Source organism: Phalacrocorax aristotelis, chromosome 20, assembly GCF_949628215.1.
Source record: "Phalacrocorax aristotelis chromosome 20, bGulAri2.1, whole genome shotgun sequence".
Lineage (NCBI taxonomy): Eukaryota > Metazoa > Chordata > Aves > Suliformes > Phalacrocoracidae > Phalacrocorax > Phalacrocorax aristotelis.
This window is the reverse complement of record NC_134295.1, coordinates 2,566,542-2,709,829: the sequence shown is the minus strand read 5'-3', so window position 1 is coordinate 2,709,829 and position 143,288 is coordinate 2,566,542. Positions and strand designations below refer to the sequence as shown.

The window sequence follows — 143,288 nt, the reverse complement described above, 5'->3', positions numbered from 1 at the left end:
GGGTGACAGTAGCATGCAGCACTCATAATTTGCAAGGCAAGGAGGGGAAAAACAGCCTAAGTATAGGAAAGATCAGGTGGGAAGGATTCCGTGTGTTTGAACAGCAACGCGGTGCCTGTCCCATCCTCCAGCATGTGCTTTCCTGTACCAGGTTGTTTGTCTAGCCATAAAGTTAGTATTTCGGGACTTAGCACACAGCGTTGTGCCCTGGCTGCTAGATGCTGATGCTAATTCAGAGCAGCACTCGGCGTGCTTGGAGCACCTTTCATCCCCGGGCATCTGACAGTACTTCACCAGCTACCTCCGCTTGCGTGAATCGCCTTGTCAATCACTGCTACGCTAGTAACGGCACCCAGCACTTCCAGCATGCTGCCGTCCTCCCATCCCACTACAATTCACTCACTGGCGGGTTGTTCAAATGTCATGCAGTAAAGAATGGGCACGGAGGGAAAAGTTGCAGATGAATAAGCCAGGGGGAAATATTTCCATCAACACGGTCATCTTACTAAGAAAATAGGTGTCAAATATTTCTTCCTTGTTTCAATTTAAAAAAAAAAAAAAAGTTTTACTGTAAAACTTGGAGAGCAGTGTTTGAATTAAAAAGGCAACAGTCGGTCTTGAAAATGCTTTTGCCATGTCCAGAAGAGCTGCACTTCATGCCCCTTCCAACCTGTTTCTCTTCCATGGCCCCGAGGCCCCACCTCAACGTGTCCCACAAAGCACCCTAGTTAGCAATGGGTATGCACGCCTTGCCTGCTTGTTTTCAAAGTGGGGTGATGTGCGTGAGAGGAACGGCGGCCAGAGCCAGCAGCAGGGCTTCTGCAGGGCACGTGCAGCTCTGAGGGCATAATGCACCCAAAAAGCCAAACTGTTTGCCCCTAGTTTTCGGGGGGCAAACTGGTGTATCCTAACACTTCTCATGCTCATCAGCAGCAGTGGGTGGAGCGTTTCCAAAGAGCTACAAGGGTGAGCTGTCCCTGTGTTGATGATGTTGATGATGTCTGAGGCAAACTGGTAGTTCTGCTATAGAAAGGATTTGGGGTCCCAGGGAGGGTTGGGCTGGAAAGCTTCCAGGAAGGAGGACACCATCCTGCTGAGCAGAGGTCCCAGGGCCGAGCAGAGGTCCCAGGCAAGCAAGCAAATATTTCCATAAAGGTCCCACAAAGCTTTTAGACTCCCCCAGCCTCCAGCGCCTTTGGCTGCCACAGCACATTTTCCTATGAGATGAATTAAAAACTTCATGTCCCAGAACACGAGCATCATACCAAAGCAAAGAGGCTTGCTTGCCCAAAGGAGAGATGGAAAGCGTAACTGATATTTTGCCTCTTTGGGAACTTTCGTAAGTGGTTTTTTGGCTGGGTTTCATAAGCACTTTTTTATCCAGGGCTACAAGTTACAAGTAGCTGATGTGTTTGTGGCCATTCAGGCTGAAGGCTGCACCTCTGATGTTAATTGAATCCTGTGATCCCTAGCATGCCCTTGCAACACCAATAACAGAAACATCTGGCAGAGCCAGCAGAAGTGCATCAGAGCCCTGGTTCCAACAGCAATTAAAAAAGGGGGGGGAAAAGAGGGAAAAAGCCAATTACATGTAATTGGATTCAGTAAACTGAATTATCTCATTATTAAAGTGGTGCTTGTTTTTTAGATAGTGGGACATTCAAACTATCAGAAGCATTAATTGATTCATCCCTTTTTTCAAGTGCTTTCTCAACAGTGCCTCTATTCGAGAGCTGCAACCTTTTGTTCGCATTGGGAATCGGAATTATACAGACCGTGTTTATATCTTGGTAGCTCTATTCATTCTGACTTTTTTGTCATGTTGGTGTTTTAACTCAAGAATGAGCTGAGACTCCTGCAAAACATAATGGAAGGTTTATTTCTTCTTTTGTGATGCCTTCACTGTTGCTGGAGGTGTAATTTAACAAGCAAGAAAGGGAGAGGAATGTTTTGAGTCTGATTCTTAGTCATTCAGGTCTCAGACGTGGGAGCTAGGTGGATGGGCAGGAAGCCAGAAGGAGCCAGAAGCCTCCTCTGTGTTGCTGTGCAGCGTGGCACGTGCATGTTCTCTACATCTCCAGGGCTGCACTGGAGCAAACTTATTTTCCTATGCCCTCTACAGCCACCTTTTAGTAAAGGACGTTCGATGCTCACAGACATCCGAAAGGATTTCTGGGCCACTGCTGACTCCAACGGCTCGCAGCAGCGCCGTAAGGAGGCCCTTATGCCCGTTGTGAGCTGCTAAAAGAGGGTCTTTCCATAGCCAAGGATGTCAAGGAATCGTTCTATGTAAAAGTGGTGCGTTTGTCACTTTGCAAGACTGAGGATGAGGCCCCCGGCATCCTTCCTTCTGCCCACCTAAGTGGATGCTGAATGCTGGAAAAGCCAGCCATGAGAGTAAGTCAGATCCAATGAGTTATTTAGGCAAATTGAAAGCATTATGTCAATTTGATGGGCAGCGTTTCAGGCCAGAATGGTACTATTGGCATTTTCTTCCTTCTGAATCAATAACTCCTAAAGGATTACAATTTAATTTTTAAAGGGTAATTCAATCAAGAATTTGAAAACAGAGGGCATTCTTAAAATTAAACTTTAATCAGATTTTTTTTAAAATTGTACTTGCAGAAAAAGAAGAGCAATTTCCAAACTATTCTTCACCTTGGACTTTGAAGGGGCAATTATTTCTTATATCCCTGGTAGGAATCTGTCCCTTTGCTTGCCTCGAGTTGCTCTTGCCTATGCCAGTTCTGTTCAGACATGTTTCTGTTAATGCCCTAGAGAGACGTCTTGCAAAAAACCCTAAAGGCTTGGCTGAGTTTTTCATTGATGACTGCCACCAGCATCAACTGATCTCTCTGCATCTGAGAGTCTCCCCACAGGAGCGGGGCTGGCTGACAGAGAAAAGCCCATTTGTTACGTGACAGTATTCCTCCTCTTTTCTATCTTCTGTTGCCTCTTGGTCTCAAAGTTAAGAGCCAATGCTCCAAATAAATGCAATTTTAGGAGAGACCTGGGGTGGAGGATTAACAGTGCCTTTTGTTCACTGAGTTTTGTCAAATGAGATGATTTGGATTTTTGGATAGAGCTGCTGATCGGAGGCCACTGAGCACTGCACTGTTCTAGTCCTATGGAAGTCCTAGACCTTATCGCTTCAGCCCAGTCTTCAACAAAATTAGGCTTCTTCTGGACAATGCCATAGTTAGGAAGCCCCATAAGCAGTTCAGCATTAGGCAAACACCTGCTTAGAGTGTTCAAAGTCGTAAGCCGGTCTAAATATCTGTTTTAATTCCTCTCTCACAGCTATGCTGGGTACCTCAGTCCAAAGTTTAGAATCTCAAAATCATTGCTCTGCAGATGCCTAAGCCGTGAAGCACACGAAGCTTTCAGGCAGCAAAGTGCTGGTGTGTGCCGTGCAGCACAGCGCAGTGCAGAAGCCGCGACCTCTCGGGTCCCTCCTGGCACAGAGCAGCACCGTTTGGATATAGCAGCACAAGCCCAGAGGACACCAACCTTCAAGCCCTGCTTCGCCCACTTTAGTACTGAACGTGAGTGCCCAGCTTTTAGGTGCAAGCTGGCTCGTGGGGAGTTGTCTTGGATCTCAGCATGTTTGCTACTGGCACTACACTTCAGCTGGTAAAATCCTCATCGTTCCTAAGTATGGGCTGCAGGGCTTCTGTAGCATCACAGCTGCGAAGCAGGGAGACTCACACAGACTCCCCCAGGGGCTCGGGAAAGCTGTTCTTCTCCTGTGTATCTCTCCTGTGGGCCTGTGCTGGTCACAGGCAGTTTCAGGCAGCTCTGAAACAGATGAAGACAACGCATTACATGCCAGAACCTCAGCCAGGCACAGAAGCACATGGTGCTTCTGCAAAAATATTTAGGAAAGAGTGGTGAGAGAGAGACACAAAAGGAGGTAGGTGAGGGGGCGAGAGGACACACACGACGAGACAGGTTAGAGAAAAAGAGACACATTAAGAGATGTGAGAGGAGAAAATGGAGAAATGGAGGGGACCTGTGCAAGAGACATTGCTGGACATCCAGCTGGAGATGCCAGTTCAGAAGGAGGTACTCTGTGTAAGAAGAGGTACCCCTAAGGGGACTGCAGCTGGTGGAGGACCCCTGTCAGAGCAGGTACCCCTCCAAAGACACCCCTGCTGAGCCTCACCCGACTGACAGAGGAAAGTGGATTAGGCAGCATCTGAAAGGGGGTTTTAAGCACTTTACTGGCCCTCAATTGTGGGATTTAGGTCCTGAAAGTAGCAGAGAGCTTTTACAGAGTGTTTAATCTGCATCTGTAGGCATCTAACTATGAGTCAAGTGCCAAGACTCTGAAGACATCTTATCTTATCGGTGAGCTCTTGACTTCAGCAGAACTAAGTGTGTGTTAAAGCACTCATTAGCAATCGAGTAGGAACTGTTGTCTTGACAGATGATGCACTCGGGACTCAGGGGATGCTGATCTCATAGGAATGCATGACATAGAAATGGCAAAGAGCACTCCTGTTCTGGGAAGTGAAACTTCCCAGATGAACCTGATCGGTTCTTCTCCAGGTCTTTCACTTCTATGACATTTTCATTAAGTGTTTTTTCTAATATTTTTCATAACTTGCTTCTCAGGCCCTAATCCTGCTGCCCTTTGAAATCAAGAACCTCTGTCCATCACAACAGCTTTCCATTTTGCAAAAGTCATAGTGACACTGCAGAAGCAACGGGTGATAAAATGCTGCTGTAGTACGCCCTCATCTCAGTACAACAAGATGTATTGTTTCAAAAACAATGATTCTTTCAGATTTCATTATAAACCCCCATTAAGCAAACCCTCCACTAAATAATGTGTACCTGACGCTTTTTGTCATGCAGCCACACAGCGATCAAGGACACTTGAGGTGGAGTAGTGCAGTAGGGTGACACACAGCACGAAGAAACAATAGCGAAGATAATTACGAGGATAAGGTCTCTTTGGGAGACCATTGTACTAAATGCCTCAGAAAATCTGAACGACCAAGAGGTTTTCCCAGAAGCACTCTTTTCATGGAGAAGTACTCACACACCCCAGAACATCAAGGTTAAAAATGATTCCTGCTTCATTATTGTAAGACAATGGTTTTATTTTGAACTATTGTTTATGTGCCAGATGGGCCATTGATGCTTTGCTTGAAATAGAGGGAATTGTGTGATTATAAAATGCAATAAAAACCTCAAACACCTCTCTGACTGAAATGTGATCAGCAATAGTTTTGCTTAAGGTGACATCTAAAGCCTGAAAATCTTGCTGTAATTAACCATAGAGGAAATAAAACACAATGACACTGCATATATTTTTTCAGGATTTGATGCTCCTGCAATCTGAATTGAAACTGTAGAATAAGAACCAGATGGAGCAGAGTTCTTCGGCTGAACTAAGGAAAGAGAGTGGTCAAGCCCTCGAGAGGATTTTGCTAGCATGAAAAAAGGCTAAGGAAAATTTCGTCATACCCATCGGGGTCAATAAGTGCCTTGGAGAAAAATCCAAGAAGGGAGGTACATGCTGAGGTGGAACACAGTCGGGGTCAGTGATCCAGAAGATGTTTGCCCCAGCAGCTGCAAAACCCTGCATGCAGCAAAACGATACTCGTCCCCATACGTAGTTCCTGAATAGTTTCTTGTTTCTCCACTGGGCTGAACACTCTTCAACAGGAGTGTCTTGGTTTTCTGCACCTCCTCATGGAAATACATAGAGAATGACTGTTCCCTACATCTAAAGAATATATATATACACACACACACACACATACATATATATATATAAATGGATGAGAGAAGGGGTGGAGAGAAGTGGGTTTCTGTTTTTTGCAATCATCAAGAAATGAAAATTTCCATTATATTTCTCGTTTTATGCACCTGGCATTTATTATCTGCTAAAAAAAAAATCATGTCTTTTTTGTACATTCCTGTTTCTTTCTGATTATCAGAGTGTGTTGTCAATTCCTTGCTGCAGGCACTGTTTTGTCATAATCCTTTCAGAATAAGAAAACTAAAATTATGCCAAGAATAACACAAAATGAATTCCAATGATCTCTCCTTTTCAATTAATGGCTCAAATAAGCATTTGATTTACATTCATAGAGACACTTGCTGCAGGCTAATTAAAAATAACGTATTGTTGGCGGATCATTTATTGAGGGAAAACAAATTGACAAAAGATAAATTAAGTTGCTACATAATTAACTAAATAAAAAAATCCCACAGCTGAAATAGTAAATTAATACATACATTTATCAATATCTCAGCCAGGAGTGAATAACGAAGATTACATTTCCCTGTAAGAAATAGTTAACAAGAAGATGTGACTGAAATAATATTTTAAGTATTCTGTGACTCAAATTTGCATGCACGCCGGTGCGGGTAAGCCACGGCACTGCAAGATTTCATGTGCTGAGACCTTGAACTTGTCACTCCAAGGTCTTCTCTCCTGGCCAGTACCAGAAGTTTCAGGAAGGATAGAAGAAGCAGTGCAGCATGTAGACAGTGAGCACCCTTCCTCCAAGAAATTTACCTCCGGAATCCTAATAGCTTGATGCTGTATTCCTGAGACACGAGAGCCTAGAGCCATTCCACAAGTTCTTTTTAAAGTGTTTGAAGTCCAATCAGTGTCACTTCTTAGTAGGTTCATTACATGGATAAATGCCCAGTCGTTTTGCTTCACATGCATTTTCATGCTGTTCTCATCATTCTAATATCTGTGGATAACACTGGTTTGTATTAAGCCGTGTGATTAAAAATTGCCAAAAGTTTTCTTTATCTGTTTGATGGCGATTCATTAAAATTATCAGAGATTTGCCCAGGAAATCTGTCCAAGGGAAGTCTCAGTGCTCTACATGACAATGAATTTGGCGTAAGAGACACTGGGTGGAACAATTCAACTATATTAATGCAAAAATAGCTAATACAAGATTGCTTAGGCCTGGGGGAGGAGGAGCTGCTGTGCGGTGTGTCTGCGGTGCTTGAGACACATGGGGCTAGACTTAACTGAAAGTTCTGTGTAATGACAAGAGTGACATCAACCCCAGGAGACCGTTAGGGAGGATTAGTAAAATACAGCCAGACACAAGCTGTCCAGCATCTTTTTACAGTGTGTTGGTAATCATGGGGTCTTTAAGTATGAGTTATGCAGGTGGCTTTCCCAGCTCTGACTCTAACCAAGAGGGAGGAATTGGTTGAGAATAGGAAGGGGAAAGGCAATTTGAGTGAGAGCATCCAAGGACTGTGAAAGTTCATGACTCTTTGGCAGGATAACAGAGTATTCACACGGTGGACTTCAAGATGACAGACAAAAATACACCCTGATAACTGACGGGTAGGAGCTCATAAGACACAAGTCTAAAGGGAAAAAAATAATCCTGTCAGTTCTTTAAAGGCATTATATTACAGGTACAAGTGGAAATTATTCCTAAATGAAAGAAGGATGTCAAAGACATCAGCCTGGCTAAATGAGAAACATTTCAGTGTCCTCAAAGAGGAAGGTGAAGACTACAACAGATGGATAAGGTTGGATCTAGAACAACAGACAGCACAACCCATAGGTACAAAAGACCAGATCTCTGTGGTATACAGCCACCAAGGGACAGAAAAGGTTACCAAAAGTAGCCTGCAGTTACATGCCTAAAAAGAGGACGAGCAGAGAAAGAGTCTGCCTTTCAGAAGGAGGAAAAACCCTATTGATGGATGTTGGCAGAAGACAAGTTTCTGATGTGTTTGTTCTTGCATTTCCCCTGCAAGCTTTCAGTGAAAAGGTGAAATACAAGCCTATATCTACAGTCAGCGGGGAGCGACATGGTCCCTTCTACAGGCTAAGCCCGATCCGGAACTTCATTTTGATTGTTCTAAATCCCTTTAAGAAATCTCTCCTTCCTTTGGCCCTCAGCAGAAGTTCAGATGTGACTCTCTGGGTTAATCTTCATCTGTGGGAGCTCCCACCTCAGTGTCCTGTGACGACCCTGAGTGTGATATAGCAGAGTCAGGGCCTGTGAGTCCCAGCATCCGTTTCCCCTCTCTTCCTCAAACGTGTGTAGTCCTTGTGGCTAATATCTGATGAAAGAAGCCATTGGTGCTTAACGCACAATCTGGGTTTTCATGGCTCAGAAAGAAGAAAATAATATTTAGGAGCTGGATTTCCAGATCGGCATAAGGAGGGTATATTAGCATTGATATTTGGATAGGATAGTCTCCCACCTTGTCCGCTGAACAGAACATGAGCTTTGAATATCATATCAAACCTTTTCTGCTTCATTGAGCTTCTCTTTTATGCTCTGTTGCTTTCCTTTGGCTTTTCAAGGTATGACCATTACTGAAACAGAATAATAACTAGTACCAAGGATCCCACTTCAATTGCACATTCACACAAAAGCCATTGCTTAGCTTTCGGCAATTGTGTATAATTTGGAAAAAAGAAAGAGGAAGAGAAAAATAATTTGTTATACTTCAGCAAGCAAATGAGAGGATCCAAATGAGAGCGGCTTCATAACAGCATGACAGCTAACTTGGTAACGGCTCACGAAGCCGATTGGGAATGGACTTTCTCAGCAAGGTAGTGTTGTATGCTGACCTCAGTTATTCAGATGGGAGAGTTTTACCGCTGAACTCAGTGGGAATATAAATGATGTTCGATGAAAATACTGCCAGCAGAGCTGCTCTGGGTTAGGAGATCAGCTCTAGAATAATTTGGGTGGGAATTTGAAGAGTTCCATGAGAGTACAAAACTGATTTCTGCTTTCAACTGCAAATGAAAAGAAAATACACTGAGTTAGTAAAAATGTTGCATACACGAGTGCAAGGAGGGAGGGTGTGAAAGAAGATAGAGTTCTCTGATATTCCATCTAGCATTAAAAAATCATGCTGGTAGGTAACTTGTCAGCAAAGCATGGCTCTGTGTTGAGCCTCCCACAGCATCGAGATTGCAAAAAGCAGGTTTGATGATTTTTTTGTCCCACCTAGGCAGAATGCCCCTAAAGCCTGCCAGCCCCATCACTGTCACCAGATGTGATCTGCACCAGGAGAACATGGGATTTTCTCTATCTTAGTTTCTGAGTTTTCTCATGCATTTTTTCTGAAGATGAAATTATTTTTTTGTTGAAGTTTCCTTCTGCTTTTTATCTTTCGAGGTCTTAGTTCAGATTCTGCTGTTTATCCAAGCTGTAAGGGCTCACCAGAGTCTGAGTTACTGTAAGGATCTGGAGCAAGAAAAGTGGTTGAATTTTACAAAAAAACACTCTACATTTAACTGATTTGTTTAAACTAAAAAAGACCTCATTCTACTACAGTCTTACATAATTTTCTCATCAGAGCAACACCACCGTCTTCTGCAGAATTATCGCTGATTTACATCTGCACGTGAGAGGAAAATTAAGCCCTTGTGTGTCTGGGAGGCAGAAGCTAGGGCTTGTAGATGTGGTGTTACCAAAGTGGGTTTTTTTCTCTGTTAGTTCCTTCATCCCAAGCCCTGTCTCTATTTTCAGAAACTGGAAGCAGTATGTTTGTGGCAGAAAGGTTTTGGTTTGTTGGAGGGGGAAAATGGATTTTACTGTTTCAAACCAGTTTTTCTACTAAAAATGAAAAATAAGTTTGGAGGAGTGAAAAAAAGTATTTTTTTTTCAGGACTAAAAATGTTTCAGAAGAACGTCTGTTTTACTTGAAAATGCAATTCTTATCAAAATAGATTCAATAGATAATTAAAACTAGAGATTCAGCTGAGTCCATTTGCCTCTGATCCTAGCTGTGAAATGTTGACAGGCTGTGGCTACGCTACCGGTTTGATTCCATCTGTTACCACATTTTTCAACCCCTGTGCCTGGTATTTCCTACTGGCTGCACCAGTCTGAAGGTTTAGAAACACCAAAAATCAGGAGGCCCAAACTAGGTCTGGACATTGCAGCTTTAGTCTAAATCTAATGGTGCCATATGTCACTGGGAATTGATATAATCTTGATTCCCTTTCTATGACATTCATTGGACTGACTCATTCTCCTAGTTAGGCTTTTTTCCCCTATGGAAAACACAGCTTGTTTTGATCCAGAGCCCTGCCTTCCATTTTATTTAGGGTCAATCTTAGCCTCTTTTTATACCAGACCAAGAACACAGAGCATCTGTTTTTGCAGCTGTCTTTATCCTAACACAGCCGTGCAGTGCCCTCCCTTGGGTACTGTTACAGCCATAAGCAAATGTCACTTATCCCCACTGCTGTTGTCTTCAGGTCCTTTCCATTTGCTTGGTGTTTTGTCTCCTAGCCCTGCCGATATTCAGTCCAGCCTATGTCACTCAAAGCCTATATCTGTCATCCAGAGGGACCCATTTCTGAGGCGGGGAAGAATGAATCCAGCCATAGCTTCATGAGATGATGTCCCCAGAACAGCAGAGCACTGAGCTCTTCTGCCCACACTGGTAGGAGGTGACTAGCAGGTTGCCCAAGGCAAAGCAGTCTTGAAGAGAACAATATTGTTGTGTTGGGATCAAGACTTGGATGTTAATCAGAGGGGCCGTTCCAGGGCCCAGGTGGACTTTGGGGATATCAGAAAAAGGAAGGGATCAGCTACTGCTCTGTCTATTAAATAGGGGACTGAATCTCAGGAATACTGTGCTCTCTGCCTGGGCAACCGGACAACTTCATTCTGGACAATTTTGTGATAAAGGGGTGACTCCAACCCTAGTATGGGTTGCAGAGCTGCATGGTCAGAACACCAGCACAGAATGTATGCGTGGTGCTAGTGGCAAGCTGCAGCCCTTATAGATCCACCAAAAAAGTACACAATTATAGTATAACAAAGCAGAGACTGTTCATGTCTCTTACAGCAGAGAATAGGAGGCTTGAGTGCAATAAATAGAAAGAGGAGACGTTGTTAAGGTGGCTAAACATATGTAGATACTCCATAGCTTATTTAGGTCCTATTCTAGTGCCAACTACTGCCACTGGGAATATATCTATAGGTATACAGAATCACAGACTCACAGAATCCCAGAGTGGTGGGGGCTGGCAGGGCCCTCTGGAGCTCACCCCGTCCCACCCCTGCTCGAGCAGGCACCCCCAGAGCAGGGGGCACAGGGCCGCGTCCAGGCGGGGTGTGAATGTCTCCAGGGAAGGGACCCCACAGCCTCTCTGGGCAGCCTGTGCTCCTGCTCTGGCACCTGCACAGGGAAGGGGTTTGTCCTCATGTTCAGGTGGAACTTCCCGTGTTCCAGCTTGTGCCCGTGGCCCCTTGGCCTGGCGTTGGGCACCACTGAAAAGAGCCCGGCCCCATCCTCCTGACACCCGCCCTTCAGATATTGATAAGCATCGATGAGATCCCCCCTCAGGCTTCTCTTCTCCAGGCTGAACAAGCCCAGGTCTCTCAGCCTTTCCTCACAAGGGAGATGCTCCAGCCCCTGATCACCTCCGTAGCTCTCCGCTGGACTCTCTCCAGCAGTTCCCGGCCCTTCTTGAACTGGGGGGCCCAGGACTGGACGCAGCCCCCCAGATGTGGCCTCACTGGGGCAGAGCAGAGGGGGAGGAGAACCTCCCTCGCCCTGCTACACAATCTATATAATTGTATGCAATCTATACACTCATTATATGTAATGAAGGAAGAACAGAAATGAACACATTGAGCCCTACCATTTGCCTGTTTCTGTTGCTCGTAGCTTGAGTGTGGCGTGACTAACTCACACAGGTGGGCAAGGTCAGAGCCACACTCAGGTATCAAACTGGCAGGGCCCCTCCCTCAGTGGTTTCTTAGCATGGACTTCAGAGAATACAGTGTGACTGACAGCGTACCAGTGAGCAGAGAAACACTTACAGTGACCCAACACTGATGGAAAGATCTACTGGCCCTGGTAATGGTGATATTTCTTCCCTGCATCTGGAAGACTGTTCTTAAGGACTATTTTGAGGGGAAAATAAGTAGTGGCTGTGAGCAAAGCATACGGTGTACAGTCAAGATAGCATTTCATTAGCATGATGATTAGATTTGGTCTGAAATCCTGATGAAAGCAGATCTTGATAACAACTAGAAATGAAATCCCTGAAGCAGTTTTGTAATGCAAGTATTTGAGGAGACCAAGTGGCTCCAGGCAGCAAAGGCATGGCTATGATAAATTTAATAAGCAGTAGGAACTTTGTTTATATCAGATATAGAAGGAACAGCCCAAAGACAGGTTGCTATAGCATATTGTGGTAGTACATATTTTATTTATTATTGAGTACTATATCAGAAAGAATTTTCTTCAGATCCTCCCTTTGCTCCTCATTTTTAGTTTTTCTCTCATCTCTTCCATTCTCCTTGAAGTTTGATACATTTTTTATCCCGTCTTCACTGGACTTCACCTTTCTACCTCCTTTCGAAAAATTTCCTATGTAGGCATGGTCTCAAGAACTTCAGGTTCTCACTGAGGCTTTGATACATGGGTGGTTTAATGTCTTACTCAGCCTCTGTGAAATCCATCCCACAGCAAACCTTTAGGTTCAGCGGGACTCTCATAGTCCATGTGCCTTGAATCAAAGTTTTGTGAGAGACTAAGTTCATCCACGCTGAAGCCCCATGGAGGTTTCAGAGATTGGTTACATGAGTAAGGAGAAGAAGATAAGAGTGAAGAAGACACGTGGTGTTGGAGTGTTCAGATCAGTTTCAGATGAACTCAATGAAGGTTCAGCCATTTCTCCTCAAAATTCTCATGGAGGAAGGTAAAAGATTTTGGCTTTTAGGATTGATGTATTTATTAGTGTCAGTTACAAAAGTCACTGACCTTAGATGTGGCTCTGTTAGGAAGCTCACAGAAATTATGACTATTTCTCTTAGTTTCAGGCACTTCATTTAGAGAGCATAAGCAGCCTAATAAGCGCATTCCCCAAGCACAGTGCTTTCAGCCCTGCCTGCTGGTCTGAGCATATTTTATCCTGAGACTATGGAGGCCTTTTGAACCTTGGATTTGAAAAAGACATCTCAAACTAGTGGTCAGTCTGGTCAGTATGCGGCAAGAAGTCATTGAGAACTGAGCACTCCGCAGAGCTTTATTTTACATCTGCCATGGCCAAAGACTTTGAGCTGTGACAAATATCTCTGCAATTAATCACAAAAAAAAAAAAAGCCTTCATGATGAAGCAACAAAAAGCTATGTCCAAATCACCCAAGAATCTGTGAGAAACTCTCTATAAAGTCTTTGCATCCTGGTAAATTTTTCTCTGGACGGAAATCTGCAGTAAGGGTTAATTCTAGGATTATTCCCTCTGCTTATATAGCAAAGAGCTACTCTTCCTAGGAACTAGTGTTCATGTCAAGAAATCACTTCTCTAAATTGCAACTTGAAGTGACATTTGGCCCATTAATATGTAGGGAGTTAAAGCTGACTATGATCATTCTTTTATTACATTCTCTGCCCTCAAATATCTTTTAGTACTTTCAGTACTCTGACTATAAGTGTTTTGTTCCAGGGGCCAGCAATATAACCCTGCTATTACATCTTGGCATCAACAAGAAAGGGGCAGAAGACAACAGCTGCATGAAAATGTGCTTTCGGCAATATAGAAGGAAAGCTGGCATGACAGGAGTCTTCTACAAGATTAAGAGTGGGCTTGAATCCAGGTTTAATTTTGCCTAGCTACATGAGCATTACGCTTTATGTCCCTGTTGCTAGCAGCTAGTATGACTGTATCTTGGACTGAAATAATTCACATGGAGGTTTGGAAGAGTCAAAGTTGGAGCATCTGTTGATAGACTGTGCTACTGCACTACTTGTGCCAAGTCCTGTACAAGCTGCCTAAACAAACAAGACCTTTGGCTTGCCCTGCACTGACCTTGCCCAAGCCCTTTCCCTGCAGATTTTTCCAAAACTCAGGCTGAGAAAACCTCTCAAAGCAGGCGTGTGGACTTGTAACATGAGCAATGGGTGAATGAATTTGGTTTTGAGTGGGTTGGACTTATGCTCAAATAACATTGTTAATGAGTCTGATCATCTGAAGACCTTCATCCAGCCCCAGTGCGTTTTCTCTGTAGAAGAGCCACATGGCTGCAAGAGCAGGCACCCTGCATGATACATGACTCTGGTTTCCATGCAAGGGCACCATGGAGCCACGGGGGCAGGAGGGGCACGGGGCCTGATGGCCTTTGGTACTCCGTCAGCATGACCACTGCAGCTGGGTGGGGAGAAGGAAGAGAGGTTTGGCGCTGAGCTGCAGCAATAGGGGTCAGATCATTGCTGTAGGTGCTTCCTCTGGGATTAATTTAGATAGGTGTAACAAGGCCAGCTCCAAAACTCAAAGCACCCAGGACTCGTGACCTGAAACTTTCCCCACAGGGCAGGTACCCCTGCCGTTGCCTAAAGAGAAGAAAGAAAAAGCCTGAGATTTATTCTTCTTTTGAAAGAGATTATTTGAAATCCACCTCCAACGCACAGAGCCTTTTAGACTAAAGGCTATAAATAGCAATAATAGCCCAAAGATGTAGGAGACTCGGGTCTTACTCTCTCTGCTTCCTGGAAAGAGTAAAACTCACTGTTTCTTGCTCTTAAGAAAACAGCCTGGCTGCCATAGAGATGTGGTGAATATGGAGGGGCTCTGTCTCTTTTTAATTCTCCATTTAGGCATTGACAATTCACCTACCTGGGTCCTACTTTAGTTGCTTAAGTCTTATTTTTGATATGGTACTTCTCCTGCATCCTTTTTGCTTGAAGAGCTACCATGGTCCATTAAAGAGTCCTTCTGTTCGCATCTTTTCAGCCAAGGCCTTACTCCAGCCTGAGTTTACATCTCATTTCCTGCTTCGACATGTCAACACAACCATTAGGAAATGAAGGTCATTTCTGTAGCACAGCCGTGTTTGCACCAGCGGTTGGGTGTAATTGCAAAGCGTCTGGGAGAGTGTGGGAGAAATGGCTGCGGTAGAAAATGAGCTTCAAGAGCTCTGAGCAGTTTATGTGAGAAAGCCTTGTTTCCATTAGTAAAATACAGATTTGTTATGACATTGTAAGTCTTAGCTGTGATATGCGCAATATTTCCTTGGAATATCTGGCAGCTGTATCACTGTTTAATATATCTATTAAATACTACATCTAGATGTAAAAGCAACCAATAAAACTTGTTTATTTACCTCTGAAACCTTTGACAGAGTAAAGCATATCACTCTCTAGATATATTTCCCCATTCAAAACTACTAGATATTTGAAATGGCAGCAATAAAAGAAAAAACTATAGATTTTCTTTCCAGGTCTGCATTTACTGTGGACAAAACAAAGACTGTCAAAATACATTTATTTATTTATCTATTGCTGCTATCTTTTGAATGCACCAAAAGTAAAAATCAGTGTTGCCCTGATGTGCTTGTACGATTGCATAAAATATCCAAGAGGGACCAGTAATCACTATCTTCACAGAAGTCTTCTCTGTAATCAATCATCAGAAAAAACTCAGCATTTTGTTTTTATTGGCATTTATGGTCATATTTACTGTCCCTCTGCTGGGACAACTAAGGGTTTCTTGGCTGGCGCATGCATGCACACACACATACCTTCCAGCGGCTCTCAGCTATCAATTCACAAAAATTGCTTTCAATTCTGAAACTATAACATTTCAAACAAGAGTGGGTGAAATAAAAAAGAACATTAAAACAGCCTTGTGGGTTCAGACAAGTGCACAGCAACCAGGAAAGCCAAGAATAAGAATCTTTTTGCTTTCCCACTTGATGAAGGTTACAGTCTCCTGGTGGCTTGTTTTCTTAACTTTAATATCTTTTGATATTTTTCCAGTCCTGTTATAGCCAGAGCTTTAGACACATGAAATAGCTTGTGTATCGGGAGGAGCAAAGGGCAGCTCGACCTTGTCTCTTGTCACTTTTCCGTTTGCTCAGCGGGAGACAACACACTGTGTTAAATCGCTAAAGTTTATAACAAGATGAATCAAGGTGGAGGCTGGGAAAAGGGAGAGAGATAAAAAGCAAGCATGTACTTTTTCTGATTCCCTTGAATCTCTCCAAATAACTGAAGAAATGCACGAACAAGGGAATATTTTGTCAATTTTTTCCACGGCAAATGTAAAAGAGATTGTGATCTTCCCCAGGTAAAGCTGTTAATACAGTGACTAGATGAACTAGGCTTACTTCTGATCTGCAGCACTGAAGAAGCAGATTATATTAAGACCTGAAATTGTTTCTTATTTATTTTCCCTCCTTCTGTTGTTTGTTTGTGTAATTTTACAAGGTGACTGCTGAAACAAAGTTCACAGGGCAGGCGCAAGCAGAGCCGAAGAAGGAGAGAGACAAGGCAACAGGAGGGGAAGGTGCTCCACGTGCAGACCTGGTATAAGTTATAACCTCCCCAGTTTGTCGCTCCAAGTACTCAGACAGGCATTAATTACCAGTTCAGGGTTTGTATATGCTAAATATGTACTTGTGCTCGTGTGAATGAGCACGTGATAAACCAAAACTACCATGTGTATGGTAATTCTGTAAAAGGGGAACGAGAGGGCATTTAAATGCCATTCATGAGAGAAGAACATTGTTTCCATATTTTTTGCTGTGATGATCAGTATATAGTTCACAGTATATCCGTCTGAGTGTATATACATTATATATCCTTACAGATCGTATCATTGCATAATCCATACCTGGGAATCATTTAGCAAAGCGTTCTGATAGTTTCCAGTTTGGAAGTCAATTCTATAATGAGAATGATGATGAAGGTGAAGTTAGTTTTATAGTAAGACTGAATGGAGACCAAGATAAACATGCTAAATTTATGTTACAAAGACTTAGAGATAGTAAGTCCAGAACAGCCACAATGATAAGCCTATCCAACCTTCTGGGCAAGGTAATCAGAGAAATTCCCTGGATGAACATTCACTGATCATCTAAAAATTTCCAATGATGGAGAATTGCCTGTCAACCTGTGGAAGTTGTTCCAGTGGTTAATTAGTATCACTGCTGAAATGGTCCAGACTATTTCTAAGGTCACTGGATCTCTCATAGCTCCATCTGCTAGACTGAAAGCCCCAGGACCAGAAGACTGACTTTTTTGTGACTGGCCAGCCTAGGGGCTCCCCGTGCTGAGCTAACGCCTGCGCCACTTTGTCCTGGCTTCTGTATCATGAGCAGTTCACATGTGACTGCTTAGGAACTCTTGCACTAAGGACCTCCTCCAAACAAAAGGCCCAGCCTTTGTGACCATGAAACCTCTTCAGTGGACAAGTTGTATGACTTTGGAATGGGCTCAAAATTAGGCCTGTGCTTGGGAAATGGTGTCCAGCTTTCTTCTGGGCCACTTCACTGTCTAGGGCTTGAAGGTCTTCTGTGTTTTGGAGGACTTAAAATCCACAACCAAATTCTGTTTGATTTTAATATACTTTCTAACCAGAAAGGGTAAGGGAACTTTAAAAAGTCTGTTTACTCAAAGAAATATGGGATTTGGTTGTAAAAAGCTACAAAACACTTGCAGTTTATTTAATTTTTCATGGGTATTGTATTTCAGATACTTCTTTCATATTTGCTCTCTGTGAAGCAAACCGACAGACAAAACAGCAGTCAGGACTGGAACAGGACTGAACATGCTTCAGGTGCAACTCAGCCAGGCACGCTCAGCTATATGGATTTAATTATGTCTAATGCTTTGCATGCTGGGAGAATAAAAGCCTTGTGCAGACAGTATTTTTTTTTGCGTCAGCTTTGCAAATGGTGAATCAAATTGACAAGTTCAACAAGTCGCTTCCCTCTTTGTTATTCATACATTGATACTCCTTTCAATAGGAATTTTCTGAAGAGGCTGCAATTCTACCATTTGCAGGAAAAATATCTTATATACTCCAGGGATGGCTATAACTCGGGACAGGATGCTAATTCCCTCCCTTCCCAAACAAAGGTATTTTGTTTCTCATGGAGAGCCTCATCTGAGGCTTCTGCCATGGGCTGACCTTCAGCAGACATGGATGAGCTTAAGCAATAGCTCATGTCTAAGTCACCCAAGCCCCTGTTGGGATGCCAGTCTGCTTGTTGGCATGGCAAATGTCACCACAAGGCAGTGAGGCCTATTGGAGGGTTCCATCACTGAGCTCTGATCTTTCCATACCTCCAGCAGTCTGGATTTGGATTGGGAAATGGGGGCAAATGCTGGGGAGAGAAGATCCAAGTTTTCATGCCCATTTTCAGCTCCTCAGGGAAGAGTTGCTGAAATACAGAGGGCTTTGCTCAAATGTCCGTGGGTGAATATGGAAAGCGCTGCTGGAAAACATCTGCCAGCACAGACCTGGACATGTCAAAGCATGATGGGAAGGAGCCCTACGCTGCCTTCATGCTCTTCATTAAATTGCCTTTTCTTTCCTGAGTGTCCCTCATGCAAATATCTTCCCAAAGGGGTAGAGAGGGGGAGAGCTAGAAACGGTCACTATAAAACCAGATGTTTAAGTTACCGTCCTCGTGGACTTTGCTCCGTTTACAAGCAGGTGAGATATTTCAGAAAGTCATTCAGAGCTTCAAACAGTGTCTGTTGTTCTCCAGTGATGGACTGTATGGGGACTCTGCGTCCAGGTCTGGGCCCCCCAGTTCAAGAAGGGCCGGGAACTGCTGGAGAGAGTCCAGCGGAGAGCTACGGAGGTGATCAGGGGCTGGAGCATCTCCCTTGTGAGGAAAGGCTGAGAGACCTGGGCTTGTTCAGCCTGGAGAAGAGAAGCCTGAGGGGGGATCTCATCGATGCTTATCAATATCTGAAGGCCGGGTGTCAGGAGGATGGGGCCGGGCTCTTTTCAGTGGTGCCCAACGCCAGGCCAAGGGGCCACGGGCACAAGCTGGAACACGGGAAGCTCCACCTGAACATGAGGACAAACCCCTTCCCTGTGCGGGTGCCAGAGCAGGGGCACAGGCTGCCCAGAGAGGCTGTGGGGTCCCTTCCCTGGAGACATTCACCCCCCGCCTGGACGCGGCCCTGTGCCCCCTGCTCTGGGGGTGCCTGCTCGAGCAGGGGTGGGACGGGGTGAGCTCCAGAGGGCCCTTCCAGCTCCCACCACTCTGGGATTCTGTGAATGACAACCACTGAGCTCCTGATTCCATGGATGCTCGTTAGGTGATGTGGATTCCCCACCACCACAGACGCCACATTGGTGCTTCTGTCTTGCAATCTGTTAAAACCGAGGACAGTATTATGACAGGGCTTGCTCTCAGGAGTGTTGTTAGAGAACAGTCATTAGTGTCTGCAAATCGCTCTGAGAGGAGCCATTAGAAAACTGTAAAGTGCTATTACTAAATACCCACTTACATTTTAAAAGAGGAAAACCAGATGCACTTGCAATCTAAAACTGCATATATTTTAGACAAAAGTATAAATAATGAAAGGAGAGTGTCCAAGACAGCGCACCATACTGGCCGGTCCTTTGTAAAAAGTTGCAGAACAGTGGGAATGAGCTGGTTGCTAAATGCCTGGAAACATGAAGGTTGAGTACATGGATGACAAAAGTCATCACAGTTTCATGTTCTGCATCTCTAAATTATGTGGTGTTTCAGGGCTAGTAAGCACCTTTTCAAAAAGTAGGAAGCTATTCTTGACAGTAATTTGCTTTAGCAGCTTTCCTGGAATCTCATGAATTTGTAGAGCACAAAACAGGAAAAAAAAAAGCTCTAAAATAGATTTTTTTCATTGCAGAATGAAAAAAAATGAGGCTACAAAAGTGTATCTATCTCTCTTTTTTCCCACATGAGGCCCCTGATTTAATTAGTCAAGTCACCAGAGACTTTGAAAGAAGCTTTCTTCAAAACTCTTTTCCAGACTCTCAGGGATGGGAGTAAAAATAGATTTTAAATTGGTCTTGGGGAACTGCTGTTTACTTTAGAGGTAGATTAAAAAAAATATATTCTACTAATGAACACTAACGATGGCCTTGTTCCAAGTCTTTGTCAACTCAGTTCCAATTACTCCACTTCCAGTGTGGCAGCAGAGGGCAGCGCAATCCTAGGGCCATTCCGCACCGCTCAGGAGGGACCCCAGATTCACACTGCCGCAGTCAGCACAGTGTGGCCCACTGCTGCGGCATCATCAAAAGTCCCGTCCTGCGCCCGGCAGCAGTAGCAGAAAAGGAGATCACAGCGTTTTCTCTGGATGTCTGCAGAGGACGAGGGCCAGGCTCGCCTACAGGTGCTGGGCACTGCTTCTTTGGGGAAGTAAAGCAACTTTTTCTATTGGTGACAGCTCTGTTACAATCATAGAGTGGTTTGGGTTGGAAGAGACCCTTAAAGGTCATCTCCTCCAACCCCCCTGTGATGAGCCGGGGCAGTGGGGGCTATGCTCTTCTAGATGACTCTGGGCATGTTGCTTTCTGTAGCCTATTCCGTGGCATGCTATGCCTTGCATGGTGTACAGGTCAACGTAGAACCAGAGAAAATACAAATGAGATATTTGATTTCTTCTCATCTATTCTCAGCGTGGCCCAATATTGCTGGCTGCATGGGTAAATCTGCTTTAGGGACCATCTGCTCCTGAATCCGGTGGTGGTTGCGTCTGATGACACACAAAAAGTTTGCGTGAGCACGTTTCCTTATGCAAGCCTGCTGTGTTGGAAAGGCACACATGCTCGGCAGGCTGGAGGGGTGGCCGCAGAGAAGAGGAGAAGCAAAGCAGTCAAGCTTATGGCTGCTCCTGTGCTCCCCTGCCTTGCAGAGCAGCACCGGCATAGCCTCTAGGATCAAACTCCCTGGGACACTGCCTTTGCTGCACAGCCATCCCTGATCACAAGCTGGGCCTCAGTAGCACTTCTGAGTCACAAATAAGGAACTGCTGCCTCCCCTTGCAACTTTTCTGTAGTCTTGTAAGGAAAATCTTACCAGCTGGTCAAGAGGGGATTGCTGCGCTGTATTCAGCGTTGTTGCAGCCTCAGCTTGAGCACTGTGTGCAGTTCAGGGCCCCACCATTTAAAAAGGATGTGAAGGTGCTTGAATGCATCCAGAGGACGGCAACATTGCTGGTGGGAGGGCTGGAAGGCACAACCTCTGAGGAGCAGCTCAGGACCCTGGTTTGTCTAGTTTAGAGAAAAGGAAGCTGAGCGGCAACCTCTTGCTCTCTGCAGCATCAGGGGAGGTTCCGACTGGCCTTTAGGAAGCATTTCTTTACCAAGAGGGTGGTCAAACCCTGGAAGAGGCTTCCCAGAGGGGTGGTCGATGCCCCAAGTCTGGTAGTGTTGAAGAGGCATTTGGACCATGCCCTCAACAGGATGCTTTAACTCTTGGTCAGCCCTGAAATGTTCAAGCAGTTGGACCCGATGACCATTGTAGGTCCTTTCCAATGGAGCTATTCTGTTCTGCTGTTTTCAACGAGAGCCGCTCTGCAGGACAGTGTAACTGAAGAGGTGAGAAGGGGGTTCTGGTGATGGCTGTTGCCTCTCTGGGCCTCTGTGAATCCAGAGGGGAGGGTGTTGGTGCAGAGCCAGCACCCAAGGCTGGCTCTGGGCTGGGCGGGCAGGCTCTCCGGTCCCGGTGCAAGGATGGGGCTGGGCATGCTGCTGCATCGAGCCCTGGCTGGCAGCAGCGGTGCCGTGAGCCCTGTGGGCTTTGCTCCCCACGGGACGGCCCTGCCTGGCTTCCCTCTGTGTGCAGAGGGGTGTTGAAGCTGGGAGGGTGAACAGATGACATAATTACTCATGAGCACTGTAATATTTTTGCATAAATGGCAGTGAAGTGCGGAGCATCCTCCACAGCAGGAGTTACAGGTGTGCTGTCACTAAAAACCAAATTTCCCAGTTCTGTGGAAAGAAAGGGGATCATGATGTAGCATCTTGTTTAAACACTTCAGTGAATGCCTCTTGTCTAAATGAAGCCTTAGTAAATGCTAGTCATGGACCTGTGGGAGTGGGTCCAGAGAAGGGCCACAAAAATGACTGGAGGGCTGGAACACCTCTCATATGAGGAAAGCCTATTGTTTAGCCTGGAGCACAGAAGGCTCTAGGGGGACCTTATTGCTGCCTTTCAGTACTTCAAGGGTCTTATAAAAAAGATGGGGACAGACTTTAAGAGGACCTGTAGTGGTAGGACAAGGGGTAATGGTTTTAAAGCAAAAGAGGTAGATTCAGACTAGATAGAAGAAAGAGATTTTTTTTTTTTATGTTGAGGGTGGTGAGACATGGGAAGAGGTTGCCCAGAGAGGCTGTAGATGCCTCATCCCTGGAGAAATTCAAGGTCAGGTTGGACAAGGCTCTGAGCAACCTGATCTGGTTGAAGATGTCCCTGCTCACTGCAGGGGGAGTGGATTAAATGGCCTTCCAACCCCAAATATTTTATGGTTCTATGATTCTATGCCAATGGGAATCAGCATAGAATCATAAGCCCACTGTGTGCAGGGCATCAGGTCGTTGTCTCCTCGGGTGCTCTTCCCTCGCCCTGGGGCCCCGCGGGGATGCAGCTGGGGCTCTCTCTCTTTCCGCAGCACTTTGCGTGCACAACCTGAGGAGGTTGGGGTAATCCCTCCTGACAAAGGGGCTGTAGTAGAAGAGCAGCTACAAAATGCAAAGGAGGGGAGTTAGTTGCCATCGTTGCAAGGAGGAGGAGGGCAGAGATGCGAGAACTAAGCATCTGCATCAGAAGAGACAGACATGGGCATTAAAAAGGGCTCTCTGGGGCATTTTGAACCTCAAGTTTCAGCTGAAAAAAATGTTGGGTTTTGCATTTAGTTAAGTACTAACCACCCTTGTGTTTTCAGCAACTGGGAGCAGAGGAGTGTAGGGTTTTAAAAAGCCTAAAAATGGATGGAGAAACCCAAATACCACTAGTTTTCAGGCACCTCAGCGTGGACACGTTGGCAATAGTGCTGATGCTGACATGTGTCTTTCTGGCGTTCAGCAGGTGCCACAAGAAGATTTACAGTTTAGACGCAGCCAGATACAGAGCAAGCACAAGAAAAGCGTGATACGATGGGACGGTCTTTCCGTTTCACAGATTCAGAGTAAGCAGAACATAAGATCCATGCAGGATTTCAACATAATTGATAAAAATACTTGTGGGTAAGGAGAAAATGTGTCAGTTATTTTAAAAGAGACAGTACTTTGGCTAGACATGCAGGTCCACCCTAGGCTATATCGTCACGTAATGACGTCACCTCATCCTGCTGCTCCTCAGCACAGAGAAAATGCCTTGCTTATGAGTAGGCATTCTAGCGTCCAGAAAAGTTTAGGGAGTATTTTTCTCTTCTGCTCCTAGTGAGAAAATACTTATTCATCTGTTGCAAAAATGTTCCCATAAAGGAGCAGGAGAACTGAAAAGTTCTTAATAAAACCATTACCTGTATGCTATAGACTGCAGTTACTCTTTGGGGGCCAGATACAGATCTCAATTATAAGCTGGAATAATTTCCTGGCACTCAGAGGGCTTACACTGGCATACAACTAATACAAGCCAGAACTTCATCATAAAGTATCATGGCCACATTAACTTTCACAATTTACGCCAGTCAAGGGGTCGACTCTCAGCATTTAAGGGTTTGGCCAAGAGAGAAAGAAATGCAATTGAGTGGGGGCTCTGTTTTTGAAACCAATTTCTAACTAATAGAATTTTTCCCTTCGTTTTAAAACATGGTCCTCTCTTGTGCCTTATCTGATTGAATGAAATATTACTGTGCTGTGCAATATCATTGCCTAGCCCCCTGGGTCATGTAGAATGCGTATTACTGCATTTACCACAATATGGGTACAACCTACCTCACTGCACAGCCCGGAGAGTGAATCCAGAGGGGGTGCTGATGACTGGGAGAGGACTACTCTTTAAAGCTCATCTTTTAATGAGACATGGAAATTTTGAATTCAGCCCTGGGAAAGCAATAAGTCAAGTGAGATTCACGGTGTTGCAGCTCTTTGGCTCTGTGAAGGAGAGCACTGGGGGTGCCTGCCCCGATGCTAGAAAGGGGAGACAGGTGCCTGCGGTAAATCTGATTCCCCTGCGGCTGATAGAGGTGCAGCGACAGCAGATTCAGGGAGATTCAGCGACGTTTGCACGGGTGGTTTCTAATCCACCCCCCAAGCAGATGCAAAGCGGAGTGTTTGGGGACACCCTGCCTGCACAGCGCCCCGGGCTGGCTTGCAGCTGGGAATGGAGCGGGGACTGGGGTGGGTGGACGGTACCTGTGTGGGGTGGGTGGAAGCAACAGGTGCAATATTCCGTGGGCAGCAGGGTGATAAAAAGCTGAGTTCTAGGAAAGATCTGAAGGTTACTTTTCAAGCCATGAAAGCCTCTAATTATGGAAACCACTAACAATTTGCTTTCCAAAACTGTCTCAAAGCCTAATTCTGTATTTATGATGCCAAATCTAAGTTAAAACTTATTCCCAGCCTGAATGAAACCACTTGTTTCCTGGTGAAGTTCAATCTGAGTCAGGACTTTTGATCTTGAAAACAAAGATTAGTGAGTAAATATACTTAATTTTAAGGTCAGTTTTGCGATTAAAAATATAACTACAAAGTGAAAAGTAATTTCAAACTGCAGAATGAAAATATTCTACTAAAATAAAAGCAGCCTTGAAAGGGATATGTCAATATTTTCAGGATTTTCTTCTAAGATAAAATACTGATGATATCAATACAGTTCTGCATAATCTTATGTCCTGATGGGACTGCGTATCTGGACAGAGTTTGCCTGCGTGAAGTGTTGTCAGCTGTCTCTGCATAGCAGCCATCATATCTTCACTGAGCCCCTTGAAAATCCAGCCATTCATTTTGATGCAGAAATGACAACTGTGCTGTTTGAAATGCTGATGCTTAAAGGAGAAGGATGTTCCTGGTGCCTGGGCCTGACAGATGTATTTATCACGTCTTCATGGGCTCCTTTGGGTTTGTTCAGGGGCAATAACGTCAGAAAACCCTATACAGGAAAGAATTCTTTGTATGCGATGCCCCACTCTAACTGTGCTCTCTTCTACCTTGTTTCCAGTGCATCTGGGTTTTGTGGATCTTTTTAATGTGAAACACCTTTAATGCATTAAACAGTGTTGACATGCGAGTCTTGTCACTTTATGAGGTGGAAAACAGTCACTGTCACCAACAAGTGAATAATACTAGAGATGAAAAATTAGCCATGAAGAGCAGGGCCAATACATTACTGTGCTAATTATAAACATTGGCACGTTCATACATCAGAATTAATTTCTAATAGAAAATGGGCGATGCTCTGTTGCAGTTATCGCTGTGGTGAGGGATGTGCAAGTGGGGAAATCACCTTTTTTTAAACAGGTGAGTAAATAAATAGGTAAGTAGGAATCCTCTGCCATGATCCGGTCATCATCTTTTACTTCAGGCTGTGTCTGGAGCTAGAAACCCTTGCAGAGGGGAAACTGGGCAAAAAACCCATTTTAAGTGATCCTTTATCTGTACTGCTCTTGTTTCAAAGCACAGAAGTCCATACTCTGGGCAGGTTGGCAGGCTGTAGATGGGGAAATGACTGTGAGTTTCAGCTCTGCCCTTTCCATTTTCTGGCCAGGTTAAAAATCATTATTTGTGAATCTGAACCACCTTTGACAAATGTTTGCAATCAAAAGGCAGAGAGAGAGAGAGAGGGAAAAAGGGAAAATAATACATCAGAATTTTAAAAGTCTGTTTCTACACTGGCAAAATGAATACTTTGCCTTGGCATGCTGAAATGATGTTTTACTTTGATAGTGACCTAAATTTAACTTTTCAAAAGGTTTAAAGGGATACGGAAACCTCCAACCTGAACCCTTTCACTTTAGTTTAAACCCAAGGTACTCTCTGATCTACCAGATCATTCTTGATGCTTTTCTCATTCCATCTAGAAGGTAAGCAAAACTGAATTTTTTCGATCTGCTTAAGATGAGTGGGGGCTTCCGCAGGGCTGATCAGAGAACCAAACCCTCGCTTATTCTCACCATTCTGCTAGGGGAGGCTGGGTTTCATTGCACCTAACTGTAGCCTTTTAAAAGTCAGGCACTTCGTTTGAATTGCTTAAGCTATGCCAATAGTGGATAGAAAGAAGGCGGCATTTTCAGAGAGCACCTGGTCCGTGTTCAGACCGAGTGGAAGGAAGAATGGCCTGTGGAAGTGCTTGTTTCTCTCCATGGAGCACCAGGAGGGTTGCGATGGCCGGCTGAGCACCGACTGCCAGCTCTTACCTGGCCGTGCCACGGAGGGAACAACTCACAGGTTTTGCCTCTCTTCCTGGCTGATGCCTTAAGTAGAAATTGAATCATTAATTTCTTTCAGAGGTTTTGTCTTAGGACAGGAGCAGGAGATGGCTAAAGGCTGGGATTTGTCTTCCACAGGAATATTGTGCCTACGTGGAATTATCAGGCTTATGCCTGCTAAGGGCTGAAGGGCTGGGTGCAGGTCCCAGTTATCTCAGCTCAATCTCCTGGATCAGAAGAATGCTACAATAAGAAAAATCATAAAAATCCTCTTAACCCTGAGTTTGACATCATTAGTGATTTTCTAGTGAGTGATGAAAGCGAAACAAAAGAAGCGAGAGAAAGGGCATTAATGTGAACTGGTGCAGGTTTCCCTTTAGCTACAGGTAATCAAACAGACAACTTCCTTGAAGGTAATTACTGGAGCCAGCTGGAAATGTTTACTTGAAAAAGCATTCTGACTAAAACTCAAGGCTCTTACTCTATTTTTTGTTCGGAAAAAAAAAAAAAAAGCCTTAGTTTTTATCAGACGTTGCCAGCATCGGCGCAACTGCAGATCTGCGGGGCAGACCAAAAAGTGAAAAAAAGAGGTTTCATTTAGACCAACAGTGGTATCTGACTAACAGTTTTGGAAAACCTGCCTGATTCCCAGCATAGACAAGGTTGAAGTGGCGCAGATATGCTCAGAGGGGAGAGAGAACTGGCTGCAGTGGGGGACCCTGAGGAGCCCCAAATGAAAGCAGTTCCTTGGCCGAGTGTGGCAAAGATTCATGCCTCAGCCCCAGCAGAAAGGTACCCCACCAAAGAACGATGATACATTTGCTGTCAGACAAGTGTTCTTTCATCACTGCATGTGATTTAAATTAATCACTTTCTCACATATCCTGAGGCAAATCTGTTCCCAACATAGGAATGGAGTCTTAAATCAGGGACTACCTGCAACAACAGGCACCCTTCACTCACACAGGGATTCAGGACATACAGACAAGCAGTGGAGGAAAAAAAGAGGGAATTACAGGTGAGAAATGCTGGTAGAGGTCACCAGGCTATATTAACCACTTCTGTCTGACAGTAAAAGTCATGGTATCATCCTGATTTTCAGAGGCACCACAGAGCCTGGCGTGAGGGGGTTTCCACCTCTTTTGGTGTTAATGAAAACAAGTCCATTGCACACAGCTGCTAATTAATATCTGGAGGTGTATCTTTTATAGTAACTGGAAAAATATGACAGCTTGGATTCAGAAGGGGAAACATCTAATTGTCACCTGATGTAATTCTTTCATTTCCCAAACTTGCCCCCATCGTGTAGACACTATGGGAAGACTGGTTGAAAACAGCTGCATTTTCCTTGTTCCTGGAAGGACAAACATGACGGCAGACATCAAGGGAGATTCATTAAAACCATAAAGTTGCATCTAACCTTGCAGTTTGGCCTACTCAGAGCCAGAGGTTGGACCAGACACCTCCAGTGGTTCCTTTCAACCTAAAAAATTCAATGATTCCAAACAAAAATGTGCTGCAGTATATGACTTAAATGCAGCTGGAACCAAATTGAGTCCATCCATGGAGCCAGGGCCTTCATCACTAAAGCAGCTGATCACCTCAGCAGCCTTCCTCTTTTATCCTGCATTTTTTTAATTCTACTTTGGTGCTGATGCTTAAGTGAGATCGAAGGAGAGTGGGGAGCACCCAGCTTCTCAGAGATGCAGTATTTCCATTGCTTGCAGGCCCAGGCTGGCCTGTGGGTAGAGCATGGACTGCAGAAGTATTTTATCAGGAAGCTGTTGAGATGTAAAACTGTGGTTTGACGCCTGCCTGAGCCTGAGACAAGCTAGAACCTCTTTCGGCAGCTCTTAGATTTAATATTCTTTAGAATTGCACAGAGAAAGGTTATATGTCTTTGTGGGGAACTTTTGGTATTTCAAAAAACCTAATGTTTAAGGATTAAACAAATGAGGGTTTGATGTTCCTTCTGTGAGGAAAAGCAGCCCTGACTCTGGGCAACCCCCGAGCTAAAGCACCTCAGCCAGGAGGCCCAGGCATGACTGAAATCAGCAGATGGACGGCTCACAGGCGGTGAGGTCCAAGCAATGAGAAGGTCCAAGCAATGAGAAGGTCCAAGCAGGCCGTTGCTGGGAGCTGTGAGATGGTTGTGGAAGGCACTGGACTGGCTGACTAGCACTTTTCTATTGCAACAAACAATTGCAGACATTTACCAAGGTGTTACTTTGGACTAGGTCCAGTACCAAAGCCCAGACTCAGTTTTAATCATGTGGCATCAGTAAGAAAGCTATTATTCAGCGCTTCGTCCAAATCTCTTCCTGGATCAAACTTTGTGGGGAAGGTGAGGAGGAGTTTGGTCCTCTACACGTGGCAGTAATTGTGGCATATTGACGCGGCTGACCACGCTGCAGCAAGCGAATCTGAAAAAACTCCCTTTGTACTGATCTTCCAGCAAGGCCCTTGATATTGTAAATATCTAGGTGAGAGCTATCTCATCAATTTGATACACTGCATGTCTGATCCGTTTGCTCTATACAAAGTCTCTGATCCTTGACCCTGATTTCCTTTCATCACTGCCTGCGCGTACAAGATAGCAGCTATCTCTTTTCAACATTGGTCTGTTACACTCCCCATAAAAGCTTTGCTTGCTAACATCTTCAGATGCTGAAAGGAGACCGGGAGAAACACCGACAACTTGCAAATGCTCTCTGTATTCTGCAAGAGCAAGACAGTCCTTTTCTTTCTGCAGGCTGCAGGAGTGCAGTGCTGGAAACATCATGTCAGAACAGGAGGCTTTTGTGGTATGAGAAGTCTGAACTTCCACAAAAAAAGCTCTCGTCATTACACGCTTGAGCAAATCTGGGAAAAAGAAAAAACTCTGCATGAATATTCTGGCAAGTACCAGAAGGACAAGATTGATGCTGCCTTCACCCTCCCTGGCTTCTCATCACCCATGTAATTAACACTCACCACCCCATGATAGATGGGAAATTCAGTGCAAATTTTGAATACTAAACAGGCAGGGTGGGTGAGTGCCCCCTCCTCCCCCAGACTGACCTACTTAAAGGTATTCTCTGATGACCTGGGTAAACAGGAGCTTCTTGTGTCAGAGACAGGATAACGAGGTACGTATCAACAAGCTTTATCGATCCTTACTGCCTGGGTAACCACAAAGCCCTGGTAAAATCTTCAAATCCCCTCTCCCAGCGTGCAGTGGAATCAAGATAAAACTCAAAAGGGATTGTCTGCAGACAGCATCTTCTTTGTTTATTAAAGCTCTGATCAGGAATCTGCAAGAGTATTTCAAATGAAAGGGAACAGAGATGTTCAAACCCTCCCATGAGCTGCGCATTAGGAGTGCAGTAAGAGGTGCGGGACAGGCTGTCAACTTATGAACAAAGTCCTTGTCTTTAGTGCAGGAGGGGAAATTTCAGGAAGAAGAAGGTTTGCCAGGTGGAACCGGCTCAGCAAGCGTGCAGCGGCCCAGATGGCAGCACAGAGCTTCTGTGCAGGTCTTGGATCCAAGCCATGAAACACAGGGCTTCGGGGTGGCAGCGCTGACAGACAGCTTTGGCCAGCTTTCCCTTTCTGTGTTTTTCCAGCTGTTTATTTTTCTGCAAACATTTCAGACCAATGCTAAGTTCTTAACATAGCTTAAAGTTGGAAACCTAAAGGTGAGTTGGTCTTCGGCTCTTTTGAAGCGGACTGTAGGAAAGAACAACAAAAACCAGTATTTGGAAACTACAGCAAGAGAGATGAGAAAGAATCCATAACACATCAGCAGTGCAAATGATCAGCCACTAAAACAAACAGTGGAAGATTCTCCATCTTTGGCAGTTTCAAATGAAAATGTGGCAATTATCTGGGAGATGCTAGCCAAGCATCTGTCAGGTGTCCAACGTTCGGCCCAAAATAGAGCTATCCAAGAGATCAGATTTCTTTCAAAGCCTATGTTACCATCACTACTTGGTTTCAGTCTGTCTGGGAACTTACAAGGTCTGCAAGCAAGAATTTCTGAGCAATTTTGAAGACACAAGAACACATGAATAGGGAATCGACTCACAGTTCTCCAGGCCCAGTTCCTCCATATGGGTTGTTCATGTGGGGCCCAGACCTTTTCTACAGGCTGCGTCCTAGTGCCATCACAACTGAAAATGACAAAGCGTCAAGACTAAATCAAGCTGTTATTGCTCCTCCAAGACATATTTTTACCCTTGGAGTTGAATTTTTGTGTAGCTGCAGCAAACCATATGAAACGTCTAACAGATGTGAACTTATCAGGGTTCCAGCATCCTTCCTGGAATATGTCCCTTTGTACAAATTACAAAATGCTCCATCTGTGCTAACTGGATTGAAATGTCAGCCCCACGGTTGGGGTAAGTGTTGCAGAATTTCTGTTTAACAATTTTGCAAGTATATTAGATTAGCAATTATCCTGTTCGGGTTTTAAATTCTAATTTCACCTTTTTTCTTACTGCTGCAGGATGCAATATTCATGTACTGTTAAATCAAATACTCCATTAACAGCACCAGAGATAAATATTGAATTAATGGAATAATGCAGGTTAATAGTAGATTCATAGGATAACGCTGGAGAATACTGTGTATGAATTATGCCAGCAGCTGAATCACTGACCCTTGCTGTGCTCTGACTGCAGGTGCAATAAAAATAGCCAAAAATGCTAAGCTATCTGAGATTTAAATATTTACTGGGAGTAGGTGATAGGTCATGGATGTGGACAGATGCTTAGAGGAAGCTAGGACAAGCCATAAGCACTGAATTTTTCAGGCTCTCCCTTCCTGCTGAGAAGTAACAGAATCCACTGCTGGCTGCTGCTGAATAGATGCTCATTTTCTACCCCAGAATCCTCCGTTTCCTTCAGCCCTGCCCGGGCCGGGGCACTTGGTTCGTATTTCCTCACAAAGGCATCTCATTAAGGCTGCGTAAACTTCTGCAGAGCAGCGGCCAATCAACCAAACCATCTTTTTAGCCAAAAAAATAACAACCCACAAACCCCCTTCGGAAATGGCCTGAGGCAGAGACCCGCCGCAGCCCGGCACAGCCCTGCGGTCGCTGCCTGCAGCGGGGCTCTCGGCGGGTCCCGACCCGCGCTAACGGGGGCCGGGGAGGGCTGCTCCGCGGGCCCTGAGCGTGACTGACGTGCCAGACTGATTTAATGTCCTGCTCCGACCGGCCAGCCCTCCCCAGCCCATCCATGATCTGGGGCTGAGCGGCTGGACGGACACAGCCCACCTCTGATGTGCTGCCTTACTGACCGGGCAGCACCAGAAGCGGTGCAAGGGACTGTCCCCTCCTGCCCGTGATGAAGCCTGAGCAGGCAGAATCCACCACCGAATGAGTGGGAAGGGCAAACAGCCGACCAAGATGTGCTTTTAAACTGTCCCCATGGCTCTGTCCTTAATTTTCCTTTTTGACAAGTCTGTCTAGTGAGTTGCTATATTTTTATGCTTGGATTCATGAATATTTCAAGTAGGAAACTCATCCTGAATTTGTTTCTTTTTTGTCTTTTCTTCCAGGAAATGTATGTGTGCAAACTCCCCCTAATTTATGTAAATACGGAGGCGGAAGAGTTTCACTTCATTGTTACAAATTAAAAGTTCCCTGACATTTCCAATTAGCTGGAGAGAAAAGCAACACAACTATAAATATATCACAAAGCCAGCAAGTCTGCTCTGGCATAAACAGCACGCTCCCATCGCGACACCGAACGGCGAGGCTCCGAGGTGTGCTTGTTGGAGCGGAGATTAATGGCCTGGTGGCCCGTTGCCCTGGGAAAGTATTAAAGAATTTGTGGTGGTGGGTGGCTGAAAATTTGGGCGCAAGGGCAAAGAAACTGCAATTAAGGCTAAACCAAACGCAGTGTTGCCCTTCCCGGCTGAGCCGAGGGTTAAGCTGGGGAGGGGAGTATGTGGTGCGTCGGCATGGTGATGTTCCACAGGGTCCTGGCTTCTGCAAGACAAAGTTGATGAAACGCACTTGCCCGTGACCTGCAAAGCTGCTGCTGTCAGGATCACGCTCACTGTAAACATCTCTGCCCAAAACACACGAGCGAGATGGGCAACTGCACTGAAGCGAAGGAATGGAGGCCAGTGGGTTGCGCCGTGAAACGAGGGCAGGAAGAGGACCACTGCCTTCCCACAGGAGCCCCCCGCCCCTGATTTATCCCTTCCTTGAAATCCCATCTGGGCTGGACAAGGGGGGCCCCAGAAAAGGGTAGAAAGGTGGAAAAGTTTCCTTTGCCCTATGGTCTCTCCATAGAGGTCTCCATAGAGGAGAGGCACTACGTGTGGAGGTGAGCCCAAAGGGTCGGGTAGTCGGTGCTAAGCAAGTTCTGCAGAAATTTATGACACCCTCTCCTCCCCAGGATAAAAAGGGTGCAGGAGCCATATAGGCACTGTGGGGCGGTGCACGCTGCAGTTCTACCTCTGCCCTCTTGCCTGGGTGTCTTCTACATGGGCTCTACCCGTGTTGTCTGACTGTGAGCGGCACGGCTATGGCGGGGGGGTCGGAGAAACGTGAGGCAACGAGCACAGGCCTTCAGGGGAGTGCCATAAATCTAATCCTGTATGATGGTTTTGATTGTATTTAAGACTTTTTGAGGTGGTAATATGAAATATCTCATGCCTGGTTGCTCGGCTTGGAGGTCTCTTGGCTTCCCCAGGGCATTAGGATGCCTGGGAATGGGCACTGCAATGCTTGGCATCCCCCACCAACGCTCCTTCAAATGCAATACCGCCATGCTAATGTTCAGTTAATGTTCAGAGTTAACGTTCATGCTGCCGCCCCGGTCATTTCCCAGTGAAGGGCACCCTGGCTTTTGGTGGTGGATGTCTAAAATTCCGGCGACATCATTTCCCATTTTACAAATCCATCAGGCTGCAGACACAGTCGGGTACAATGTGTTCAGACATCCAGTGCAAGGAAAACTAATAATAATACTGATGCTTTTTATTGGCTTCACACACCATAGCTTGTACTTCTCCCTGGGGCCAGATAAAAGTTTTGTGTTGTTTAAGAAAAAGCCCATTTTGGCACCGTGGCTGGCAGAAATACTGAGAGCTTCATTTCTTCCCCTTCCCCCTCTCTTCCTCCTCTTGTAATCTTTGATAAAGAAAAAAGTGTTCTCCAAAAAAAGGTATGCTAATTAACAATTAATTCTTTTATCTTATAGTGCCAAGACTGTAAGACCTGTAGAAGATGTAGAATAAAATTAGTGGTAATTAGCTTTTTAGAGCATTAAATAAAGTGACATGAACGATGGAGAATTAATGTTATGCATTTATTTTTAACAATATTTATACAGGCAGTTTTTGAACAAGGCCCTGTGGCATTAGCTTTTACTAATACAGGGAAAACAACAATGAGAAATAATTACATTTAGTCTGCATTAAGACAGCACTATGCAAATCAAAGGAATAATGAAGAGAAGCCTGTTAACAGGGTTTTTGAAGGCTCTGTACTTGAATATAATATTTGGGCTTTGTATTCCTCTGAAGAATTCAGAAATTACCACCCTCCATCATTTCAAGCCACAGGCATGTGGCTCTGGATAAACACCACCGGCATGAATCAGAGCCGCCAGCCGGGTGAAGGTTTCCACAGCGGGGGTTTGGGCTGTGCCCTTTGCTTCAGCGGGGACCCCCTTGCAGGCACCAGTGAGCAGAGAAGTATGCACGGCTGCATCTCCCACTGCTCCCCCACGACCCAGCCGCAGCCGTGCAAAGTGGGGCATAACTCAGCGTTTCTCCCTCCAGTGCCTGTTGAAAGACCTCAGTGAGGTGCTGTGGTTTCCAGAAGGGTTAATGCTGTCCCCTGTAACCGAAGCGTGCAGAAAGGCTCGAGATCATGTATTTCAGCACCAACAAAGCCATTTTTATGGCTCAATATACTTATTCTTTGCTATTGCTGTTTTGGTCTTCTGGGGCACCTCTGGGAGCTGGTCTTCGCCATGTTAACATGCTCGGCGTGTGCCTACTGCCATCCAAACCTCTTCATTAGTGAGCCCTCTGCGTGCACAAGCTTCCCTTCCCTGGGCCGCTCACACGGAGGAAATCTCCCGCAGCTGGATGTTCGTAACGCTGGGGCAGAAAGGGACAGAGAAAACAAAAATTTGGCTCCTAATCAGCTGAAACACCCCCAGATCATCCATCTTCCATTATCGCTCCAGCAAATGTAAGAGAAGAAAATGGGAAGATATGTGAAACCTTGTTTGTGTTACACAGTTTTACTGCTAATAGGGTGTGCTAATTAAGAAAGGAGCCTCAGCAGATGAATCCTTGAAACAGTTTTTAATTAACACTCTCTCCAAAGTCAGAATCCGAGGCCAGCGCGGGGAGCAGGGGAAGGGTCCTCCTGGTGCTCCCCCAGCTCAGCACCCGTAGCAGGAGCCCGGAGCCGTGCCTGCCGCCCCGTCCCGCACCCGGGCTTCCAGCCGGCCTTCAGAAGTGCCTGTCTTAATTAAAAGAGAAAAGGCATCGGTGACAGTCTTCAATCAGGCGTTTAATGAATAGCTGACAGGGCACTTAATGCAATCAATCCATTGTCGTTTCAATGAAATGACAGCAGGATGTATATTAATGTCCTAACCTCTGTTTCAGAGATCTGCCGGGGGACGCTGAAACCTCCTGTCAAGGTTCTGCAGGGCTCGATCATCACTGTCTCAGGCATAAATCGCAGGGTTTGAGTCGTGCCAGGTACGTGGCCACGGGTGACCCACACTGGGAGAGAAGCACACCCGAGGGACTACGGACGTGGGTGACCAACGCTTGAGTGGAGGAAAACCAGTAACAAGCAAAGGGCAGCATCAGCCCTTACTGGGTACAGGCTTAGATGGGGTGGGGGGGAGAGAGAAAGTGTTTGGCTTCAGCTGAGCCCCAGGGAATAGGACGTAATGTGTTTTCTTAAGTGTTTTTTAATAGTCTCCTCTTTTTTCTTTTTCCCCTCAATACCCAAATCAGACACCAGAAGTTGGTGTTAATTGGCAAGAAATTAAATTAAGCAAAAATTCCCCAAGTTGAGACTGTTTTGCCTGCAGCAGGCTGCTACAGAGCCTGTGCTGGGCTGTTGCTCTGCCCTCCACCCCACACAGCCCTTAGCCTTGCCTGGGCTGTCACTTCATGTACACAGGGTGGGAGCTGGTTGTTATCACCCTGTTACCCTGTTTGCTCCTTTGGTTCACCTATTGGGGACATTCTTGGGCTCCGGGGTTTCCCCTTGTAGATCGGATTAGAAGGTAACGATTAAGGTTGCGATGTCTGACACTAGGTTCTGTACATAATGACACCTTCTAAAGCTGATCACTCCAGTTTGCTTTTAACTCTTTGGTGTAACCACCGGTCTGTGTGCTGTTGGTAGCGAAAAGGGCTGGGTCCAACTACCAACATCGCCCCACCCCACCTCCTTCAGTAACCCCGTCCAAAGACCAGAGCGGGAACCAAGTCTGCGTTATTCCTTCTTGCAAACAGGGAAGCCAAGAGTTTAGAATAAGCAGAACTTTCTTGGGATGGGAAAACAGCAAAATAAGAACTCAGGGTGACGGCATTTATGTGTTAACAATCCTCATCGAGACATTTCTCCATTCTCCTCTTCTTGGAGAGGAAATTTTATTCCCTGATGGACAGCCTGGAAGATGATGATACTCCCCTTGCAGAATGATTGCAAGGTAGACAATGACAGTTCAAACCCTTGCCTTGCTCTGCCAGTCTCTTGACAACACTAATGGGACTGCCAAGAGGGCATGAGAGTGTTATTTTCTCTCCACAGTCCATTCAGAGCCAGCCTTCCCACAGAGACAGCCCCAGAGTCCTAGTTAGGCTTTAGTGGTTGTGATGACTATGGTGTGGCTGCTTGTCCTTTATCTTCAGACCCACCTGTCTCACTCCCGTCGGGATCATTCGGTGGTAATTACAGTCCTGTGACCTGGTAGGCTCTTGGGAGATAAAAAGACCCATTCCTTCCAACAAGATAGAGGTCACAAAACACTCAAATTGTGTTCATTTATGGGATCATTCAGGGAAACAGAGCTGTAGGTGAGGCTCAGAGATATCGGAAATAGAAATCAGACAGCAAAAACAGGCAGGCAGAGAAGCCTTTGCCATGCCCTCTTCTTGGAAGAACCGCTGAGCGATGCACTGGGTGCCACTTAGGCCCTTGAACTGAAACAACTGTATTTTTTTAACAGCCTCCTGAGGAGGAGAAATTAAAATGGTGCGTCCAGTCCTGATGTTGAAGAGCCGCGTTCAGCAGTATTGGGTACAAGTTGCTGTAGAGAGGGGACCAAAACCACTGTGCTCCCACCTGCAGGTGAGTCAGACCGAAATGTTGATCCAGGGAGGAAAATGTTTCCTGAGCCCACCTTCCCTGATCCCTTTCTGCAATTTTTAAAAATTTCTCTTACTGCATTTTTCTGATAAACTCTTTCTTTCTTCCTGCATATTTAAGTTTATTTCCTATCTCCCACCTGCAGCTGAACGGCTGCACTTCTGCCAAGATCACACATAAAATAAAATTAGGAAAGGAGAGATCAGCTAATAAGCAGTTGCTATTCATTATGGGAAATTACAGCTTTCATGTCTTCATAGACTAAACGCCTGTCAGCTCCAAACCAGGGACCTGTTGCATCTAAATACCTTGCTTAAGTGGGTGGATAGGCTTAAAACCACTCCACATCATCCTTCTTTTTAGCAGAAATTGCTGCTGCTGTCCTCGGTGTCTGGGAAGAGGCACAAGTGGTACGTGGAAGGTGGACAGGGCATTTGCTTCCCCTGTGGCCCCCAGTGCCTGGTCATTGAACCTCATATGGCAGCACCAAGAAGTGACTGTCTCCAAAATGCCACAGCAGCTTCGCCAGTGAAGAGCGAACACCCTGAGCTCCGTCCTCATCCGGGTGAGCAAAATTTTCATTGCAGAGGTGGAAGATGGCCACTGAATTAAAGATGGTGGGCAGCTGCTGGAAGATGCACTGCCTTTCTAGGCTGAATGTGCATGCTGCTAGTAATAGCTCTGGCAGCCGCTGTCCTGCCACTGGGCTTTGGTTTGTGTTACAAAGGAAGTCTCTTTTTACAGGCATGGGAAATGAAGGCAAGAGGCACAAGAAGCAACCTGAGAACAGTAGATCGGGGCAAAACGAGTGATGTGAATCCCAGGCCCCCGAGTCCCACTCTGTGTCTCAAAGGGCTTTGCCATCTCTGCCTCTTTCATTTATTACCAGCACATTGTGCTTCTGCAAGAGCATCCTATTTCAGAAGAATCACCCCTCTGAAGACCTCTTTTTTGGGACCTCCCAGGCCCACTATCCATCCTAATTCAGAAGTTATACTCTGGCAGGCCATGCTTTCCATGGGCTGGTTCAAAGCAAAGAAAGCAGGAGCGCTGGCACGGTTGTATGCCCAGGAGAACGCGAGGTCTAAGGTTTATTTAGGACACCTGTGCCTTGTGTCCTGTGCCACTGCACCTGAGAGGTGGGCAATGCCCAATTTATATGGTCAAACTTACCTTACTTGCAATATTCCACTCTCCATCGCAGTTTACATGGAGCCGCTCTGTAAGAGGGATGGAAACTCACCTTGTCAGGACATTTTTTTCTGCCCTCTTGTAACAAAAGAGCTTTTGAATGTCAGAGCTTTTGAATGTCTTTGTAAGAATTTCGTAAGCAGAGCAGTGTTGGCCCATTTACAACGAGGAGGGCACCTGTGGCGAGCCGGGGAATATCACTCTTTCGGGTGTTTGGATGTCACAACTAGCACAAAGCCTCGCTGCTTTTCCACGCCTGCTCGGGGATTTTTGCCAAACAGCATTTTTGGGCTTCTCAGAGCTCCTGTTTTATACAGGGACAAGAGGGGCCCACTGGGGAGGAGCGGGTACCAGTGCTGCAGATACTCACCAGGGAACAATAGGACATAGAATACAAATGAAATAACTCCGAAGGCCATATAACCTAGATCAGCAATGGCGCAAAATCCCGAGAGCTCCAAAGCACACAGCTCAAATCTGGGGAGGGCTGAACACTGAGGCCACGAACTTGCTCCAGCTATAGAGCATCACCCCCACTGCAGCGATGGCTGCAGGACATGGATCCAAGCACAGCATGGACAGACACACGGCATGCCTGGCTTCCTACATAAGGCAGGGACACATGATTACAGCTTTTGGCCAGTGTCTTCTGTTCACACACTGAAGCAGAAATAAACAGAACATTGCCAAAAACAAAGCCCCAAGTGATGTTGGGAAACATCAATTGCCTCTTACATAATGTAAACCAGTCTGGCATCCCCAGGATGCTTGCCTGTATGTTTTGGAGCTTGCACAGTATTTGAGAGAGAGCAGACAGTATGCTAGGAGGTGTAGCTGTTGCTATGGCTCCCTAATTACCTTCTGCGAGGTTACCATAGAGAAAAGCCCAGAGCTGTCTTTAGAAGAAATAGCACTTCAACTTTGTTTACATGGACTTTTCAGTTTTTAAATAAAACTTTACATGAGCCAGATATTGAGCCTTGAGCCCACTGCAGAGCAGGGAGGATTTTATCACTGCAGAAACTAAACAAATATTTCAACATTTGTTTCCCTATTTCATGTTGCACTGAAACAAAAATATTTGGGGAGGTGGGGCGAGTTGCTTGGTTGGCTAGATAGTGAGTTATTTGTTTTATGGGCTTTACTTTTCCCCCTTGAGAGACCAGAAAAGTTGAGAATTGTGTCTGGGAAGAGACAGTAAGAGTTTGGGTGTTCAGCAGGGACAGTCTCTGCTGCAAGGCTCAGTTATAGCAATGGAGAAGCTCCGACAGAAATGCAGCAGCAAGGTCACTCATCCAGAGTAGGTGACGGGCTGGCAGCAAGGGCATTTGCCTGGACCACAGAAGCCAGAGGTTCCAGTGCAGACACTGAAGAGGCCCTAGGGAGCCTTTAGCCTTTTGACCTCAGTCATAGCCAAAAAGAAAGCAGCCTTGTCCTTGATTATGGGGCAGTCAGGCCCCATTTACTGTTTCTGGCCAAAACAAAAGAGGTGTTGTAGGTCAAATAAATGTTTGCTTACAGAAAAGATATATTCCCTCAAATAGGTTAGGTTTGAACAAACCCAAATCTCCAAACAAGGACCTGCTTGGCAGAGCCATGGCTTTGTCCAACACTATCCACTGCTTTAGAGCTTCCTACGAGGGCAGGGGAGGTATGGATCTGAGGCAATATAAAAGCTGTTCATCGTCATGACACTGCAGAGTGGCTTTTTTTGTGGGAATAACTTACATTTACTGCACTAAAAATCCTTTTGTATTGCACAAGCAGCATAAACGATTGTAGCACTTAGAAGAGAGCCAGCTCCCATCAGCAGTCTCTTGGTAATGGGTGGGTTCATTGTGCAGGTCATTAGGTAGGAAGGGAATTGAAGATGCCACCTGGGACCAGATGGCTGCGGTATTTTACAAAAGGCATCTCAGGATCACTAAGCACCTCATCACCATAGTCACAGGCTGCCTCCCCACATCACCGAGGTCCTGAGGCTCACCTGCCCAAACCCTGGCTGTCTAAATGGTTGGCACCAGGATAAGCTAGTCATGCAGTCCCCTTTTCACTTCCACACCTCACCCACCTCAGGAGAAGGTGGCATGGGTGACCTTCTGAAAGTACCGGGATTGCACAGCAAGGGGCTTTCTCCCATTCCGTGCGGGTGCTGGCAGCCCAGGCCTCTCGCATGCGGTTCCAGCTGGTAGAGTCAGGGCTGCCTGGGGTGCGTTTCATCTCTTCTTGAAATAGGTGTCTACACTGGTTAGAAGAATTGCTCCTCATGGTGCCTTTCTCTCTTCACTGACTTTGAAAGGAGTCTGCAGGGTCTATTTGAGCCGTAGCAGCACACTTCACTGACTTCTAGCTAAGTGAGATGAATCCTATCCTGAACTTAATTGCTACCTTTAATTATTTTTAATATCTAAAGTGGCTGTGCATCTTAGTGATGAGGCAAACATGGAAAATCCACCATTTGACCTTGTGAATTGGCCTCAGCAATACCATTGGCCCTGGAAACTTTGAGGGACGTGGATAGGTTTCAGCATTTTGAGCAAAGCCAGGTGAGGGTGGCCACAGCGTTAGTAGTGGGCTGAGAACTGAGACGTGATTCCCACAGGGCATCGCCTCCCACAGCTTCGCTCAAAAGGAAGTGTGGAAAACTCTCCTTGCTCTTGCAATCATGCACATAACTTTTCACAACACTGTCAGAAAGACAGAGAATGCCATGCCCACTTTTTGGCATCAATAATATAATAGTTTATTAATTCTGCATCAGCAGGAGTTAATTGGCTGGGGATAAATTATGAACGTAGCAGGAGCAGGGGAGGTCTGTATTCCTCTCGCTCACAATAAATGAAATTGAGTATTATTAATACATAGCAAGATTAAAGCAATTTCCCTCTGATTCATGGCTCCTGCTTTCTCTAAAGACAAGTGAGGTGGACAGAATTGTCTGCTTCTGCTTTCAAGTCTCAAGTATTTCCATCGTATTTGCGCTTGCTTTCTGTCCTAATGAAGAGAGGACAGTTTCTGCTGGCACCTAAACCCAGTGGTCAGAAAAGAAGGAAATCCACTCTGCAGTTGTGGCATTGTTTTGTGAAAAATTCCGGTAACGTTTTATCTTACTTTATTCATCTTTATCAAAGGATAAATAATAAGTTAAAATTTCTCGTGTTAGCTTTTAATATAATCTAAATTAAAAAAAAACCAAACCCTCGAAACAAATCAAGCTGACTTAAGGACTGCTAGTGAATAAAAGAGTACTGGTGCTGCTTTACACTGTGTGCTGGCATTGAAATGCTAAATAACCTGCAGACAAGCGACACTTCCAAGATGCTCTACTAAGAGAGGTCATCAGCCCTTTTCAGAAATAAAAGGAGCAATTCAGTGTGCAAACAGGCTGGTGAGTTGGAAAGCAGAAGACCCTGGAGATCACAGGGGAAGCCAACAAACAACCGCAGAGTCCCCTCTGCTGAAGGAATGCATCATATGGGGAGGGACCTTCCTTAAACAGGGGCAAAAATGACAGCAGAAGAGAAAGGTTGGGTTTTTAACATTGGAAAAATGACAAGCTATTCAGGCTCTCCAGAACAATCCGTGGCTTCTAGAGCAGTGGAGGTAGTGGGGGACCACCTGCGGGTGGAAGCAGATGTGACGATACCAGGGACTGCTGGTGATTCAGTTGGGTCAATGGTCCTCTTCAGTTAGGTTTGATACTAATGCATTCATTTTGCTCATTATTTGAGCGATATTACGGGCATGTTTCCACGAATTAGGCAGCCCCGGCTTAGCGAGTGTGGCAATGTCTCCCTCTAGTAGCTGCCCCTGGCAATGAAAATTGCCTCTAACCTGCTGTTTTCGAATAAGTGAATTTTCTGTTTCCCCATAAATAGAGAACACTGGCTCTCACCCTGAGGATATTTGGTTTGATTCCTACTGTCTATACATCTCCTGTACGGCTCACTGCACCAATGTATCTCTGACTGCAGTACATAACAACGCATAGCAGTAGTCCTGGCTACTGAGGGAAAAATGTACATTGTGTGAGAGCAAGGAGGATCCAGCTCCATCTGTCCTGAGCTTACTGTTATCATTTACATAAGTAAACATGAGAACAAGGGAAATGTGAGTCATTCCACTCTGATTCAGAAACATTTTACACCCTGCCAGCATGAATGGAAATGCCCCAAAAGAGCATCAGACAACAGATCTACCACCCAGCCCATCAGCTATACAAATGCGTATGTCAGGTTCTCTCTCCATGTATTTTTTGTAATACTTCACCCCAATTTCCTTTTCCTAGCTCTGCAATGACCAGGTGCTCAAAAGCTAGTCATTTTTTCCCCTCAATGATACCAATTGTTCTAATAGAAGCTATTACCTCTCCCTGCACACCATGTCTCCATGGAATCCTTAGACCATCATGGTCAAAGCACCACTACCATTTTCCTCTCTTGCACATCTGTCTCATTAACACTCTTCCATCATTCGGGTGCCTCACCACATTGTCCTCCAGGAGACTTCCAGCAGCCCTACCTGCAGAGCTCTGCCCCCGCTTTCTGCAGGCTCATACCGCCGATCATTCACTGTCGCATTTCTCTCCTCAGCAGCCCATGAAAAGAGTCAGAGGCATGACCTTTTTTACATTACTGCGCACAAGAGTCCGCCTCCGTACCGGCACTCTCTGACTTTCCCCCTGTGCCCTCCCTGTCTTCCCCCCTGGATTTCACAAGGCCCCTTGGTGGCCTGCCACATGCCCAGAGGTGAGCGAGCAGGCTGACGGCTCTACACCAAGGAGACCCAAAGGCGGCGACGTTTCTTTGGTTTTGCACTTTTCTTTAATCTCATACCAGCAAAGAACGTGCTTTTAGACAGAAGATCAAAGGTCCAACTACTGCAAAGGAGTTGCTGCAATCAAATTCAAAGACTTCTGCCCATGCTCCCCACGCGTTTGTTTTATTTTCTCCTGAAACCAGGAATCAGCACTCTGTTTCTCTGCAGAACTGTAAATTGAAACTAAAGGGTAGATTGAAAAGGAGCCGCTTGTACCATATAACCGGTGACCTTTGTGAAGAACTTTAATGCCTGAAACATCCTAAAATTTGTTTGGAATCGGTTCAATATCACCTCAGCACAAGGCAATCTTTATATCTGAAAAAGGCTTCAAGGAGGAACAAGCTCGTCTAAGCCAGACTGGCAGTGTTGCAGGTAGGATTTTGATTGCAGGAGTGCAGATACCACTTCTCCTTAATGGGACTGATGAAAAGCTTCAAATGTATTATGCTTTACATGGTGTCACTTTTATTTTGGGGTGTGCGTTTCCTTTTTTTCCCCCTCACAGGTGCAGGTTCATCACTTCTGCTGATGCTAATGGAAATCACACGTTCTTGCTGGTAAACAGGGCCACAGAAAGTTACACAAATCCTTTTATCTTCAAGTCAAGTTGGAAATGGCTTTGTCTAGAATAATAGAGTGCATGTATCAGAAAGCGCCCCAGTCTGAAGAGGGTCTTGCAGTACGTTGGAGAGAATGCTCTGCTGAAGAGGCGTGTGGTGATGTAGGGTGAGTCATTTACCCTTTGCATTGAAGGTTTTTTACCTGTAAAAGCAGGACTAACCCCCTTTTCCTGACCCGATTTTCCTCATACTTTTCACAAGAGTCAGCTCTTGCAAGTGATTTGAATCATATCTAATGCAGATCTGGGTCTTTCCAGCATCTCCACCCTCCAAGAACAAGCAGGACCTGAGCTCTTTGGAGTTTTGCAGCATGGACTAGTGCTCAGGTACAATTTCTCAGGTCTGATACCACCATGGCACAGTGCCCTGAATGGAAGCTCTGTCAGTCAGGCTGATGCTCAGATCAGCCTTCCAGCGTACCTGGCCAGCACCAGGGGTTTCCACAGGCCTGTACCAGTGGCTGCAAGATGCCATGATGTACATGAACCCTAAACTCAGTTCCCAGGAGCTGTTGGACCCCGAAAGAGGTGCACTGGGGAGAGAGCAAAAAGCTGCAGCAGCCGGGCAGTGCTCTCTTGCTGGTTCTCCCATCCCTGGACCGTGGGTGTTCCTGGTGTCAGCCACGGGTATTCTGCTCCTGCTGCCACTCTACAGTGGAGATATCCCCATTCTGATACGTGGATCATCTCACAGCTGCTTCACTTCTGAGGGTGTAAATTATATCCCTGGTAGGCCAGGGAGAAGCTGATGCTTTGCAGCTGAGCTCAGTGGCTTGTCAAAGATATCTCAAAAAAAAAAAAAAGAAGGAAAGAATAAAAAGGGTTGGAATCACGAGGCCTGTCAGTCCAGGAGCGAGCAGCAGCTGGTGCTGGCCAGCACTGACACGGTGAAATGAGCTGACGGGCTCGGGTCACCAGGGGTGTTGCAGGTGGACGCTGCCCCATGTCCCACATGTCACTTATCCCGGTCACTGGGGAGACAGCACCGTCTGCAGACGCAGGCGGTTACTGTAAGAGCAGCCCATGGCAGCAAAACAGCTGTGCTGAGAGCTTGAGCTGCAGTCTGGAGGAAACACCTCCACTTCGGTGCTGACATGATTTTGGTTAGTGCTTGTCAGCAGAGGCATCGTGCTAGAACAGCCTGGACCCCCGCTCCTGCCCTTGCCTTGTGCTCAGGGCTCAGTGGGCCAGCAGTGCACGGAGGCCTGGGCCAGAGGTGCTGACGCTGGACTCCCAGCCCCATGCCTTCTCAGTGACACTGGCTATGACAAGAATTTGAAAATTCGAAACTGGTTCTTACTGGTCCCAGCTGGGCAGCTGTACCCCGTGTGGAATTAATGGCTGTATTGCTTGTCTGAGCTCCCGGGAATGACCGATCCCTGGTCAGCCGCCCGTCGCAAGAGAAGCACCACTGGAGACCTGGCTGAGACCCAGCTCCTATGATTTTCCCCTGCAAAGACATCCTCATTTTATCCATTTCCCTTGCAATAAATTGAAGCTGGGTTTCCTCCTCTGCCAGGAAGCATTAGGAGATCTTTGATTTCTGACCTTGCCTCTGCCTTGACGATTTGCTCTTCCCTTGTATTTCCTGACAGCTTCCTCTTTTCGAGTCTGCTTCTGCCCTAGGCTGCGTTCTCCCCTCAGGCATCGCAGCGCTTTGGTGCTGAGGAGTGATGGGTTAGGAATCGCTGATGATTAAACGGATGAGTATGAATGCTTCTCTTTCCTTGTCCTTACCCTCGGTACCCTGATTGCTATCACTCTCGTGAGCCAGGCGTCCTCCATCTGCAGTCAGGCCTGAACTCTGTGTGATGGATCACCCCTCCAGGCAGCTAAACAAAGTCCTCCATTAGCTGCCAGAGCCCTGGCAGTGGTAGCACTGTCAAATTGAGTACCTGGTACCTGAGGCTACTCTACCAATAGACTTCACAAGCAGCGAGGCAGGCATGCCTTCGTGCTTAGATGATGCTCTCCAGAATGGATGATGGCAGGCAGTGCAGATGGGAGGGGGGAATTTGATTAATAAAAGAAGCAATTCTTACTCCCCCGCTCTCCTCTCATTACTGGCATTTGAAAGCCAGGATTCACATTTCTTCTAAGCTCTGGTGTTGTGTACAGATGTGAAGCTGTGTCTCTCGGGAGTGCTTCCACCAGCAGAATTCAGATGGGAGGAAATGGGCCGGCGACACCCAGCAGACAATAATCTATTGGAAAGTATCCTCTGCAGATGTGCTTCCTCTTCATCAGCACTTGTTATTATCAATAGGATTCCTTCCCTTCTGCCCCACGCTAAAAAGGGACTGATGTTTTATCTTGGGTTTTTTTTTTTTTTTTTTTCCTGAAGGATGAAACAAATGAGTGAAAGAAAAGAAAGAAAAAGTATCCGTTCTGGGTGGGACCGACTCCCATGCAGAGGCGATGAATGAGCCTTCTGGGTCACACCAGTTCCTCTGAAGCCTAGACACTAGCTTTGCTAGGCAACATCTGTAGACTTTAGGTTTTAACCGTGACGTGCCCTGTGCTGACTTTCACCCTCTGAACGTTCACCCACAGAACATTTTTTTCCTTCAGAAGCTTCTCCTGGGGAGGCTTCGGTGCTGCCCTGAGGGGTAAAGTAGCTTTGTGGACCATTCCTTCTTAGCAAGGCAAGTCTGCGGCAGGTCTGTCGTCCTTCTGCCCCGTGGCCCTTTCACCACACAAGTGTCTTTTATCAGTCAGGCTGCGAGTTCTTCAGACACGGCACCTCTCTGCCTGTCAGAGGGCAGCACCCAGTTCATCAGCACCCGAACTCTGTTGGGTCTGGGGGGGCTGATGCACCAGTGTAGGCGCTCAGCCTGCTCCAGATGAGCTCACGCTCACAGCTGGGACCTGGGCTTTTACTGTCAGCTCTACCCGTAAGTGATGCTGTCGAGCCTTGTGCCTGCTTGTGCCTCTCGGCCTTCCAGATGTGAGAACGGGGGTGCCGCGGTGGGCGAGATCTCTCGGGGTCAGCTGCAGAGCAGCGCAAAAGCGGAGGTGGCGCTGCCTGAAGCTGCAATGCGATGAACCGAAACGATGAAGGAATGTGGAGAGTTGAAGATAACCAGCATTTCAGAGGTCCTGCAGCATTTAGTAATTTAATTTAGTAGAAATTCATGGTGCTGGTCTTTGTAAAGAGCTGTCCGCTAGGCTCTGTGAGAAACCTTGACCCCAGCTGAGCTGGGAGCAGGCTGATTGCCCGGAGGGGTAGAAGGCTGAGGTCTGCTCACCGCTGAGAACCTTGGGCCATCGCAGAGCTCCTCAGGAAACCAACACCTTCCCTGCAGAAAATGAGGTAGGAAAACCTGTTGTTAGAAGTGGTTTAAGTGAGGGACATTATTTTGGTATACTGCATTTATTTTTTTTTAAGTGGAGGAACATGAAACTGGGGGGGGGACCCAACCCCAAAACAACCTCCCAAAAAATGACAGTTGGCTGTCTTTCAACACACTGAAATGATACTGTTTCTTTCTAACTTAATCTGTGAATCTTGATATTATTTTTTAAGCAAAAAACATTTTTTGCTTAAATGTTTTGGTGTGTGGCCCTCCTCCCCACTGCCTTGCAGCTACTGTATTTTTGTCTGCAAAAAAGTCTGTTTTTCCAGTTCTAAAATCCCAAACCAAACATAATGTTACATTAACTTGAATCCAGAGATATTTTCTGATGGCTCTTTTTGGAAAGTTGTTTCTTTTTTAGTAGAGTTCAAATATTTTCAGGGAAAAACAATGGCAAAAATTCATTTTTAATAGGAAGGTCTCTTATCTAAATACTTCATTGAAGAAATGGTTCCAGCGTGGTTTTATATCACTACATCTAATTTAATGTATTAATCCTTCTGAGCACTGGCTTTCATTTAAATGACCCTTTTTCTTTATTTGATTCGGGGGGGTTAGTGGAAAAAATCAGATTCTTTTTTAGAGGGAACAACTGCAGGAAAAGGTTTTTTTCTTGAGCAGAATGAAAATGAGAATTTAAATGCTTTCTTCCACCCTGGGAGTTCTGGAGAAGCTTTTAAAAAAAACAACCAAACCAAAACAAGAGCTAACCTCAAACAGTTGTTTCTGTTTCAAGTAGTTTGTTCTGGTTTGTTTCTGCCCCCGAAACAACACCTGTCCCCTGGCTGCTGGGGCAGCCCTCGCGTTTACAAAAGAGCAGGACCCCCTCTGACTTCTGGGAGCTCCAGGGATCCGGGAAGACCATGAGGATGCCCCATGAAGCTGAAGCCGTCCAAGAGGTCCTGGAGGGGAGTGAAGGGACGCTCTTGCTGCAGCCCAGAGAGGCTGGAAACCCTGGGGGTGGTGGCTCCATTGCATCGCCTTGGGTACCGCATTCCCTGCTGGGGAGAGGTTGGGCTTTAAACAGGACCCCGCAGGCTCTGGGTCCAGCCTTTTGCCGGGGTTTGTGCCTCTGGTGCTGGCAGCTGAGAACTGCTCCCCGCTTGAGCTCTGGGCGTTACTTGTGTCGCACAGGCCACCAGACGTGAACCGTGCACACCTGGGACCCTGCTTCAGGCGGCGAGAGTATGCGGGGCAGGAAAGCTGGATTTTCTTTTCCAGTCTGTCTTTGTCCTTCTCTAAATCGCTTCGCTCCTCTCCTCATCCACCCCAGCCTAAGGCAGGTATTTCTACCCAAGACCAAGCAGATGATCCCTGTCAAGCTGAGCTCGAGCCTCACCACCGTGTAATCCCTGTATCTGAGCCAGACACAGCTGGGTGACCTGGAGGTGAATGAGTCTGCATCCATCCCACGGTGCCAAGGAGCTCTCTCCTTAGTATTGATATTTTCCTACTTCTCATGCTGCTCTGGACAAAACAAATCAACAACAAAAAAATGAGCCAAGCCGCTTGATTTTGCAATCTCCATAGATGTTGGAGGCAGAGACGGCCACAGAATAAAGATATCCTGTTCAGAGGAAATAAATAAGATGTTGATTGGCAAGCTAAATCCTCCACAGTGTTGCTGCCCGTATGACTGGAATCCCAAATGAGCCAAACTGCAACATGTTTTATGCTGTTTCCGCACTCCAAATGCATTTTTCAATCTATTTCCTTAAGCCTGCAGGACTGCTGTCTCAAATTCCACTTCCCATTTCTCTACTTGGACAGAAACACTAAATATAAACTCCTTAGCGACAGCACCTTTCATTTAATTTCTCAGATTTCTAAGCACATCGGAAGGGTTAGCATGTGTTAACAGAGACATTGTCATGAGATAATGGCCTGCTATTAGAGGTTTTTTTTGCTTTTTTTTCCTTCCTTTGGCCATGGGCCATTTTCCTGTGATGTGGGAGATGATGTCTTGCAGTCCCTGGATGTATTATGGGATCAGCCCTGTCACACAGTCCAATCAGTTCTCTGATCTCTCTTTTGAGAGAGAAAAAACAACATCATCCCTGTGGGATGTTTGTGTGCTGGCATAACAAAATCAGGCCACTGAAGAGGGAATGGCTGATCCCAGGCTGAATAAACCCTGAGCGTAAAGATCAGCATCCCCAAGGAGGGCACTCTGCAAGAGCAGGTGGGGAGGTCTGCCATGGAGGCACCCTCTGCCGTTAAATGAAAACCTGTCTCCAAGGGAAATGAAGCTACTTGTCCTCCTCTGCACAGCCTGGAGAAATGGAAAGCATCGGCCTAAGCAGATAAATGTTGAGGTCAAAGTCTAAGGATTTATCAACTCCAGTTAGAGTCTCCACTTGCCTCTCTTTAAGGAAATAAAGCAGCTTAAATGACCTGGAAATGTTAAGTCTGAGATAAGCAGCCAGGTGAAACAAGACAGAGGAGTTGGAAAAAGGAGTGCGGGCAGCAGGGGAGAGCTTAGTGCTGCCACAAGGACTGCCCACAGCCGGCTTCGGCCAGAGGAACGGCCCAGCTTCCTTCATCGCCATCCTTGTCTGGGAACCAGCCCGCCGTGGGAGAAAATGTTCTGGCTGTCCTCGGTATGAGATCAAGGATGGAGGTTGCCCCTGTGGAGAAAACAGCCTGTGCAACAAGGCATCCAGCGCCTTTCCATGAGGTCTCGTTCATGCACTGCGTCAAGGGATGCAGACAGGGAGATATGAGAGGAGGTCACAGCTTTCTGAGCCCTCCTGAAGTCTGATGGTAGAGAAGCCGGTTTGGGACCAAAAGCCTGCTGGCGCAGGCCTCGTGTCAGGACAGAGTGGTTGCAGAGGATGCTGTAATGCCATTAATCTTCTTGCGAGGACTTCTGTGCAGTGGTGCAGAGTGGTGACAGCCAGCTGGGTAACGTCAGGATCCAGACAGCGGCAGCCAAGCTACAGGCTTGTACCAACAGGGGCCAGGAAAGAGTCTGGAGCAGGGATGTTAGGACAGAGTGGTATGAGTGGGAGGGGACATCTGGCGGTCCCTGGTTCTGCACTTTGCTCAGAGCAGGGCAAACACAGAGCAGGTTGCTCAAGGCTGTGTCCAGTTCATCTCCAAACACTTCAAGTGTTCCCTGCCATGAACGCCCTCTCCTGAACCTCTGATAACTGAAAAGCTCACATCCATCCTTTACTCGTGGCCAGCTCATGCTGTTTGGTTTGGCCGTCCTTGTTTCCTACCTCCAACGTCACTCCCTGGACCCGGGGAGTTCACATCGCTTCTGTGCCTTCCCTTCCCTCATCTCAGGCTACCAGGAGGCAATCGGACCACTCTGCTCAACCTCAGGGATAATTAATGCTCCCAACACAAAAAGTGAGATGGGAGCGCTCGTTATTGCCATTCTGGCTCGGCTCAGCACCATTTCAGGAAAGAACCAGCATCTTTTCCTTCCTGTTCCCTCCAAGAACAGGGCCGAGAGGCAGCACAGGGGAAGAGTCCCACCGGCCCGGTGGTGCACAGAGGACGCAAGATACGAACCGGGTGCATCAAACTGGGGCCAAGGAGTAAGCACGGCCTCGGTGCAACCTTCCTGTAGCCCCCTGCTACCCGCAGCTGCCGCTGATTCCCGGATCAGTGCCGCACACCCGGCAGAGGTGCTTGGTTGTTTGTTTACCTTTTTTTGATGCAAAGGTTAAACAAATCAAACATTACTGATTCAGTGCAAATGACAGAAGGCTAAGTGGTGTTATCTTTAATTACTGTCAGTGTCAAGGAGAACAATTGGGTAGTGGTGTGGGGGTGTAGGTCTGGTTTGGGGGCGGCACGTTGTCATTTGTATTCAGATGGGGACATCTAGTGACCACGGTGACATATTGCAAGGATTGAGCATCCCGGCGCTGTGTGAGGGAGATGGAAAGCCTGGCTTACAGCCCCCTTGCTCTCCTGAAAAGCAGCTTTTGCATTGCTGACGCTGCTCCCCCCACCTCACCTTCACCTGCTGCTGCGAAGGGCAGCCTTGAGAGGATGTCCCAGGGACACTCTGCTGGCCTAATCCTGCTGCCTCCAAAAGGATTGTGGGGTTTTGTGTTTCTTGCCATGGTGCAGGGCTTCCCCAAAGCCAAGTCACTACCACGGGTTCCCTAGCAGGCTCCATCCAGTGCTGTGTGGGGCAAGGGATGTGCCCTATGAGCAGAGCCCAGCACAAGCATTGGGCTCCTCTGGGTGCCCAGGGATGTACATGGTGGCAGGGATGTTCCCGCACGCCAGGGGGTCTGCGTTGTGTGAGCCTCCACTGAATGTGACAGGATGTAACACGGGCAGATGGGAGGGATGGGGCCCCCATGCTCCCAGTTCATTTCACAAGGCGCTGGGCAATGGCTGCGCCCAGTCCCTCCCCACCTCTGGGTCCACCCTGTGGTGCAATGCACTGTCAGAAAAGCCAACCTGACTCCTGCTCTGTGTCTTGCCCGTCCAGAGCTGTTTCTTCATTCAGCACACGGCCAAGGCTGCGGGTGGTCACCCGGAGCCAGGTTTCCTGCAGGGCAGGTCTGCATCTGACCGCACGCACGTGGTGTGGGGGCCTCTGATCCCACCAGCTGCTCTGCTGAGGGGGGGTTTGCCCCTCTCTGCTGTAGCTGTTGTCCCAAATGTCCTCTGCTCAGGAAAACTTACCTGAAAAGTACGAGCACAGCTTTTTCTTTTCTTTTATTCATGCTCCGAGGCAGCCAGCCTCATCCAGGCCAGGAAGCTGCATGCCTTTTAAAGCAATGCTTCTTTCTGTCCCTCATCCATCACGCTCCCTTTTACACACCCAGCCAGCTATCTCCCTATTTTCTCAGCATCTGGTGTTCTGAGGCTTTCCAGAATAGGCTGGGGATATGGAGAAACTGGAGGTTTCGGTTAAAAAACGTGGCCCAGTATGATCCTATAGAGTGTGAGGCTGTGACCCAGACGTGCCCTCAAAGCCCCCGCTGCCTGTCTGGAAGAGGACTCAGCTCTCCGAGCCTAGCCATGCGGAGGGGCCAGCGTGGGGAGAGGAGAAGCATCCCAGTCCCCTTGGTACACCCTGGTGACCAGGAAGACAAAGGCTGGATCCTGTTTCAGCCAAATTCCTACCTGCCCTTGCACCCCATCCCAGCACAGCATGTGGGGGTTGTCTACAACGTGTCATCTCGGACGGTCGGTGTTAAGCAGATGGAGTTCTGTTGGCTTATGCCAGCCCGATCTCACCCCTCCCTCCCCCCAGTTCTGATTTTAGGGACAGGCCCTGAGACATGAAGGAAAAACACCTTTCTGTCACTACAGACTCGGTGAGCTTTCTCACTTCGTTCAGTTATTACTAAAAGAAAACAACCTCTGGCTTTGAGAAGTTTCCATCACTGTCCTATATGCTAAAAAGATTGCAATTCAGTTCCAAATATACTTTCACTTCTGCTATTGTATCTCTCTTCCCGCATTTATATCTACCTTAAATTTTCTTTTCCCCTTACACCTGCTGCTATCAAGATCTCCTACATATATATTTGAAATTAATCCTTTATTTCCCAGAGTAGCCCTTGCTACCAGCTCTAGCGGTAGCACCAGTAATTACTTTCTTCCTATTAGTTGGTGAGACACTGTGGCTAATTTGTGGGTACACTGATAAAAACCAGAAGTGTCAGGTGATTACTCTGAAGTTTAACTGTGTGAAAGGTCAGGGAGTGATTTCCCCCATGTAGGTGGTTTATTAATTTTCTGCCTTTCTGAAAGGTCTAACAGCAGTCCCTGAGGCTCCGGGGAGCCGTGGCACACGATGCGAGCGCAACCGCTGCAATACCCATTCATGTTCCTTGCTGCCTGCAGAGATGCTTGTACATGGTAATTCGGCAGGAGCCCTCCATCGCTGTGCCAAGAGTCTGTTGGTTGTGGACAGGTCTCCATCATCCAGGGTGGAGAATCAGAGGTGTGTGAGTGTGCTCAGAGCTGTAGGAAGTAACGCCCCTCATATTGCCTCGCTGTGAAACTGCCTGTGCGCCTTGTCCTTCACCTGCCTTCGGGTAGCCCTGGAGAGCAAGGACTCTCCCTCCCTCCCCATCCCTACAGCGCCCTGCACGATGCATCGAGCACTTCACGATGCTGCCTGCTCTGCATCCCTAGGGCTCGCTTTCTCCATCCAGAGGAGAGTGATAGCAATCTGATCTCCACCGAAGAACACAGCACTACCTGAGGACAGATAACAATAAATGCTGAGCAGTTATCTCTAGTCTAATCTACACAGTATATAATAGTGGGAAGAGGCCACAGAACAGTGAAGTACCACAACAACTGTAAAACTCGCAAAACAGTTCCAGCCATGATGGGTGATTAAAAAATAAATAAGTCCAAACGACTATCTGAAGTATGAAGCCACTTACAATTTATGGCCAGAGCTCTGATCCTTAGCAAGTTCATCATTAAAGGAATTACGCAGGGTAGTGTACTCTGGCTTGTTGAAGTCTCTTCCCAAGTTGAACATAAAACGACAAATAATAATTTGCACAACATAAATTTACCAGGATCTTAAACTGTCTGTTCACTGAATTACCTCAGAGGACTAAGAGGGAGGAAGCTCGCTGCTTTTCACAAAGAACAGTAAATTCATACAGCCTGAGACAGGTTTCGCTGCCTGATGTTGCTTGGAGAAAATTCATAATAATAACTGGTCTGCTACCTACCCATTCATTAGCAGCAATTACACTGTATTAGTGTTACAAATTGCTATTGAAAGATGTTACCAAGCTAGAAGCCCTCGGTTTAATTGAAAGCACTTTTTTATTTGATTACTAATGGCCCTGTGTTATAATATCAATGACCTGCATGAGAAAATTGCTTCCCCAGTGGGATCTTGTTGGCAAAAGAGCTCTGCTGGAAGACAGAGCTTTCCTCCTGCCCTTGGGAGCAGTGGGGGCCTCAGTCTTTCAAGGGCCTGCTCAGCACCCACAGGGAGGTGAGGAAAAAGTGGTCAAGGATTTTTTCCATACCCAAAGGACAGAATTTAATAAATTATTCCGCCAAAAGATCTAAAGGAACTTGGGACTTGGTGGCAACGTTGGTCATATGTAGGATGCAGCAGCAAAGAGAGGGAAAAGAATTTCCATGTCTGCAGAAGGACGATTTTACAACCTCCAGCAGGGAGACTTTCGCTATAAGCCCACTGCTCCACAATTTCGGACGAAGAAGTGGGTTTTTTTCGTTGTGTGCAACATCTTTTGTTTCCAAGATAAGCATGTAATTAGCTGAACGAAAATGCAAAGGGAGGCTCATCTAGTAGGTTTCCATCTTGCTGCCTTTGGCGATCCATTAATGAAGTCTAATTACAATGTCAAAAGCCTATGTTCTAGCCCAGTGACTAATTGACTTTGGAGATGCAAGAGCTCTTTTGTTGTTTTAAGCCAGGAGGGAAGGGAGGAAAAATAATTGTTAATTAGTTTAGTTCTGCTTTATCTGTAACACAAAACAAAATATTAGTTACAGAAACAATTCTATGCCTGATAATATATCTTGGCCCTCCTGCCATTGCAGGGCACTGCAAAAGTGTTCTTTTCTGTTTACACCTGCAAGTTATTTATCGCCCACTCCTACAATGTGTTCCTTGAGGAGGATTTTACTGTGTGAAGTAGGTCTGGTGATGCCAAAAGGTTGGCTTGGATTGAGGTTTGCAATGAGTAAGGACCACAGTACAGAGAAATACGAAGATTGCCACTCGACCCATTGATGGGATGGATGGGTGGCTGGACGGATGGATGGACAGATAAACTTTGGGAAAGATAGCTAGGGAAAGACAGGTGTAACGCTAGGCTTGCCAAAAAACTGAAAACAAGAGCTGCTATGTCTGCGTGTAGGGGCGTGTCTTTGCAGCATCCAGGAGTATTGCTCTGAAATAAGGGAGCTGGTGATTTAGGAAGACACTGTGTCCTCTAGGTCCTTCCTCAAGGTGGCCGGCAGAGGTTTGGAGGAGCAATGCTTGGCATATCCATACCCCAGTTTGGGTCACTAGCCCCCAGGCATGGTCCTACCTAGATCAGCCTCCCTAGAAAGGGCTGAGAATGGTTTTGCTCCCCAAAGACAGTTATGGAAGTCGTTGGATTACACCGGCAATGGACGAGGGAGGCTGAATGGATGCAGTTTCCTGTGGAGGTGAAGATCCGGCCCTCACTTTACATCAATTTATCCCGTTATCAGAGAAAGTCAGCCAAACAGCTTAAACTGCCGAAGAACAACAGTAATATCTTATCATGTAGACATTTCCATGGGTGCCATGACAGGAATTAAAATCAAATCTATCTTTTAGTTTCTGAGACTATTAAATTTTACTTTCAAGGCATTTAAAGAATAAATAGGCATATAAGAAAATTAACTACAGGAGCTCATCTCCATGACTGCCAAACTGATTATAGCTGGGAAAAAAAAACCCAGAAAAATAATACTGTCATCATCTTATCAGATGGAAGTGAATTGCCTCTGATCAGCTGTTAGATTAAAGAGACATAGGAGAAACAGGAAAAGGAGAAAAACAGAGTAAAGATTAAGAAGTCCAGAAATATGTCAGGGAACCTGGACATTGCATTAAACCATGTATTCCCTGAGGACCAGATGAGTACTAGGCTGTATGAACATGACAGAAACAGCCACTTTACTGGCCAGAAAGTTCTATTTTCTTTGAAACCTTGTGTCACAAGAAAACAATTTCAACGTAGCTAGAGTCTCATCTCATTTCTGATGGCTCCCAGGTACACCCATGGCTTCATCCCCACCTCATCTGGTGGGAGCAGCCTGACAAGCAGTGAGGTTTCCAGCCCCTGAGCTGTGGTTTGCACAGATCCCTCCGCATTTCTCAAAGCCCAGTTGTTTCCTGAATTTTCCTTTGGTCAGGAATTGCTGTTATCTGTTTTCCTGGCATTGTCATGGTAAAAAAAACCCCTCTGACTCATCCCTGGGCATACGGTGCTGGAAGGATTTTTGAGCCCAGTCCATTACCCAGCGAAACCAGTAGGGGCCATGGTGAGAATTGTTTATTTCCATCATCTTTGATGTTTTCTGGGCTATACTTGAATCCTGGTTTCAAACAGGGAGAGATAATAGGATCAACAACTCATTAAGCATCAGTGAAAAGATGACACATAGGTTTGTTTAATCAAGTACTGGACCTCCAGGTCTTCTCATCCACAGCCATTATTCCTGACTCATGGAGATGAACCATTACAGCCCTGTATGTTCCTCCTTGTTTTCACACCCACCTCCTGGATTGCTACTCACTTGCTTCCTCACCAGTCCTTCCCATAGCTTGTTTGTATGATGCTTTTTGTCTGCACAAATTCAGGATCCTGGCTTGCAAATGCTTTTTCCTGGAATTGGCTGCAATGCTGTGCTGAATCCCAATGTTATTCAACAGCAAGGTGAGATTCTGCACTGTATCAGGAGATCAGCTGCGGATAGTCCTCGAGAAAAAGAGAATTCGACAACCAGAGCATGCAGGAGCGTCTTGTCGTCTGCTTAATGTGGAGGTTTTTCTTCCCCCATTATAAATATATTCTCTTTAAGATGAAAGGTGCTTCCACATAACCAGGAAAAATGATCCCTTGGATGGCAGTAGAGGAGACTCAGTTGCCCCGTGTGAGGTGTTTATAAGTTAGTTGGGTAAGTCTGAAGGAGTGGTGATCTATAACGAGAAATAAGCTCAGGTGCTGCTTTGTCTCCCTAAGAGGTGCACCTTAGATAATCCTGACAAGCGTGCCCTGTGGTGTCTATTTCTATTGAGAAACAAACGATAAGCTCAAGCTTAGAGGTCTAGATTTTATATGTGTAAAATTAGACAACAGAAAACTTATCCCTAGAAGATCAGAGCTGGTAGGGGTTACTCTGGGATCTGCAGTATACAAGATTTGACTGAGAGGGTGAGGTCTTGGTATCAAGAACTGACTCTAGTCCTTGAGCTAATGCTCGGAAATGTGTTGACTCATTCCTGCAAGTCCAAGAGCACAATAAATGATTTTTGTTATAAAAGAAGCTTTTTGTTTTGAGAGAAGGGTCTCAGTTTCTCTATGGAACTGTTTCTTCTCTTCCATTGAAATAAAAGGTTGTGTCATGAGATGGAGGCTTTCCTACCCACTACCAAGACTGTAGAGAGGTGGTGATGTAGGCAACTACCTCAAAGCTTACACAAAGAAAGAAGTTAAATTCACTTTTAATATTTTCAGCATACTTTTAATATTCACCCAAAACACACCTGCTGTGGTGACATTTGTGAACAGGCCGAAGTTATTCTGAAAAGCTTTTCACATAGTCTCAAGTATAAATATTTTGATACAAAAAAAATAAAAATCCCTCCCCTCCAAACCCAACCCCTTGTGCTCACATTCAATGGCGCGCCATCGTGCCCTGAATAGACGTGGCCTCCCCGCTCCACGCCCAGCCGGTCTACAGCCATAGGAGACAGGCAGCGTTAGATGCCTCCAGCCCACACCGGGGTTTTTGTCCTGCCAGTGCCAGGAATCCAGGAACAGAAGAAGAGTCTGAAAGGTGTTGAGATGAACTTACTGGCTCTGAAGGTGCTTAGAGTTGTGGGGTAAGGAAGGCGCGAGCGAGCCGCTGGTCGCCGCAAAGATGAAGGCACTGCTTCCATCGGCAGCAGTTCCAGCAGCAGCTCCCTGCGGTTTAGGTGCTACTGACGTTTTGTAGCTTCAGCTGAGGACGTGGAGACCAGAGGTGAGGAGCGGGGGCTCATCTCCTGGGGCTGGTGTAACAGTACCGCCTTGGTTACGCAGAGCCACGGCCGCTGGCTCATTGCCCGTTATCAGGGCTTACCCAGAACAGGTCTAGCTCAGGCGCTAGTTCACTGAGACATTGTGAGAGCATTCGCTGGCTAGGAAAGCTGAGCTTTTTTCGTTTTTATATTGTACAGCAGCGATAGATAAACCCAGCTAGCAGCAGCATCCTATCCTATCTTGTCTGCAACGCACGCTCGGAGATCATTACTATATTTCACCTACTTACCAACAAATGCGTCATGCTTACAATAATAAGCTGATCAGAGGCTTTGACATTTTACACTCAGCATCTGAGTTGATTTCAAGTCACTGTGACTTTTAAATTAAATTATCCCATGCATAGAAACAAAAGATGCAGAAGAACACAGCAAGGATTCACAGAACTCGTAGTCAAGTACTTATTAACACACATATATATATTAAGCTTTAAATCAAAACCAAATCTTTCCAGTTTTTTTTTTAATATATGCACTCTATATGACGCAACAAACATTAGCATGGTGTAGCGCTCAGTCACACGGTGCTCTGCCCGTTACACAATGTCTGCTCTACTGTTATACTTCTTCCCTTTTAAACAAATGCAGGTAGACTAGACTCTTTAAAACAATACAAGCTGGCCATAACACTGTGGCTGAGCTGCCCTCCTTTATAAGTGAAGGAGTTCTAGTTCTGCTACATTAGGAAGGAGGGAAATAATATTGCTTCGGGATCTTAGATGATCTTGTTCTCCAGGGCTTCGATCCTTTTTGCCACAGCTTCCAGTGAGCAAGAGTTAAGGGGAAAAAATGACAGTGCACATTAGTGATTCATTGCTCAAGTCCTGCCCTGGCCTGCAGAACAGGTAATGAATGGAGCTGCCTTGCTGGGAGCAGGTAGCAGAGGAATGCTGTCATCAGCATTTCCAGAACTGTCCAGGTTGATGAACATTTATTGAAGGTAGAAATATTCATGCAGGCACGCACGCTCACATGCACCTATGAATTTGCTATAAAAGGAAGGGTAAAAAATGTGAGGATGATTGGGGTGTGTTTTGAGTGGTTGACAGAGAATCCCTGACCTTGAGCAGTATGGGTTGCATGAAGAGTGGAGCAGAGTGCTTTTAGAGTTACATAGTGCGTTGCAATTTCCTGCTCTTTTCACTAATTGCTTTTCATGATGTGCCTGAGAGCGGCAACCTACTGGGTGAGAACTACTGATTTACTCTGACCTTTCGCATAACCTAAGTCGTGGATTTCACTCAATTTGAGTTAAAGAGTAGAAAATACACCGTGCAACTGCCATAGCAAAGCACAGAAATGTGTGAATAAATTAGGACATTGCTTTTAAAATTATATTCTCTCCTTATTGTCAGTAATGAAAAATGTCCCTAGCCCTATGTGAGCCCCACCCAAGGTTTCACTAATTCCTCATGAGACGTTTGCATCTTATCGACAGCTTCTTTCTTGTTTCTCTTTCAATCACTTACTTATGTTCTTTTTGCAATGTGACAGGACCCAGCATGGCAGAATGCAGTCCCACAAACTCAGTTCAGATGGGATCCAACTCGCCTCACTGGAGATGTTTGCAGCAAGCAGTTACATGAGAGTCAGCCTCTCGCAACTGAGGTTTAGAGAGCTGGGAGAAATTGGACCAATCCCTCTGACTATTGGACCTATCCCTCTGAGTTTATCCAGACCCTCGACTATACAGAGGTGGTTTGCTTTAGAAGACCCTCTTCCCCTCCAGTGCTGTGGAGGAATTTAGGCAGCCTACTCGGATGTTCTCATTGTAGACATTTCCTGTCAGATAGAAAGAATCCAGTCCATGGAGTTTTAATGACTGGGTGAATCAGCTGCACATGTGCACCAGTGGTGCCATCTGCTCACAGGCCAGCGTCACCCACCGCTGCTCTCAGCCCTCACATTCTGGCCTGCTTCACAGGACCCGCAGCTTGCAGGAGCAGCAGCAGCAGCCCGTGCATGAACCATGCTTCCACAGCCGTCACAGCGGCAGCATTTAAGCATCTTTCTAAAAACTGACCTAGGTCTTGGTGCCCACAGCTCATTGCTATCTTGCAATGGTTTGACATATTCTACTTTGGCTCTGTTGGTTTTGTTCTACTTATTCTGTGTCAGAGCAGTAGCTGCGCACTCTGGTGCAGGGATTCTTGTTATGGACACGTATAACCCAAATGCCTTTTTCCCAGCTTCCTGAACACCTGCCCAACTCCCTTCCCCCACATGTAGACTTTCCCCACTGGTCCCTCCTGAAAGCACAACCCGACCCACTGAGTTCTGAACAAAGACAGCTTCAGAAGGATATGTTTCTGCTGCAGTGAATCTATGAGGTCTTCTACTTTGGCCTGGAACTTCACAATAGATTTACATTCACATGGATCTTCCTCTGTGGATCAGAATATCAAGAAGTTGCGTTAAGTTGCACAAAAAAAAAGATTAAATCAAAATCACTGAGACAAGTGAAAGAAAGCAACTCTTATTTTCTTTATCACAGACATGAAGGAAATCAAAATGTCTTTCCTTCTAATTATCTGACTGATCACATTGGCTTTAACCTCAGATGACTAAAGAATCTCACATTTTCTTCTTATATAGGCCAGGCTCTGCACAAAATTGTCTTTCCTGGATTTCCAAGTTTCCTGAAAACCCACTGAGCTCTGCTACTGGTGCTTCAGATTTGCCCCCCAGAATTTGAATCTTACGACATACAGTGCTCAAAACAATCTGTTTGCCACTTTTAGTCCCAATAACATCACCATGGAGGGCCGTACGCTTTGCTGCTGGTAAACTTCTGTGAAATGAAACTTTGGAGGCGCTGTGTACGGGCTGAGAGTCAAGTCTTGTTTAAGCTTTCCGTTTCTTGAGCAGATGGAGCAATGTGCATCAATCAGTTTGCTCATCTATGTCGATAATTTACATATGTTCTTCAAGAAAAATCAGTTTAAATTGAAATAGGAGCAAAAAAGGGTACTGAGATGACTGGGGAAACAAAGGGGGTGTTTACAAGATCACTCTGAGTCAGGTCAACTGCCTGGCAAATGGAAGCAGTAAATCGGAGAAGGACTTCTTAAGGGAAAGGACATAAGGTGCTCAAAAATGCAGTGGAATTAAACCAGTCATGAGTAAACTAAAGCTGGATATTAAGAGAAGATTTCTAGCCATCTGTTGATAAATACAAGCTGGCATTGGAAATCAAACAAATACAGATAGTTCCTTTCCTTTTTTCTTTAAACTCAAATGTTAAGGGAATTTTTTTCAAACAAGTACTTTTTCCAAAACCTATTTTTACTTCTTTTGAATGCTGAAGTCTAAAAGTATTTGCTTTCTCAAAAGATATTTAAATACAATATGTTGGGGGTTTTCATATGGATCCCCTCATCTTGTTCTTGGATTGACTCCTGCTTTTTAAAGTAGCCATGGCAAAGAGACTCTCTGTCTCGCAAGCCCGGCTACCAGGCTCTGCAGACACAGGACCCTGGAGGGTGTTGTCCCTCTTGGATTTCCCCAGGAGGAAAGGAGGGTCCCATCTTCAGGAATCGAGAGAGCAGGGCGCTTGCCCAGGTCGTCTGTAGTGGAGCAAGAACCTAATATGATTTCCCTGAGGCAAGGCCTCTAACTTCCTCAGTACTTTTTTCTCTCTAATATACATTCAGCAAGAAAAACAGATGAGTCACCTTCTGCTAAGCCACTAATATTTACATGGGTGTCACTTAGTCTTGGCACAAATAATGATAGAAATCGCGAAGAAAAGGAAAAAGCAGATTAACATTTGGCAATGTGTCTTATTTCATCCAGTTGATGTTGTAGAGCATCTCTGCATGCCATGAGAGCAGTGGAGGTCATGGGGCACTCAAGAGCAGATCTACACTAATTGAAAGTAGAGCTGAGCTTGGCAGAGCTTTCTTGGGGACTAAATGAGCCCCATCAGAGCTGTGTACAGTGTATCTTGCTGGGAACTAGAAGGAAATATTTGCCTGGCAGGATAAAGGAGCCTGAGCACCTAGTCTCGACAAGAGAGTGCCAAGTTCCTGATGAGGCCGGCAGCGTAGCTCTCAGAAGTGCTGCAAGGTATTCGGTGTCTGAAATGAAGCCTGAGTGTTTCACATTCACCGTGGTCTGCCTGATCAAGCAGATGCATTGCAAGGGCCAATATTTCATAGGAGGTATATGGTTCCTTCAAAATAAAAATCCAGAATAACTGTGACAGTTTTTTTTTTTAACAATTTTTAGACTCAGGTTATTTACAGGTTAATATTCTTTAACTTTTATGTTATTCTTTACCTCCTCTTGTCATGCCTGTGTTCCGGTCAGTCCTCTCAGCCTTTGCTTCACTAGACTATCCAAACCTGGGCAACTTAGCATTCATGTCGCCCAAATTTAGACATCTATGAGTCATGTGGAAGATAGTAGATGCTTATTTTGGCTTGAAATGCATCACCCTTGTGGTGCCTGTTTGACTGTAGGAGCAGCCAGTGGTTAGCAGGCTTCAACTCAGATGCCCAATAAATCAACCCTTAGCTTCTCTTTTAAGAGCAACTCTTCTTTCCTTATGTCACTTTTGGCTGTTCTCAGGTTCTGGTACAGCATGAAGTCATCATTACTGACGAGGAAGGGAGAGGAGGAGAGAAGGGGAGAAGGGTGGAGGAAGGGAAGGAGAAGGCAGTTCGTGAGAGGGGAGATGGATGAGGTAGGTGTAGGCATGGCTGTGGTTCAGGTAACCACCCAAAATGTCGATGTCTCATGATCCTTCCAAGTACCCTACAAACTCGATACAGTGAGAACAGAGAGCTGTTTGTAACATCCATTTGAAGGGGCATTTTTGCCCTTCTGCTTCCAGCCTGGATTCTATGACTAAATCCCCCCTTTCCCCAATCCCCCACTCTTACCGATGCAGATTTTCATTTGCAGCTTTTTCCCGATCTTGCTGATGGTTCTGAAGTCAGCCGTGTAGAAGTAGTGCTCGGCTACTGGTTCTGAAGCAATTTCCCTCAGCTCATCCTCAACTGCGTTACCAACTCCCACAGCAAACATCCTAAAGCCTGCAAGCAATGGGACCCTGTCAGCTGGACAGCCACGGAGCATCTCGCTGCTCTGGTACCAACCCCTTGTCAGTTTGTACATCCTTGCTCACCTGCTGGACCACGGTCTCCACACACCTCTGCAGATGTTAACTGGGAAATGAATCCCTTTACCCTCTACTATTCTAGATTTATTTCAAGCAGGTCAACCAGGGCTCCAGAATACTCTTTGCAGGCAAAGTCTTACTAGAATTATCCAGACAATGACCACTCTCACCACAAGAACAATGTTTTGGAGAGACAAGAAAGGACAGATGATCATAACACCTCGACAGGATCATGCATCCAGCTAGTAGGGAAACAAAGGAAACTGGAAGTTTTCAAAATAGCCCGCAGCCACCATTAATTAACCTATGTGGCAAAGTCCCTGGTGCAATGGAGACCTGTGGTTCAGCAAAATTGTAGGTGAATCTCTTTCTAATATTGCAAGTCATATATAGATTGTCAAGAGCAACCCATACTGTGAGTTAAGAACATGTCCAGGGACTATGCTTCACTGCCAGGAGATTTATTGGCCATCTCTGGCTTAAACTAGTTTCTATTGAACTGAGCTGCAGTTTTCCCATTGACTTGCACGGTGACATTGGTTAACCCCTATTTTAAAATATTTGCCTCTACTTTTCCATGTCTAGGCACTGGCAATGCTTTCCCCTCCTCTCCTTTTTGCCTTGTCTTTCTACCTCTGGATGTATCCAATATTTGTTTTTTTCAAAGTTCAACTCAAGGAGCATGTTTGGAGTCTAGTTATAAGCATCTTGTTATTTATACCACTAGAATCACTTATGAGCAGATGTTGGAGATTTCTGCGTAGGGACAAGAGAGGAGGAAGAAACAAGGCATAAAGTTTTATCACCACAGAGGAATAATTTCTGTAGATACCATTTATAAGGACCTTCTGTCTTGTAAAAGCGAAACATCCACTTAATATACCAACATGCTTTGTAAACATCAGCTTTTCATGAGCTCGTACCTGACCTTTATTATTATGTGCTAGACCCTAGTCCCATCTAGTGGTCGACCGAAGTTAAAAGGAAGTAGAGGATTTAGCAATTCATGAGCATGTTCACATGGGCCGCATCCATTTAACACAGAGATGTCAGGAGACTGGGAACTTATTCAGCAGGTCAGCAAAGGGGCAGATCTCAAGATATTTATACTTCACGGTGTTTAGACATATAAATATATCAATATGGACCCGCTGTGCACTTTTAATATTCCAGTAGAAGCTGAAGAAAGTTTCTTATTAGTGTGTCTGGGATTTGGACAGGGAGTCCAGAGTAACTCCCTTAATCTGTGTTTTTGCTTTATTTATTGTTTTATTTATTCTTTTTCTTTTTCCAGGCCTTAAGGCTGTTACAGCCAAGCCACACCTGGCCCTACAGCTCCCGTTACTCTCCCAGGGGCTCTCTGATGGGCATTTTTGCCTCTCCGAGAGTACCACTGATGCTGACCTGACTTTCATTACTAACTTAAGACAAATCCTCAGCTTCTCCCTGTCCTTCCCTTCACATTTGTGTGAAGCACGCTAGACCAGCGCGCGCCCCATGCCAAATGTGTGAAACTCCATCCTGCCCAGCAGAGACACCTGCAGCAGACTTAGATCAAAGACACAGAGGGGCTGTGGGAACAAAAACCAGCTGCTGGCAAACCAAGATTTGTCTGAACCCCAGCCAGAGCTGCTCCAAGTTCTTTATGAGCGTGCACGCACAGTCAGGCAACAGCTTGACAAAGTCCCTCTCTAATAACCTGTTTCTATCCAAAGTAAGAGACATCTCCAGGGGAAGAGTCATACCTAGGTTGACACTAGATGCAGTACCTGGTCCAAGGGAGAAACAAGCCACAGAATTCAGGAGACCTACCTAAGTCTTTGGCTTTTTTAGCAGCATCAGTGATGTAATCTTGTGACCGCCCATCAGTGAAGACTATGCCCACCTTGGGAACCCCAGGCCTAGCTCCATTGATGATGGAAAAGGAACTGTCAATGAGGTACTTCAGAGCCTGGCCTGTCATCGTTCCTTTCTCCATGTAGGCCATTTTCTTGACTGCTGCTTTGATGTCCTTCTTGTTCTTGAACTGCCCCAGTGGAAACTCCTGTCTGACAGAACTGGAGTACTGAACCAGGCCAACTTGGGCCTGTTTGTCTGACACCTCCAGTGAGTCCACAATTTGGTTGATGAATTTCTTCACCAGCTCAAAGTTCTCAGGCCGCACACTCTTGGAGCCATCAATCAGGAAAACGAGATCCAGAGCAGATCCTGACCCACCACTGCAAGCTGAAGCAAAATACGAGAAGAGGGCAAAAGAAGACAGCAACTAAGACCCCAATTAATTATGTAGGACAATATAACCCTAGAGTAATTTTATCGTTAATGAAATAGGTTTAATCAATCAAAACTTAACAACAAAACACGCTAAAATTTTCAAAATAATTCTTGGTTATAAATGCATGGTTTCCTCTTCTGCCTTTTCTGAACAGAACAGGTCTATCCTGTCGCAGCCCTATCACCACCATATCGCTGCAGATCACAGCTCAGCTCAGCGCAAAAGAAAATCATTACATACCGCTGCAGGTCTTCCCATCGCTGTTCAGCGTGAAACCCTCTTTACAAGCACACTTGTACGCTCCTGGGGTGCTGATGCAGATCTGCTCACAGTCGTGGTCTCCAGTGGCACACAGGTCTGATACCACTGCAAGCAAAGGCGCAGATTAAAATCAGAGACCATGCCAAGGCTTCTCAACCCAGCGCCTGCTCGGCCCATCCACAAGGCACGATATTTGTCCCATGCGCTCAGTGATAACTAAACGCGCTCTGCAGCAAGACGAGGCAGCAGAGGTCATTACTTTTGGGTAGTGACTGAGATACAAGAGGCACGGAGAAATTTTCACAGGACTCCTGACTCCACCGCACCGCCCGGCCTAGAAACAGTCTCCGTACTGAGGGCAAAAACCGTCTGCCTGTTGAGCATATCACAAGGTACTTCAGTCTCCAAAGCTACTGGTTGAGATCTGTTTCCAACCTACCATCGGGGCTGGCCAATACCCTTTTTTTTTCAGTTATGTAGTACAATTATGATTATTGAGTTCAGCCCCGTGTACAGTTTTCTTTACTGCGTGGGATTTATGTCCAAACGTACTTGGAATTCGCTTTGGAGCTATCTTTGCACGCTCAGCTTCCAGATTCGTTCTCTACAAACATTTCTGCCTGCTGATCTTAACCTGGATGTGACGCCTGAGATGCTGAGCAAACAGAAGCTGAATTGCAGCAGTCTGAGCCAGCAGCATTCGGTGACTGACAGCACTGACATGGCTACTGCAATGACGATGGAACACAAACTTGAAACAGATCTGGTTGAAGCAATTAGTTTACAGATACCAGGGAAATCTGTGGAGAAAACTGAGCATTTCTGGTTCTGTCATAATGATGGGAAGTGGAGCAAAGTCTTTCAAAGTTAAGGGGCTTCTATTCATTATTTCAAGCTGTTTGTGTTCTGCTCTGCATGTATTTTGTACTTCTTCTGGCCTTCCCAGGTCCCATGTGTGCCTATTGTGCCAACACCGGTAGACCTTTTCAGCAGACATGTAGCTCGTATATTTAGGAATATTACTAACCATGCAGGTGGCTGTAACATTGGGCTCTCAGGTTGAGTTTTCTGAAGCCTACAGAGATATTACTAGTCTAACCAGTGGCTAGATTGGCAAGGGTCTCCCTTTTTTCCCATGTGTTTGTTGAGCATTATGGGAAACAGCTTGGACAGTGCCGCACAGTTCTTCCTGCTGTCAGTACCCACAAACCCTGCTTTGCAATAGCAGGTGGTGTTTGGGTACATCTCCAAGGACGGTTTTGTGCAGCTGCTTGCATAGCACGATAACAGCCCACTTGGCAGTTAATATGGTGCTGTTCTCTGTTAGCTATAATAATCCTTAGCACAACGCTTCCGTCAGATGCATCTCTGAGGGTTTTTACCATGGGGAGAACGTTGTCATCTGCATGTTACAAATTTGAAAAGCAAGGCACAGAAAGGATTTTTTTTTTTGTCTTTATCTTTTTAAATGACACCAATGCCTGAATTTCAAAACACATTGTGAGGCCTCTCCGTCTCCAGCTGACTTCTGACTCCAGGGCAGCCAACACAACCTCCTACAAATATTCATGGCTTGGATTCCACCTTCTCAAATTTTGTCTCTATCCACCATTTAGTATGTAGTATTTGTTCCCCTCTTTCATGAGCTTCTGGTGCAGTGACACCTGATTATAAAACATGACTCACTTTATATTCAAAATTTTCCTCCTTCCTACGAAGGAAGATATTTTCCTTGACGAAAAGCTGCTCACCCCCATCATTTTCAGCCTGAAAGTTGAATCATGAAATTTTACACCTCTTGAAGAAATTGGTCTCGGAGAGTTTTACAGGTCCATCTGCGTGTATGTGTTTGCAATGCCTTGCCACAGGCACCGTGGTGTATTGCACCTTTTAAAAAGTGTTGCCACACGTCTGTGCTTCGGCAGGATGCGTGTGCGAAACCCCCAGGCCTCTCTTGCTGGCACATAAAATGGATATTTATAGACCACCTCCTATAGTCTTGTGAGTACATTTGAAAGTAATAAAGCTTTCTCACTCCATTCACCAGTTCATGTAGGAGTGAATATGTGTTTGTAGGATAGTCAGGCTCTTTTTATATGCTATGCAGAAAGGCATTAGATACTGCACCAGCCAGGAGAGTTTCCTGCCTCACAAGGCTTGCAAAAACAACAGCATAGCCGGGCAAAGGCCGTTCAGCCTCTAGCAGGGAAGTGAAACCATCCCTTGCTCAGCTGGGAATTCAGATGACAATACTGGTGGGGGAAATTACAAGCCAGATTCTCGGAACTGCCCAGATAGGCTTAAACAAAAGGACAATGATTTTATTTATATAAAGATCATGTTTCCCAGGTTCTTTTTCAATGCCTCAAGGAGTACGTCAGTCATGTTTACAAACTCTTCAGTGCAAACAAAGTCTGGAGACTTCTCTAAATAAAGCCTGAAATTCCCTAAAAAACCCCTGAAATTCTTGAAAGGCAACTTCAAAGAGCCTCTCTCTTCCATTACTGCTTCGTGCCCCTGCAGACCCAGGTCCTTGGAGCAAGGAAGCAGCTGGATGAAGGTTGATCACACCTACAACCTCCACGTGAAAAGCTTGCTGGCAGCCACTTGTACCTCTTGGCTAGGAACCCGGGGCTGTGGCAAGGACTTACCACAGAAGGCTTCTTGAAACTTGTGGGTCAGCTTCTCTATAACGCTGTAGCTCTCCACATAGTCCACGTGGTCATCCAGGGGCTCGCTGGCAATTTGCCGCAGTGTGTGCATGTCCACCCGGCCAACCCCGATGGCGAAGATCTCGATGCCAGCTGCTCTGGCCCTTGCTGACACATCCTGCACTCCATCCTGGGGACGCCCATCGGTCACAACGATCGCCACCTAAGCAGAAGAGGGCAGACGCAAGGTGTGTGCTTGACTAGGTGTTAATAGCACTATCGCTGTGGAATGGGCTGGGTTAGTAAAGGAGGTTTCACATTTCTAAAATTAAAGAAAAAGGAAATGTCAACCCCTCCTCCCCCTCTTCCCATTCTCCCTGAGGTCACACAAGCCATGTTTTTTGTGTGGGGTTTCTTTTTGCAGTGGAAAGGTTAAACTGCCATGGACGTGACTGATTTAATTAAGGGACAACTGGTGCATCTCGCCCCTAAGGGAACCAAAGTAAAGGTTATGTTCTTCATACGCAAACTAATGCTCAAGCCAAAATCTAACTGTCTTCATGAACCCCCAGCTGACACTAAGGACAGCTCTGACTCAGTATGGAACTTGAAAGAAGCTCAGGAAATGTAATGGAAGCATCATGACATGAAGACTTTTCCCCATTTTATGGATGGAGAAGCTGAAGCAGAGACAGGGGAAGAGATCTGCCTAAGGTCACGATGTCTGTCAGTGCCTGCCATGATTTCTGATTCCCTGTTCCACAATAAATAAAAGAGGTGAAATCCTACCCCTACTAACATTAACATTAAACTGACAGCTTTTTAAAGTGGGAACTGGATTTCACCCTGGATTAGATGGAGCCCTGAACCGGTGGAAAGCCTCCAAGAGTCCTGCTCCTGTTGCTAGATTGTCCATTTTCCTCTTTGTTTTTCTTCTGCTAAGTGACATTGTCACAAAAACCTTCATTTTTGTTCTTTGCCAATTCATTTACTCCTGCCACTTTTCCTCACAACTGTTTTATTGTGACACCACTGTCAACTCCAAAGCAAATCATCGGGATGTAATGCAGTATGGAGAAATATAATCAGCAGGAGCAGGTGAGCCACTAAGCAGAAAAAACCTCTACATCACAGGCAAATACTCTCAGTAATATAGAAAGTAAAGAAACATCAAACAAAAAAGTGGGGGAAAATATCTATCTGGCAGCAACAGTGAGTTTGAATGAGCTGTCATCTGGTCATCAAGGCAGTATTTGCTGTTCTCCTCTATGCCATATATGCTCTCCATCTTTCTGAGGATAAAATCAGACCCACCAGCTGCTCCATTAGGACAGTGTGATGGCTGTTTTACATCCTCAGGCAGGAGAAAAAGTCATCTCGGGTAAGGCCAGGAGCGGGGCTCCCTGCCCCACGTGCCCAAGGGGCCTTGGCCATGCAGGTGAAGTGGCTCCTTCTCCCTCTGCCCACCCGTCAGCCGAGGGCTGGCTGAATGCTGCAGTCGTCTGTCCCGCAGTAATACTGCAATATTAAAGTAATCTGCTGCCCCGTTCAGAGTTTTCCTTCTATGCAAAATGTGGGTGAACCAGGAAAAATGTAGAGCTTTTCAGTCTGGTGCAGGGCTGTAAGTTCAGGTGATTATCTACACTTCCTAAGGGCTACAGAATTAAAAATTCCGGGTCGCATCATAATTCTGTCACTGGCTGATTCCAAGGGGGGAAAAAAATTCAAGTTTTTCACTTCTGCTTGTGGCCAAAATAAGGAAAAGTGTCACCCGTGGCAGATGTCAGTGTGTGTTGTAAAGGGGAATGAGTATGGAAATCAAAGCTCGCCCGGAGGAGCAGCGGGTGGCTTCTGGACCAGCAGCCCAGCCGAGGTGCAGAGCCCGCCGTGCAGTCGTGCTTTCTGCCAGGAGAGAGAGCCCGCGACTCAGCCGCTCAGCCGCCGAAGCAGCCCTGCTCGCTGCGAACAGGCAGCAGCGCTGAGACAGGGGCTGCCAATTAGAGCTTATCAAAAGCCAACCTGTCAGGAAACAAGATGTATTATCAAGTAGCTTCTGCGAGGAACACGACCCTATGAACAGGTTCCTGTCAGTAGCTGTGTATCTTTCTTGCAGTGTTTGTCACAGGATGGAGGTGTTGCTTGTCCTCCCGGCATTTTTCTGCCTAAATAAAATGATTCTCCAAGTTTAAGCCGTTCCTTTGGTTCTTCACATCAGGGTGGCATCTTCCCATAGGCCTGAGCTCCTGATATGACCCAGGAGGAGCATCCACATCTGGATGTGGTGGGAAAGGTCTTCATAATGCATCTGTGCGAAAATCTACTCTACAGCACTCAAAATTTATGTTGCTTTCTGACCTGCTGTCAGAGAAAACAAAACTTCTGGGTATGAAGAGTCTGGATCAGGCATCGGGAATTAACCAGTGAACCCACAGCTAAAATGAATGTACCAGTGAGTCAGACCAAGCGCCAACCAGCCAGGGAGTGTCTCTGTGACCATGGCCAGGACCAGGTGCTTACAGAAAGAATGCAAGAAATAGAACAAGTACAAAGTGATCTTGGTATCATACGTTGGTTTCTTGATAATTAGGAAATTCTGATTTTTCTTAGGATTCCCCCTCCCTGCCAGCCTGAGGCAGTGAGTTCCAGCATGAGAAAAACCCATCATTTTGCTTTCAAAACCTACCTCCACATTATTTGCAGTCACAGGTTCTTTGTAATTCTCTGTATTATGACCTTGTCTCATTTAAAAAGCTGAGAATCCTGGTGTGTGCCTTGTTTGGTAAGGAGCAAGAGACAGGTCGGAGGAAAGGAGCACCCGCTGCATCCTGGAGAGGCTGGCACTGCTCTGCGGCACGGGGCTCGTGCTGGACTTAGCAGGGAGCCATGTGAGAGGGATTAAGGAAGGGTGAATGCTTTTGCTGTCCCAAATAGGTGAACAGGATCTCCAGTTTTGCCCTGAGGAAACTCAGAAACTTTTGCTTTTCAAGGTCAAAACTTTTACTCATTTTAACCAACCACATTTCATTTTCCTGTGAATTCCTAACTTTCTGGATCCTTCTCCTGTTCTGTCATACAGAAATCCCCCGTGTTCTCATGGCACAATTTATTCTTGGTTAACTAAGACACCAAGGTATTCACGGGCATCCCTATGTGTTCATACCTGAGGGTTGCCATGTGTAGGCAACCCCGCAGCTAATGAGGTAGCTTTGTCTCGTTATGCGCTGGGTAACGTGACCGTTGTAGCAGCACTGAAAGGAGAATCGGGCAGAAAGTTGAATAAGCCCTTGATTTTCTCGGCAATTTGACGATCTATTTATTGTTCCTCCTAAAGAAAGATAAAAGTAATTGGGAACCCCTGTAGTTTTTGACAAAGGTATAAACAGACTTTACTCTGAGCTCCTACAGAAACAAATAGTGCTTTTCCCTGTCCCGGGGTGACATTTGCTGCACAGAGCACAGCAAGACCGAATGATCTCGTGATGCTTTGACCGGTGTCCCACATGGCTGACAATCATCACACCGATTTTCACAAGGCCTTGCTGGATGTCTGCTGTGTGAAGGAGCACGGACTGTGTCCAATGTTTCGGGAAGCTTCACCTCCCTGAATTACTGCGTGACCTGTTCCTCCTCCCAGGCAGATGACGGGGTCACCCTGAGCAGCATGAGGGTCACAGAAGGGAGAAGTTTGCTGGACTTCAAGGCATTATGGAAAAAAGTAGAAAAACAACCAGGGAACCAAGGAACGCAAATGGTTGTAGAATCTCCCACCTTGGAAGTATTCAAAAGCTGTCCAGACACGGTCCTGAGCAACCAGCTCTAGGCCCTGCTCGAGCAGAGACGGGCTGCTCAGTATGACCTCCACAGGACCCTTCCAACCTCAGCCTTTCTGTGATTCTGTTCTTTGACCAGGTCCAAGGTGGAAGGAGAGAGGTAATAACCTGTAGTGATTTTTTTTCTTTTTTAATGCTTAAGATAAATCATTAAAAAGACCACTCCTATTCTGTTTTTTCAGATGTCCAGCAAGTATCAGGGAGATAAAAGAGCTTTAGAGGTCTTTGTACCACTGTCCACAGAAAGATTCATGCTTTAGCCATGCTACTGCAGTAAGCCACTAAAGAAATCAGATTTTTTTGAAGTGTTCAGATATTTAAACTAAAGGCTTGTTTGGCACATCAGCAGCTCTTGTGTGTACTGAGATGACAGGAAGCTGCAAGGATTGCGAGAGCTTGTTGAGTGAGTTGTCTGGCAGCCCAGCTGCAGAGTAGACAGGAGCAGAAAAGTAGTGCACATGGAAGGGGGTTACTTAAATGGTGTGGAAGAGACTAGTTAGCTAAAGATCCAGGCATTTTCATAGACAGCTCTGTGTAAATGTCTCTTCAATCTACAATAATGGTCAATGCTGCGTGTAAGGTGTCAGGCTGTATTAAGGAAAAAACAGAGACTAATACTGAAAGTATTATAGTAGTGTTGTATAGAACAGGATTGTGTCCCAGTCCTGACCTAACATGGTCGCCTTTACTTAAAATAGACATTGGGGAATTAGACAAAGACAGGAGAAAATAAAGAAATATGGTGAGATGTCTGAGGGTCGTGAATGGATTGGGCAGCAGTCCTAGAGGAAAGTGAGTCTAAAAAGATCCCATTATTTGTTCCGTTTGAAAGGCAGACAACAAGAAAACCAGTGAAATCAATGGGAGCTGCCTTCATACAGCAAGACTGGAAATCAGACCCCTCTTTTAGGATCCTTCATTCATAACCCAGGTACCATTCTAGGTGCAACGACTGGCCATAGGGTTCCTGTTTCTTGGTTTCCTCCATCTGCTGGGTGAGGACGTCTGCCCAAGTCAGAGATCTGAGGGCCCTGTGGGGGTTGCTGGGGCTGTGCCATGGTTGTGCTCAGTGTGGGATCACCGGTGCCACGGAGAGCACTGGAATTACTCTTCCAGTAATGAGCTCCTCATGTGGGGGATGGCAAATGCATGAAACACTCTTCACTCCCTTTGCTGCCCCTCTGCCACCCTCCTTTGCTCAGAAGACAAATGTTGAGGAGAACAGCTTCAGCCATCTCGGTGCCCCTGACTGTTTTTTCCCTACAAGTAAATCTTCTGGACTGAAGAAGACAGACAGAAGGGATGGAGCCCTTCAAATACCTTGAGCTCTCAGGTCCCAAAGGCCACTTAATGGCAAATGAGCAACTGCCTGTGATTTCTGTTGATGCACAGCCATGCAACAGCTCCCAGGTTTTGGAAAGAAAACTTAGTGCATGGACTGGCACCATTCATGCACCCTCATGTATCTGTAAAGGTGCTCAGCAGCTTTGACTGGAAGTCTGATCACATGAGACTGGACAAGAGACGACTGCAGGGGGTTTTCATCAATACCTATAAATATCTGAAGGGCGGGTGTCAGGAGGATGGGGCCGGGCTCTTTTCAGTGGTGCCCAACGCCAGGCCAAGGGGCCACGGGCACAAGCTGGAACACGGGAAGTTCCACCTGAACATGAGGACAAACCCCTTCCCTGTGCGGGTGCCAGAGCAGGGGCACAGGCTGCCCAGAGAGGCTGTGGGGTCCCTTCCCTGGAGACATTCACACCCCGCCTGGACGCGGCCCTGTGCCCCTGCTCTGGGGGTGCCTGCTCATGCAGGGGTGGGACAGGGATGAGCTCCAGAGGGCCCTGCCAACCCCCGCCAGTCTGTGACTCTGTGATCCTGTGAGGCACATCTCAGAAGCAAGTACTCTAACCATACCTCTAGCGCGAGCTGACCATTGCTGGGGGAAGGAGCAGCCTCCGCCCTCTCCCGCATCGCTACCACTTTCACTCTTGCACAGTGGGCAGCCACTGCTGACACTGTAGGAGGCAGGAGAAGCACATCTGAACCTCTCTGCTGCTTGGAGCTGCTTCTGGCACTTCTGGACATTGGAACAATGACTGATGGCGTGAGATGAGAAATAAGCCTTTTTGCAAGGGCATATTGGAAGTAGCGAGAAATAAATGTCTTTTTTGGCCTATCAATACTCAAGAACTGAAATGTTTCTGTGGTCTGACATTCAAACTGTTGGGACTTTTTTGTGTTTTCTTTCTTATTAAACAATTTTTGCACTTCAATCAGAGTAAAAATTTCTCAAAAGCAGAAACAGATATTATCATCCAGATAATTTTGTTTTGGTTTCAGTTTGGCTGTCTGGTTTTGTGCTAAACAATAACCAACAAAATCAAACATTTCCCATTACTTTTTTTCCTTCTGGACAGAAGGACACCGGTTTTGTGTAGCTATGGATGATCCTGCTTAGAGGAGACCTGCGGCACCCTCTCTGCTCGAGTTTTTCCACCATAGGGTGCTCTGGCCAGGCTGAGACAGCAGAAGGGCCCTGCTGGAGACCTGTCACCTTCCCAGCAGCTCCCCCGGAGTGGTTTTACTGGAGGAAACATCTCTTTCCCATGCAATAGCTGCAACAGCTCTTCAGTGAAGTAATCCATGGAGAAACTGGGAAGCCCTGAGCTGAGAAATGAGTCCTTTCCAAAGGCGTTGGAGAGCAGTGGCAGCATGGATCGCTGCTGTCTCTGCCGCGACCCTGAGGCAGACTTTCTGCTGCTGGGAAAGCGGGGAGGAGCAAAACACATCTTGGCAGCAGCAGACGGTTGCTTGAACCTCCAGAAAACAGCAGATTTGAGCTAAAGGCTGAATCCACACTTAGTCTCTTTGAAGTAGTTCAGTGAAATGAATGAGAACAATTAGTCTTGCACTTAAAGGTTTTTAAAGCTCTTTACTAAAAAAATAATGATAACAACAATATAATATTAATAATGGCCTGCAATTTTTCTATGATTTCTTTCGGTGAACCTCAGAGACTTTGGCAAACAAGCTGATGTCACTCCTTTTGAATAAAAACCATTGCAGTTAGGTGTTGGAGTTCCCCTGTGAGAGCTGGGCTCTCAAATCATATTTTGCACCAGCTTCTCTCTCTGGAGCGGATTGCCAATGAGACTTAGTGAAAGTTTATTGGAGCATTATTTTTCTCCTGTTATCACTCTTGGTTTTCTTCCTATTGTGTCAAACCAGGTTTAGGCTAAGGATACATAGAATTTTCCCTCCTGCGAGTACCGCAATAAAAGACTGTATGAGGATTGATTCATTCATATTTGCAGGTTGCTTATAGTGCAACATAGTGAGGGAGCACACAGGGCATCTAATTAAATCATCCTTGTAGGTGACAGCCTCATTTTTAGAGGTATCTTGGGAATTCCAGACCAGCAGAGCCTTCGGGTTGCTGATTTTTGGAGTTGGCACATCTTTGCCAGTGCCTATTTTTTACTTTTCAGTGTTATTTTTGACTTGCCATCCCTGGGGATGTTTTCCATGTTCTGCTCTGCCCTCCCTAGAGCAGTACTAACAGTGAGAGAAATGGAAAGTGACTGATGTTCCAAAAATATTGTAATTGGGAGAAAAATTCCAAGATTCCTCGCTCCACCAGCTGGGCTTTGTCCAGCTGGTGGAAAGCTCTAGCTGCTTGCTAATGCCTTTGCTTATTTTTCTTGTCTGGTCTCATAGCAGAAAGCCAGAGGAGCTGGCATGGCGCATAAAGGCCTAGAAAGTGTGTTCACCATGTTTAGCTAAAACACTTATTGTCAAGAATATACACTCTCCACAAGCTTAGAAGAGAGTTTTCCTGATTACGGTCACAGGCCTGAGGTTTGGTTTCATTCATGGTCACATCCAGAGAGAATGAATGAAGTATCTGGGGAATAATTTTTTAAAGACTGAGCTTTCTGGACAGGGAATATGGGTCAGGAGCAGCGATGCCTGTTGCAGCCATGTGTAAAATTAAGCTGACCTTATACCACAGCCTTAAACCCTAAATGGCCAGTAAAGACTGTGTACCTAAAAAGAATACCCAGAATGGAAGCCATAGGCATCAGCCAGCCTCTGAGAAACTGGAAGAGCAGAGGAAGACACCGAAACAGCACTTTGCTTTAATCCTGCAGCTGGAAGGGGCCGTTTCAGTGGGAACTTTCAGAAGGTCACCTCACTTTTTACTATGGTGGAATCTGAAGCATCTTTATTACAATATTCTGGGGAAGGTGAGCATGGTTCACGCCCAGCAAACCTGGCCAAGATCATCATCTCATGGTGGTATGGTGTCACAGGTACATTGGAAGCAGGGAGCCACGTCCCAAAGGACAGACCCTCCATGCAGACAGGAGAGAGAGCGAAGCTGGATTAAATTTATGTCGGCAACTTGTGGCCAGCTGTGGCCAAAAGAAAGTTGAGCTTTGTTTTCAAAGAGCTGGGAGGTTTCTTCCTCCCAGAGGTTTGTCACCTTTGACAATTAAACCCCCCACACTCAAAGCACAGAAAAAATCACCTTTCCTCCTTTTCTGATTTTTCCAATCGCTCCATGATGTGCCACATGAAAGAAGGAGTGTCCAAGAAATGGATAATTTGCTTACCTTATTAACATTGGGAGACCTCAGCCTGGCCCCTTCTGAGTCACTAAAAGCCCGGCTAATGGCAAACTGGATAGCCAGGCCAGTCATAGTCCCAGTGGAGAGCGGCTCTATCCTCCGGACCGCTTGCAGGAGCCCCACTTTGCTTTGGTAGGTCCTGAGAGAGAATTCGTTCTTGACAGCACTGGCATAATTGATCACACCCACCCGGGTGGAGTTGGGACCCACGTCCAGCCCCTCGATCACCCGGGACATGAAGACCTTGACTTTCTCAAACTCTTGTGGGCGCACGCTTCGAGAGCTGTCGATGATGAACACCAGATCGGTGGGTTTGGTTCTACACAGGGTGCCTGGAAAGGATAAGGAGGGAGGAGAAAAATAAAAGAAGAAGGGAAAAGTATACCAGGAGGGAGGGGATGGTCGTCTTTGAGCAGCAGCTGAGGCTAGAGGACCTGCAAGCTTCAATCCTTTCTCTGCCTGTCTCAGAGAGGCCCAGCGAGACCACTTTAACCTAGTAGTTCTAAATGTTCTTTTTCCTTTCACAGGAAAGTGTCTGTAAGAAAAGCACAGCCACCAGTTGACAACCTGTACTTCTGAAGGAGCGAGCTGATGAGAAAGCAGCGCTGCTCTTGTGGGAGCGGGCTACCCACATGTAAGCCCAGGCTATTGCTAATGTCTACATGAAACTTAATTCACTTATGGCAGCATGGAGGGAGCAATAAAGCTGTGACCTGAAGCCTCTGCATGCATTTCTGCATCAAAGTCTCAAAAGGAGTTATTGCATTTCAGACATGGATAAGCAATCCACATGAATATTAATTAATGAGATTATATCTTCATCATGCATGACCAGAAGCAGGCATGAAACTCAGCAGTTCGGGTTCAGTTGTGAATCAAGATACCCAGATTAACTAACGAACATAACATGAACCAGTCTCCTGTTTTTCAGCTAATGGCACTAATAATGAAATACTGTAACACAGCAAAGACCAGCCCTGTTTTATTTCTGTGGGCTGGTGAGGGAGAATCCAATAGAGAGATGTAGAACCACGTAATTGAGAGTTAATCTCTACAACTCTACACTAAGACATGAATATCCACTGTGAAATGTGAATGATATAAACAGGAAGCATTAGCAATGCAAAGAACCGAGTGATTTTTTTTTTTTAAAAATTCTGTTTAATACTGTTTTCCATCCTAATCTTCAGCTGTGGCAAAATATAAAAAGGACTGATATTTTTTATGATTTTCTAAATGAATTGTCCCATTTTCCCCACCAGATCTATAGCGTTCTGTTCCGTTAATTTTTTTCTATCATTTAGCCTGTCTCTGTAGGGCATCAAGTGCTCTGTTAATATTTGATTTCCGCAGAGAGGGATGATATAGGTTATATCATAAAGGAGATTTCTGTGGACAGATTTCTAAATGTGAGCTTTTGGGCCAACAAATCTGTTCCAAATTATGACATAAATATTATAGCTAGTCCTCAGTGTGAAATCTAATGGAGCTTTCAGTCTTTCAGACAGATGAAAATAAATACCCAGCGATATATCCATAAAGAATATAATCAGGTTAGTTTCCTGAGAGACACTAATGCTGAATTTGCTTCTGGCTCCCAGAAAGGTCTTGCTAAAAGATGCTGTGTGTAGAAGGGAAGCAGGCAATGGTTACTTTGTCAGATGCTCCAGTTTCCACTCAAATGCAATATAACCTCTTCCCATGTGGGTGACTTTTGCCTTGCCACCATAACTCATTGCAGAGGAAGGAAAAACCCACTTGGCAGTCCATCTACAGCATTGCAAACCCTTTACCAGGGGTTGGTTATGCCCATTTTACAGGTGAGAAATGAAGGTACAGAGAAAGGCTCAAATTCTTGCAATCGGTTCCTCCAGAAATAAAGTGCAGATTCCCCTTTGCCACAGTTGCTGACGAATCGCCCCTGTTTTTAGTAAAAACCAAGGAAGAAATGTGTTTTTCTTCCCTAGGAACAGTTGGAACCAATAGAATTTTTAAAGTATATTTTCTTTTTTGCGTGGAAGCTCTGCGATTTTGCCCTAAATAACATTTTAAACCTCTTTTTATGAGTGAAGTATATTTCAGGGAAGTGAAGAGAAAAGAGGAGGGATCAGATGGGAGCTTTGGGATTTCAGCCTGTCTGGTCACAGCCACTGTGCGCACATCAGGGTCTGCAGGACGGGCCTTGGTCATCTGCGGGAGGTGACGGTCAGGCACGATTGCGCTGAGCGACATCTTGGCTCAGCATAGTTTATTTTCAAGTTGAATTAAACCGAAAATAAAATCGTCCTCTATTTTTAAAAATGTCCACACTTGAAGTTATTCAGGAATAGCTGAACTTCACGCACTGATTTAGCAGAAAATATCTCTTAGGGCATCTTTGCCATATTCCTTAAAAGAACAGGAAACCTGCCTAGTAACTCAGAATTAAAAGGTGTTTATTTTAGAAATAGCAATTGCTCACGGTAGAGCTGAATTGAATGACTGGTCTGTTTAGTTTCCTGTCTTCGGTAGCGCTTGGCGGTTCTGCAGCAGAGATAACGCTCCCTTTCCAAATTACTGAGGAGAAACTGGCCAGTGCACCAGGAGACTGCCCTTCATAAGCAACAGCTGACTGCAGTCGCTGTCACGCTATTTTACAACTGTCAATCTGCCCAGGTATATGCATTATGTGTCATCATAAGTTCATTCAAACATTTTTAAAGCCCAGCAGTCATTTTTGCCTTGGCCACCTCTCCTGCAGTGAGTTCCTGCAGTGAGTGGCTGGAGCCCCCAGCAGCATCCTGCCCCTGGCAGAGGAGAGGTGCTGCCTCGCTACCAGGTACTTGCTGACACTAATTGCAGCCTAGGAGTTAGAGAGTGTGCAACCTCAAAGGGCAGGCAGCTCATCTCCCATCTGGCTGCTTCACACCCCACTTGGAAGACAAACAGAGCAGGATTTTGCTCAAGAAGGGATGAAGTAAAACCTAGGAAAGGCCCATCCTAAGCAGCCTGACCCAGACCTTCCTGCTCAGTGAGGTTAACCAGAGCTCGGGGTGTCTGGCCAGCTCCCCCTTGAGCTCCTGGCAAACACAGCCTGCTGCAGAGCTGCGGAGAGGAGAAAGTAGAGGACAGCCCTTCTCCTGCCTGGGCCTCCTCCAGCCAAAAGCAGCGAGCCCCGAGCCTGATGCTACGCGCGGGGCCAGGGCTGACCTGATGCCACCTTTGCTGCGCCTCTCTACAGACCCCCGACCCCTCGCCATTTCTCTAAAGCAATGTGACAGGCCAGAAGCAAACACATCTCCAGGTTTTTCTGCTTTGGGAAAATATTTGAGAAAGCTCCTTTGCTCCCCTGACTGATGTTGGGTATTTCTTTTTCCTTCATCTGCTTCCCAGTTCCGAAGCAGGCTGGTGGCAAAGAGGAAGAGTACCAACACCGTGCGTCCCGCCGCTGAGCTTCCCACTTACCTCTCGGCTGCGGAGGTGCCCCGCAAACTCCATAGCTCTGGAGGAGAAGCAGCAAAGAGAGCAGCAAGGCAGAGAAAATCCTGTCCATGGTTGCGGAGGAGCCGGAGGCTGGATGAAGAGTGGCAAGCAGGAGCCTTGGCCCAGAGGTATTAACCTGCCCTTCCTCGGGGAGGCATGGGGCCAGCCCCTGACACGTGTGAAGTGCCGGGGGCGGGGGGCACCGTGGGGAGAGGGACAAGCAAGAAGGACTAAGAGGAAATATTGCACGAAGGTGGGGAGGGGGAGGATGTCCAGCCCTGCTGGCCCCCAGCCCCTCCACAATGGCTTCATTGCTCAGCGAAGGGGATGGGAAGCTATAAAGGGACCCGCAACGGCGTGGTATGTGGGGAATCTGGGACCGTAACAGTGGGACCAGTGAAACCAGCCCTGGGGAACTGGGGTTAACCTGTCAATCACCAGCTCCCGTCTGCAAATCCTGAGCTTTGCCACAGTAAGCAAACGGTCTGCAGTGTGCCAGGCTCGTGTCCTTCCTGCAGCAAAGCCCACGGAGGGGGTGGTGGCGAGGGGGGGGACAGGAGTAGGGTCACACAAATCATCTCTCAGTCCCTGTGTTTGCCAGGCACAGGGCTGGAAACAAGCCTGTGGGACTGGGGGGCTTCGCTTCCTTGGCTCAATTTGCAGGCAAATGCTCAGGCGCAGGAGGAGGGGAGAGGAAGAGGAGAGCAAGGCTTGGGGAGGCAGGGGCAAATGCGTAGGATGCGGAACAAATTTCTTCCTGCGGGAAACAGTTACTTCTGTATGAGGCTGTGCCCCTGTGCAGGAGAGCAGGGAGGGAAGGAAAGAACTCAGTAGCCTAAACTAGATAAATAGACAAGAAACTCAGGATAGACAGACAGATTAGAAGTTTGATTTATTTTTTACAGCATAGCGTTCAGGTCTGTACACACGAGGGAGATACAGCTCCTGCCTCAAAAAGCCAATAATCTAAATCAACAAATAAGACTGATGATGCTGCAAGTGAGCAGAAAGCCAATGTTTTCTTTATGGAAGAACAGCAGGGAGATTTGGTACTAGAGTAAGATGAATTTAATGATGGGTTCATCACAAAGCAGTGCATCTATTTTCTTTTTTTTAACTACTGTATTACACGATTGTCAGTTGATTAAAGCCCTTCTCCTCTGATGGATTACTCTTTGCTCACCTTTCCAGATGCACACCCTCGGAGCACTCATCCATTTCATCTGCATTGTGTTAGTGCAGTGCTATGGCAAACTACCTTTACTTCAAAGTCCAGTTTCTCTTCCCTTATCCAGAGTCACTCTTTACTCCAAAAGTGCTTCAACAGAGACCGAGAGCTCCTGTGGAGAAAGGCTCTTTGATTAGGAAAAAAAGGACCTGTCCCTAGTGAAGTTGCCAGGCTATTCTTAACTCTTTCAACGTTAAAAGTGTTAATTAAAATATTAAAAGATGGCTATGTTCTCGTGCAAAAATCAGCATGGATTTGTCCCACCGCTATATTCCCAGGTACACACCATCAATCACAGCCTTTCCTCCATCTCTGGACCTACCTGGAAATTTTTAACCAGAAGGAGCAAATGTTCCAAGTGAGCTTTTTTTTTTCTCTTATTTTAACTCCTTCTGTGATTTAGGCTCTTTTCCAAGCTTGGTGGCATCTTATTTTATTTGCTCATTATTTCAGAGCCCCTGGGATTAAAAGGGCTGCCATGCAGGATGTGAAAACTGCAGATTATGACCATGGAGTAGTATAGAAAACACATGCAGACATTTGTGTATACATGGGCATGCACAAAGAGCTCGGTATGAAAACTATATAAATGCTTATGCCTGTGAATGGATGCATAAATTTATATGCCTTTGACCATACATGCATATAAACATGATCACATGCATGTGCCTATGTATATAAATATGCACGTGGGCACATACATGCGGGCACATAACTCTCCTCCATGCATGCTTTTCATGCATGTGTTTATATACACGTGGATGTAGATGAGTGCTAATATGTATAAATACTATTCACCGATAGCCTTGTGTGTTTATATGCACAGAGGTACATTTGCTCTCCAAATATGTAGAACGGCTACAGCCACGTGTTTATGACTTTTTGGGAACAAAGTGAAATAAAAGCACAAAATCCAGGAGATTTTACCACCAGCCTTGTCTGCGATGGGGTTTCTCCTCTTGCTCTGCCATGCATACAAGGATCTATTGGTGCAGACAGTACTTGCTTGCCATGAATAGGGATCATTCAGAGCCCTCCATAAATGAAGTCTCTATGGCTGTACAGGAAACTGTAAAGTTGCTCTGTGTCATTTTGCTGTTAATTAGCAAAGAAAGATAAATACATTTCAGGTGAATATTTTCATTAGCAGAGGTTGTGGCACACAAGCAACATTAAAGCTTTGAAAATAAAGCGAGAGGCAAAGGTGTGCTGGATACTATAGGTCTGCATTTATACCTCTGTAAAAGCAGTGTTTATTTTTAAAATATGAAACATGATTTTTCCCCAGGCCTCCAAAAATGAAAACACTGGATTCAATATTTCAAGAGGAAAATATGCATTTAAGACTCTTCCCAAGCCTGCTTGCAACGTAAACAGACAAACCATTAACGGCTCATGCTGGCCCCAGGGCGGCCCTGCCATTCTGCAGAGCCACAATTGTAGGCTTCACGTGTCCTGGCACAAGGAGGCCCTGCCTCTGCCTCCAACACACTCACGTCCGTGTCTCCTTCCTAAAAAACCTGCCTGTTTTAAATACCAGATCCCCTCTTTCCTGCCACTGCTGGATGGGCAGCAGAAGATCCTGGTCCCACCTTGCTCCTGCTGAAATCAAATGCTTCAGCCTGACGGGCAGTTGTTGTGTCCGTATGCAGGGGGTTTTCTTCCCCAAACAACAGTCCCGTTGTATAGTCTCTGCCTGCAGATGGAGGAGAAAAGGCGTGTAGGTGCTTTGTATCAAGGCAAAGGAGGTGACAGTGAAAGACAACGCCTGCACCCATGTGGGTTTTTCTGGCCTGGGTTTGCACCCCAGTCCCTTGCTCTCCATATCTCTGTTCAGAGCGTGACCATTGGGACTGTCCTCAGGACGGAGGTGACAAACATCGTTTTTTGGAGAACTATCCAATACCCGACGGGATGATCTGTTCTGCTCCACCAGCACCATGGGTAAAAGCGCTTTGCAGGCAGCTGCAGCCTCCGTGCTCCCACCAGCGGGTGGGCAGAGGGGCTGGAGCTGCTGGGGCCATCTTCTTGCCACTGGTGTGAGACCATGGCTGCTGATGCCCGTTGCCAGCCAGCTCGGCTGGCTGAGTTTGGCTGCACTAAGCTTGTCTGCAGTGTCTGGCTGCCACAGCGCAGGTGAGACATGCCAGCGTGAAGCTCACCGGCAGCGTGCTTAAACTGCTGGGAGACTTCAGCTGGAAAATAATAATATTGTAAGGGCTTAGCAGGGCTGGAGAGCCTTTGCACTGCCCTAACAATCGGCACAGCCTAACCACAGCCAAGGCTTCTGCCTGCAGGTGAATGAGACTGAATTAAAACAAACAGCTTTCCAAGGGCACTCAGGTCCGGCAGAAGACTCCAGCAAGAAGACAGGCAGGGGAACTTGTCCTCCCCAGCAGGCCCAACCAGGGAAGCATCATCCTCTGCACCCACGCAAGAGAGTGGTTTTCCTTCAGTAGCCGGTGCCTCAAAGCTCTGCACGGTGCCCCAGGCATAGTCATGCTTTGTTCACTGTCGTGCATTCTCCTTCGGAGCCTCGCTTGTGCTTTAACAACTTTTTCCTGGTTTGTAAAATCCTGATGCTAAAATACCAGAGTGGTATTGAGTGGATGCTTCTGTTCTTTGGGTGGCCAAATCGGCCAGCCTTGAGATGGGCCGGGAAAGAGCAAAGCCTAGTTTAAGACTGAGGACTAAAAGTGCTAACAACCAAGCACATACTAAAATGGGCAGTGTTACAGCTGGGAGAGGTGGTAACTTCTCATCTGTCATAAGACAAGCAAGTTTGATGGCATAAACTATATAAATGCCAAGTTTGATGGCATAAACTATATAAATGCAGAGTATTTCTCTATCACTATATGCATAACATTTCACGGGAATGTAGATCAGATGGGAAAAGCCAAGGAAAACGACATTTTAGTTCCAATAGTGCAGACATGCTCTGTTTTGATTTGGCATTTTCCTTTTCAAATATGTTTTGTTCAGGTTTTATTTTAAAACAGTTTTTTAGCTTTATATTTACATATTTCCAATAAACATACCATTATTACATTTAATAATAGTATAAATTTCACTTTGCAACAAACCAAAATTATAAAAGTCAAAATGAATCAGTCTCTGAGGCGCTTCCATGTAAATGACACAGAAGAATGTGAAGGTTTTTCTGGGGGAAAAAAGGAAATCAGACTTCAGGGATATCAAGAAATTTCCAAACTTCTAAAAGATTCAGGCAGAAGGCATTTAAAATATTGGATTTTTCTTTAAAAAAAAAAAAAAAAAGAAAAAGTGCAGTGTTTGTAGCCCTGGACAATAAATATTTCTTAGCCGGGGTGCGGAGACGTGGCTAAGTCATGCTGGTTGTGGCAGCAGAGCAAGAAGAGGGTTGGGAAGGGACAAACAGCCAAACCCTGAGTACTTGACTGTTGATTTTTGTTTTATTCTAAACAAACCTGTTAGCTGGAGTAAGCACAGCTTTCTTGCCCTCCAGGCACCAGAAAACTCCAAGATTTAGCAAAATGCTCAGTAATTTATTTATTTTTTTAAAAAAAAATCTTTTTCAGGCTTCCTTTGATGTTCCCAGGTGAGTGTTTCTGAGCTGGATTTGCAGCCTCCATTTTTCAAATGCTCAGAGAAATGGTGACAAAACCTGCCATTTAGTCAAAGCTCCAATTCATCCCCACAGCGTTTCTATTTCAGTTTGTTACAGGGAGCGGAGGAGTCCTCCTTCATTACCAGCAAGGATATTTACTGCACCACCACTGTATTGCAAAAGTGATATTTACAGCCGTGGGATCAGCGCAAAGCATAAAACAAATGATGTAAAGGGTGAAAGACTGGGCAGAAATGAATGGCGTTAAATATAACCCTTTCGACAACTCAGGATCAAAAGAGCTGCTGTTTATCCTTTAAGCTGCAAATGGCTGGCGAATAGCCTTGTGCTCTGATGCTGTAAATAGTAAATGCTGTTTATGGCTAGTCAATGTTTATGTATTTTATGGGTCACATTTACTTTAGAGGGATCATTTTTTATTTGCCATGTTAACCTTGCCCACACCTTCCCCCTGGGACCCAGCGGCCTCCTGGGCGCTATTCCTGGCCCGCCTGCTGACCACCTGCAAAACTTCGGGCATCTTGCGGCCTCCCTCCGTGCCTTGACTTCTCCACCTGTACAGTGCCACCGGCGATGCTGGCCGGGCCCAGGAGTCCCTCAGGTTGTCTCTGTCCTACAAAACTGCTTGAATGACACAGCAGTATAAGACACATCATCTGTAAAGATGAAGGTCACTGTGTGGGCGGCTCTTTTCCGCTCAGGCGAATGAGCCAACGCACCGGCTGGATCAAGGCAAAGCGCACGAAAGGGCCAGGGTAGGAAGATGTAATAATAAAGACTCTGGGATCGTCTTTGTGAAATAACTTTCACGAGCAGAAATGTTGCAAAGATCCTGTGGGCAGGCACATGGATGAGAGCGCTCCTCAGCTGGAGTCCGCGGGGGCGTCTGGCCCATGGATGAGCGCGGAGACAGAAAGCAAACGGCAGCAAAAGGGTTTGGGCTGATGCATGACCACACAGCCAATTTCTGTCATTCTGGGCCCACCACCAGGGGCAGCAGTTGCAGCGACTTCATTCTAGTGATATAAGCGAGTAGTTATCTTAATGAACTGTCTGCAGGAAAGCTAAAGCCCGTCTTTTTTTTTTTGATGTTCGATTTATGCAATTCTAATGGCGTCTGTCCCAGGCTCTGGGGGGTCTGAATCCTGGGAGGTTTATAGGTGTCATTCAAATCAGCAAGAACCAAGGCAGCAGGAAAACCAAGACGGGCAGCACAGTCCCCGTGGTGCAGGACAGTCTGCAGCGACAGGCTCCTGGAGAGACGCCACGCATCCATCACGCGGGATTCCCTCCGCCGCCCCAGGGCCAGGCAGCCCATTGGCTTACATCAGCTCAAGGAGATGCCAGGGAATGCTGCCAAGTTGCTGTCTTTGCCCTCTTCAAGGTCTATTTATACCCACTCACAGCCATCAGAATACCCTTGGGATAGGAGAGACCTTTCCATCACAGTGGATGCTATGACTTGATCTGCCTGGTTTTGAGCACTGTTGTTCCTATTGCATTATGCATTGTTTTTGCCAAGATGTTAGCAGTTCCATCATGTTTCCGGCTGCTGTTTCAAAGTCTGATAGAAGCCAGCACCAGAAAACTGTTTCCGATCCTCCCCAGGCTTTACTGACACTGTATTTTCTGCCAGCTTTGGCCCTGTTTAACATCCAGGAGAATTTGTAGAATCAGAAGTTTTAGTGCGTTTCCATGTCAAAGAGTCTCTTGCAAAAAAGGTGTGCCCTGGATTGTTGGAGCAACCTGCGCTGGTTACTGTCACGAGAAAACATTTCCCATCAGTGGACAGGTTTGACTAAAAGGCTGTGAATGGTGCATGGGAGCACTCCCAGCACATAACCGGGGTTTGCAGCCTTGTTTCATTGGGAGCAGCCCAAGGCTGAGAGAAGGAGCCTCAAGGAGGGCTCTCCTGTGTCAATAAAAGAAAACACTTCTGCAACGGTATAGAGCACAACCCCGTCTCCCCCAGCCATGAGATCTACCTGCAGGCAGCCTCTAGGGATTTGCTTAGACCTTTAGAGGCTTTTCTTGCAGTCTCAGGTACTGAGCCTGGTTTTGAGAGCAGACCAGGATCACGCTCACCCATTCTGCAATTTCCCTCCCTCCTCTGACTGGGTCCATGATACTCTGTGAGTTATTTTCTTTTCCTTCACACCTCAGTTTCCCTTTCTGTGGAACAGGGAGACCAGTGAAGTATGGTTGGTTGCTTTTACAGAGCAGAGGGAGACACATGTCTCCTCCAGCTGGAGGCGGTAGCACCAGAACGCCTAGAGAAGAACAAGAAATTAAACAAAGCAGAAGCGCTCAAAGCAACACACAGGCACTCAAAGCAAAAATCCCTTTTCCACTGGAGCTTTTCCTCCATGTCAGATGGGGGGGAAAAAGCCACAGTCAGTCAGGCAATCTAACGGCCATCCCTAGAGCCCAGGAGCATCTCCGCCTCCGTGAGATGTTGCTGCTTCTAAAGGTGGTCAAGTCCTTCTTACATAACTGTTGTGCCAGTGCTGAGATCACCAGCACAGTCCACTCACTACGTCAAAGAATTACTGCTAATTTCTCCTCTGCACTGGAAAATAAAAAGCAATGTGTGGATCAACATCAAGCTTATTTGTGAGAACTGGTTCTCAGCCTGTATTGGAGAGACACACATCAGTAAATCAGTTTAGAGAAGAAAAAACAGCGTAACAGTAGCACATTAAAAAGAGTCTTTTATCAGTCTCAAAACCAGCATTGATAGTGCCATCGTCTGACTTACTAACAGGCTTGGGACAGCTTGTGTTCAGTTTGTGTTGGCCAAATCATCCAACATGTCAGAAAACCGAAACCACTTCCTGTCTAGAACTCAGCCCCTGACCTGGCTGGAAACCGACAATAAATCTATACATTTTATCAGATTTCAGGGGTTTTTTGAGCCAGGCTTTCACAGCAAACTATTCTGAGCTCTGGAGAGAAAATATGGTGTGAAGCAGAAAGATCGCCCGGCTTGCTAAAAGCCACGAAACATCGGGCTCGTTTAGGAGGTCAGGTGTGTACCCAAAGGCTCGACTCCTCATACACATTGAAACAAACCCCATCTCTGCAAAAGGTATGCTGAACCTCTTTTAGCCGCTTTAGCTATATTATCAAAGTCAATTAAACCAAGAGGCTTAGGGAATGTTTAACCCTGTTGCAGCAACTAAACAGCCAAAAGCATTATTAATGGGGATTTAATTAGAGGTAGAGTTGAACCATTTAAAGAGATGGAAGAGGATTTCTAACATGATTTAGTTGGATCACACCGAGGAACTCTCTTCTGCTTTAGAAACCGGGTGAATTGCCGGCATTTCTCCTAATGATAGCTTGGGCAGACCCAGATAACGGGCTTTTGGTCAATCCTGGCCAGCGGAATGCAGCCTGGTGAAGATGTCCCAGCGCTGCGGCGTCAGTCACACGCCGTTTTGGCACCTACAGCCTCTGATGAACCTTAAGGGAAGGGCTGTGCTTTCCCATACTTCCCTAAACCAGCAAGGAGAGATGCTCCACCCAGGTAGGCCACCCCATGGCCTCCTCCAGGCCTGGCTTTGAGCACTGCAACCAGGGTGGGCAGGTAGCTGGTGGGAAATGAGAAGCAGCCAGTTTCAGCACCCAGCCTGCTCTTCAGGACATGACCAAGAGGGCTGACAGGTGATGTCTGGAAGGTATGGTAGCCTGCTGATTATTCATATTTCAAAGATAATGTTTCATCTCTCCACCTAATTCAGCAAGATACTGGGCTGGACTTTGGTGCAAGAAGCCAGGCTTTTCACATGCTTCTGCAAGGTTTTCTGGTTGAATTTTGGGTAGGTTACTTGCTCTTTGGTCACAGTTAAAAAAACTACCAAATTTATGGTCAGAAAAATTCTTTTGTGCTTGATGAATTTGAGGGGTTTGTACTTTTTTGAGTGATTTTAAGCATGTTTAAAAGCACTGGAGACGTTAGGATGTCATTGTGGTACACCATTCCAGACTTCATGTCTGTCACTGAGTATCTTGGTCCCCAGAGCAAGGGAGGTGAAGCACAGAGAAAGGGAATCATCACCCCTCTTCAGTGATGAGAAAAATCAGCTCACAAGTGTACAACCAACATCATATACCTTCATTCCCATAAATGAACATCCAGAGAAAAATAGCACGGGGCAGAACTGACATTTCTTATTTATACTTTAGCAAATCTTCCACTGAAGCTGGTTGCTTTGTTTCCAAGCAGAGCAGAGACCCCAGGCTGTGGTCCACCCTGTGGATGATGCTGGAATAGTTATTAATGAGCAAATTACATTTTCATATGGAATAATTTTTAAAAGCAGACAACAGTCCAAAAAGGTGAGCAGATGCTAAATTCCAGGTACCTCACGCCTCCCATCAGCAACACTAGGCACCGGCACCGACAGAGGCTGACCCGTGCAAGCAGAGTCAGTTGTGAAGATGCCACAGAAAGTAGGATCCTCATTCACTGGTGGTGAAGTACAAGAGGAAGGAACAAGCCAGATTTTCAGATGAAACTGCCAGGTTGGCTGCCAGAAATACCATCTTTGCCTTTTGTGAGCAGCCTAAGGCCTAAGTATCATTTCTGTTAATCTTTTTAGAAAGCAAACTGTTGCTTCCTTGCAGCATACTTCCAAAAGCAAGGACAGCATCGTTCAGAAATCAGACAGCAAAGTATTGAAGCAATTAACAGATTTTTTTTTTTTTAAATTTCTTTATTTTTCTGTCACTTTCAAGTGACACTAAAAGCAATATGCAAACACTCGGGTATAAAATGGCAGAGCAGTACTGTGACAATCCCAGCCTGTTGTATGTTCTGGAGTACACACTATCAATCATCATCATAAACAGACAGGATGAGCGCTACATTATAGTTCATTTCAAATCTTCATTCTTTTGATGATCCCTTTCCCGCAGGGTCCTTATTAAAAGGTGCTGGTTAGCATAGCTTCAGGGTCGGACTATGTCAGCAAAAAGGTTCTGTCCAATTCCCCCCCACTCCACTTCCTAAGGGTCTCAGATGCTGAGTTAGCTGTGAGACAGACGAGAAACAGCATCTTGCTGGCATAAAGCAAGCCTGACAAGGGGTTCAGGCCAGTGCCTACACTTCAAAGTGAGCTGGATTGTAACAAACACGATGCTGCTATAAAGTAAGGACTTCTCAGTGAGGCTGACTATCTGGCAGAAGGGGTAAGAGGCACCAACAGCAATACAGATGTTGTCTTCTCTCCATGAGCGGAGCTTAGATTGCTATGTAGGGCGGTGGGGATTCCTTGGAAGGCAACTCTAAGGCTTCCTCATACGATGGCAGCACAGCCTGAAAGAAAAGATCATCAGTTATGCTCTGGGGGTCACATGAAGGGTTTCAAGTGGATTTGATCTTGGTTGCATTTCTCTACCTAGTTCAAAGCAGGGTAAAGTAACCACATGGCCTGTAAGACATAAAGGGCAGGAATCCAGAAGAGTTAGAGATCAGCAGCACTTTATAACCACTTTGCTGCCTGTCCCACCTCCTTCTCCCAAAGCATGGTTGCAATAAATGGACCAAGGCTCTTCAATGTCCAGAATATAAACCTCATTGCCTAAGCAAAGAAACTAAGCTCAGATCATTGCAGAGGGCCATGATGCATGCACAGCAGGGGTGCACGCTGATGGCATGATGTGCTGGCTTGGGCTGGGACAGAGTTCATTTTCCCACAGTAACTGGTACGGGGCTGTGTTTGGGATTTGTGCTGGAAACAGCGCTGATAACCCAGGGATGTTTCCATTCCTGCCGAGCAGGGCTTGCACAGAGCCAAGGCCTTTTCTGCTCCACACCCCACCCCAGCAGTGAGGGGCTGGGGGGGCACAAGGGCTCGGGGGGGACACGACAGGGACAGTGACCCCAGCCACACCGGGGCTGTCCCACAGCACATGGCCTCATGCCCAGCACACGGAGCTGGGGAGGAGGAGGAAGGGGGGACGCTGGCAGGGATGGCGTTTCCCTGCCCCAGGCACCGTTAGGCGGGATGGAGCCCTGCTGCCCTGGGGATGGCTGAGCCCCGCCTGCCCGTGGGGAGGGGTGAAGGAATTCCTTGTTTTGCTTTGTTTGTGTGCGTGGCCTTTGTTTTACCTATTAAACTGTCTTTATCTCAATGAGAAAATTCACAGGTTTCCTCACTTTTACTCTTCCAGTTCTGTCCCCCATCCCACTGAGGAGGGGTGAGCGAGCAGCCGTGCGGGGCTGAGTTGCCAGTCAGGGTTAAATCATGACCAAGACAAGGCTCATCATATTTGCCACATTCCAACAAAACAAATGCCTACACTTCACACTCCCTTTAATTCTCATCCATCTTTACAGTACCTCTTAGTTTTGGAAGGTTTTCAATATCTTTCCATTGTGTTAGAGCAGCTGGATGCTACTACTAAAGAAATCATGAGTAATCTAAGAAAGGACATTGATATTCATTATTTAGCAAACTGCTAGATGAAGGGCAATGCACCAAATGTCTCAGACATTGATCCAGTGAAAAGTGAAGACAAACTTAATTTTAAACAAGGGCAGCACTATTAGGCATAGAAACCAAAGTTCAACTGAAATGAAAGCCACATCTCTGGATCAGAGAAAACAAGTGATACATTCCCATTTATCTTCTTTGCCTGAAGCATGAGTTTCAGGTTCTTTGCAGATACCATTGACTTTGAAAGATTTTATACAAAAGTAAAGGTAAAGGCATATAATAGGATGGGAAACTGATTATTAGTACCGGTTAATGCACATTTGAAGGGTTGAGCTATCTCTCAGACCAACAAAAAAGCAAGAGTAAGGATCATCACGCATCTCATCAGTCTAAACCACACCTTTTCGTGGTGTGAGTCTGAAGCTGTCTTTACTCACATTTTCAACTGCTTGTGGGTTGACTTTCGCCTCCTCTCTCTTGCTGGCTTTAATGTACTTAAAGCAGCTCAGGACACATTTAAACATATAGGCCTGAAAAGGAAAAGGAGGTATGTCATCACATTGCAAGTCAAATCAGCCTGCTATTGTCCTACTCTCTTCTCCGGAGGCAGAAGCCTGGGACCATGTGTCCCAGGGCCTTAAATCAGTGTCTCTTGATCCTTCACTAGAAAGGTGACAACTCCATCTGTTTGGAAGAGTACATGGTGTGGGAAGTCATTAGGACTAGTAATACCATTAACTATAAAGCACATGCTTAAAACCTCCAACAGCGCAATGCTACCAGGTAGGAAAGGAAAGCCTGTCTTTCATGTTATTTTTCTGAGCAGGCTACAAAGTTTGGATGTCTCAGAAAAGCGCCTTGGGCATAACATCCACCTCCCAGAGATCCAAGTCTCCCTGGTCAACAAGGACAGACCTGAAAGGCCAGCTCATTCCACAAAATCCTATACTTGCAATAGTCACACTTTTCTGACAAGACTGCCTTGCACCTCGCGGAGTTACAAGATGCAATAAATAGAGCTTTTCTGAGAAAAATGGATCGATTGATGGATTGTGGCACAAGAAAATAAGCAAGGCCTGTGAAACATACCATATTAAATAAATATTTTCCCTACTCTGTGCAGTGAGGCAAAGTCGTGTGCCTCTTATTTTTATTGGCCTAAGACCTACTTTAAAAACAGTTGGCATTTTCAAAGGAACATAGGGAGTTGTATGCCCCGAGAACAAGCCATGTAGCTTAGGATTTCCTAGAACAATGAGGACTGTTTGTCTTGAAACAAAGCCAAGACAAAGAATGAGAACAAGGAATGAAGTATCTGAGTTGAAGGAATCCATCTCTCAAACAAACTTCCAGAGATTAGGAGATAAATCCAAACTTTGACCACCTTTAGGGAATACTGCAAAAACCTTCCCCTCCTTCCAAAAGCCTCTTCATACAGACAGCAAAAATGCAAGACACGAAAGCCATCATATAAACTGTACAAAAACCCCACTCATCTGCAAATAAAACACCAATAAATTTTTAAAAATGCTACAAAAAACCATTTCTTTGATTTTGATTCTGGAAGAGTTTGCTGCAGTGCCAACCCCGTATCTGCACTGAATTCAATGAAGTTGAGTTCAGACTGCTGCAAGCAATAGCAGGTTCGAGCAGAATACATCAGTACACACAGCTTATGCAAAGGCAGCCAGTGACCCTGGGATCATCCCATTACTGGTAAATCAAAACACTCAAGAGTCACTGCAAGATACCCTTCTCCACACAGAACTGAAGAGGGAAAACTTCTCTGGCAGCTGTTAACGTAAGTGCATGGGAACGGCTTGTCCTGGAGGTCAGGAAGCGAGCTACTTCAGAAGTAATTATGTTAAACCCTTTATTTCATTTCCCATCAGAAATGTTTTATTCCCTTTGGTTTCTGCATTCTTATCACCATGGTGGCAGAGGGGGATGACTTTATGATGCTGAGGTGAGCTAAAGATTTCTTGTAGATACACAGATCAGCGAGGGAGACTGCCCTGATGGTGCTACATAAGCATCACCCCTTCTCTCACCCTTCCCTTTGAATACGTTGCATCTCCAAGGAACTGTTGCTCAAGGAACTTGAGCAACTGATGATATCACCACTGGGGCTCTACAAGTAAACATACAACCAGCCACCACACTGGCAGGGAGCTGCAAAGTGCATGGAGCGTCTTCCACATTGCAACAGGACGTGCTCTCTGCAGAGGGTGGTGTTGTATGAAAGAAAGGAGAGAAGCATTACCACCCCCCTAGCATTGCCAGAAATCTTCCCCGCTGAAAGGGTGAGCAAAGTCTTGCAGGTCTCATATGAGGTCACTGGCAGAGGGGCTCAGCAGCACAGGTGCCCCATCTCTTCTCCATCTGATGGACCACCTTTTAGCTGAATTACGCCATGGTGTGGGATGCAGATAACTATTTGGGGACAGTAATTGCAAGCTGGCAGGCAAACGGCACCAGATACACAGGAAAAGCATTTTAGTGTAAAAGCAATAAATGCTTGTGATGGGTCATTAAGCAAGCCAATTTATACAGAGATCCTGGGCTAGTCCAACATATTTAGATGCCACCTTGGTGTGGGCATTCAGTGAATTGAAACCAATAGGCCCTAAACTGGCCAAATGGCTTTTTTAGGTCTAAAGTGTTTTGTGCTGTTGCCATGTTCCTCATCAGATCTTTATCACTTGGAAGGAGCTCTCTCATTAAAATGGTTTTTCTACACATGGGAGAGGGGAGGGATTGTCACTACCTTTAAAGGATGGGGTTCCTAATGACTTGTTTGGGGGACTTTAGTAGCCCAAGAAGTACTTGTGCCCATCTTTTATTATTATTTCTTTTTAATTATTCTCCTGCAGACCTCAGCACAAGAAGTCATTGCAAGTTAAACAGTCTTGTAGCTAACCCTGTGGAAAATTCAAATCAATCGATTTGCCAGGTCAGTGAGATTTTAGCTGAAGACCCACCCTGCCAGGTGGGTTTCAGGGTTATCTCCAATCCTACTGCACAGTTTATGCAAATATTAAAAGATATGCTAAAGTCATGTCTGCAGTGAAATCATACAAGACACTCCACTCCACACCGGCTTGTCTGGCCACCTGAGAAGAGTGAATAAAAAAAAGCTTTCCAACTAACAAGCAGCATTTTTCACTGTGACAGAATCTGTTCAAGTACCTGGAAAGATCTGTTTTTTCTGAGCTGGTCTGAAACTCCTCAGTGAAAAACCTGTTCTCTGATCCGTTGAAGCAAGAAGAATAGAAACCACCTCACAGTGGAGTTTTCTGAGATGTAAGCAGGATTTAGCAGCTCACGGGTTTTAATTAAATTTCAGGGTATCAGTGTGCATAGCTGCGTTTATATCAGTGCGGATACAGCAACTTACCCAAGTGGAAGATCTAACCTGCTGCTTAATGATCTAATTTATTTTGGCACACAATAGCAGAAGAGTTTTCTATATTTATTTTCAATCATCTTATCCTTCTGGAGATGAATGGGCAGTAATAGTTTCTGGATGTAAGAGAGATTTTGCTTTATAACTCACATCTGCAGAAGCATAAAACCAGTGGTTTGAATATTAGACCTGCCTCAGACACTACGCTGAGACATGGCTCCTATTATGCCCTAGGAGGGACCCACGAGGTTTTCCAATGCCCTAGCAGATTTGAGAGAGAAGTAAAAACAATTCCTCCTACCCCCAGGCAAGAGAGCTTCATTCCAGCCTCACCAGACCCTGCAGCCTTTTACCTTCAGGAGGAGGACAGCAATGAACGCAACAGTGAAGGTGACCATCACTTTGGCATATTCCTCTGTTGATAACTTCTCCAGGGTTGGAAAAAAGCCCTGTGAAAAGAGGGAGAAGGTCTTGGTCATAAATGTTTGTTCTCTCTACCAGGGTCACACGAAGTGGTGTGCAAACAGAGGTTCTCAGCCTGCCTCTCAGAGAGGTGGGATCGGCCACCTTCTTTTCATCATCAGAAAGAGCACAGGGATAGTTTTTCCGCCTACTGTTAACATTCCTTTGGCAGAGATTTTCAGAAGACTATTTAAATGAGAACTAAAAGTATGACTGTTTAATAAAGATGAAAAGTTGATGAATTTTCAATGCATGCAGGCAGGCTCTATCCAAAACATTTTGCTCTGCAGTTTGCATCCATAAGATTCTTACAAGAAAAAAAGGTGTACTTTTAAGAAACACATGCATAAGCAAGCTGTCAGTCAAGAATACCGTTTTGGTGAGAACATACTGAAAATCCTCTTTTGTCATCAAACAGAGCAGTTCTGGGTATACCGTAGAGATCAGAGAAAGTTTACTCTGTCTTAACAACCAGTGAAAGAAACTTCATAGAGGTTCACAGCACGACAAGTCAGCTGAGCTTGCTCATAACCTACCCCATTCTCTGAAGACGCGAAGCTGAGATAGGTGGGGACCTCCATGTAAGAGCTGCAGAGAGTGAGAATGCTCAGGCAGAAATCCAGCAGCTGCAGAGCCAGGAAAGGGATCTTCGAGTGTCCCTGCTGCAAGAAGGGCAGGGAAGAGGAATCTGGTTATGAGTACAAGATTGCATCAATCCTATAGATTTTTCCGTGTTTTACACAGGGCCTGTGCTTTGTTCGCATTGACAGCCTAAGCTATTTAATTCACTTATAGTAGCCAAAATGATGAGCAAACCATCCTGTTGGCCTGATTTATACAAGCTCCGCAGACGAGGCCTCTAACTGGAGCAGTGATATTCCTAGCTTCTCCAGCAAGCCAACCCTGTCTTGGGCACACCCGGAACAACCTCCCCAAAGCCATGAGACAGAAAATAAAATCAATAGGAAGATTCCCAGAGATGGGAGACTAGGCAATGTCCGAGCTGTCACTGGTGTCCCTTGCACACCCTCCAGTCCCCAAGGGGTGCATCCTGTCTCCAGCCAGTATAGAAACTACCTCGCTGTTAAGAACCGTGCCCCAAGGTAATGATCCTTTATTCTTACATTGCACATTGGTCGGCATCTCAGAGGACAGAGATCACCCTGGAAGCAAGATGTTACCTACCGTGTGGCTAAGGGAGGACACAGAAATGATTGCTGGGACTTGTATGTAGGAACTGAACATCGTTAGGAGGCTGAGGAGAAAGTCCATGACTTGTAGAGCAAGGAATGGGATCAGGAAACGTTCCCTCTTCTGCGAAAGAAAAGCTATGCCAATTATTTCTGTTCTGAATGGGAGAATGAGACCAGCTATCGACACCTGAAAGGACATATATTAAGGTACTCCAAGAATACATACTTTCCTGGAATTTCTCCATCTAATTCCATGTATGATGGTCACAACTGGTTCAGAAACAATGAAGGGCATCACCATTAATTTTTTTCACCCCCTTAGAAAGTTTTTGTGACTTTTCACTATGTGACATCGGCACTAGAACCCATCAGAGCTGTCATTCAGCTCTCCCTGAAGTTTACCACTACAGAGGAAGCTGGGTTTCCACACCAACGCATGGTCATTTCTTCTCCTGAAGTAGGAAATGAATCCCCAGGGTATTAGGAGAGTTACAGTCCAGGGTCTGACTTGCAAAAGAGCAATGGAATGAGGCAATAAAACATTTCCAAATCATAACATTTCCTTAACATGAAAGATGGTCTTGATGGAAGCATCACCCAGATTGGGTAAATCTGGCAGTTAGCAGCCTTACAGATGAGACTGCAGACCAGCTGCCTTCCCCCTCTGTAACAGAGCAGAGATATTGATCTGCTTTTTTGATCAGCAGTTTCAGTGAGCGTCCTCTAGTCTCTCATCTAATACACCCGAGCTCAGAGAGTCATCTGTGGGGAACGTACCTTCACCACACCAAGGAGGAGGTTGAAGCTGATGGCAAACAGCATGATGATCAACAGGAAACTGGTGATGACATCAGCTAAAAGTAATAAAAGTAATTACAACATTACTAAAAGCCACAGCCTAATGTCCCAATTCGATCCTACCTCTATGGAAGAGTTAAAATGCGATAACCTGTCAGAAAGATTTGTATATGTGGGGGAACGAACGCCACGCAGCTCCAAGGTAACCCTCTTTTTTTCCCTTTCTACACCCACTTTTTCACCCGTCTTTGAAGCTTCTGTTCCTTTAGCCCCTGGGTTGAGCAGGCTGTCAGCTCAGGCATGTCAGAGCCAAAAGCCTTTATTGCCTCGACTGAAACGTTAAATATCCTAAGCTACAATAAGGTAAAATGAAGTAGAAAAATGGCAGAGTGTTTTTAGCTAATGATTTAAGTCTGAGTGGGAAATTATTTTGAGACTCAAAGACAGATAAAGCAACCAATAGTGAAACCTGGTGAAATATCTGCAAGACTTGCAAGCAGACAAGAAGCACGAGTTTTAACCACCCACCGCTGGTATGGACCACAGTTTCAGGGTGAAATATCTCACCTCCACTCTCTGTAGCTATAGATGCAACATACACATTAAAAATAAATGTGAGGAGAACAGCATGAGACAGTCCTACCTACAGGGCTGAAGAGAATCTTTGTCAGCTGTTTTGGGTGCAGGAAGGTGATCTCTTGCATACGCATAGCTTCCTACTGAACAGGTCCCAGGAAGCAATTTTCCCTCTTGGTGTTGCAGCCTGCCCTGATGATGACTGCCAAAGCCTTGCTCGCACTGTACGCTACACACCTTTGGTTTTCCTAGTAGCCTAGACAGCACCAGGGTAAAGTTGGTAAACTTTACTTTGGTAAAGTTGGTTGGCTTCTTAAAAACAAACAAACAAGGCAGCTCACTCCAAAGACAGAACACGGCTGCTTTCCTCATCTGCCTCTGCAGGATGTGGTCTTTCGCAGTGCCTCCAACTCCCTCTCTGATTTCTTCTTATTTCTTTACCTGAGTTCAAAATAGCAACAGTCTATTTGGCGTCTCCAACTCTCAAGTGCTTGAATAAGGGTTGAGTTTTATTAGAAAAGAGCCAAACTTCTAACTTTTCTGACTTTTTTTTAAAGCAGCTGATCCTTTCCAGAGGACCAGTTTCTCAAACATCAGAAATATTTGATTATTGCTTTGCTATCCCCCTGCCAACTGCCCAGTTTCTTCCATGGCTATTTAATAAATCTAGTGCTGAACTATTTTTCCTGTTACCCCTTTCACTTGTTTTCATAAAGAAATCTAGAAATTGCACTTTATCCGATGGCATCCCCCATACATTCCAGCTGCTCTGAAATCCTTCACTGCTCCATATCACCTGTTTTTTCCCCATGAAAACGCCCCTCCACCTCCCCCAGTTTTGAGTGTTTGCCTATAGCTGTGGTACCACATTATATTTATGGCAGGTGGGAGAGTATTTCAGTGCTTGGGCATACACCAAGCATCCTTAACTCCCTTCCTAGCTTTGCTGAGAATAGAATAAAACAATTCACAAAGACCTTGAGGCAGCAAAGCTCTTTTTCAGGCGGATAACACCAGCAGTGCTCTTTACAGCAACTAAACGTTTGCATCGGAGCAGTCATAGCTATATCGTAATTTGGCCAGTTACTGTGTTTGAGGGGGCAAAGGCAGCCAGCCAGCCCGAGTCAGAGGGAGAGCCGTGCTGGAAGAGGGCAGAGCTACCACCCATGTGCCCCCCCGACACATGCCAACTGTCAAGTACTGCACCCAGGCCCCGCTAAGCGATGCGGGTATGGACAAATGACACTTGAAGAAAGGACCAAAGACAATACTGAGGAGCTCGGGATCTTTTCCAGGGTGGTGGAGGACCTGCCTGACAGCTGGGTTGAGTGAGGAGCAAGGGCAGGTGGCACCACCAGCAACTCTCCTCACATCCTTACTCTGCTAACAGAGAGTGCACTTTCTTTCATTTAAATGCATCGATACAAAAGATATTTTGACTTCCCTTACTTTCTTCCCAGGAATTAACACCACACTTGAGTCTCCTCTAGAAATGATATTTGCTGCTGCCAAAGCTTTAGTCTAAGAAGCAGCTCTGACCAGTACTTCCTTCCCTGAGCATGAGAAGCCTCTTCTTTCTGGGTCTCAAAGGAAAAAACCCTTTAAAGAGGCTGCACCCCTTAAAGAGGCAAAAATAGCTTATCTCAAGAGAGGGAGCAGCACTGCATGAGTTGCTGTACATGGAGGTGTCAGAGACTCCAGACCTAAAGGAGCGATCAAAAGTATCCAACAAACACCTAACCTACACCAGGAAAAATGAGTTTTGGTGGCACAAACCAAGAAAATAGCTTTTACTTATAACCCAATAAAAACACCAAATGCAGGATCTGTTTGCTACAACGCAATGAGAATTGAAACACAGAAGAGGAAGAAGCCTTAGGAAACAGCAGAGAAAGAAAACCCAAATCCAGCAAACCCCAAATGAGAACAGAGAGCGCGATGGAGAAAGGACGTTACTGCAGAAGAGGCTGCTCACGGCTTTGCGGCTCACAGGGGTCGTGGGAAGATGCTAAGCTTCAAGGCAGAAAATCAAACCCACCTTTCAGAAGCAGGAGAGTAGAGACAAGGCTGTGATCTGGCACACAAAGAGCCAAACATTAGCACAAGGACAGCATAAACTCGAAACAAAAAAAGAAGACTTCACAAAGAAGACAGGCTCAGCCTTTATAGGAACAGCCATAAAAGGAGACCATCCCAGTCCCATTAAACCCCAAACTGCCTGGAGCCATTTCCCCTGGTTTTCCTCCCAGAACCAACCATTACAAGTTTGCCCCAGAGAGGATTTATCTCCTCAGCACAGTGTTTCCTCAGATTCGAGACAGCTGTGTTTTTCTGCCTCTTTCTACATGGTCTCATGCTCCAGCTCTCTCGGCAGGTTTGCTAATTAATTGCACAACTGGCCGTTGCTTCTGCAGGCTAATTGCAGGCAGAACCCAGCTGAATTTTCCAAGCAGAACCTAGATCAAAAAAACCCTAAACAAAACAGCAAAGAAACAAAAAGCCCGCAATGCTACAGGCACAAAGGGATGGAAAGAAAAGGAAAACCAAGAGAAAACAACTTTCCACGCACTGTCTGCTTCCTATGTGTTCACAGCAAATAGAGTGTTCCTTTCTGCTGGCAGCAGATCTCTCCGTTCCAGGGGCGTTTTAGAACCAATGGGTTTGATCTCAGTAATCAAAGAATTTACTTAAACAAAATGACTTCTCCCTTTGTGGGAGCACATTTAGCAGATGGGCTAAAGGAGTGACCCCCTTAGATAGTGGTGGCTGCTGGCTCTTAGCCCTGTCTGTGCAAACCCTCCGTGAGATGGGAATGTGGTACATGTTACAGAGAGGCCAAATGCCACCTGCAATACTCTGCAAGGGCTGGCAGAGTGGTGAGTTACCTTCCAGAACCAGCAGTGGATCCCTGGGCATCCCTGGGGTTTGAGGCACTTGCAGCCACAGCAGACCCTAGAGACCAGATTAGTGACTAACAGGCTGTTTCCATGCCCAGCATCTCTTGTCTGAAAATATAAGATGTGAATTTTTAAGTCTCCAGTATTTCCCTTCATGCTTAGTTGGCCTTTGTAGGATGAATGTTTGTCTCTTTGTACTTAAAAACCCTCCAAAAAGGGCAAAATTTATGAACTGTGAACGAAGCTTGAGCACTTGTGTACTCTCAATCACGGGCATCACTGCACGGTTTTGCGCTGTGTTCCTTCTGCATGTTCATCTGGGTGCCTGTCTCAGGAGTAACCTGAGCACAGCACCTTAAATCTACAGCACCTTAAACAGTACCCGAGTGTTCAGAGAATAACAGGGTTTGTCCCTGCAGAAGGTGTATTGGCTCTTTGAGGGCTGTTATTGCAGGGCAAGAGGCAATTGTTATGATGAAGGAAATTCCAGATAAAAGGAAGAAAAACCTTACAATAAGTGATGAAGTCTTGAAAAGGGATGCAGAGAGGTTGTGGAGTTCTAATTTTGGGGAACCTGCAAACCTCAGTTGGACAAAGCTCTGGGCAAGCTGCCCCAACTTCAGAGTCAACCCTGTTTCAAGAGGACGTTGTACTGGAAAACTCCAGGGATCCACCTTGCTTTTGCTCTGATTCGATGATTACAAAATCAGGCAGAGAACAAACGTTGCTCCTCGCAAAGCCTGCTTCCTATAGCCCTGGAATATCCTACCCACAGGAATATTTCAGTTCCACAGCCACCTCCATGCTGGCACTGGCACTTTAGTGCTGGCAGAGAGCGTGGTGAGAGCTTGCCCCCTTTCAGGGATGCATTTTTCCAAAAGCATACAGGAATAAACAGTAGCAACAAGTAAACAAACATGCTCTTTTTTGTGCTTTTTTTTCTACTCAAATTCTCTGAGACTACCTGAGTCTCCCAGAGATCCTGGGGAATTTAATGAGAAGGAATATATACGTGCTGTGAAGTAAATGCCATTTTCCTTGGGGAGGTGGTGTAACCAGAACGGGGGCATATGACAGAGCCTCCACAGAGCTGCACTAGATATTTGCAATGCTAACGAGTAGTACTAAAAACCCCACCCACCCAACAGGAAGAGAGAGCATTTATTTGCCAAATGCCTATTTTTTTTAACGTCACATCAGGGTTTTTGCCCTGAATGTAGCCAGGAGGGACGTTGAATGAGTCCTAATATTTCCCATGAATGCAGAGAAACCCCTTTTTATTTTATGGCCCAATAAACTGGCATGGGAAAAACAAACAGCGCTTATAAAGCTGTGGTTTAACAGTTGCATTCACAGATTGTCAAGGAGGGCAGTGTCTGGTTCGGTGTTGCTGATAAGCTGCAGGGACTTGTTTCTGGACAGCCACATTCAAAGGATGGGCAGGACCAGCAAAGGAAAGACGCCTCCTGGTCCCTTTAGCCAGGTTTGCTTTTCATCAGAGAAGGCGGGAATATTTTCCGCATAGGAAACGGTGTGCATAGGGTATGGCAGACACTGTGCACACAGGTCTCCAGGCATAACTGAGGTATTTTGCTTGGCTCACTGGACAGAAATTGAAACAACTTTTCCAGTGGTACTTTGTCCGAAGCCTCAATTTTTATAGTCATTAATGAAAAATAAGTGTGATTAACACACAGACGGTACACAGGCACGAATTGAAGACATCCTAAAGATCTGACCTATGGCAAGCAGTGGGGTGTAACCTTTTCAAGGCAGAAAACCATTTATGCTAGCAGCTTAGAACTGGTAAGGAGGTTTTAATTGAAATGTCTTTTGGAGGATTGCTTTTTGGTTTTATTTTTCCAGCAGGAAAAGCCAGTCTGCCAAAGCTCATGTGCTTTCAGGAAGGAAGCGCTGCCAAGAAGACTTTTGCTAGGAAGGCTCCTCAGCTCCAGCATGAGGTTTCTAATAGACTGGAAATGGGGGAGGCTGCATGGGAAATGCACATCCAAATTTCTGCTGTATGTGAGGTAGAGCATAGAGATGTGACCCTAATTCTTCCAAATGGCAACTGAATGGCCCAAATCACCACACAACAAAGTCTGTATCCTGTTCCCTCTGCCTGGCCAAATCAGTCTTGTGTTAATTCTTAATTATTAGTTAAATAGTAAATTTAGACCTACTTTAGGTTAGCCAGCACCCTGGTGTTGACCTCACTAGGGGGTGGGAAAATAATCTTCAAGGCTCCCAAAGACAAAGAAGAAACCGGGTCTTCTTCCCATTTTAATCCAACATTTTCAGCAGGCCTTATATCAATTTCTTGTTCAACTTTCATTGAAAAACAAATTTCAGAGGAGCGCTCTCGGTCCTGTGCTGCCTGTGGCATCATGTAAGCCAAGACTGCAAGGAGTAGCAGGCTGCAAGGGACGGAGCATCCCTCTTCTAAGGGCAGCTGACCCAGTCACCCTTCCCATCACCCTTCCCATCACCCTGGCAACCACGAACACCTACAACGGTCCCAATTGTCCTTCCCCCTTCTCCTGCCTTCTCCGTCCCTGACCGTACCTGTGGAAGTTGAGTCCCAGCCCTTTTTTAAGGCAGCAAAACATACTGCTGAGAAACCTTGAGGGAGCTCTGGTTCCTTATAAAGAACTCCTATACGTATTTTTCCCTACTGTATCATGTGAAAAGCATTTTCCCATAAAACTTGCCTTGTTTATATTCTTGGGCTATAACTACAACGTTAGCATTAAATATTCTGAGATGTGCTTTAATCTGGCAGGAGCTACAAATAGAGCAGCAGATGCTGAGGGCATCGACAGAACCTCTCCCCAAATTGTTCTCCAACTCCTCCATCTGGGTTTTGAAGTCAAATTGAACTTTTTGTACTGCTTTGCTGTATTGCTTCCCTGCTAGTTTCTGGAAATAGAAGGGTTGCACTGTGCCTGTTCCAGCTATAATCACAAAACACTCACAATCTCCCAAGCAGAGCCCTTTGAAATGCTTGGGAAGAGAAGCCAAGTGGAAGTGCTGGGGTTTTAATTATAAAAATGTTCCTTTTTGTGTAGGAGGCACTGGAAGAGGGGGAGGGGGAAGGAATGTCACTTTGATTGTGTGGGACGAGGGGGAGGTGTTAAAAATGGGCCCAGTTTCGCTCAGAATGGTTCTATTCTTAAAGAAAACCCTCCAGATTTGCAGCAATGCACGTCTTGCTTAGAAAGCGTATAATGGTTTCGTATGGAAATTATCTGAAAAATCTGTCTCAATGATTTGTTTCTTTTTCTTTAAAGAATATTTTACTTAGATACTTGTAGATAAGTAAAAATTACTAGCCTTGGATGTTCTTTTTGAAAAAAAAAATTAAAAACATTTGTTATTTTTACATAACTGTATCTGTGGGAAAGTATTCTGATCTGCAAATATCATGTTCACTTTTCAGCAGTTCAGATCACTGTATTAGTCAGAACGCATGTGCATACTCTACCATCAGGAAAAAAGAATTCTAACTGTGTCCATGCCCAAGCCAGGTGCATCAAAATAAAACCAACTAAATAAAAAACCAACAAAAAAAAAGACCCCAAACCCCAAAAAGGGAGGAAGAACTTAAGGTCACACTTGCATTATGTTCTTCAGTTTGTATGTGTAAAATTAAAACTAGAAACATATATTACAGAAATGGAAAAGTGGATTCTCCTACCTCTGTCGTGCTGATCCCAGCCGCCTGCGAACAGCCTGGTTTTAGAGCCTGTTCAGCGTGTTGCCTGTTGCCCTAAGGGGAAAGCTCTGCAGAAAGCAGTTTCCAAAGCAGCCATCGTGCAAGTCTACACTGGGTGTGGAGCTGAGCCACAGCTCCAGAGGGACCGTGTGGACCACAGCTAAGCAAAATAGCCTCCAAACCACCCAGAAGGGGCTACTTCGGAAATAAAGCCCAGTGTAAAAGATGGGAACCAGCAGAGCCTTGCTCAGTGTCCTATTAGCAGGGCTCACCCTAATTTCCATCTTCTGCTCACTCCTGATGCCTTTCAAAACAGCCTTGGTGGATCCCAGTGGTGCCTCCTAAAACCCCTCTTGAAAAATGTGAGCCCATCTGTTTGGAGTAACTTCACCTGGAGAGTGACTATGCCCGTTTTCGGTACCTTCCACTGTGTTTGACTCCTACCCCCCGGACAAGTGAGTTTGGGATGTGCCGGAATCTTCTGTACTTGACTTTTTCCTCCACGTACAGGGGGCCTCTCTGTGCGTGCTTGCAGCTTAGGGAAGGACACAGTGGAAAAGCAGGGAACAGGCAAGTCCTTGCTGCTGTGGGTTGCATTTTTTCCCTGACTATGAACCTTCCCTACAGGGAGAGACAATGCAAGGTGTGGGAGTCTGGTTTCCGTCTTTCTGCACAGAGCAGAGAAGGGTTATCTCAGCTTGTGGTTTTACACTGAAAAGTGACTAAGAAAAGGAAAAAGCACCCTGCGTTTGTTGCTCCTAAAGAGCTTCTTGCAAAATTGACCTGGTTAGGTAATATTTGAGGTTTGGGGAGTTATTTTCTTTTAAATCACACCCCACATGAGAAATCTGTTAGACCTCTGAAAGCCAAGCTAGATCCTTCCTAGTTCAAGCCAAATGAATTCAATCAACTGTGGTGAATGTGATGCTTGTAACTCTTTGTGGGATACAAACTAGCCTGGCTGCTTCTTCCAGACAACCAATGTTCTGCAAAAACCACCAGGGGCTGGGAACCTCTGGGGATGGGGGCAAAGGGACGGGGGAAGGGGAGGTGGGCTGATGTGGAGCTCTGAAGTGCCTTCAGCTATGAGGTGGGAGACCCCTGCACCATGATGGATGATTAGAAGAGGGTGGCTCCATGGCATAGAGGGTGGATTATTGGTGGCAACATCAGGTAGCCCACACACCCATGGGGTTTAGTGTGGGGCTGCGATTTCTCCCCACTCGGGGACCCCCAGGTCACTGGCCAGACTAGGTCCTGCTGGTCAGGCACTTCAGTATTTACCTGGAAAATGCCCAGCATGTGAAGGGAGTCAACAGTGTGTCTAAGGTTTAACTGCTCTACAGTTGATGAAAAGAAAGAGAAGGGGAAACCAGGATTATCAGATTAATGTGAAGTGTATTGCAAAGGGAGTGGGAAGGCAGGAGGAGTTTGGGGGTACCGGAGAGTTTGGACTGAGGGCCACGTCCACTGAAATAACACCTTTACCGGGTTCTACATTGGCCTCCAAAAAGCCAACACAGCCATGGCCTAAACCAAAATCCAGATCTTTAGAGCTTAAATTTTGTCTCTGGGTCTGAGCTTTTGGCCCACCTGCTCTAATACCAGTGTCCAATTTTCTTTATTGAAGAAGGAAGAGGCACCAATGCAGGACCTTGGGCTCCCTCTCAACCCCACAGACCTCTGCTGCTTTTCAGCATCCCGGTGACCTACCGATTTTGTAGTAATCCTTGTCCAGGTCTTTGCAAAAGCCTCTCCCGCTCGCCACCTCCAGGGAGTATTCGATCAGCAGCAAAACGCTCATAACCTAGGAGAAAAACAGCAAAAGACACAGTTCAGTGGGATCTGGGCCAAATTCCTATCAACAAATCTATTTCCAGGGAGCATGCAATGGCCACAGTCCTTAATGCAGGATGGGTCTCCAAGTGAGAGTCATGAGGGGTTTAAAATCCTGTAGAAGGAAATATTGAGGCTAAAGTTACCAGTTTATTAATGGTTTTGATTTAAGTGTCTTTTTCTGCCAGCTTCTGAAGAGGATGGAGGAATTATACAGTGAATGAGTTTTGTTTCAACATTTTTAAAATCAGAAAGTCCTGGCTTTACATTTTGAAATTTCATTTTGCTTCAGAATTGAGCTATATGTATGGAACATATATGTAACTATATGTAGTAACAGTATTTTAAAGTCTAAAAAGAAATGCAAAAAGAATAAAGATCTCTCTGTAAGCCTAGATATACTACTTCATTAACGAATATATAATTTTCCTTCTTTTATTTATTTGAGAAAAATCTCTAAATGTGCTTTTTTCACACTGATTCAAAATTATTTCTTCTCCAGTCCCCACCAAGTTTCTGAGCTGGACTATCAAACCCTGGACTCCATGGTTCATCCCATTCTGAGTTTCGCAAGCTGTGAGACGGAGTGAGGTCTATAGCTGTGGTCTCAGTCCTAGCACTGAACTTCTGTATCCAAACAGTGATCATCTGTAGCAAAGAATCAGTTTCTAACCCCCAGGCTAGGGAGAGCTCCTGCTGCATGTGGGGCACTGGGCAGTCAGGGGCTGCAGAAGGCCTCCATAAGGCTGGAGACCTCACCATGGAGCACCTCAGGCTGCACGTCCAGGGTATTTCAGTCCAAGTGAAACTAGGAAACATGTACCAGACACACCACCACATCCCCTCCTGGGGACAATCCCACCCTGCCAATGTGTACGCTACAGACAGCATGTGCCAAGGAGACCAAACCTGTTGCAGATCTGAGAACAAGAAGTCAAAGTCCACATGGAGCATCAGTCACTGCCCACAGTGTTGTCAGAGCAAATAACTCCTCCTGGGGTAAAGGACTACTCTGATGCCATCTATTGCTCCTTCATCACCTTACTGACAGTTTCAGCACCGTATAGTGACATGGCACATTTCTGACTCCACCATGCATCCCATCTTGTTCATCGCTTTCTTCCTTGTCCTCTGATCTCTGCTGTCCTCCCCATGCTTGGTATGTCTTTCATTTCTTCTGCATCTTTAGGCTGTAGCAAGCTGGAGCACAGCATGGTCTGCCGGTCCCGTACCTACAGCTGCACTTTCCAAAAGCAGCATACTGTCTGTTCTGTCATTTTAAAATAGGCTTAACAGCGAGGGTGGCTGGGGAGGAAGCCTGCTGCTACATTCCCTGAGGAGGCAGGAAACACCCAGCTGCATCTCACTGTCCGGACAAGCCCTCTGACCTCTCTGCTGCTGTGCAAAGAGCTGCCACTTCTTCACTGCCTGAGCTTTAGCCCTGTCCAGGAGGACCTCTTGCCACAGCCACAGGGGCAACCTGAGAGCAGAGAGCAGGAGTCAGAGCAGGAGGAATGCAGGGACCATCAGGCACTGCGCACTTTTCCCTCGGAGGCGTGGGAGCGGAGTCTGCAGGAGAGGAAACCCTGAGGTGTGCAAAAAATGTAGAAACCTGTGCAAATGTGACTCTCCGTCTTCACCCCACCGGCACTGGGAGCACCCATTCTGAAGACTACCAGGGACAAAAGTACCATCAACAAAAAAGAGGTTGTCACGAAGAGGTGAATGACAGAAGCCATTTTATCTGGACTGCACAACCTCTGTCCGTGAGTCGTCTGAACCCCACGCTGACGCAGGAAGCAAGTGTGTTTCTGCCACCAAGATCAACACAAGCTCAGGCACTGCAGAGCTGAAACAGCTTTTCCCCAACAGATATAGCAACCCTTCATTTCAACAAGCGCTTGAAGAAGTGATGCGGGCAAGGAGGAACCGGAACTGTTGTGGTCTGCACTCGTGCTTGCAAGCCTCGTGTATGAGAAACAGCACAAAATCAGCAACTGCAGGGAGATGAGGCAAACCTAACCGTAAGCGAGCAGAAGAAATCATGTTTTTTGTCTTTTGCAGAGCAGCGGCTGGAGGTGCCGTACAAGATCCAAGCAGAGTTCAGGCTGGAGTAACGTCTAGTCAGATGTGCTAGGGCTGACACTGCAAGCCAGCAACACAAAGAGGCATGGAAAGCAAGACTTCGCGTTGCCCTGGAAAGGGGAAGCAAGGCTGGGTGGGACGGCCTGCAGCAGAGACAGGAACGGAATGCAGACTCTCCCACCGGCTCTGCGTTTGCTGCAGGAGACCTAGAAACTACCTTCAAAACTAAATTCATCAGCTTTCTGTGCCACAAGCTGCAAGTGCAGTTTCCAGAAGAGCACATGCCCCAGAGCCCTTTGCTTCTCGAGTGAGCGTCTACCAAGCCACACTTGTGCTGCAGTGGGGCCTGGGACCCTGTGTCTCACCACAAGCCTTCCCTCTGAATTTAAAATACTATCTAGAGGCTGAGTGGGAAGAAAGGATGTGTCATGTTTTCTCCTGGCCTGTCTGATATCTGATTGTTCAACAGCTGCATGAGACACACTACTTTTTTTCATTTCTTTTTGCCATGCAGTGAATGAACTTTGCAATTTGTTCATGAGGCTGACAGGAAAAGGAGAATTATCTAGATCTCATTACACGGGGACACAATAAAATTAACATAAATTCAGTTTAATGTCCCATGGAAGCGTTAAACATTGTCAAGGCTGAAATTGCACCGATCTGAAGTTTCTCTACACTCGACAGTCTCCCCTGGTATGTGAAGGATCTCTTAACTAACCACACACGGAGATCACACGCTGACTTCAAGTGGCCTAACTTGTCTGAGAGGTTTCACGTACCCGCTCTTGAAGAGATTTTGCTTCCCTTATTGCTCCTGTGGGTCAAACCCCTCAAATGTCAACATGGGAAATACAGGAAGAAATTGCTTTTTCAGGTTTCTGTTAAATGGAGGCCTGAGAAAAACAGATGACCTGAGCCCAAAACATCAGTTTCATTCCTGAAAGACAAGTGAGTGAATGCAGGACATGAAATCCCAAATGCTCCCATTCCAGGTGGATTTACAGCCAGAGCAGAGCCAGAGCCTAAAGTTCAGTACAAAGAACCACCTCTAACGTCAGTCAAAGAGGGGAACAGTAGAGCAAAAGAGTTCCTGGTTTCCTTGCAAGTGTTGAAATGAGCCACACAACCACACCAACTGCAGTTACATAAAATAAATACACGTCAGATAGAAAACCCAAGTCCTACCTGAAAGATTAAGGAGAAGACTTTTAAAGTGAAATTATTCAGTTTAAATTTACCATTTATAAGGGCTTTTGCATAGAAAGAATGACCACTGAACTGCAACAAGATAAAACAATGATTTGCCTGCCCTTCCCTCGCCTCCCCTTCACAAGTGCCGTGTGAGGACCAGGATATCTCTCCATCACCTGACTTTGGGTTTGACATGCTGCTGCCTGGCATGTGACAATCTCATTTATTCCTCCAGAGAATACACATACAAGGTGATGAAACCTCTACAGTGGCTGCTCACCTCAATTTGAGAAGAAGGTAGGGAAAGATTGACGTGGTGTCTGCCTGGCACCCCTTGCTCTGCCAGGCTGTATATGTTCTCACTGGATTCACTCTTCGGCTCCAGAAGAAACCAAAAGGTTCCCATATCAGACAGACAGGACTGCTCAGACAAACATCCAGTTCCCTTTCTTATTGTTACGTCATGACAGGAGAGAGGCAGGCTTAAAATAGGAAATTTCACCTCCTGGCGCTCAAGTCACAGCTCACTTGGTGTGCCGCGGTCTCCCAGCCCCCTCCGCCAGCCAGCCCTTCTTATTTTATCCCCTACAGCTGCGACTTTTGGAGGACCCCTCATCTTACTGCCGCCTCTGTTTAATAGGAGGGCTTCACCTTTCTCGGTACATGATTTATAACACCAGGAAATGAAGTGGCTGGGCCAAATAGCATAGGACTGAGGTAGAGCCAGTCGTTAAACCAAGGCAGCTAAACTGGGGGTGTCTTGCAAGGCAGAATCTTAACAGCTTGACGTTCCCTGGCGAGTAACGTTGCTGCGGCTGCAGTAGGGTTAAACTGTTGTTAGAGGTTGTGTCATGTGCCTTTTTTTTTTCTGAAATATGCACAGCTTAACTACTTGCCAAATAATTTATCGTTATGCACGTGGCCTTGGTGTGACGGCCGCTCCTTTTGTTTTTTTTTTTTCACAGCCGGTGTTTCCGCAAGAAGAGCTTTAAGCCACGATGGAGAGGGGTCAGTGGGGACAGTGACATGCGGCTCCAACAGTGCATTGGGGTGCTGCGAAGGTTTCTGACAGCGGTGTGCGCAAGCACCCAGCACTTCGAAGGCAAATAGCACCCCATCTAAATGCCATCCTTTCAGTGTTTCGCCTTTTCTTCCTTTAATTTAAAAATGGTTGTTGTGGCAGGGTAGGATGAAGCGAGGAGTAGTTTTAGCTCCCATTTGCTTTTCTTTCAAAACATTTCAAATTTTTGCTTCCTATTGCCTCCTTCTCCCACTCTTGTTCGTGCAACAGAGATGCTCCAGGAGGATGAGGGAGCAGCACAGGGCCTGCTGTGTTCTCAGGTCAGCCACAGCCCAGTGAAGTTGCAGTGAATTGGAGCTCGGTACCAACAAGAGTCGTATCCACCAGAGAGGACTGGACCTGGGGAAGGTCCCAGAGATGAGACTCTGCTCCTTGACTTAAAGAGGTGACAAAGAGAAGAGCTGGGCTGCATCAGAGGCCAGACCAAGCTACAGACATGCTGCTTTCTAAGACCTTCTTTGACTCTAATCAAGGACTAGTAGCAAGTGGATTGCAGGTTTTTGGCCCATGCTGTATGCACAGAAGCCACTTTCCAGCCTGGTTCTTGTGGCTGATGTCAAATAACTTGAGCTTCTTCATGCCTGGGAGGGGCCGATGAGCAGAAGGACGATCTCCTCCATGCTTTCTTTGAAAGTCACCTACAAGCCACCTCACAACATCACATGAAGCTTTGCTAATCACACAACTCTGTCCCCTCCTTGTTCCCCTTCTTCTTCTTTCCTGTTTGTTTGAGAATGCCCACAATTTATTTCAACTGTCCATGGAGAGATCAGCAGTGAGACAAATCTAATTTATAGGAGATATTGCCACAAAGCCTAAGAGCTTGTGTTTGATGGCATTACTATCACCCAGCATGACTATGATTCATCTCTAGGACCCACGGCAATAATTTGTAGTGATACAAACCAACAGTATTGATGTAGCAAATCATCCAAGTCACTGCTGAGTTATAAATCCCCTTTTCTTTTTCCCTGCCTCTGCCCAGCTGCAGCTACATGATCAAAAAGGTGGAGAAGAGGTAGGGAAAAGGTATTTGCTATTCTGTGTTATCTCTTAAAGCAGTAAGGCAAGACAACCTTCTCCAAAAATCAAACTGTTTCTCAAGGGGTTCTGTATAAAAGAAACCCACCGTGATGCTACAGTAGGTGCAGGCACACTGGGACCCTCAGAGACTCGGGGAGTTAGAGACTCTGGTATTGCTCTGACAGTCGCTCTATCAGGAGCCAAAAGCAGCAGTGTTGAAGAGCTGAGGGCTCAGGCGGCCCCTTCCATCCCCCATGTGCTTTACTGGGTCAAACCTTGCCTTCAAGAGCATCTCTGGCTCCTTAGTCTAAACCCAAGTTGAATGAGGCTAATGCTCCCTGGCACCACATGCCCTGCGTTGATCTTGTACATCATGCTTGCGGGAATCTCACGGTAGTCACTGCCCCTTTCTTGCCATGATGTGTCACAAAGTTTCAGAGGGTGATGCCCAACCTTCCTGACCACCAGCCACATCCAGCTGGTCACTGTGACAGTGGGGGAGCTGCACAAGAGCTACCATTTAGAGACACAGGGATGCTTCCTACCCAGGCAGGCTTGGCAGCGGGGACTACCAGCGTGGGCAGGAGAGCAGAGCAAGGACCTAGCTGTGGCTCTGCAGGATCCCCTCCAAAACCATGATGAGATCCCATGGTGAGTTCATTTTGCATGTGATCTGTCAGGCACGAGGTGGAGACAAGTCAGACAAATCAAGAGCTGAAAGGGGACACATGCAGGCGGCTTTGACTGCAGCATGAGAGTTTGGCCCTTATTAAAATATCAGATGGGGTTATTACTGCTAAGTCCTTCCCTGTGAATGTGCTTAAGACATGCTGTGGGTGATGGGCAAGCCTGATTTAAAAATGGTCTCAGAGTCACATTTATACTCAATGCAGACTTGTCCCACATAAAAGAGGGTCAATGGTAGCTCCAGCACTAGACCCCCGATTGCCCATATGGCCATTCTTAGCTTGCTCCCTGGCTTTGGTTTGAACCACTCCAACCACTTTTCTTCAAGACCAGTCTGCCCCAGAAGGGGCTGACACCAAGCTGGGCAGTATCCCTTGGCTTCAGGACCCAGGATCAGATCTTTACACTCTTTTAATTAGCAATGCAGAAAATCTAAGGTGTTGTGGTTTTTTTTGTAACAGATACCTATCCTTTTATTTATACAGGATAAATTATAATCTACAGCTAAGTATACCACACACAATTTCTGATTTGAACCATGTCTCCACTGCTAACAGTCAGGAGATGGATAACATTCACAGCAATAAAAAAGACTGTATGAAACAGCCTCTGCTCATAGAAAACCCTGTTACACTAGAATTGTCAAACATGGAAAAGAAATGATTGAAAAGGAAACGAGAACAGAACAGAGCTGGAGATTATTAGACACAACAGCTAATGATAATGAAAAATGATAGTTTTCATGTAACCTCAAGCTCAAGAAGCCTCTGACGTACTGACTGCAGAGGATGCACAGGGCAGGGATTACTTAGTACCTGTCCTGCTTCCAATCCCTTCTCTAAGCAGCCGCTGCTGGCTGCTGTAGGAGACAGGCTGGGGGGCTGCTGGACTTAGGGCTGACTCTGGACATCTGTCTTATGAGTTCAGCCTTCCCCATTTTGCAAAGAAAAGCAGCCTCTGTCGCCTGCCCTCAGTAGACCTCTGAACCTCTTCTGCAGGCTCCTTCCTGTGAGCACCGCGAAGGTTCACTCCAAGGCCCTCTGCCTTTTGCTGTTCAAAACTCACCTGGTGTCTTCAACAGACCCACAAAACATTTTTGAAACAACACATCTTTCATATGGTGTCTCTGGTAATTAAGTTTTCCCTGCCAGCCACTAGCACTGAGAGGCGGCGTCTCATTCTCTTCCATCACACTCTGGTGTAAATCAGGAATCTCTATTGTTGGTAGTGGCATCGTAGTGAAACGCTTATGAGAAAAATGTGCCTCAGTTCAAAGCGTTTGCTGACTTCCGAGAAACACAAAGGAGGCTTCTTTTTTTTATGATTCACCCTCCCAGCTACGAAAACAATTAATTCATTTTCTGTACCTGTGTTTCACCACTGCTAACCGATAGCTCATGTCGCACAGCGTGCTTGTAGCTCTCTGGAGAAAATGTGTCGTAGTTCCCTGTCTTGTGTTTCCCACCTTTGCACAGACCTTTCATTTTGCCAGCTCCTCTTCAGATCTTGGCTGCGCTTCCTGCGAGGGTCCTGTTTCTAAGCAGTTCATGACTAGCTCTCTGTGATGGCTTTATGTTTAATTGGTTGTCAGAAATTGCTTGTGCTCTGCTGCAAACTCTCAGCTGTTTCAAACTCTCCTGTGTTTCAATTTTTGTGTCTTGGGGTCATGCAAATGCACAAGAAATGCAGCAATCTATTTTTCTTTAAAGCAGTGAGATTATAAGCTTTGAGCTTGTGGCAAAAAGACAAGTAGCCTGACCAGGGTGTAATTTAGATACTCAAAAAGCAGAAGGCAAAAAAGGTTATAAAATTGCATGATCCTTTTAACAAATCTCATAATGTTTTTGAAGTCCCCAAATGATTAATAATGCCACTACAGCACCTGGCTTTCAAGTAATGCCAGGGGAAAGACGTCGGCAGTTACATTGCATGAGGATGCGGTGTAGACCCAAGTTCCTCTGCTCTCCTGCTCTGGGCTGGCACAGGACCATCTGCTGCCCCAAACCAGGGAGGTGCGGAGATGCTGTGCTGTGCCCAAGCGCAGCCACCCGCCTTGCTCACTGCCTCCAGCAGCCGACGGCGCTGCTGCTCCTGGCATGTTTATAAAATCCTTTCATTCACTGGATGCTTTGCCTTTATCTTACTATCCAAAAAAGCAGCTAAACCCATCTACAGATTTTTTTGCCTTTCACGTCATGAGTCAAATCCTCCACTGACGTATGCAGGAATGGCATCGTGGAAGTCAAAACTGTGAAACCAGCACGTCGGACCCCTGCCCTGGCTTTGTGTGAGTGAAGAGGGGGCTATGGCACAGCCAGGATTTGTTCAGGCAGCTTGGATAGCTCCTGCTGCCCCAGGAGAGCAGACTGGTGCTGCAGGGGGACCATGGCATGGTCCCACGCACTCCCATGCGTGGAATGGTCGCCCCAGCTGCCATGCCTAGCACATATTCGCAGGCTACAGCTCTCCTCACTCCACTTTTCCTCTGCAAGGAGGGGGTTAAGAGCCCCCGTTAGCCGTTATCACCCTGCAGGCTCCGGACCTGTGACCGCGCACACCGAGTGAAACAGATGGGATTATTTTAAGTGCCTCTGCCATGCGAGAAACCACATTCTCAGTGTGACTTAAAGCCACCTGAAAGCACCTCTGAGCAACCAGGCAGCGGGGAAGAAAAGTCCCTCCAGGCTCTGCTGCCTCTGCTCGCTGCCATCTGTGACCACCCCCGGGGAAGTTACGCCAGCTGCCTGGCAGCTAAACACAGCCGCAGATCAAAACGGAAACCGAAACAGTGCGTATAGTGTCCAACTGGCCGTAGAAAGAGAAATGAGGCAGATTTACCCACCCGCCCTTTGCTTCCCTAGGACCTAAATCCCTCCTCCCTCCAGTGACCCATAATTTCAGCACTCCCACAGTTTCCATTGCCACTGTGCTGCCCAGCTTCTAAGCAACAGGTCCAAGTAGCCATGCTGAGCCCTGGCCAAGCCACACACCCCTGGCACGGGCAAGAGCTCCTGCATTAAGCTGCAAGGGAAAAACAGGAAGCAGAGTGGTATTCTATGAGCTCCAACTGGTAAAGGCAGGGAAAAAAATAGTTAAAAAAACCCTCCCAGTAATAAATCTCTTCCTGCAACCTGCACCCCAAACACCTTCTCCTCTTTTGTCCATCCCTCTTCAATAATTGGGGACACAAAAAAGTCAACAGTCGGGAAACCTTGTGATCCGCAATGATTACACCTTCTGCAAAGCTACACCTCTGCCTCTCTTTTCTTGTCTGCCTCTCCCTGCCCGCCCTTTCAGTCCTGTAACTTACCATGTGGAAGATCCCTAGAGCGATTGTTGCTGTCTTGATGTTGAGGAAGCAACATTTGGGGGGCTCAGTGGTCGTTTGGGCAGTCATTTTCTGATCCCTCCGCACGGCTCAGAGTTAGTGATGCACCACCCCACTGAAAAGCGAAGTGAGCAGTGCAGCTCAACTTCCTTCCTGGTCTATAAATGTGTTAAGTCATCTACAAAGTCACATGAGGTCGTTGGTTTCTCAATAATAAAGAAAGCAAAATTGTGTTGCTTTTCTAACAGATCTTTAACTGCTTGCACATCCCAGATGGCAAATGTAAGCACAAACGCTGCTTCGGGCAGGTGGTGTCCAGTGGGTGAGGACACGGGGACAGGAGGGCTCCGAAGCAGGGTGCAGCTCTGTCCTACAAAAATCATCAGAAACAAAAGCGGGGGGCCAGGAATTTCACCTTAGACTTGACCTGCTGTTTTTGCAGTGAGGCATCCAAATTCTTTCATCTGAAACAGCTCGTTCCTTGCCAGCAAAGTCACTATTCCTTGGAAGTGCTCCTGGGAGCCGATACTTGAGCAGCCCTGGCCTCTGGGACCAGAAGGGTGGTGGGAGTCCAAGGGTCAGCGTTGTTGGCTGACAGTTCTGCAGATTTGCTCCTAGTTCCTGGCACAGTTGATGTGATTTATGTTAGTCAGCTCCTGGAAAAGAAAAGCAAGAGACGTGAACCTGGTGACTTAGCCACCATGTAGGATGTCAGACCGTCTACCCATGCTTGAACTCTACTAAAATGTGCTTTTTGCTATATATTTATTACCATTCTCATCAAAAACTTTTTTTTTTTTTTCCTTCTCTTTTTCCCTTTCCCCCCTCTATGGGGCAAAAAACTCATCCTTTAGTCCTTCTGTGGAGCAGATTGACCTGAGTTTCTGGCTTCCTGGGGAAGGTCTGGAATGCCACAGCAGGGTGGCAGCTCCCCAGCAGGTAAATGCACTGAGTCGGGCACACTCAAACAAGCTCTCAGGGCACTCGCATACCAGCATGCCTGGTTTCAGCATCCCAGATGTACTCACTGAGTTCATTGTTTCATCCTTCCAGGAGCATTCTTAGCCAGCATAGGTAGCGCAGAGCCCTACGAGTGCTTACACAGAGGGTTTTCTTGATTGTTCTTCTGAAACTAAATGCACAAATTCCACCTCAATGCCAGGAAAGATCTGTTCTGTAGCATTCCAAATCTGTACTGAGTGCTACATGTCCAGCTATGTTTTGGGAGGTGTGCTGGAAAGCTTCAGTCTGGCTAAGTGGATGTTCCCAAATGCCATTGAAGTTCCACAGTGATGTGTTTTTAGAGAAAGCCAGGAGTTTTGGGCAGTGACGGTATGAAATATAAGTAGCCGAATGCCCCTGGAGACACTGCATCTGAGACAGGGTCAACTTACAACTTAAAACAGATGGTCCATAAAAGATTGGCCATGCTTTTTGTCTAGGGCCTCGCTCCAGAGCCAGGGCTCCGTGCAGCACAAAGACATTTCAGGGCAGGGCAGTGTGAGTGCAGTTGGGTCCCGTCGCATATTCCCATGGTTTTTTTTTGGAACGTCACCAAATCTGACAGTTTATTACTTAAGTCCCAAGTTTTGAAGTCACATGGTTCTCTCTTTCTTTTTTTTCCCCCCTTCTGTGTTTTTCCTTCTTGCATTTGTGGGAAACTGCTTGCAAATAAGAGCTAAGCGCAGCTGAATAGAAGAATAAAAGGGAAAGGATTCCCTTTTATTTTTGGCACTGTTTGGTGATTTAGCCAATCTCATAACAAGCTGGGGAAGAAGATGGATTCATATCCTTCAAAAACCCGATGACAGCAGTTCAGCTGCTGCCCTGTGGTTGGCAGGAAGCTGAAAGCAGCTTTGGAGTACCCCTGGGGACCAGCCCCAAGCCCGAGCTCACGCTGCCGTGGACAGCTTGTGCTCTCCACCATCCACCGGCTCGAGAGAAATGCTCAAACACAAAATGCAAAAAAAAAAAAAAGACACTAGAAGTCTGAACGCCCTGGGAGAGGATGGAAGTTAGGTTGGTTTTAAGTGAGCTCTGGGTTACTCCAGCCCAGGGCTGTATGGTCAGTTTGGTGTGTTTTATTTTGGTCCAAGTCCACGGCTTCAACTCCAGTTGAAAATTTCCTTGAAAACCCAGCTAAGCTAAGCTGAGCCCATAGTAATTAGTGCTCACCAAGACTAGTGAGATCTGCTTTCCTTCTACACAGCTTTTCATCCGGGGGCCTCAGCAGGCTCCGCAGAGGCGGGCAGGCATCGTTATCCCTTTTCTAAAGATGGGAAATGGAGAAATGTGTGCAGAAATGCCGCTGTTCATGGCCACATCGCTGGCCAGAAGAGAGCTGGGACGGTAACTGGTGCTTGTGGATTCACAGGCTGCTCAGTTTACGAGGAGAGACTTCACTGCAAGGAAAACATGAAATTTATAGACACTGAAATTACAGTGTTGGCAAAAGATGGCATCACTGTAAGTGATATTTCTGCAACCCACTTAAAACCTGCCTGGCTTCTGAACGGCTCCAGATTTCAAGGATACATTTTTATGCAGAGTAAATTTGAAGTATGTTTGGTCTCACTCCTCCCTGCTATGAGTTTTTACAGATTCTGGCTCTTTTTAGGATAGGAAATAAAGTAATTTCTACAGAGACTAGTTATGGGGCTGCTGTTACAAGAGACCTACTGCAGCTTCCTACCTTCACATGCAAAGGAAAATCCATGGCAGCAGCTGGGAAATGCTCCTTCCAGAGAGTTTCTGTTTATTTACAGAGGTAAAGATTTTGTCATGCATTATCACAGTGCTGAAAGGATTGGGCTGAAGGCCCCAAAATGGGATCTGTTTGTTTTAAAGCCATATCTTTCTATCAAACTTTAAGTATGATGGGAAATATTTTCAAAGCTCTTTAAGCACTGAGGGCGTTTGTCTCCCTTTGCTTCAAGTGTCATTGCAGTAGGGTTGTGGTTTTGGGTTTGGGTTTTTGGGGATTTTTTTTAAACAGAACAGAGGAATAGCCACATCTCCTGGAAACGCTTTGTGGTCTCAGCTCTGTTGATGGGTGTTTATTAACTTTGAGAAACTCAGTGCGCCGTCAGCCTTGCCCGCTGTTTTAATTTCCCCAATTCTAGGCGAGATTAGGGCTCGTCCAGGGCTCAGGAGCTTGCTGTCTAGTCTGAACTGTGCACTGACCTCCCCATTACCTGGGACTGGAGACATTTCTGCCACTTTTCTCCTTACCTGTCCTGGGTTATGAGCAGAGCCGAGCCAGATGATGCCCTGCCATCTACCTCTGCCTTGGAGCCCTCGTCCTGACTACAGCCTCTGCGATATTCATAGCTCTGTGAAAACTTTGCCTTCCTGCAGTCATGACTCCAAAATGCCTAATATTAGTCCCCAAGCCTAAAAATCGTCTTCCCCCAAGAGACACAGCTCTGTCCCACGTGTTGCTCCGCAGTGACAGCCTGCACTGAGCAGCACACCGGAGAGCCACCATCCCTCCAGGGCTCCAGAGGCAGCAGTGCTGAGGCATCAGGTTTTTTGTTTAATTCCAAGCAGTATTATGAATATAGACTTTACTCCAGTGTTTCAGAGCTCCTGATTTGTAGCCTCCAACAGGTGGAGAGAGGAAGGAATGGGGGATAAATGATGAACAGTTGCTATAAGTTTTAATGGACCTCAGACTAGGTTTGGACTAGATCCTACCACTTTGGGGTCACTTTTGAACCAAATCAGGTCACTTTTGAACCAAATCACTTGTGACTAATAACTGGTAAAATTCTGACGTCATTGTTGGTTGTCACCATTATGGTTTGTGCTTTCCAGGCTAAAAATTAGGTTGTGTTAGCACATTTTTCAGCATAGCCTCTAACTACTATTAGAAAACATAATCCAGTTGCAAAGATTCACTGGTGGATCCATAGTACGACACGAAACTGAAATCTCTCCATGAGCCGGGAAAGCACAAAGCCATAGACGTGGACTGAAGGCAGCACAAGCGCCAAGCCCTGTATCTATCAGCACCCCTGGGGCAGCCAGGGCTACCTCAAACCACAATAATGTCTGGAGCATCTTTGGGGAAATAGGGTTAAAAATAATATTTGGTTTCAGAAATTGATCTGTTTAAACATCTTTAATTTACAAATCAGTTGCAAATACAGGCCTTGCTTTACCTTCTCCGCATGAAATACATTTTCTTTGGGGGTTGCCTCCCCTCAGAGCCGTGTTGTGGGCCCAGCTGAACGAAGGTGCAGGAGGATCAAGTATTTCCTGCTAATATGAAAAGCTGGTTCATAATCTGAACCTGACTTTGCTTGAAAAGTGTACTTTCCGTTTGCAACCCCCCCGTCCTTTTAGAGGCAGACAGAGGCTTCCTTGTGTGTTTGAGCATACCATACCCAAACTTAGCTCACAACGTGTAAAAACAAATAGAAAGTGTGGCCCAGGCTGGGCCATTGGCTTCAAATAGCCCTGCGCTGCCTGAATGCCACTGCATATTTGGCTGACAGCGTTATCCTGAGTGGCCCCTTTCAGCGGTCTGCATACCAGCCTCTTCAGACACCCAGACCGTTGCTCAAAGATCAGCGTTGTAGGAAGTCAGTCTGCTCTAAGGAACACAGCCATGCTTTTTTCTTGGCTTTATGGACGTATATTTTATATGCTTTGCAGAGCCTTACCCCTGACTCCTTCCTGGAAGCAGCCCCAGGTGGGACCTCTCATCTGAGGGCTGTTGGTCCTTCAGCTCGATTCACAGCCCGCTGCTGTCAGAGAGCGTCTCCCATCAAGGCACCTCCTTCAGAGAGAGCACGAGGAGAGGACGAAATGAGCCACGTGCTGCTCTCCTTTGCACCCACGGCAGCACTGTGCTTCCCAGGTTTGGGTGTGCTGCTCTTCGATGAGAGCAGAGTCAAACCGGAGCATAGGACAGGCACTGTGAATAAATCAGAGCTGCCAAAGTGCCTGCATTGCTCAGAAGGGTATTAACACAGCCGTATGCTCCCTGTCTAAATCTTTATGCCTAATTCAGACATCGTTTCAGGCATACGCTGTTCTGTACAGGACAATTATGGAAGAAGTGGGAGTCCTGGAAGCAAGAGGTTGGGTTAGAAAGACAAAGCTTTTAGCCTAAAAACCCTGTGCTGACTTCACAGATGAGGAAACAAAGTGCAAGAAAATTAAGAAGCATTTTTGTTCTGTTTCGAGAAACAACCAGCCTACAACAGAGCTGTCTTGTACTTAAGCTTCTTGCACACAAACCTCTATCACCCTCCCTGTAACAGGCTCCCAATTTTCATGCAGCCCTAATCCTGCTTAGCCCTGGGCCCAGCCCGAGCCAGTGGGAAATGTTTCTCCTGTCCTTCCTAATTGGCTTCCCCAAAGCACTGCTTCATGTATTTGCACTTTAGAAGAAGCCAAACAACAATGTGAGAACCTTAATGAGAGAAGTGCTGTAAGCCAGCAGAGCAATAAATCTCCGGCAGGGGCTGGCATTGGGTCTGCTACCGCAGGCTGCTGTTGCAAACCGGTTGGGCTCAGGCATCTGCTGGTGCCAGGAAAAAGGGAGAGTTTGGTTAAGTGGTTGACAAATGGCTTCTGCTTGTAGAGTCTCCTAATTAAATTAAATGCGCTTTCCTTTCAAATTTATTTACAAAAGGAGGTTTGTAAAAATGCAGCTAGCAAAGGATGCAACAGGAGCGAGAAGATGTGCCATCACTGAATAGTTGCTGCCTCTTGCCAGATGAAAGCGCTGGGAGCGGCAGGGGAGCACGTAGGGCTTTCTCCACAACTCAGAGGGTCAGGAAAATTTGCACCCGCTTGTGAGCTGTGACCAGGGCTCTGTGTCACCTGTCGGATCGAGGTTATGGGTGCTCGAAGGCATAAATACTCCACCATCAATGAGTTGTACAGGCCACTGCTTTATTAACATCTCTGCCCGGGTCAGTTCAGCTGAACGCCGCTGCAGCTCTGGTCTTGCAGGGGGGTGTTCCCTGCTCTCCAGGGGCAATTACTTGGGTTCCTCTATTCCCTCTGTAAAGCCTCTTGTCTCCAAACCGTGGTGAAAAGGTGAAACCTTGCATTCGGAAAGAGTCACAGTGTAACATCTGAATTACATCACCATGATCTAAAAAAATACCTTCAAATATGTTTTTAACAAAGGTGAAAAACAATACCCCGGAGGAAGTTAGCCCATCTATGCTTTTCTACCTACGTCTCATTGAGCAGACTGTGTTTCATCGGGGGTACTTGGCGAGGACGTAGTTGTACAGGTGAGTCCCGTGGAGATGTGGCTGTGGACGGGGCCACCGCAACAGCAGCGCAGCTGGACGTCGCAGCGCTCCCAGCCTCGCTCCCCCGATCGGCGAGCCGTGCTGACCCGTCCTCCTCCCAGGTGTCCGGCCTCGCCTGCTTTGTGCAAAGTGTTAAGCTCAGCACCGAAGGTTTTCAACCTGACAGCTTTTTAGATCAGGTGATAGTATTCAGCGAAAGGTATTTGCAAGTGTTGGATATTTTTAGTTTCTGAGTAAGAAAACTAGACCCCCTCTCCATAGTCCTGTGGAGCCAGAAGCTCTCTAAGGGCTCAGAAGAGAAAATGATCATTTTGCTTATTCTGAGTGACAAGAGTAACCCGTTCATTAATGTGACTTTCATCCATCAGTTCATTATGCTTTATGTCTATGCTGATGTGTGTTTTGCCATTTGTTACTTTTTTTATCGCCATTATGTGACATGCTTTATTCATTGCACCAGGATTTATATCTGCCCTGTTACCTGCTTTATTCTTTCATTACATTTTATATCAGGTTTGTTATGCTTGATGTCCATACAGCCTCCCTCTATATACGCCTTACTATATTTTATACATTACTTTACATGCCTTCTGCTTTACTCAGACATAAAAATAATAATCTTGAGTATATTTAAGTGCTTACAGAGGTAAAAGACTATTGTTTTCATTCAGCTGGATAGAGGAAGCTGCTGTGTTAGCTTTTACTTACAAAGCTATGCAAGAACAAGACCGTCCTTTGGTTTTAAATAAGGCAGCATTTTCATCTAAATAATCATCCAGCAAGGATAAATTAATAAAACACTACTTCTGCTTAATTGTTATTCATATAAATGATTAATGGAGAGATCCCTCCCACCTTGACCTAGCCTTATAAAATTAAATATGGGATTCAACTCCCCATTAGGATGCTTAAATTTAGGTGTCTACTTGTGTGCCAAGTATCTAAATTGCCAACACATTTTGTGGAGGTCTGGCCCAATGGTGGAAGCTGGAAGCTGTTTAGGTCACCTTGGAGCAGATACTCATGAGGGACCAGCTCCATCCCCTTCCTGGCTGTAAGGGCCACATATCCATTGCTCCTCCTAACAGCTTCCACCATCAGCACACAGAGATATCCCCATCTAACACCAAAATGCTGATCCTTAACCTGGAGCTAAGTCAAGGAACCTTGAATGTATTGAGCTCAAGGATCAGGGACCATCGAGTCCAGCTCCCGTCCCTGCATGGGACACCCCAAATTCACACCGTGTCTCTGAGGGCCTTGTCCAAGTGCTTCTGGAACATTGCCAGGCTGGTGCCGTGATGCTGTGATACCCTGGGGAGCCTGTGCCAGGGCTTCACCACCCTCTTGGGGAAGGACCTTTCCCTAATACCCAACCTAACCCTCCCCTGGCACATCTTATTCACCCTAATCCCACCTTAGGTGTCCAGTCTGAGACACATGGGATGATTTCCTCTCCTGAACGTAGAAGCCTGGATGAACAACTTGGACTAGGTACCTTGCTCATAAGAGCCCTTTGGCAACGGCAGCTGGAGGTGTCTCCACATCATTGAGGAAATCATGACTCAGATCGCCTCCAAAACAGAAAGGACAATTGGGGTACACAAGGACTTCGAGGTGTGTCCTACAACGTCTCTGCCTCAGCTCCTGCAGCTTCGGGAGGCTCTGCTTGAGAGGTGGCTGAGACATGGGGAATCCACCTACGTGCAAGAACAAGAACCAGCTATGTGCTGCTGGAACAACGTGTCTCCAGACTCCTGCATCATCGGCACACGTATTTGTGAATGTCAGTTGGACTCCAAAGGACTGAGGGTGCTGATAAGTGCTGGTCCTCTTCCAGCACGGAGGCCAACGCAGATCAGGTCAGGCCAGGAGAGAGAGGCATACTCCACAAGGGCAGTTCACATCCAGAGCCAAATTCACCTTATTTGAGGGTAAAGGAGAGCCCTGTTCCACAGTTCAGACCTGGACCCTGCCCATTGCAAACCGTGGCCAGTGGGTTGCTGCTTGCCACAACACGAAAACAACGTATTTCTGGAACTTAGTCTCCATATAAAAATCTTATCCTTTTTGCGTTTTCCATCCCCAGGTTTGTTCATAACCTGCCCTTGTGATCACTGTAAGCATCTGCAATTACCTCCCGTTAATGATATTTTTGTTCCTAGGCCTGATTTGCTCAGGAAACAAACAAACAAGCAAACAATGGATTATTTAGCTGCAAAAGGGAACAAGACTGCCTGCTGCTACATTTGCAAACCCCAAAAGATTTATTAGGAGACACCAAAAAAGGTGAGTGTTTTCTGCACAAAGCTTGGCAGAACATACTGTATGAATAACTGAATGACCTTTCAAATATTTACACGTACATCGGAGCCTGTAGGGAGGCTGCTTCTGCTCCTTCACCCACTCTCAAGCTTTCCACCCAAACTGACTTGCAGCAGATAGTGAAATGCTGAATATGTTTTTTTAACACACCAGCCATGGCCAACAACAATAGCCAAGAAATGTAGGAAAACATGGATGATTTGCACAGCAGAGTGAAGCCTCTTCAGCACCGTGAAAGTCAACTGAAGCCTAAACTGGGCTCAGGAGAGCAGAGAGCTTCCAGGAGTCCGCAGAAGGGGTTGTAGGGAAGAAGGGCAAACGTGGACCATAAGGCTCCCGCTGTCTTAATTGGAAAGGAACATTTGCTGTGTTAAACATGAGCATCTTAGTAAAATTGAACTGCTCATACTTCCAGTTTGAGGGACCGTTGCCTATAGCAGAATATGCACCTTTGAAAGCCAACGGAAGGGTTAAGGGAAATCCTTGAGACACCGTGAGAAAAGGGGTGAGCCTCGGTCAGGAGCGGGGTGCTGCTGGGACTTGGATGCTGTGCTAGCGCTCCCCTCGAGATAGGTGGCCTGGCCCCAAAACTACCTTGCAGAAAGCAGGATGGGGAGGAGGTGCACACAGCCATCGCTGATGCACTGCAAATCCCCGCTCTGTTTGGGAGCGTCACCACTTCAAGGGATTTCCCAATTTTTACTCCAAATCCAATTTCCTTGGATAAACGCTATGACTGAAATTAAATTACCTCTCAAATGAGCAACCTCACAGGGAATAATTGTGGCATTTTTGGCCTTTGGTATTGTTTCTACGATTCAGCCATAAGACCAAGCCTTTGCTTGGCAGGAAAGATGTGCAAGCCGTTCCTTCCCCACAGGCATACGTGGAGGTGAGAGGCACCAGGCTATGTCTCAGACCTACATATTGACCACTCAACCCAAGCTGGTCCTCCCGAAGCACGTCCCTGTGAGTGGGAGAAAGTTGTCATGTCAAAATGCCCCATAGCAGAGGAGGATCTTGGCTGGTGCCAGGCAGGGATCAGCAGGACTGAGAGCCAGACCCTCTCCCGTGTCCCAAGGCATGAAGGAGGGCAGAGGCCACCGTGCTTCGGCACAAGAGATTTAGCAGTGCTACAGCTAAAGAGCATGTTTGCACGGTGCAGCTGGTGTCCTCTGTGCAAAGAGCCTTGGGAGATGGAGAGATGACAGAGAGGGTCAGTGGGGTGGAGGGATTTTATTATGCAGGGAGCGGGGCAGACGAGGAGGAGACCTTGACAATCGGTCCTTGCACTATTACGACTCTCATCTCCCAGGAAAGAGAAAGAACAGCGTGGTGGCTGTTGTGCAGTTCGCAGAAGCAACACCTGCCTGTTTTTCTCAGAAATCTCTGTGTGAAGGCATTTCTCCAAGGTTGCGAGACCCCTGCTCTGCCTCGCCGGGTCTGGGCATGCCTGACACCGGATCCTGCTAATCCCAGCCTTGCAGGCTGCTCTCAGGTGGATACCCTACAGCAGGTCATGAACCATCTTCTGGGGTACCCAGTGAATCGCAGCTTCTGGGTGATTTTTTCAGCAAAACCCATCTCAGCCCTGCAGCTTGTTCTGTAGCCTCAAAAATGTGCCTCAGATACAGGCAAAGCAGCGTGTGCTGGGCAGTTCAGGGTTGGGGTCTGGCATGTCTGGGTCATGTCTCAGCTGTGCCCTGACCACGGAGATGTCCTTGAGCAAGTTACTACTCGCCTCAATCTCCCGCCTGCTCCCGGGAGACCGTAAGCTTCACAGAGCAGTTGTGGCTCCAGCACAGCAGTGGCCTCTTGATGTCACCATAATACAACCGATCAGTTCGTTGGCTCGGATGGCTTTGGATCAGGCTGGGAGCATTTTTAAGAGAGCAGAGAGAAATCTTTCCAGTGTTTTTCACCCATTCCTGAAAGGAAGCATCAATCTTACAGGGTTGCAAATGGTCTTTTCTTGTGGCTGTCCTCAGTACCATTGATCTTAAAATATTGCTGCAGTTTGTGTGCATAGATCACACAAACATTCATCTTTTCTGCCAAAATGAGGACAATCCATTTTCTCCATATATGTCCACTGTAACTATAGAGACAGACCCTCTTGTGCAGGTGCTTCATCTGTAGATTTAGATCAGGAGAAGGACTCTGTGTCCTGGGTACAGAAAGCTGAAGTCTGAGCCAAACTTTTGAACCCCAAAACACAGAGGAGGATCAGCTGGAACCCTACACAAACGTATTGAAACTCTGCAGAGTTTTTGAAAAAATCCTCCACCCAGAAATTATAATATAAAAATAGGAACATTTTGGTTTGCCATTTTCAAAATGAAACATTTCACCTTCTCAGGCTGAGAAAACATTTGACCTCGAAATATGTTTCAGTGTTATTTGTGGTAAAAAAACCTGTAGCAACCAAATCAAAATGTTTCACTTGACCAGATTTTGACAGTCTTATTTTTCAAGACACCGCATTTTTGAATACTTTCCTTTCAGGCTGATTTTTTTTCTCCTTCCGAATTTTAGAACTGCCTAAGGACCAAAAATGCAGTTATTCACAGATGTACTGTAATTAGCTAGAGCTTCTCTGTATCTCTTAAGAATCCAATCAATGATTACTCAAGTGAACTACAGAGGCCTTGCAGGAATTTAAGTAGGGTAGAGTCCTTAAGCTGATTTTCTGCATAGAGATTAATTTCATCCTGGTTAGAAACAAATGGAATATATCCTGCTGTCTCTGTCCCCTTGTGACTGTCCTTATTAAGGGTCTAAGCTTAAAATTCTTGGTCAGACCAGGCTCCCACTGAGTTAATGAGGTCTTTGAATGGGATTTTGAATTGCTTTCGAATAGAGTGGTTGGAGCTCTGTGGTTTGCACAAAAAGCCTTTCTTCGTTCTCCTTGCAGAAGACCCTCACCTTGAATTGCACCCATCTGTCATCCTGTAACTCTGACATCGATGTCCCACTGCAAAATCCTGCAAGGAAACTCAGTTTTAGTGAAATGGCTGAAAGTGGCACCTCGCTGGGCTGGAGAGCACTGACTCTGCTGACGAGGTTACACATCAATTAGAAAGATAAAGGCCACCCTGACGCTCATTGCAAGAGGCAAGACGCTTTGCTGCCCACAAAACATTAATTTAAGTGAAATTATCTGACCCGGCAGTTAAGCAATTTTACTCCAATAGGAAGTTTTCCAGCAGAGTCAATAATTCTGTTGGCCTGCTCTTGAGCATTCAGTCGTCATGTCGGTAGCTTCATCCATGACGTTTTAGTGCGCTCACCTAAAATAGGAATGTGGATATAGAAGAAAATACAATTTGGTGGTGAATCCTGGGACAGGTCCCGTTCAGACTAACTCCAGCTGGAGCCAGGCAAAGTGGGCATGTCAGCGTGGATACGTATCTCAGCTGAAGAAGAGATGCAGGAACAGAAATAGAAGCAAGACTTCATTGAAACAAACCTTGGGTTAAAAACCCCAACCATAATTATCACAGGGAGTTTCATCACTGTAAGCGGAATGTATAATAATTTTAAAATTTTGATCAAAAGTTCTTTAAAATGTATGAAAGGAGTTTCTGTGATGCCTTCTTAATGTAGTTGTTGAACTATAGGGTTGATTGGATATTTTTTAAGATTTCTGTGAAAGAAAAGAGGAAAAAATAGCTGAAAACATTTAGCAATTACTGAATGATTCTTCTCAAGCAACACAGGCTAAGAACAGAACGAAATACAAAGCAACCACTTCCTCTCCTTTCTATACTCCAAGAAAAATGATCTAAGCAGAGTTTTATATAGCCCAGTAGGAGAAAAGAGCAGAGATCCCATTAAATTCACTGACGACTTCATCTATTTTATATGGATGCAGTTTGGATGGCCCAGTGATAGGTCTCAATGGGAAATTTCTACAACACACAAAAAGATACGGTCTTTACATATTCATTTGCTGTTCCCACGGATTTTAAAAGTACTATGTGGGTAGCAGCTACATATGTTTGATAGTAGCTATAGAGGAACCCTATCAGCTGGGAGTTTCTTTTGATCCTGGTAGCTGTCCAAAATGTTACATTTATTTCCAAGCTTTCTTTTATGCCTTTGAAATGTAGCCCAGGAGTCTCAGAAGAATTACGTTCTGGCAATACGTCCTCTTTCAGGTCCCCTTTGGACCTGAGGAGGGGCCTGGATTTAACTAACACTTGGCATCCCAATCCAGCCTTTATGTCTGTTCCCTGCTGGATACACTCAATGATGTGAAAAGTTTGGCAAACTTCTCTTTAAATTTGGGATAACAGTTATTGTGGGGAAAAAGCTTTTTTCCTCTAAACCAGCTGTGTCATGTATAAATGTGAACTTTTTTTTTTTCATGGTTTGGACTATTAGACATCAGAGAAAACTCCCTGAAATTATTCTCCTGCTGCCATCTATGCGTCTGACTGCCTCTGTTTTGGGATAGTGCCTCAGGATCCCTGGGCAAGGGCTTTTCTTGTCTGCTTGGATGAACCCTTCGAGATCTGAGCCCACCAGCCCATTTGCCTGCTGGCACTGGTTATGCAGTGCAATACCCTGGATGCATATTCATCATAGCGGCATGGGGAACACCTGCTGAAAGCATGTATCATCCTTGCAGATGTGCTACTGTGAATGAATTATGGAGACGGGAAGGGAGTGGACTGTGTGGTCCAGTGGTTGGGGTCATGGAGCCAAATTTTCGCAGCATGAATCAGCAGTGACTCCACCAGCTCCGGCAAGGCGGGTAGGTGTAACCTGCAGCTTTCCTTGGAGAAAAATCCTTATTTACACCTGTATGAGTCAGAGGAGCATCTGCTCTGTGAGCTGCCCCTCTGCCAAGTCAAAGAGTCGGTGTGTGAGCATGGGGAATCCTCGACCTCTTTGTACTCAAGGGGCCACCCAGTTAGAATCTGCTCTCCAAAACCCCAAAAAAGGACACTCCTGGAAAGCCCCACTGACACCTCAGAGGGAGGGTTAGAAAACCACATTATATGTATTCAGAGAGAAGCCTTGGCCTCACCCAGGGCAGTGGTTTCCCACCATCACAAGCGCATGAGCAACAGCTCCCAGCAAGAAGACACTACCACCTTTGCTCTCCTTGCTGGCCTTATTACCTTGTGTGCTGGTTTCAGCTGGGGTAGAGTTAATTTTCTTCCTAGTAGCTGGTAGAGTGCTGTGGTTTTAGGATGAGACTAATGCTGACAACACACTGATGTTTCAGTGGTTGCTGAGCAGTCAAGGAGTTTCCAGCTTCTCAGACTGGCCTGTCAATGAGAAGGCTGGGGGTGCACAAGAAGCTGGGAGGGGGCGCAGCCAGGACAGCTCACCCCAACGGGCCAAGGGGAGGTTCCAGAGCATAGGCCGTCATGCTCAGCCTATAGGCTGGAGGGAACTGGCTGGGTTGTGGCTGCTGCTCAGGGACAGGCTGAGCATCAGTCGGCTGGTGGTGAACCATTGTTTTTCATTTGCATCACTTGTTTTTCTTGGGTTTTGTTTCACTCTCTTTTTCGTTATTTTCCTTTTCGTTACACTTCTGTAATTATGATTATTATTTTATTTCAATTATTAAACTGTTCTTGTCTCAACCTACAAGTGTTCTTACTTTTACTCTTCCGATTCTCTCCCCCGTCCCACCAGGGCTGGGGAGGGCGAGCGAGTGGCCGGCTGGGGCCAGATGTGACACCTTGCTTGCTGCGCATAGCCATGACTTAGGGCTCCGACTCATCTGAAATGTGCTTCTGAGGGGCCAGATTCTGCTTGTTCTTTATTGGTGTCCTTATGGTGCTTTTATTGGTGTTATTCTACCTCTATCGAATCCAGGATTGTGAACGCAAAGCAACTTCACTGAAGTCAATGGTGTAAATCCTCTACTAAGAGAAGTTTTACTCCAGTTTTATGCCAAAATAACTACAAACTCAGTACGAATGAAAGGAAAAATCATTTATATTCCTGGCCAGCTTTTCTTTCCCAGCCTATGCCCAGAACAATTTCATATCTATAATGTTTTTTTGCAGCTGTGGGGAATAACAGAGAAACCTACACCAAGGTAACAATGAAATTAGCTACTCAGCGTTTGATTTTAAAATGAAGAAATTAAAGACTAGCACTCTTTTTTAGAGTAATACAAAGAAATAAGCTGAACTTCCTCCAAAACTAAATTAGCCTGTTAAAAAGTTGGGAAATAAATATAGCCCAGTTGACCACGTAAAGGAAAACGAAATGGGATTTGTTTCCAGCCAGGCTTCCTGGTTGCAGGTAGAATTCTAAAAAGGAAATCCCAAACTAAAGCAGTAAATTTTACTATACCAAATCCTTGACGTTTTGCAGAATTGCTGTTTTTTCCCTTTCCTCACTTAGCAGACGTGTTGGGGGAAAAAGAAAAGTTAAAGCGAATAAGATCACCATGTAGAGAAGTTTTGATGTTCTAGAAGATCTGAAACAGCTTCATTAGGGTTGGAATTAATTATACCTGCAGTGAATGGGATTCACCTGTCCTAACTAGCTCTTAAAATGATCATGACTTTAGTCCTAGCAGTCAGCTAAGCTCTGGGGAAAGGCATGGAAGTGATGGAGGTGTTTCCAGGAGGTGATCTGTCCCAGCAGTACAGAGCCCATTTTTTACCTGTGATGGGGGAAGTGCCATAGGTTAGACCTCGCATCAGATGAAAAAGGTCTGATTCTTGCTTTAAAAACCCAACTTTCTGTAGTTTCCTTAGTCATTCATTTTCAACTTTATCTTGCCTCTTTATTAGTGCCACGTTCTAACTGTAGCTTGACTCAGAAATGATCAAAGGCAAGATTAAATGCTTTAGGGAGTGATCCTAAATAGGTTCCCTGCCCTGGGAGTATTGGCTCAAGTTGCTCTATATAGGTAGGTTTTTGGGATTCCTTTTTCACAAGAAAGTAGTGCCTTTTTTAGTTTGCCCACCTCCACTTGTTAGCAGTTTTGTGTAGCCTTGAAAAGATACAGCCTTTGTAACTGACAGCCTGCAAATGAGATTTGTGCCTCTTGACTGCGCAAAGCTGGAAACCTCATCACTGCGGCTAGTTTGGACCTCCGTTCGCAGGCAGCACGTCGTGCCGGAGAGCCGAACAAAGGAGACGCAATAAACCAGGCTCTTTGTACAGGAAGAAGGGTGGGGTTTTTTATTGTTGTTCTTATAGCATGTTTTTGACTGAAGAAATGGGACTTCATGAAAATCCCTAAATACGAGTGCATGGTTCAGTTCTGGAGCGTAACATATTCCGTTGTTGGCTGGCAGAAAACACAGGCCAGATAAATACCACTTTTTCTCAATGGTCACATGAAAATTATTAGGTCTGTTGGAATAAAAGCAATAAAGAAAGGGCAGACAGACAAAAGTTCAGTACCTGCTGTATCCTGGAGCACGTAAGTATTCTAACAGAGCAAAATCTTTGGTAACTTCTGTTACAGGCTGATTTGACAGCAAGAGGCCCACGGTGGTTGTCGGTGACCTTATCTTGTGAGAACAGCTCTCAGAGTACACCCCTCGAATATGCCCTTTTATCTCCTAAAACTACCCCAATTTACATACTAATTTATTACCTATGCAGTCTTGCATCCCATACGATACACTTAGCGAGACCTCATTCTACCGGTTAAGATTACATTCATATCGCTTCGACCTTGACAGCAGCATTAAGACCAGCTAATGCATCACTTTCAGAATTCACAAATATATAACAAAATGCTTCGTTCATCAAAGCCTCACTTCACTAATGTCTCATAAGGACACTTGACGCTGAAATAGCGTATTATCTCCCCTCCGCACACTCTAAATTTACTAGCTAATATAATACAAGATTAATTGCTTTCATTACTCCACTATATTAATTTTCTTCCATTACAGTAAACATAATATACTTATTTCTATTCTATATACACTGCTATATCTGCTAAGGAATTTAGCAAATGGTTTGGTTAGGTCAATTAAGGTTTTTCTTGTTTAATGAGTATTCCTTTGTCACCATTATTTTTAAAAGACTTAATCTAAACTAATACCCTCCTGCAGCCAATGCCGTGATTGCATGGGATGCAGTGCTGGGATTTAGGGAGCTTCTTTATAGCGAGTCTGAGAGGTGGGAGATGGAGGAGGCAGTCTAAAGCAAGCAAAGCACAGGCTCTTTTCTGTGTTTTACGGCGTAGCAGAAACCTGGCTGCTTTCAAGGCACCGGATTTTTGTGTGAGGTGTCAGAAGATAATTTGGCTCGCCAACTCCAGCTGTGCCAGACACACTTCATTTTCATAACCAGTTGCATCAGGGCACGGAGACGTTTAGAAACACTGGATATAGGGTTTGTATGTCTGCGATCGAAAGCGTCTGGGACCAAACTGTGGTTGTATTTACACGATAACCGTATGGATCCAGCCCAGCCTTACGTTGCTGCATATATGAGGCCATCCTGCTGTTTTTGATGGGGTTACATCCCACTTGCACCACTGTGACTCCAGGCAGAGTCTGTCTCCCAAAATCGAGGCCACGGAGGAGGTGTGCAGAGTCTTAACTCAAAAGTTTCTTTAGCTGTGAAGGTAATGAGCCAGCCAGTGGCACGGCGGCTCCTTCCTCACCTTCTGTTCCCTGTCATCTCTCAATCTGTCTTCATCTCTCCTGCTCTTTTACTCATTTTCACATCTCCAACAAGCAAACAGTGAGAATTGCTGTCGTTCCTGTGTGCCGGTGCCAATTTTCAGCTCAGAACTTGGATCCGCGGCACAAGCGGCCATGGCGCCGCTTACAACAAATGCGCTGGACACCATGAACCCGGCAGCACGAGCCAAAACAAGCACTCCTCCGGTCTGTGCTTTGCCCCGTTCAGTAAATGTTGCCGAGCTAATTGCACTAGCCTGAAACCACAGGGGGCTTCAGGAAATAGGAGCTGCGGCAGCAGGAACAGCGCGCCCGGTCACAGGTCAGCAGCGTGCAATGGTAAGTGCTGCAAAGAAACTCCCCGCACCAAACCGCTTACTGTGCCAGCGCTCGACCCAAAGCCTCCAGCGGTCGATGAAGGAGGGGCACTGAGCAGCGGGTCTTGCGTCTGACTTTGCACATATATTCCCCTGGAGGGACTCTGGGGGTTTGTAGGGCGTCGCAAACAAGCTTTGCAGTGTAAATGAAAATCAAGAGTATCTGGAGTGCTATTTCCATTAACTCTACACGCACCTCCTGCCCGGAGGCACTGCCAAGATGCTGTCCGTGTTACATGTACCTCAGCCAGGCCCTGGAGACCAGACGCTGTGTGGGTGAGCAAGCTGCCATGTGAGAGTGAGAAGAGATGCTCTTCTTTCGAGATCGAGGAAAGCAAAGATTTACCTAAAAAAAATCAGCCCATGGTCTTGCTTTCTCATTTTGTCTACGTTTAGCTCGAGTGTAGTTCTGTAAGGCTTTGAGCCATCCCGCTGGGGCTTGTCCTGGTAACCCCCCGTACCGGTCTGCAGAGCCTCCCTCCACCCCCCGTGGGCTTGGAAAGGGTGGGCGAGATCTCCAGGAGTCACTGGGGAAGGAAGCAGAGGACGGCTCAGGGTCGGTCTCCTCCCGGCACAGGAGGCCACTGGGAATGAAAAACCAAGAAGAAAGCAGAAGGCATTCGCCTCAGTGTCTCCGGTGTAAATAAGTAATGGGGTTTTTATGTGAGTGAAGTGGGGGATTGAAGGGGTGTGCATGTTCCTGTCTAAGCCACAGTTATAAATAAATGAGCAAGAACTTTGTCAGCTGTCGCACAGAACGGTTGGAAGCTTGGCCTGGGTGTCCCCAGACATCTGATCAGGATTTGTTTATTTATTTAATTGTCCCTAATGGAATACTTAGAAGAAAACAGGGGAAAATCCATGAAAATATTAATATACTTGGGGTTGTTTTTTTTTTGAGGGGTGGGGGCGGCACAAGATTTATATATTGAGCTTTGAAAATGCCAGCACTATGCGATTGCACACCTCATACTTTCATTCTCTTTACTAGGCATTTTCTTGGACTAAAATTCCTGCAATGCCTCACAATTCTTTTTCCTAAAAGACAGAAGGCCATATATCTTGGGATTTGCATATAGGTGAGTCAAGGAACGTATAAATTCAGCTGCAGAATCCAAGTACTTTCTGTTTGGATGAAAAAACATCAAGCCTTTCCCAGGAAAGCAGAGGATCTGCGAGAAAAAAAATATATATTTAGCTGAAAACCTGCTTTCCTTTCAAAAACGGTTGTGATGGAGCATTTGCAACAAGCTGTAGCCAAGTGTCAGGGTAATGCAAAGGGTAATGTTTCTTTAATTTTTCTTGGCATTTTACATCCTTTCTCTCCCAGAATACTCCTCCTCCTCCTCCTTCTCCTTTTCAATAGACTTATTCCCACTGTTGTTTTTAATCCTATTAAACGTGCACATATATTGTGGCATAACTGACTGAATTTTACGTGGTATCGTAGCACCTGAGCGTACAGCCGTCAGGCTGAAGCAGGGTCCTTGGCAGCGCTGCCTGCGCTTGTGCAGCCCCGTAACGACTAACCAGCCTTTGTTACCCCATTGTTAAATTCAGCGATCGGTTCGTGCTTTTTTTCTAGAAATGGAAATATCTTGCAACAGTCTTCGTGCAGGCAGAGCGTCTGTCACTGTCAGCCTACAGCCCTCCTCTTTGGAACCGTAAAAAATCCAAGGTCTGTTTCATACCAGACTAAATGCTGGAATGCCATAAATCCCACCGCACGCCTTTTTAAAAACAGCTCTTTTTTTTTTTTCTTTTGGGCCGCTCCCCGGAGTTGGGTAACATAGACCCCGGCGTTGTGCTGGGGACTGTTGTGAGACTTCTTCCTCAAAAAGTTGATTCCAACCCCATCCGCTTAAATAAAGACACCCTTATAAGGCATGTTTGTGTGCTGGCTTTCAAGGCTTTTCATTCATTTTTTTTTCCTTTTTTTTTTTTTTCTGCCCTGCTAAAGCAATGACTGGATGTTTCTTCTCTAGCAGTGGAAGGGGAGGAAAATGTTTGAGGATGGGAGTGATTCAGAAAACCCTACTGATTATCATTTACTCTGATTCTGCCCCTGTAGCAGAGACCACCCTTATTCAGAAGAACAATGGGGACTTTTGCCCTGGGCCAGGCTGTGATGGTCTCCCTCAAAACCTGATTGATTTCTCAGGTCTCTGGATGGGTGAGGAGCGTCTAGCTCCCTCTAACACCTCTGTTTCCCAACTTCAGGCTTCTGTGCAGAGGTCTTTGCCAGGCATGAAACTTTTATGAGGTGATGAAGGGATCTGGGCAATGGGTGCTGAGGACAGTCTTTTCTCCCCCCCAGATTTCTGTGCAAAAGCATCCCAGACTCTATTACCACCAGTGCCCATGGTCAGGGAAACGGCATTTTTCCACCATCAGCCATGCCCTGCCTGATGCGGGCAGTGGATACTATGAGCGGGAAGGGGTGGGACTAGATAGGCCAAACTATGGCAAAAATTACCTCCTCTCCACACCACTTCAAGGCCAGAAAGAACTGCCAAAGGGAATATCCCAGTAAACCTGTCCCTGTGACCTCTTTTCCCTGGGAGGTGCCTGTTTCCCAGCACCCCTCACCATTCCTGGCCAGGGTGCAGAGGGATGCTACTGGTCCAAGGGGCTCCCAGGACACTCATAAATTACTCCTGCTCCATTTCTACTAAAAGAGAGGGGAAGTCCATGCCTAGAATCAAGCAAGAGCTATTTTCTATTTTTTCTTTTTTTATTCTTTGTGTTGGAATACGTCAAGGCATTGGAATCTTCTAATCCTGGACAAGGGCAGATATTTTAAAAAACCCAGTAAAACTTGTCTAAACCACAATTTTGAGAAATACGTGAGCAAAGTCAGGCAGAGCTTTATATATATACATATAAATATACATAAATATACAAGAAAACCTGTGATTCAGAATACTCCATTTAACTAATTTTCATTTTCAGAAATGTCTTCCAAACACAGGGTGAAGCTGGACATCTTTATAATTTTTAAGTGTCCAAGCTAGCTCTTTTTTTTATTTATTTTTACACATGAAATAAAGGTGAAAACACTGATTAAAACAGACCAATTCTGCCAAAAACTTCAAATCACACTTAACAGGCATTTTCCCAAGGAAACCTTCCCTGGGAAATCCCAGCTCCGCTTTCCTCCCACCCTGATTTCCCCACCTAGAACAGGTAATCTCTACATGTTTTGTGCCACACACCCGCACATCCTTGGGTATATGTCCGGAGATCAGAGCATTTGTGTGTGTTTCTTCCCTTTACTGTGTCCCCTTTCTCAAGCCCCTATCATAGTCCTATTCAAGATGTTCTTTAAAGATGTTAAATATGTATAAATATAAAAATATATATGTTTGTGTGTATGTATATAGATTCCCGCCACAGCCCACAGCAACCACGGCAATTTCCCTATTGGAAAAAATAATACCCATTAAACATTTTCCAAATAACTGTGGCAAGAAGGAGGATTGGTCCATGCTCCCATTTCCCTCCTCAGGGACCAGATTTCACACCCCGCTGAAGCTCCCGCTAGAAAATGTGTTTGGTGGTTTCGGCAGGATCCCAGGCAGATGTTTGTGCATCCCGCAACGCCGTCACATAGAGGTATCTGTGCGCGGGGTGACGGCAGGTCAGGAAGGAGATTTGCCACGCAGGGCCATGTCACACCCACTCTGCCCCTGCCTCTGGATCACCCCCTTGCAGGAGAATGTGGCTTTGGTGCCACTTCCACCCATGGACTGCAACAAAATGGGGCTTTTCTACAAGACACCATGACTTGCACCATCAGAGCCAGTAAGTAAGCTAATTCCCAAAGGAGGATGGATCTAGAGCTCTCATTTATGAAATAACCAAAGGCATAATTTTTTCCTCAAGTTAGATGACAAGAGATTTTTTTAAAAAAAATTCAGTTAACTGTAAGGTGAAAACAAGTCATGCGTTTCAGGTTGAGATCACATCCACAATGACTCATCTCACTCAGGTGTTATCGGAACGAAGCGCACTATTCATCTTGAAACAAAAGATTTTACATCGGTTTCCAGCTATTTTATAATATGCTTTGCTTGGAAATTGGTACAGAATTTTTTAAGGGACACAAACAAGTTTTCATTTTAAAATGTTGCTCAGCTCCTCCTGGAAACGGAGCCCTCTGTTCGCATTGTTTTCACTGAGCAGTTTTAACAATCTGGTTCTTGAATTATGGGGTCCTGACTCTTTTTTTCCCCAAAGAAACCCTTTTATTCTCATGCTTCCTTTTGTGCTTTCCAGCAGAATCCAGGTGAGTCACAACCCGAGGGTCTGACACTGACTTTTTTTCCGAATTATCTTCATTTATGGCAGCATAAAAAAGAATAGATTTTCACCTTAAAACTCCTCTTTTATTTCTGCGTGAAATGATCTGAAAGAAGCAGCATTAAAGGCTAGTGTTTTTCAGTAAGTCACTTCATATATATTCATGCAATTTGCACTCTGAGGAGCTGCTGTGTCTGGATATAGCTTTCATGACTATTCAGTAGATTCTAATCACTTAAACCTTCACATCGCTCCATGTGGATATGTGTTTGTCTAAATGATCCAGTATTAAAAATATCCAAGGAAGCTATCACTTTCCAGATTAGGGACTCTGTACCACCAACGGGGGCAGTGCCGGGCACAAAAGGGCTTTCGTCTGCTCTGAAACCCAAACTGCATCTGCTCCATAAATAGCAACTCCATAATGCTGCCTGTGTCCGGGCCTCCGTGCTGTGTTTATTGCTGCGATGGATGACTAGAGAGTGCAAAAAACCTACTCTTGAACAAAGGCTTTGTGGGTTGGATTCAAAAATATCCCCACCTCCAAATCCGGCACTCCCAAATCTGCCCATTGCTAGAAGGAAAAACGAGGCTAAATGTCCTTGTAAGCTGTGAAATGGATCCCGAAGAGCTGAAAGCCTAAGGTCTTGATTTTCAGGTAGCTGAAGTGAGTGTATTTCTGGCAGCCCAAGGTGTCCTGTGCTGAAAGCAGCTGGAAACAGAGCATGTGCTCCATCGCCTCTGCGTCGTACACAGAAGTGTCACGCTGCCGGCCACAGATCTCTCTGCGGATCCTGCGTTCACGAGAGAGGACAGCCTAGTGATGTGAGGGCCAGCTGGCCACGTGGAAACCGGCCCTCCAGAAGCAGCACAGGCACATCCATGGCAGTGCCGATTTGAGATCCTTGGCGGTAGCCATGAGCAGCCACAGTCTCTGCAGCATTTGGGCTCATGAATCAAACCAGCCACATTTGGTCCTCCAGGCTCCAAGGGCTGTCTTTGTGCTGGGGTAGATGGAGTTGCTCGCATCTAGCGCTCCAGTGGCATAACCTCCATGTCATGCCCGAGGGAATCGCATTTGTTTTCCAACTGCTACTCCAGAAAGGCTGTGTCTCCCATAGGTCCTCAATCATACCTGTTAGCCCCATGGAGACACTTTGGATGCTCTAAGGCATCTGCGTTTGTAGTAAATAACTATTTGTCAGCTACTGCATGAAGTCTTGGATCTTCACCAGCTATAAAAAGGCCGTAGATTCCTGGGTTATGTGCAGACACCTATATTTAGGTGTTTTAATCTGGAGCCAAATCTTGAGATGGCTGTGATTTAAATGTAAAAGTCTGAGCTGATCACTGTTGTCTCTCTTCATCACCAATGGAGAGGAACAGACACCTCCTGGCAGTCCCACCTATGACAATGTCTCATTTAGGAATAGTCAAGTTTTGAGGGCTGTCTGCCTGTCAGCATTGAGAGGATGGATTCTGTCCTCGTTCCCTTTGGTGATGAGTTATCATTCGCTACCTCTGAACCAGGCATGCATGGAGACGAGAGCTCTCTCTCATCCTACCTCTGCAAAACACCTGGCAAAATGTCCTCTTTTTGAATACCGAATCACAAACTGCAGACACAGTGCTTGGAAACAGGACTTTTCTCCAGATAGATGCTTTTTATTGGTACATGCCTTCTGGAGTACAGATTATTAAATGAAGTAGAGACCATTAAAATTTGAAGCAGGTGGATGCTCTGATAATGCCAGCATGGCCTTCAGGTGCCTGTGAAGGCTTTCTGTGCCTGGGCTGTACCTTCAAAGCTCCTTTGTCAGCACTTGTGTTGAAAGAGTAGGATTCAGATCTGTATCTTAAGGTCACGAAAGTTTTGGCCTGGTAAGAATAAGGTTTCAGAGTAAGAAAACATCTCTCTCATTATGTGTCCCAGTTCTATATTCCCTAAACATCTTTCTGTATGCGTCAATATTTATTTAGCGATGTTTTTCTGTGGTTGAGGAGGGTGGAGAAAAGAGAGTAGAAATGCATCAAACCCAACAAGTAATGTTTGAGCTAGCCTGGGACTAGCCAGATCTCGGCTGTATGATACAAGCCTGGGATTTGTTTACATATTTACGGGTTCAGAAGCTGAAATAGTTGAGGCGAGGACAAAAAAACAGATGCTTAATACTGCCCAGCTCCCTCCTCTAAGAAAGCCACCGACGATGACTTTGGCAAGCATTTCATAGAAGAAAAACAAAAACAAAAACTATAAAGGCAGATTGTCTACTTGTAACTGTGGTTAAGTTGTGCTCTGCTGCTTTACTTCATCAGAGATATGTTCTGCAGAGCTTTCAAACTGTACAGGATTAAATATATTCTGAAAGTCAAGAACAAACCTGTTACAACTTGCGGACATGAGGCACTCATAGATTTGTAGCGCTGACCAGGCTGGGCCTGAGAATATTCCTGTTTTTGTGTAAGATATAAGGATGTTGGACAAAACGTGGCACAGTCAGTGACAGTACTCTTGAGAAGGTTGGGAAACAGAAGAATAAAGAATGATATGAAGGAATAGGAAGATGTAGAGGTTAATTCTCTGAAGACAGGATACCAAATCTTTTGTGAGATGTTATAATTGGAAAGGGCCCAGAATGAAATTAATATCTCAAAAGCAAGTGAATCTAGAGAGTAAAGACAGCGCATGACAGGGAGATTGCTTCAGAGGGGCCAAGAAATCGCTCACGTGCAAATCCATGAAAGCTTTTCTGGAGAAATTAATGGTTTTTCTCAAAACAAAACGTGAGATAAGAGTGATTAGAAACAGCTCTGAGCCCCACAGGCCCTTTGCTTAGCCTGGAGCTGCATTTGGAGCAGGAGGAAGGTGGGCTTTGACCAGAAATCATGGCTCTGGCTGAAGTTTGGTTTACTTTCCAGACCTGTTAGAAACCCATGCTCACAGCAAAATTTGGTGGGTTGCCCTGAACAAGGTCGTATGGAAAATAGGAGGGGACTGAAAGCTCACTCACAAGCCACTGACAGACCTCTTTCTGAGAGATCTCTGATGGGATCTCAGATTCCTCTTACACCCATGTAAACTCAGGGAACCAAAGTCACTCCTGATTTGCAGTGTCAGAGGGAGGAGTTGTGAGCTGAGGGTCATCTCTCACAAGACCGGACACGCAACCTTTAGTTCCTTAAACCTGAGCTCACCGCTGAAGGCTTCTTCTGGAAACAGAGATCAGCAAGAACCTTCAGGGGTCAGTTCATCCGACAGGTCTTAAGTGCCTGTTTCAGGGTAAAAGAAAACAGCTTGAAGTGGTATAAATATCTAACTATTGATTATAGAGAATATAACCAGGGCAGACTTAGACATCTGACTTCTAGATACAAAAAATAAAGTGATCTTTCACCCTTTTCCCACTAATACCTCTGGGAACTAAGGAGGGCAGCTTCCACCCATGTCTCTAGTCATTTTCCCTTTGTCATGTGATAGCAGTTACGTTTCATCCATAACTTGTATAAGGGTGCTATCAAGGTGAGTCAAACATTAAAGATTTTTTTCAAGTCCATCAGTATAATCATCATCATTTTATCCTTAGGGATAGCTTAGCTCAGGACTGGTTAGGTCTAATGGGTCAAGAGAAACCTGAGCTGTGCCTGACCCACAGTGCATCTGTTCTCAAATCTCTCACACCGCAGTATTGTAGTCCTTAAGTAATAGAAATTTCCCACGAACAGAAGAAAAGGGCCCTGCAAAAGGAAAACTGTGATAATTTTCTAAAAGCAGAAATCTGTGAAAGGGATCTTGCCAAATAGCTGGCCAAGAGAGGTGACTGTTCAGAATTTAGGATTAAAAAAGACCAGATGGTCAAATCTCCAAACTCCAAGCAAAATGTCAAAAGAGCTAAGGGAGCTGCAAGAAATAGAAAGGCGGTGTATCAGAAGCTTCCTTGCAAAATGGAAAATTATCAGTGGACAGAAGTGATGTGTACACAATACCTGTCAAAGGAAAAGGCTGTAGGGAACAGCAGAGCAAAACTACAGACCTGGAAAGACTGACATTGCCAAAGGGGAAGAGTCTAGGGAACGAGGATGAGGGACAGATGAGGAAAAAAAAAGGTAAGTTTTGATTTGATTAAAGAGAACAGGCCTGAATTCACAAATGGGAGATCATGTATAGCAAGCCAGGTGAAGCGTTTTTGGCAGACAGAGACATGGAGATAGTTTAATGAAATTTTAGGAGTGCAATGCAGTGAAAACAAACTTCCAAGGTCACACGTTACTGGAGCTAGGCATGAGAAACAGGCCTGAAGATGAACAGTTGTCTGGTGGGTTGATTTGGAGGAAGATGGGAACCTGAAGGAAACATTTAGGGGCCCCATATTTGGATTATTTTTTTTTTTTGATGCATTTGTAGCACTGCTTGACACTTCTTATAAAACAGTCCAAGATGCTGGACCTTTCTCTCAAGTGGGAAACATGCCAAGTAAGGATTTATCTTGATAAAGCGCAGGAATAAATAAAGTAGGAATAATATGATCTTTGTACCCGTTTTGCCCTGGCCTAGGTGGTGTTGCCTGGGTTGCCTCAGGTTTTTAGTCTTGGAAATAATGCAGAAAAGGTAGATGTCCCTTTGCAGTGTTGTTCCAACCGGTGGACAGAAGCAAAGGTGCTATGGAAGCAGTTTTGGTAAGGTCTCAGGTTTTCCGTGTCATCTATCCCTGGCTATCAATCAATGATCCCAGCATCTGTGTCATCGCCATTCCTCCCCCCAGCACCTTGTACTGTTGTCAACAACTATGGCCACCTTTTCTTTGTTCCATTTTCTGATGCTAGCTAAAGCTTTCCCAATTTACTCATGCAGAGATGTAAGACCTATACACACTGTACCCAAGGGTACAGTAAGATCCTCTCCTTCCATTTGCAGGAATCTTAAATTTATATACTGTCTTTTAGAGGGCTGCTAAGCTTGTCTCCTCCTTGTGCTTCCCAGCACTTGTTTGCTTCATCTGTGTCTCACTGGAGTCTGAAACTGAGCCACAGCAATCCGGGTGCTGGCTCCCAGCAAGGGAAACGCTTTGTCCCCTCTCTCCATGGCCTATGTCCAAACGCAGCTCCAGTTCCACATCTAGACACGGCAGGCACTAGTTTTCGGGTTACCAACCAGCTGCATTTGACATGTGAGGTCCCAGGGTGGGGGAGAAGCTGTGGCCACGTTCAAAGCGAGCTGCACAGGAACCCTCCCCATTGCTGTGGGTCTCCACCATCGTATTTCCTTCTACCACCCCCCATGCTCATGTGACTTGGTGTCCCATGGGCATGCAACCCTCCCATGCTGGGAAAAACTTATAAGTGCATTAGAGAGAGAGCAGCAAAACACTTAATTTACAGTACAGTATGCAGGTTTACAGACACAGACATTTCACCAAAATCATCTAATTTTCATGCTTAAATTATGTTTTGCGAGTAGGTGAGGTGAGAAGCCTGGCTGCAGACCCTCCTGATGTGTTTCGAACGACTGATGGGAGTTGAAGTAATGAGGTTTTGAAGTCAGCTCTTGGCCTTTCCATGAATTCTCACAGCTTTTATTGCTTCTGCCTCTCTAGCTGAAAATTCATCTTGCATTCCCAGAATGCAACAAAGGCATGAAAACATGAGAGTTAACTCTGTGTGCATATATATATCACTGGCTGAACGACAACAATCTTACAAGAGTCTGATTGTGGGCTAAACATGATCAGAAACAAGGCAGATTGTCCTGAACTGACTCAAATGTTTGGTTTTGCCTTGCTTTTTACTTCTGATCTCACTCACTTTGGATTATATCATGATTCATTCCACAGGCATCAACACCACTGATCAAAACAGGACTCTGTGCAAACAAAAAGTTAGTCTGACACAGCAATATTCAGATTTTATTTGTGCTGGAGCTATCCCACTGACTTTAACAGCCAAATTTACGACAGCCATTACAGGAGGCTCATGTACTTTCTGGCAAGCCACGGTCTGTTATTATTGCATGCTCTACCGTCTCCTGTGATGCAAAGCACAGATTTTCTGATTCAGTAATTCATGCACGAGGGACTCAGATATGTTTGAAATATGATGTATTCTGGATGTATTTTGAGTCAATGTTTCTCCTATACTTTTCATGAGCCCATGAAGGGCTGTGGTCACAAAGGGATCGCTCTCTGTTTCAGAAAGACTTCAGGGTTTGTTTGGTCCTCTGGAATAAACTAGAATTGGCTTATAACACCTCATAATTTTATTTTCAATCCCAATAAGATAAAAATAGAAAATCTGTGAATTGTGTTCTCTCACAGGATATAGTCTTAGTATATAATTGGGATGGAAATAGTGTGAAAGAACCTGTCCATTTTGAATTATCTTCTTTTATTCTTTTCTCTCCTGA

At 45.9% G+C, this 143,288-nt stretch overlaps 2 protein-coding genes and 1 long non-coding RNA gene across 3 annotated transcripts; 1 reads left to right on the top strand and 2 right to left on the bottom strand.

Annotated features, from left to right (window-relative positions):
- Window positions 1-32,189: 32,189 nt before the first annotated feature.
- Window positions 32,190-50,453, top strand: LOC142066778 (uncharacterized). Its single transcript, XR_012663787.1, has 11 exons — window positions 32,190-34,285; window positions 34,711-34,806; window positions 35,710-35,774; window positions 36,294-36,415; window positions 36,800-36,998; window positions 37,178-42,817; window positions 42,951-43,171; window positions 43,323-43,391; window positions 44,660-44,771; window positions 45,183-46,377; window positions 47,694-50,453. It is a non-coding gene; the product is annotated as an uncharacterized LOC142066778 (long non-coding RNA).
- Window positions 50,454-56,619: 6,166 nt separating this feature from the next.
- MATN1 (matrilin 1) lies at window positions 56,620-79,605 on the bottom strand. The gene is made up of 8 exons (XM_075114732.1): window positions 79,406-79,605; window positions 75,947-76,293; window positions 67,498-67,720; window positions 64,826-64,951; window positions 64,123-64,536; window positions 62,072-62,224; window positions 59,493-59,571; window positions 56,620-57,952 (listed from the first exon to the last, which is right to left on the bottom strand). Exons 1-8 carry the CDS (start codon window positions 79,491-79,493, stop codon window positions 57,901-57,903), a joined length of 1,482 nt encoding a protein of 493 aa, XP_074970833.1. The 5' UTR covers window positions 79,494-79,605; the 3' UTR covers window positions 56,620-57,900.
- A 9,348-nt stretch (window positions 79,606-88,953) lies between these two features.
- Window positions 88,954-115,135, bottom strand: LAPTM5 (lysosomal protein transmembrane 5). The gene is made up of 8 exons (XM_075114747.1): window positions 114,968-115,135; window positions 105,465-105,558; window positions 96,543-96,619; window positions 95,758-95,886; window positions 95,109-95,234; window positions 94,464-94,559; window positions 91,142-91,234; window positions 88,954-89,581 (listed from the first exon to the last, which is right to left on the bottom strand). The coding sequence occupies exons 1-8, from the start codon at window positions 115,052-115,054 to the stop codon at window positions 89,507-89,509; spliced, it is 777 nt and encodes a 258-aa protein (XP_074970848.1). The 5' UTR covers window positions 115,055-115,135; the 3' UTR covers window positions 88,954-89,506.
- Between the last annotated feature and the right edge of the window lie 28,153 nt (window positions 115,136-143,288).

Coding starts and splice junctions, on each gene's coding strand:
- MATN1 (XM_075114732.1), bottom strand. CDS start 79,493: ATGGACAGGATTTTCTCTGCCTTGCTGCTCTCTTTGCTGCTTCTCCTC. Junction 67,721..75,946: donor GGTCTCCCAATGTTAATAAG/GTAAGCAAATTA, acceptor TCTTCTGCTTAG/GTGGCGATCGTTGTGACCGA. Junction 64,952..67,497: donor GTTTCAAGAAGCCTTCTGTG/GTAAGTCCTTGC, acceptor CTTTGCTTGCAG/TGGTATCAGACCTGTGTGCC.
- LAPTM5 (XM_075114747.1), bottom strand. CDS start 115,054: ATGACTGCCCAAACGACCACTGAGCCCCCCAAATGTTGCTTCCTCAAC. Junction 95,235..95,757: donor TGTCCTCCCTTAGCCACACG/GTAGGTAACATC, acceptor CCCTTCTTGCAG/CAGGGACACTCGAAGATCCC. Junction 89,582..91,141: donor ACCCACAAGCAGTTGAAAAT/GTGAGTAAAGAC, acceptor CTTTTCTTTCAG/GCTGTGCTGCCATCGTATGA.